The 144179-nt window shown below is 40.7% G+C and overlaps 3 protein-coding genes, 1 long non-coding RNA gene and 1 pseudogene across 15 annotated transcripts in view; 4 read left to right on the top strand and 1 right to left on the bottom strand.

Moving 5' to 3' along the window:
- IER3IP1 (immediate early response 3 interacting protein 1) overlaps positions 1-8846 on the top strand; it is a 16563-nt gene extending 7717 nt beyond the window's left edge. The window contains exons 2-3 of the mRNA XM_023647759.2: positions 6627-6728; positions 7631-8846. Of these exons, the coding sequence (XP_023503527.1) occupies positions 6627-6728; positions 7631-7686 (158 nt within the window). The 3' untranslated portion in view covers positions 7687-8846. The remainder of the gene's footprint in view (positions 1-6626; positions 6729-7630) is intronic.
- Positions 8847-12623: 3777 nt separating this feature from the next.
- Positions 12624-53512, top strand: HDHD2 (haloacid dehalogenase like hydrolase domain containing 2). Of its 5 annotated transcripts, none has more exons than XM_005612883.4 (8): positions 12636-12783; positions 23650-23867; positions 25328-25438; positions 29360-29568; positions 34647-34731; positions 45098-45314; positions 47332-47395; positions 50104-53512. In XM_005612883.4, the coding sequence occupies exons 3-8, from the start codon at positions 25338-25340 to the stop codon at positions 50217-50219; spliced, it is 792 nt and encodes a 263-aa protein (XP_005612940.3). In that variant the 5' UTR covers positions 12636-12783; positions 23650-23867; positions 25328-25337; the 3' UTR covers positions 50220-53512. The 5 variants fall into 5 exon arrangements, with proteins under 5 accessions (XP_001498861.3, XP_005612940.3, XP_070077136.1 ...); XM_070221035.1 differs by lacking the exon at positions 12636-12783 and adding an exon at positions 12976-13231; XM_070221034.1 differs by lacking the exon at positions 12636-12783 and adding an exon at positions 12979-13065.
- Positions 53513-59056: 5544 nt separating this feature from the next.
- KATNAL2 (katanin catalytic subunit A1 like 2) lies at positions 59057-138011 on the bottom strand. 8 transcript variants are annotated; one of them, XM_001498712.7, is made up of 16 exons: positions 137809-137984; positions 105115-105185; positions 99262-99428; positions 97749-97791; positions 93186-93303; positions 91965-92063; positions 89662-89760; positions 89376-89453; positions 86397-86495; positions 84251-84314; positions 83935-84053; positions 79102-79193; positions 76779-76889; positions 60909-61071; positions 59990-60092; positions 59057-59475 (listed from the first exon to the last, which is right to left on the bottom strand). In XM_001498712.7, the coding sequence occupies exons 1-16, from the start codon at positions 137857-137859 to the stop codon at positions 59336-59338; spliced, it is 1617 nt and encodes a 538-aa protein (XP_001498762.4). In that variant the 5' UTR covers positions 137860-137984; the 3' UTR covers positions 59057-59335. The 8 variants fall into 8 exon arrangements, with proteins under 8 accessions (XP_001498762.4, XP_023503524.1, XP_023503522.2 ...); XM_023647756.2 differs by having other exon boundaries at positions 97749-97788; positions 137809-137967; XM_023647754.2 differs by having other exon boundaries at positions 97749-97788; positions 137683-137962.
- On the top strand, positions 119532-121826 carry ELOAP (transcription elongation factor B (SIII), polypeptide 3 (110kDa, elongin A) pseudogene; annotated as a pseudogene).
- Positions 137665-143414, top strand: LOC111774744 (uncharacterized). Its single transcript, XR_011421043.1, has 2 exons — positions 137665-137772; positions 142706-143414. It is a non-coding gene; the product is annotated as an uncharacterized lncRNA (long non-coding RNA).
- Positions 143415-144179: the final 765 nt, after the last annotated feature.

Below are 144179 nucleotides of genomic sequence, written 5' to 3'. Positions count from 1 at the left end.
TGACAGAAGACATGCAAGTCTCATACTATAAAAACTACAAGGCATTATTGAATGAAATTGAAGAATAGAGATATTTTTAAAAATAAAGAAAATAATGACATCCCATGTTCATGGATCAGAAGACTTAATATTGTTGAGATGACAATACTTAACAGTATTAGTGATTTACAGACGTAATGCACTGTCTATCAAAATCCCACTTGGCTTTTCTGCAGAAACTGACAAGTCGATCCTAAAGGAAATGCAGGGGACCCAGAATAGCCAGAACAATCTTGAAAGAGAATACAGTGCCCAGACCTTACTTCAGACCTGCGTTCCAGTTTCCTAGAAGTGAAGATCAGTAGTGTGTCCTTTCCAGAATTTCTGCAAGTGATTGAGATTTGTGCTCCTAAATGAAAACTCCCACAAACTATTGGAATGGCCCAGAAATGTTAGTACTTTGCCCTCCAGAACTTTGTCTTCCACATTTCCTCTTCCTGTCCTATCACAGAAATATTTTATCTGAGCATGTGTTTTGAATATGGTCCCAGAACTAAGAGAAAACACCACATTGGCTTGTCTAGGTGGTAAGATGTTGTTTTAAAATATCTAAATATGTTTTTTAAAAGAATTTTGAAATGTTTTAAGTATTTGTTAAATATTGTTTATGTAGGCTCTTAACTCTTCTTGCCTAGATTTTATAGTAACCTCCTCACTGGTTACCCTGCCTCCAGATTTGCTTCTCTTTTCTTCTCCCTTCCATGAGAAGCTGAGCGTGTTCCTTCGTGGTTTGAAATTCTTGAGTTCTTCACTCTCCATAGCCTTCAATATAAAATTCAAACTTCCTCGTGTGACTTATAAGCCTACCATAATGTGTCCTGTACCCCACCCCCATCCTTCCCCTTCTTTTATGCTTCCCCAACGTTTACCATGTGTGCCATTCTTACGCTGATGCTCTTTTTCACTGCTGACCCTTTACTCACTCTTCTCTGCCTGCAATGACCTTGACTTACCTCCTGTCTTTGGCTGGCTAACTCCTCAGCCTATCCTTTAAGGTGTACCTCTGGCATTTGCCTCTCTCAGAAATCATCTCTGACCCATTTCATGGGTCATAGCATCACTGCACTTTCTTTTCTGTCTCTCCAGTAAGTAGACAGGTGACAAGAATCCTCTTATCTTTATAATTCCATCAATGAATGTTTTCTAAATAACTGAATAATGTTACACTATCATTTCTTGCAATTCCTGATTTGAAAGCTACATATTTATACAAATAGTTTAGCCAGTGTTTTGAATATAGAGCAGGGAATGTGTTGTTTCTTCTAATGTTCCACAATGATACTAATTTCCGTTTTGTACAAGAGAAAAACAACCCAGTGGATTTTAATATCTGCCAAAATTGCTCTTACAAGTTTTGTTTGTGGTGCCCAGTATCAATTTGACAAGTATTTATGATGTCTAGTACTAGCTATGAGTGATGCAAAAGAAACATTTCACACGTGAAACAGTGTGTTAGTCAGCTTAGGCTGCCATAACAAAATATCACAGCCTGGGCGGCTTAAACAACAGAAATTTATTTTCTCATGGTTCTGGAGGCTAGAAGTCTAAGATGAGGCTGCCAGCGTGGTCTCAGTTCTGGTGAGGACTCTATTCCTGGCTTATGGATGGCTGCCTTCTCACTGTATCCCCACATGGCCGGGCGGAGGGACAGGAGGAGGGAGGGAGGGAGGGAATCAAGATCTATCTTTTCCCTTTTTTGTAAGGCGACAGTTCTGTCAGATCAGGACCCTACCCTTATGATCGCATGTAACCTTAATTACCACCTACACACCCTATCTCCAGGTACAGTCTCCTTAGGAGTTAGGGCTTCAACGTATGAGTCTGAGAGGAACACAATTCAGTCCATAGCAAACAGGTAAAATAATACAAGCTATTATTTGATTCAAGGTTTAAATGACTGCTCCAGACCAATTTAATATTGGAGTTTAGAATAGTGAGAGCTGTGTGAGCCTAAGTAATAGAGGGAGAAGTCCTGAAAGGGGTGAATCTTAAACAGTTAATCAGGTTTGCATAAATATGTAGAGAGAAATGAGCAAGGCATTCCAGAGGCCTGGTATTGTAGATATAGTATGAGCATGGCAGTTTATAGAACGTTGAGGAAAACACATGGACATGTAAGTTTCTCTTTAAATATTTACTCCTAAAAAGCATTTGTTGAATTTCATCAGGGATTAAATGGAAATTATTGTGTTGGACTGAGAATTATATTGAACCAAGAGAGATTAGTCTAAGTATACTAGATCGTTTATATCAGCATTGATATTTTTGATCAAGGTAATTTTTAAAAATTTACATTAGCAGTGTTCTTTGTGTAGTTTATTAGGTACTTTCACATTTATGATAGCATTCAGTTCACTTGCAAAGTTGGAGACGTTGACAAAGTAAACTACATTCACTCTCTTTTATGGATGGAGAAACTAATCTCAGAGAGGCTGAGATTAGCCCATGGTCAGCCAGCCCTCAAAACTGTAGCTAATACTTTTTCTTGAAAATGTTATCTAGCTGAAGGTTGCGACTGAACCTGGATGCATTGCCATTTTGTGTGATTTTTTTGAAGTCTGGACAGCAGAAGAATATGTTTGGTGTTTGCAATTACTAACTTTTTAAGTTCATTCCTGAAATTATGGCAGCAACTACTACTTGCTGGTTTATCATTTGTTGTCTGCTAGGCCCTCTAGCTATGAAGTGACAAGAAAGCTGCAGAATTAAATCTTTTTCCTTAAAAAAGAGCAAAGCTCTTTAAAGCTTTGGCCAGCTTCCTTAGAAAAACAACTGAGACTCCCTAAGTAGCAGCTGGAGGGAAAACTATTTGTTATAGTAAAGATAATCCCTGGCACCTCGTCTTTTACTGTTGCTTTTGTGTTTGTCCATGGAATAGACAAATGATTTACTCTCGCTATGCAAAATTCAGTTTTCTTTTTCATCCTAGTAGCATATGAATAGAAGCCAGGCTAAAATTAACTGAGAACTTACTATTTTTTTAAATTATTTCAATGCTGATGCTTAAATTATGATACTCCCATTATTTTAGAGTTTTATCCTGTCTCATTGGTTTGTGTCAGTTTAATGTTGGAAAATATGTTTTTTCAGGGAGTCACTCCTCTCATTATGTAAAAACATATTTAAACATCTTTTTGGAACAAGTATAAAAGAAGACTCTTGGAAATTATGGTTTTTAATAAAAATTGAGTACTTGATCTGTAAAGTACTTAAAACAAGTTCTTTTTACTATCTAAGAGATTTTGGCTGTGGGTGGAAAGGACTGATGATTTTGGCAATGATAAATTTCAAAAAACCAAGTATAGAAAATAAAACCAACAATACCATTTAAAGGTTGTTTTAAAGCATAATTTTAAATATTCAGAATGACTCATGGATGAAGTCCCTCCACTTACAGAACTCATTCCTGTCCTGAGGATGTTCATTCTCTGAAGAGAAAGGCCTAATTGCAGAGGGGTATCTCCAAGAGACGAGCATCTTTACAGGCTTGCTTTTTAAATGTCTTTTTTCTTTTTATGAAAGCAATGTACATATTTGTGGTTTTCAAAGTCAAACAGTTCTTCAGTTGAATAAAGAGAGATAGAAGCCTGCTATCCCATTTCTCCTCAACCTGAGCCTGTTCCTGAAAAGCATTGTTTTCAACTCTTCCAAGCTGTGAGTCATTGACTTTCTACTGTAGAAGGGTTTAGCACAATTTTGCCATGAGCAGCACACTCATGGTTGTGTAAGCACCAGTACACACTTACTTCCCCTCCCCCATCTCTGCCTTCTCCAGTTATTGGTAATGTCAGTATTCCATATTTACATTATTATGACTGTGAATATTGCTTTCAGCTGAACAAGAAAAAAATAGTGACTTATTTTTCATTCCAGCTGATTTGTGTCTTGGGTATAGAATTCTAGATTGAGAACTAATTTTTATTCAGAGTTTTAAAGACATTGTTCCATTTCATTTTCTCATTTCCAGTGTTGCTGTTAAGAAATCTAATGCCATTCTGTTTCCTGATTCTTTGTGGGTAACCTAACTTGTCTCTCTGAAAGCCTTTAGGATATTCTATTTATCCTTAGGGGTCTGAAATGTTAGGATAATGTGGCAACTTATGGGTCTCTTTCCGTTCTTTGGGCTGTGCTCTGATTGGGCCCTTTTGGCCTAAATGCTCATGTTCCTCAGTTCTGGGATATCTCTTAATATTTATTTAATAGTTTCTTCCTATTTTTTCTTCTCTCTTTCTGGAACTTCAGTTACTTTGACAGATTGATACTGTTGTTTTTTCTTTAATTTTGCCTTTCTAGATTTCCTCAATCTGTCAACAATTTCTTTTGAACTTTTTATGGTAATATAGCAAGAACAAGAGCTTCTTGATTCCTGAATGTTCTCTTTTTTTTTTGTGGCATCCTGTTCTTGTTTCATAGCTACAGTGGCTTTGCTCCTTCTAAGGATGTTCATTTTTTTAAATGTCATCTTCTACTTCTACTTGTGCAAAGTCTCCTTTTCTGATTTTTGCTGTATCTTTCCATGTTAAGAGTCATTCTTTCTTGACTGTCAGTTCATTTTTAATTATAGGCACTGAGAGGCTCATTGGAAGCTCTCTGTATGTGGTTGGGGCTTGTTTACTGGTGGGCCTCACTGTAAAGTGATTAAGCTGTTTTGTTGAGACCCCCCCAAATGTCTAGATCTGAAGTCTCTTCCTGGGCAGCTGGCCAATTTCCAGAATAATTTTCTAACTTCTGTCTGCAGAATGTAAGTGTTATATGTCCAGACTTACATGAGAGACAACAAGGGAAATGGGCAGGAGTCTTATACTTTGGTATGCAGACTTTCATTCAGTCCCCTCCCTGGATATCCCCAGGTCCACAGCTTCTGAGTCCGTCTCTGCTGAGAGTAAACCTCCTGTCCTCCGATGGGGTAAGAGAGGGATAATCTTCCCATCAGTTCAGTCTAGGAAGGAGGTGGGAGGAGGGGGGAGCAGCACTAACTGCTCTTATATAGACTTAGTTCATCCTCCTGTTTTCCATCCCTCTCACCCACACTGGCTGTTTGAGGCTTCTCTCACTTTTCCCGGGTTCTCAGCACAATTCACCTTAGTTTTTTATTGTGTATTTCCTGAAAGTTTGGGTTTCAGCTTTCTCTGCTAAGTCAGTTACTCTTCCATTTATTTTTTATTGTCCAAATTTTGATCGATTTCTCTTTCCTGGAGACTTCTCTCTTGTGAACTTATTCTTTTATTGTCATTTTTAGTAGAGTTTCAGGAGAAAGCTAAGATAAAAGTGTATATCCATTGATGGGGTTCAGGACATGCTACCCCTGGCTGGGTCTGAAAATTAAACTGACAAAGATTAATAGGAGAAATATTAAGGGAGAAAACTCAAGGGGTTGAGACAGTGAGATTTTAGAGCCATGTATTAAAGAGTCTCACAGGAAGTAGTAGAGGCTGTGGTAGTAATCACTGTGATGGTGGTGGTTATACCATGGGCGCTCAAAAAAGAGTGACACCCCGTGGACTGGGAATGCTGTAAGCACAATGTGAGCTAGGTCTTGAAGGGTGGCTGGGAGCCAAAATACATCAGCTCTGTTGTGAAACTGAATTTTAAATTAGTTTTATACCACAACACATCTCAGCGCTGATGTGACAAAGCAAGCAAACTTTAATTCAACCAAATAAAAGTTGAGTAGGCAAAGTGAGGTCTTGTTTCCTGATACTTGGTTCTTTCATTTGTAAAATAAAGACTTGCTCTCTGTCTTCAAGTTTAAGGGTTAGCATGGCAGGAATTAATTAAGCCCTGTAGTCATATGAAATAAAAAAAAATTCATAGTCATGTGAGATATGAAAAGTGGACCTGAAATGAGGACAAAAGAAGGACACATTGCAAAAATGAGGACATATAAGTCTCCAGAAGAATGTGTAAGGCAATAAAAAAGAACTAGCAGATAAAGGTTAAGAAATAATGCTTTACAATATCAGGAAAATGACATAGAAGAAAGTAAAAGACTCATTTACAGAAAATAAGTGGGATAGTGGGCTAAATTCCTCACCTCAGAATTGAGAAATGAGGAGGAACGATCAGGTTAAAAAAAACATACGCCCCTGCTGGCAGGGTGGAGCATGCTGTGAAGGCCTAACCAAGCTGTGACCAGGTTTATGTTAAAATTTCCCCAAGTAATGTAGATAGTGAATCCCAGCTACAACATTTTTATACCAATAATTACGTTGGGTTATATAAAATTCTGAATTGAGCTAATTAATTATTCAACTTGATAGTATGCTTTGGTTTTCAGTTCTGACCTGAAAGTGTTTTGTGTGTTCATTTATAAACAGGGAAAGAAACCAATCAGGGTGTCGCAACAGTCATCTTTACTGAATTAAATGCCATGGAATAATTTACTAGATTGTGATTTATTTTATAAAATCAAAGTAGAAATGGAATGAGTTTTTGCTGCTTATCAAAAGTAAAAATTATACTCTAAAGATAAGTCATATGACTATGTTTTTAACAAAGGCTCAACATAATTTTTCAGAAGATGGCTAATGAGGGAGCAAGGTGAGTGCATCATAAATTTTAACACAGGTAATCATCTTTATTTGCAGTTGGCTGGGGAACAGACCAGGGAATTGGTGGATTTGGAGAGGAGCCAGGAATTAAATCTCAGCTAACGAACCTTATCCGATCTGTAAGAACCGTGATGAGAGGTAAGAAGAAAAACGAGTGGAACACTCTTAAGTTTTAATTTTGTGGTTTGATTTAAGTAGCAAAATTTCTGAGTGTGAATACTATCACATTCCATTTTTGTAGTGGGATTTTTTTTCTCTTTTACCTGGCTTTACTGCTTAATAGTTATTGGTTTCTGTCTTAGTTTGCCTCTTCTTTCTGTCTAAGCTAGTCGATGCAAATAGTATGCTCAGTGCTATAGTCTGTGTGTTACCTCTCAGAGTTAAAAGACTGATGTTTTTGCCTCTGGAAACTCTCTTGCTTCCAAGTAGTAAAGTCATCTAGAGTCTTGTAAGGCTTTCAGAAGAAAAATAAAGCTCCCCTGTTTGCTCTTTTGTTAGAAAATATTAGAGCAACTCAAGAAAGAAGAGTTTAAAACCTTTTATTTAAAACCGTGAAAATTAGGATCTCTCTCTCTCTCTCTCTGTCTCCCTCTTTCTTTGTTAGCTGCTTTAATCACAACTCACAACTTTGGATAGAATGATAAATAAGTTCATTCTAAACTTCATGATGAAGCTACGGAATCTTCTTTGCACTTTATTTCTAATGTGGAGTGTCTCCGGCAGTAGAATGTGGGTCTACTTCTGCCTGGGTCCAGTGTGCTTCTCTGTTCCCAGGGCTGCCCCAGCACTATCCACAGATGTTTGCGTACGGATCTAGTTGTGCGAATGTGACCCTCATCCCCAGTCACACAAGCCCTCTTTAGAAGAAGTTTTGGATTTTATGATCCAGTGCATGTTTGAATGTTGCTCTGTTACAAGTATTTGCAACATGATTATGATGACATATTGTTAGGTATTTTCATCTATCCTGAATGCTAGTAACTATGACTTACTTTTTTTCTATTTTCTTTACAGTAACAAACTGTTTGTTTTCCTTGCAGTGCCGTTGATAATAGTAAACTCAGTTGCAATTGTTTTGCTTTTACTGTTTGGATGAAGATCAGTGGAGGAAATGGAGACTCAGAAGAAGAGCTGCCAGCAGAAGTTATTACTTCAGTCTTTATTGGAACATACATATCTTAGCTGGCTGTCCTTGGACTTGACAAAAATGTAATCCTGACAATAAAACCAGAGTCCCTATTTATCTGATTTTTTTAAATGTTGCACTTATAGTTTCATTACAAAAAGATCAGATCATCAGAGGCAGTAACTATCCAGGACTGGAATTACATTTGATTGCTGACTGTTAATAAAAGTTCATGCTATGCTAATAATTGTTAAAAGTGTACCGGACTGTCACTTCTATGTCTTTAGCGATTTTTCTCTCTCACTTCTCAGGGATGAATTTTTTTTCAGTTTTGAAGTTCCTTATGAGTTAGCTATGATATGAGAGTGATTATCCTCCTAGATACAATTTAAAGAATTTTTAAAGAGTAATTACTACATATAAAATGATAACTAGGTAATTTGGATAATTTTATTTTGAACTGTTTGATTAAATACTTTGTCTATATATTGTCTCGGCTATGAAAAATTCAAATTTATAGTAACTATTGAGAAGCATTACTCTCTGATCTCAGGGAGAATTCTAATTTTGTAAGTCAGATAGTAACATGATGATTGTGTTTTTGTTTTAAGTTCTTTTCATGCATTTGTTATTTTATTAATTGGCCTGAATGATGAGACCAGATCAGTATTTATGTATTTTCATTGGTAGAAAAATCTATGTAGAAAAGTCTATGCCCTTTTTACAATGATGACTTATTTTTTTAAATCACCATAAATATTAGCCTGCAAGAGCAATCCGAAACAATCACAATTAAAACCATGCTACATAAGAAGCCTTTATTGTGAAGCATTTCCCTCTCCCAAAATTACCACGTTTCCATCTCTGAGGAGCACATGAAGGGGTATGATTCTTATTTCCTCATTCTCTCTGTCAATAGAGCACACATGCTGGATCAGTTGTTTTTGTTTTGTTTGTATGTCTCAGACCATCCCATATTTGTTCATCCCATAATACAATTTTATGCAGAGAGATTAAAACTATGTAAATGGTTTTTCTGAAAATTATCAGTTATAACACTTTAAAGGGTGTGGAATGGCATCTTTGTTTATAGGAGAACATTTCTAAATAAAGTTAAATTTCCAAGTCAAGCACTTGTTTTTGTACCTTAGTATATACCTGTCAGTCTTAAATGAATTAATCTCATTTTGTGTGTAACACTTCTTATATATGTTCTTTGCTGTACAATCAATGAGCATAGATTTAATGAAAGTAAACATTCACAATCCATTTTCTTTCTTCAGTGAATTAACCGAGTTGCTGACATACATCAGGAAGACTCATGAGGGCCAGCCCTGGTGGCCTAGTGATTAAGTTTGGCATGCTCTGCTTCAGTGGCCTGGGTTCAGATCCTGGCTGTGGGTCTACACCATTTGTCTGTCAGTGGCCATGCTGTGGTGCATCTCACATACAAAAAGAAGAAGATTGGCAACAGATGTTAGGTGAGGGTGGATCTTCCTCAGCAAAAAAAAAAAAAAAAAAAAAAACATGAGCAGCTTTATTCTGGGACTTAAGTTACTTCTAAAATTTTGAGGCAGGTATTGAATGCCTATGGGCCGTGCCTGAGCTAGAGATGGATGATCTCTGGGCTATGGCTTTGCAACTGAACCAAAGAAATGTACTGGGGATTCTTAGGTGATTACTTGGCTCATGTGAGCAACTCACATATTTGACACTTAGAGGCAATGTTCTTTTCACCTTACAAAGATCTGATGCATGAATCTGAGTTTAAGCCACTGAACAGATTAAAAAGCAGCCATTAACTGAGAGTAGTCCCATTTCTCCAGAGCCTGTGAGCCCTACAGAATTTTAAAAAGAAAGAAAAGAGAGACATTGACCTAACGCTGTTTTCATGTCAAACATATAACTCACCTTCATGTTCATTTAGTGTTGGGATCCTGTCCAAGTTCACTCTGATGGGCAGCAGTCACAGCAGGGCAGGATTCTGTAGCAAAGCAGTTCTGAGGAAAGTGAAGCACTGAACATGAAAGTATTTCATCTCTGGAAGCCACTTACACACTTCTAGCTTTAATGTGCCTGAAGGGAGGTCTGTAAGCTTTCACAGGTTAGCCCAGGTTTCCCCAGAGCAGTTGTGATGCCATAACTTAAGTGCCTGCTTACCTCCCCACATCCTGTCCCTTAGCCATTCTGAGGATTAACACTTTGTGATCATTCCGGACTCCAAATATCCATGATGTTGATGGTCCTTATGTATTCTGACCCTGCATCTGTATGCCTCTGGCCTCTTGGGAAGGATCTTGGCTCTAGTCCATAGATATTAACGAAATTCATGTCCTAACCCTTAAGTACAGTAGTTTTCAAACTTCGTTAACAGCAGAACCAGATTTTCAAAACAGGTCCTTTATTTATTTATTTAGTGGAAGTCATAATAGTTTATAACATTGTGAAATTTCAGTTGCACATTATTATTTGTCAGTCACCATATATGTGCCCCTCTGCCCCTTATGCCCACGTCCCAACCCCATTCCCCTCTGGCAACCACTAATCTGTTCTCTTTGTCCATGTATTTGTTTATTTGCCACATGAGTGAAATCATAGGTGTTTATCTTTCTTTGGCTTATTTCACTTAACGTAATACCCTTCAGGTCCATCCATGTTGTTGCAAAACATCCATTTGTTTTTGGTTGAAACAGGCACAAGGCCCCTGTTCAACCTCCACCTCACTTTTGTCAAGCTTCCTAAGGCAGTTCTACAAAACAAGTTTTCAAAAACCTGGTTAAAAGGTACCTTTTTTAAAAATGCCTGCTTTAGCTAGAGTAGGCAATATGATCGGTGCTCTATAGGTATATGCAATCACTTGTGTGTCTGTGTGTATACTCATGAAATGACTTGAGAGAAAGCAATATATTTGAGTAGTAAAAAGAGTAGGAGGCAGGATAGTTCTAGTAAGCCAAGAAAAACTTTTTATTATGTGACTTAAACTTCCTAAGACCTCAATTGTTTTTGATTGCTTCGTCTGTAAAATTGGTCAATAACTTTCAGAACAGAAATCTGGTCTAGATGATTTATGTATATCTTTTTCAGGTCACTAACCTTTGATTCTAGACATACCTCCACCAGAGTTCTCCCAAAGTAAAGTGTTCTTGGTGAAATAAAACACTTTCTCATTACCTTAAAGTTTCAAAGTTATTACCAATAATAAAATTTTGATAATCAAAGTGGAATTATTTCTTGCTAAAATTTTCCTTGGCTCCTGATTGGTCATTAGATGTCAAATACTGTGAAAACATTCTGTGCAAGGCCCTGGGACACACAATGGGCAATGCCCAAGAGGATTAATGATCAAGATAAGTTTTGGAATCCTGCTTTTTTTGTTTCCATTCTGAGACTGCTTTATGTGTCCATTCCCCCTTTGAGTTTTTGCCCCTTTTCTTTCCCAAATTCAGCCCCTCCTTTTTGATGTCCCATCTCTTCTTTATTCATCTTGCCCTTTGGCAAGCAAAGACACTTGAGTCTTTTGAGGAGGAAGCCATTAGTTTTGTTCTGTTATTCCCATCATAGTGAATGACACCACCAGTTATACTACCTCACTGCCCAAGCCTGAAACCTAGTTCTTGTTGCCTTCCTTCCTTTCCCTTACTCTCAATCTAATCTATGACCAATTTCTATTTTACCTCCTAAAAATCTCCTCAATTTGCCTTTGCTTTGTTTCCAAACATTTTAGTTTAAGCATCTCTCTTGTAGCCCTGCAGTAGCTTCTTTTCTGGTCTCCACATACATTTTGGCCTCTCCCATCCATTTCTCCATATTGCATCCACAGTAAGCATTTAGAAAAACGCGTGTCTTAATATTACCCACTTGCTTAAAATCCTTCAGTGGCGTTTTAATCTGGTCAAAGCCACAGCTCCTAGTTCTGAAGGGGAATCTAAGAACAGGTTCCTTTGCCTTCAACCAAGTAGGCCCCTCACACAAAGAATTTGGATTTAACAAACACGAAGAAGACAAAAACAATCTCCAGACCCAGTGGAGAGGAAAGCAGAGGGTCCCTAGTCCAGGGGACAGAAAGGGTTATTGCTCACAACACGGTTGACTGCAGCACTGGCAGAGGGGATGTCGGACGGTTCCAGCAGCCTATGCGTCCCCAGTCAAGGGCAAGAGCAGCAGTTTTTCAAGGGGTTCCATGTGTGCAAACCAAAGTGTATCCTATTATGTCACACTGCTTCAGAAAGTTTTTCATCAAGCCGTTTTCATAGAGAGTGCAATAGGATGACCACCTCTGCCCTCAAGGAGTTTAACTTATTTGGATCAAAGGGAGACAAGTAGGGACTCTCAACGGGGAGGGGTGGGAGGAGGTTCCACGTAACCCAAGATATTGCTCCCCTAGGGACGATGGGCAAGGCTGTGGTAGCTCTCTAACGAGAGACAGAGAGGCAGGGTGGGAAACTTGACGGCGTAAGGGCTTGGAACAACTGATGCAGGAAAGGAGGGACCTCGCTGCCTGAGGTAGTGTTTAATAAAGACAGCGATACTGTCAGATGCTATTCAAATAGCAAAGCAGGAAATGACGACTTCAGAGACTGAGTGTTTCAAGGAAAATAGCAAGGAGATGACTTCTGATTACCCCTCGAGAATGGACGATAAGTGGTGGCGTGAGGGAGGGTAGCGGCAAAGAAAGTTAGTCAATGATTCTTGGTTCAACAGTGGCGCTGTGGAATGGGCAACAGCTACAAGCAACTCAGAGGTTTTTGTTTCCCTCTTGCCTCTGGGCCCAGCAGGCCGCACCCCTCAGGGAGCAGGTCTCAAGAACATCTTCCCGTTCCGCTCGACGGCGGTGAAGCAGCAGGATTAGACCCAGTACCAGGTATCGGAAACTAGGAGGTAACCCTGGGCAGAGGAGGCGGAGATGGAAAGAGGGAGGCGGGACTTCCGCTGCGGCGCCGGGCCCAGTTTCCGGCCTCGATCGGACAGCTGCAGGGCCGGGCCTGAGGAGGTCGTGGGCCGCTGCGCTGTGCTGTGCTGCCTTTCCTGTTGGCGGGGCTTTTGCTGAGGACAGCGTGCGGAGCGAGGGTGAGGAGCCGCTCTGGGACGGGTGACCGTCCGCTTTTCTGGAGGCTGCATTGCTTTGTGAGAGGGCTCGGGGACATACCGGTTGCGTTTCTAGGCCACCCCCTCCGGGAGCACGGACCAACCCGCGTGCTCCATCCGTGAAGACTGCCCCCCCCCCCCCCAATTCCGGGAGGGGCCCGCCCCCTCGGCCGCGGCGCTACTGCGCGTGCGCGGAGCGAGGCGCTTCCGCCAGGACTTGGGGTGCGCGGGGCTGTTCGTCGCCCAGGGCAGACCGCTGGTCTCGTATGTTAGTCATTTCTCGAAACGTGCCCCTGGACGATATTTCGAAGCTGGCGTCCCTTCCAGTCAGTCTAGCGTTTGCCAGGTCCTGGGACTTGGGCTGGGTCAGAGGGCTGTGGCTCGTCTTGAGGTCCCTTCCCATCCGGCAGATGGAGGAGATCGCTGTTGAGTTAGTGTTGAAAGATCCTTGTTCTTGGAATCCTTCCAGTTATAGAGACCGGGATTCATGAGTTTAGTTAGTTCGGAAGTCTCTATTGAGCGCTAAACAGTGGAAAAGGCAACACAGCCCCTTAACTCACAGAGCTTAACAGTTTGCACAGAGTGACAGGTGCCCTTATGGGAGCGCGCTGGGGAATCCTGGCCCAGCCCCGGGAGAAAGGGAGTTGGACTCGGGAATGCCAGAGGAAGTCATGTTTATCTGAGGCCCGAGGACTGAAGGGGTTGGCCCGGGAAAAGGAGGATGCAGGGGGCGGGAGTGGGAGAATGCGAGGAGCAAAAATGGTTTCAGACAAAAGTGGCAACGATAAGGGAGGTAAACTGTAGGACCGCAGGGCCATGGCCCTTTGGTGCGGGAGTGCAGACAGCCGAGTTGGAGAGGCAAAGCCGGGCTGTGAACGCCAGTGTTCATTGTTCAGACTTTCTCCGGGGGCACTGGGGAGTCCCTGGAACGCTTAACTGGAGACTGACCGAATTATAACATCACTTGTTGCGTGCAAACAGTGGTTCCAGACTTTTCCACGGGAAGCGCATAGGGAAGAAAAGAGAATTTGTACTTTCCAGGGGGTCTGAGAGGCATATTCTGAAGAGCCTCAACCTCCCAGGAGAAAATTTTGGATGAAATCTCTTGTTTTATCTTAAATATTTATGCAAGTTTTTAATTACGTATGACAACATATCCTTGTTTTGATATAAAATATGTTCTCAAATTCTCGTTATATTAATGCTTTACTTTAGGGCGTTGAGTCATATTTATCCTGTGATTTTTGTAGCCTTTGACACATCCATCATGTACCCTCCCCTCCTTCCTCTCTCCCCCCACACATAGATAACCCAGCCTTTCTCTGTGTGGAACACTGTTCACAATACTTCACATGTACTACTTTCTTTAATCCTCCTATCAGCCATTAGAAGTGGGTGTTATTCTTTCTACTTTGGCAGTGAAGAAACTGAGGCTGAGAGATTAAGAAAATCGCCTAAGTTCACTCACCTAGTGAGTTGGGATTCAAACCCAGGCATGTACAACTCTTTAGTTCTTGTACTTCACCACTGCAGGGTTGCATTTCAGGGAGTGGATTTTGGGCTGGAAACAGGATTCAAAGCAGAGGGAACATTAGGAAGTTGTTGAAATAGGCTAGATGAGAGATGATGATTTCAAAACTAAGATAGTTTTCGTAACGATGAAGAGAAGGGAGTGGATTCGAGACTGTAAAGGTGGTAGAACTGACATGATTTGGCAGTCGTGGATGGGAGGAAGGAGTGGGAGAGCCTGGTGGGTGCAGTTGGGTTGATGGTTCTGCCATTCACTCTTAAGGATCGCAGGAAAAAGAGCAGCTTTGAGGGTAACAGGGACTTGTTGGATGAGATGCTACTGGGATTTACAAGGGGAGATGTCCTCTGAAGTATCTCAAAGCATCCTGTTGGAATGAGAGAGAACTTACTTTTCCTCTTTACTTTGAATAAGTACCAGTATCAGTTTATGACTCTTCTAAAGCATATCCTATGAAACTTGTTCAAACTATGGGAGATGGTGGGACATAGCAAACTAAAGAAACGTGGATTACCTTTGAAGCCTTGACAGTCTGGGGGCGATACTAACATTTTACAATTACATTTTATCAAGTACTAACTTGTAGGTCAGGTAACAGGTATTGTAAATGTTCACACAAGGAAAGAGATCATGACAGAAGTGGCCAGGGCCTGTAGTGGGGCTAACTGAAGAAGTATATTTTGAGGTTTGGCTGGGGCACTTCAGTTATGTTCTAGGCCTCAAGTAATCACTCTCAGATATGTAATGCTCCAGAAGAGCATTTTAGAGTTAAGAAGGTATGTTCTATGGAACTGATGAAAGCAAAAATGTAGGCTTCTTAAATGCCTTGGTAATATTAAGCCTGTATGAATGCTTCAATCAGGATTAAAATTGTCAATATTCATTATCACCACTGGCTAGCTCTAGTTGGACATTTTTTTTTAAGTACAATTCTTTTGTTGTTTTTCCAGTCTTGTTTATATTTTCTTTCATCACCTTGAGTTAACATTTTTATTGAATATTAGATGTCTCATGAAAGTTGGATTTTGAGAGAAGCGATTTGAGCTTCCTCTGTATAGAAAAAGAGAATGCTTTGTCTTCATTCTGCATAGCCTTACCTTGCAGTGTGTTTTAAATTACAGACTCCTTTAACTGATCTACACCCAGATAGGAGTCTCTAGGAATGGTCTAGTCTTTTGACTAACAAACTGTTTCCTCTCTCGAGTAGGTATTAGTTGATGCTATTGTTGATGTGATCCTCCATTTCAGGGTCACAATAAAGATCAGAAATAGAATAACGTATGAGGACTGCTAGAAAGGGGAGGACTTTGCAGTGGAACCTTGACTAACCAGAACTCTTAATATCTTTTTTTTGCCTCTGCACTTTTTCTTTTCCGACGGATACGTTATAAAAGACAAACAGACACAGGGGTTTATTTAAAAATCAAAATGCTTTGAAAATATTATTCTAATCAGTCTAACTCTTGCTCCTTTGAAGTAATCTGTTCTTTCACTTGGCTGCCTTCAGGGTCTTCTTTTTGTCTTCACTGTACAACAAAGGTTTAAAGATGGGTTTCTTTTTGTTTATCTTGCCTAGAATTCTTTGGGCTTTCTGAATCTGTACATGGGTACTCTTTCATGTTTTCTGCATACATTTTCAGTCTTGTCTTTTATTCTTAAACACGTAGGCATTTTACAGTAACCTGATAATTCCATTATCAGGAGCCCTTACAGGACTGCTCTGTGCACTGTTGTTTCTATAGGATCTCCCTTCTGGTGCCTTGTTTCTTTAAGTTACTGGCTCATTGTTCTTAGAATTTTATTTGATTTTTTTTTTTTGAGAGAGAGAGAGATTAGCCCTGGGCTAACTACTGCCAATCCTCTTCTTTTTGCTGAGGAAGACCAGCCCTGAGCTAACATCCATGCCCATCTTCCTGTGCTTTATCCGTGGGACGCCTACCACAGCATGGCTTTTGCCAAGCGGTGCCGTGTCCGCACCCAGGATCCAAACCCGCGAACCCTGGGCCGCCGCCGAGAAGCAGAACGGGCGAACTTAACTGCTGCGCCACCGGGCCAGCCCCTTATTTGATTTTATTTATGAGACTTCTTTGCTGTTTGGGCTGAAACTAACATCTGATATCTTGGGGAGGGTTTGCATTTGCTTCAGCCAGGCACCTGCTAGTCAAAGTCACTCTAATTAAAATCTTGAGGTTTTTCTGAGGACTTATCTTAGGTAATGGGAATTTAGTCTGCAAACTGGATCCGGGGCTGGTTTATGGTTCCAAATTCTTTGTAGCACTGTCTTCCTTCCACCCCTTGGGCCAAATTTCAAAGCAATTGATTTTCTTGTAGTCGACTGAAACAAGGTGGGGTAGGGACGCCAGTTCTGGCTCATCCGTTCAGTGAAGTTCCAGCTTTTAGGTTGGGAGGATCTCTCTCTTCAGGTGGGCCCTGAGTTTTATCTTTTATTCCCTGAAGGGGCCAAAGGGAAGAAACCCCTAAAACTCTAGTTTACTAGTGTGGCAGATGCTCGTGGGGCCAAAACAGGCTGCAGTGTCCCGTTCATCTCCTCGTTTCTTGCTTTTTTCAGATCTAAGAATTCCTTATTTTCTTCCTTGCTCCTTGAAGCTTCATATATGTATATATTTTTTCTTATAAGTATATATTTCATATGTATTTTTTTAAATCTAGTATTGTTAGGTTTGATTTGGAGAGTTAATTTGGTTACTTAGCCTGCTATATTAATGGAAGCCCAGTCCAAGAGTGATTTTTTAAAATAAGCATACCAGAGTTTGTTCCTCCATAAATGTTTACTTTTCAAATTAGTCAATGTAGAAGACTAGAAGCTTCTGCCATCGCTCAGGACATTTTTGGAACTCCTATTTTGGAACTGCTTTGAGAACTGGTAGCATATTCTTTTGAATATCTTTATTGGCTACACTTTTCATCCTTTAAAGATGGATATAATTTTGAAAGTGTAAGAGTAAAGCCAGCTGAATGAGATGAGTAGTCAAGGAGAGTAATGCTACTTGAGGTTAAAAATAAAGTGGAGCCATCAGTTAATGAGGCTGATTTTCATGTGTGGCTCATATACTCGTGCTGAGGATGATTCCTAAAGGGAAAACCTCCAAATACTTTGAGTAATAGTTGTTTGAAATAAACCTTTCTTATCAACCTTCAGGAAACTAGAAAAAACTTTACTAGAACACTGCATTCCTAAGCATTGTGAATAGTTGTGTGTTTATTGCGGTGAGGAAATATTTATTATTAAAAGGTATTTGACAGTCTTTTAAAAGAGAAAAGTAGCTTGTTGAACAGGTGCCCTCAAATTTTTTCATTAACTTTTTATTCCTTTTGGATGTCTAATTTCATACAGCATTAATAACATAATTCTTTGCATTGACATAATACGTGCCTTATAAATAATGTGTCAAAAGTTCCGTTTAATATTTGTGTGGTGTATCTGATAACGTTCTGTATAGCGGAGGCAAAGTCTGTTTCACTAAAGAGTAGTTTGTCAGGCACATTGAACATTTAAAAGCAGGGAGAAGGCAACTTAGGAACAAGTATTTGTGTTGGTAATTTCTTCATCTGGTACCATCATCCTGAAGGGAAGGTAATATCCATACAGGGAGTAGCTGGGTGTTGATTTTCCCACGTCTAAAACTGGCGTTTCTACAGAGAGGGACAGGAGGTGGTTCTAGAGCTGGTGATCTTGAAGATCCTTCCCAGCTGTAACGTTCTTCTCCCTTCGTTACTTAAATGCTTACGTATGGTCTGCTGTCTTAGTCTTATATACTCATGTATATTTTCCTCGTTATCCTTCTTTCTCCTTAAAGCTCACCTTTTTTCCCCACACTTTTGATAAAAGCATATACAAGTTTTTCTTCCTGGGAACACATGTACTCATATTCTGTGGCCCTACAGGGCATTATGTTATATATATGTCCCTTTAAGTGGAATTAGGATGTTTAACCTGCTAGGTTTTTGTTTTGTTTTTTGTTTGAGGGATTTTTTTGCCATTTCTTCCCCAATGTGAATCCCTTCCTTTAACACAGAGATCAGCAGACTTTTCCTGTAAGAGGCCAGGTAGTAAATATTTTAGGTTTTGCAGACCAAGAGGCAGAATTGAAAATGTTATGTAGGTGCATATATAACAGGGAAGAAAAATTTTTTTCTTCAGACCTTTTTTTGAAAAAATGAAACTTTATTTATGGAACTGAAATTTCAATTTCATATTCTTTTAATGTGTCACAAAATATTATTATTCTTTGATTATTTTTTCAACCATCTAAAAATGTAAACCAGTCTCAGCTTGCAGGTCCTACGAAAACAGGTGGTGGCCTTTGGAAGACAGTTTGGCAGTTTCTTATAAAATTAACCATAGACTTACCCTAGGATCCAGCAGTCACTCTCCTAGATGTTGACCCAAATGAATTGAAAACCTATTTTAACACAAAAACCTGTGCATGAATGTTTATAGCTGCTTTATTTGTAATTACTGAAAACTGGAAACACTAAGATGAAATTCAACAGGGGAATGGATAAACAAACTGTGGTACGTCCATACAGAGGGCTACTGTTCAGTAACAAAAGGAATGACCTGTTGACTCAGGGAAAAACATGGATGAATCTTAAATGCATTTTACTAAGTGAAGGAAGCCCAGCCCAAAGTCTACACATTTTATGAATCTATTTATATGACATTCTGAAGAAGACAAAACTGTAGGGACAGAAAACACATCAGTGTTTGCCAGGAGTTAGTGAAGGGAGAGCAGTTGACTACAAATGAGGTACACAGGAATTTTTAGGGTGATGGAACCATTCTCTGTAGTACTGGGGTGGTAGATTCCTAATTCTATGCAAACCCATAGAACTACGTCACAGAGAATGAACTTCAGTGTCTGTAAACTTAAAAAGAAATTGACTGGGAGATCCCTGGATGGGAAGCAGACCATGACAAATGAATCGAACTATGTTGCAAATATATGACATAAGGACACTGAAGGCTGTGGGGAGAAGCTGACCTAAGTAACTTTGGAAAATTGTGTTATGACTGAAAACTCTAAGGATAGAGACAAAATGAACTGAACATAAACACAGTCCTCTAGTAATTTGTTTTCCATGAGGATAAGAGTTAGCAGTCCTGAAACTGCTGTATGAGTTTACCAGAGATGAACAAGTAAGTGAGTGCATGATGGATGGTGTGAGCCAGATTTCAGACCCTCTGAGAGGGAAGTTGCAAATAAACAAAGAATAAATATCTGTGAGCCCATACTGATTATATAAATAAGTGACTGAATAAATAAATGGGGAAGAGAGAAGTCTTCCTTACAGAAGAATTCCAAATAATATCTGAGGATACTCCCCTCTCCAGGAGGTAGAGCTAGTACCCCCTATAGTGACTCTCTTCCAAAGAATACAATACGGAAAGGGAAAAAGAGTAAATGTGGAGAAACCTGGCAAACACCATAATTTATTTAACTAGCCTCCTGTTGATTGTCATGTAGGTTGTTTCTAATCTTGTGCCATTTGAATCTTGTAATGAATTAAAAAAAGGTAATGCATCAGGACCAAGTTGGATTTTGTGCAGAATTGGTTCAACATTAACTTAATTAACCACATTAACAACTTAAAGAGGAAGAATATGATCATCTCATTGAATATGGGAAAAGTAGTAGATAAAATTCAAGAGCCATTTGTGACAGAAATTCTTAGCACTAGAAGAGAATTGGCACTAAAAGAGAATTTCCTTAACCAGCTGAAGTAGCTACAAAGAATCCTACAGTAAGCATGTGTAATGGTTAAATATTAAAATCATTCCCTTTAAAATCAGGAACAGAATAAGGATGCATGTTGCACTACTTCTGTTCAGTTGTAATGGAGTTCCTAACCAGAGTAATAAAACAGGAAAAGAAAACGGGAGAGAAAAGGCTCGGAAAGAAAGAAAATTATCTTTTGCAGTTGATAATATAGTGTCTGTAGAAAATGCAAGAGAATCTACAGGCTAATTATTATAATTAATGAGAGAGTTTAGAATAGTTAAAGGATATAAGATAAAAAATTTATTATGGGGCCGGCCCCATGGCCGAGTGGTTAAGTTCGTGCGCTCCACTGCAGGCGGCCCAGGGTTTCGTCGGTTCGAATCCTGGGTGCGGATATGGCACTGCTCATTGAGCCATGCTGAGGCAGCATCCCACATACCACAACTAGAAGGACCCACAACTAAGAATATACAGCTATGTGCCTGGGGGCTTTGGGGAGAAAAAGGAAAAAAAATTAAATCCTTAAAAAAAAATTTATTATATTTTAATACACCCACACCAAACTGTTAGAAACTGTAGTTTAAAATGAAGTGCCATTTACTATAGCAATGTTAGGGATATGTCTCCAAATATATGCGAGACATTTATGTGGACATTTATAAACTGTATAAGAAAACTTACATAAATGGAGAGATGTACCATATTGCTGGATAGGGCGACTCAATATAATAAAGATCTCAGTTCTCCCAATATTGCTCTATAGATTTAATGCAATTCTAGTCAGAATCCCAAAAGGTGGGTTGTTTTTGTTCTAATGGAGAATGGCAGGCATCAACATAAGCAATAGGTAAAAATGTAAAGAAAAGCAAGATAATGACTATCACAAAATTTAATATATTAACTACTCTAAGTGGTAGGAAGGGAATGTAACTGAGCAGGCTCGTTTAGAAGACTTCAACAGTATTGGCAATGTTCTAGTAAGCTGGGGGCTGGGTAGATACACAAGTTTCATTTTTTATAGCTATTACTATTATACTAGGTATGAAAATATCTTTCTTTTGCCTTCAGCCGATTTTTTAAAAAGATCCCTTTAATTTATTTTCCTCCAACTTTTATGTTGAAAATTTGTAAGAATAGTGTGATGAAAACTATATACTTTTCACCAGAATTCACTAACTGTTGATATTTTCTGTTTTATGTTTCTCTCATGCATTGCACTTAGTTGTTTTGTCTTTTCACACTCCTTCTTTATGAAACAGTTCCCAGCTTTTTTTTTGTTTTCTATGACCTTGATATTTTTGAAAAGTTCAAGCCAATTGTTCTGTACAATTTTTCCTCAGTTTGGAATTGTCTGATGTTTTCCTTATGATTGAGTCAGGTTAAACGTTTTTGGCAGGAGTACTACATAGATGATGTTGTCGCCTTCTCAGGAAGCACATGATGTCAATTTGTCCCATTATTAATAGTGTTAATTTGATCCTTTGGTTAAGGTGGTGCCTGGCAGGTTTCTCCTCTATAATTAATGGAGATTCTTAATTTGCAAGTGATTCTTTGAGCCTGGGTGAATATACTATCCCTCAACAATTTTTCATCCAGCGGTTTTAGCATTCATTGATGATTCCTCCCTTAATAAGTTATTACTTATGGTAGTTGTAAAATGTTGATTTTCTATTTCCAGCATTGCTTCTACATTTTTTAGTTGGCATTCTTCTGTAGAAGACTTTACCTTTCCCATTCCTTTAAAATAGTTTTAGCATTAGCATCGACTCATGAATTTGTTTTTTAATTCAACTTATTATTCATTCCTGTTTTTTTAATTTTGGTGCTCAGATTGCCCCAGATTTGGCCAGTGGGAACCCCCTCGAACTAGCTTCTGTGTCCTGTTGTCCTGTGTCCCCACCTGTGATCTGGTGAAACGATATGTTCCAGGCTCACCTTGTACTTTCTCTGCCCGGCCCTGGTTCTGTTTTGTGCACTTTAGCTGTGCTTATAGCTGTTGGAGTGTTGTTGCTTCTTGGTCTTTTTAGTGGACAGCACTAAGAAGAATATATATTTTTTAAATCATGAATTCAGAATGACACCTCCAATTCCAAAGCAACACCACAGGGTTCTTCCTCTCCTCCCACTCCATGTTTATAACTGTTTTCTCCCACTTGGGAACCGTGATTTTTTTTAAGATCCTCAATATATTTACTCATTTGCTGAGTCCTACAGTAGACAGAATGGTTTTGGAACTCATTCCACTAGCGTTAACCACCAACAAACCTACCAAGTAGAGGTCAAGATTTCTTTGCTATTCTTTAGTCTTTTGATTGTATCCTAGGAAGGACTGGAGTCAGAGTACTCTGCAAAAGTCATCATAGCTAGGTTAGTTTGTTTCTGTTTGTATTCCATTTTAGGACTGGTTTAATTTAAATTTGAATATATAAATCATTAACATGGTTCAAAGTCAAAACTCAAAGTGTGGGCAAGTTAATAATTTCTCAGTGCCTCAATTTCCTCGTCTGTGTAGGATTGCTGAGAAATTTCAATGAAGTGATAAAGATTGCAAAGAGCTTAGCACATGCAGAACGGCATACAGCGTCCCATAATTATGAGCTGGTTTTGCTTTTCTTCTCCTTTCTCAGTGGATTCCTGAGTCACCGCTCTTGTTCCTTACTTTTCCTGGTCTGTGATCCCAGGCCATACATTGTAGGGGGCAGGGAGGTCCCTGTTACATAGTGATGATTGGGAAGGAAGACAACTCACATCTTTTGTGGTCCTACTATGTGCTCATCACTTCTAGGCATTCTCCTTAACTCACTGAACCCTCACAGTCCTGCAACCATTCCCTTTTATTCTTCCCCTTTTACAGATGAGGAAATGGAGGCTTATTCCAAGGTCCCTCAGCTGACCCTAGATCCTGGACCCATGTGACCCTTATCACCTGGCTCCACTTCCCCCACCTTCTGCATCTCCCTCACTTAGGCCCCAGGTTCTAGCTTGCTTAGGGAAAACCCCTGCTCAGGTGTGGGGAGCATGTATAGGGAACACAGCAGACCTGGGGCCCTGCTGGCTGATGGGCTCCCTGGGTCCAACCGGAGCACCGTTTCTGGGTCCCCCTGCCTCTGCTTCCCCCCCAGGGCAGACCATGCCAACAGCTCTGTCCTGTGGGGAAATGCAGTTCTCTGATAGGCCCAGGTGCATGTCCACTATGCTAATCACTGGCCAGCACTTGCCAGCAATTGGCTTCAGTTCTGGGACTCACTCTGGGTTTATTTATATTTTATACTTATACCTTGTTTGCAGAGATGGCTGGCTTGGAGTGGGAGCAGGGTCTGGGAAATGGAAGGAGCAAAGGAGCTAAAAGCAAGAAGCTGGGAGGGAGTTTAGGGGTCATCTTTGCCTCCTGAAAGGAATGCACCTAAGGGAGAACAACACTTAAAAAGATAGTACTGGACAGTCTAGAGTATTCCTGGCAGCTTTGGGAGGTGGACCCAGCAGGGATTAGCAGGCCCGTGTTGAAGGGGAGTCAAGGCTCTGGGGGAGGGGCAGTGTGATACATTGATTCTTTCAGCCCAGATCTCCTGACTATAGGCGGTAGAGAAAGATCTTGCCTCCCTGCCCTACAAATGGAGGAGAAACTTAGGACCACAGAGGGGAATGCGCTTGGCCAAGGTCACAGAATGAATTTGAGGCAGAACCAAGACCACCACCGGGCCTGCTGACTGCCAGTCCTGAGCTCTCACAATTGCGTCTCATAGGGAGCTAGCTAGGAGGGAGAGGTCTTCCCCCTACCTGCCATCTGTCCCAAGGTAAGATGCCATAAGCCACCTGGAAGCTCTTCCCCTGAAGTTCTCCACACATTCTTGGTAATTGCCTACTTACAGCTCCCCAGGTCCTTTCCCCTTTCCCGCCACTTCTCACGTTAAAGGAGATAGTCCCTCTAGCTCTGCCACTCACATAAGGGCCTGACACTTACTAAGTGCTCGGTCAACGTGTGCAGATGAATAGGGCAACTTGGCAACCTCCTGTGGGGGGTGAAGATGAGCACAGCTCTTCAGACCCAGCAAGACCCAAGAGAAATGTTCACATGCACATCCGCCAGGAGACATGTACCAGGATGTTCACAGAGGCACTCTTTGTTATAATAAAATGTGCAAAATTACCTGAATGTTCGTGATCAGGGGAACAGGTAAATAGTGTATTCATACAATGGAATACCATACAGCAGTGACAGTGAATGAACTATGGCTGCATGTGTTAACATGGATATATTCTCACAAACATAATGTGGAGTAGTAAAGCAAGTCGCTAAGTATACATATATTAACATTAATGCAAAGCTTTCACCACATCAAAATCAGAAGAGCAGCTACCTTGGAGAGGGGAAGAAGGAGAATCGGATCAGAGAGGGTACACAGAGGGCTCCAGCTCTGTCTGTGGTGTTTTATTTCTGAAGCTGAATGGTAGGTATTATTCTTGATACCTTTTTATGTGTCGAAAATATTTCATTATTAAAAAAAAGGAAAGAAGAAATGAATGAATGTTTAAGAAAAACTAAAAATGAAGTCCCGTCCCCTTCTCTTTAGCTTTCATACTCTTCTTACCCACTCCTTTATTATCGTTAAACTGTACGTATACCTTATTACTCCACTGTATATATGATATAACTCATAAAAAACAAATTTTAAAGGGAAAATATGCAAAAGGAAAGCTGTACATTGTAAGGTAAGGAAACTATCTCCTGACTTGGAAATTACTGTAGAACTTGAAATTTCCTCCTCAGTGACCTGTAAATACTGGGAGCTCCTTCGCCAGCTGTGCTATTTCAGGATATAACAGTGGAGATGGGCAATTAAAACATTTTCGTTCTATGTAGCCAAAGATGAAAAAGATTCTGCCAGTGATTTAGTGCTTCCAACCACCCATTCTGCAGAGTATGTTATTCTCATGTTTTAAAATAAAATAAATGAATGAATTGTTCTATCAAAGAGTTATTTTAAGAAACCTGGAAGTAAATATTAACTTCTCTTTCAGCATTTCCCTTCCTATGGTTTTAATTCAAGATTTTTTTTTTAAACTAAGCATTATAAAAATTTTATGGATCAAATTGTGGATTTTTTATTTTTAAAAACATTTTTTTCCAGAAGAGAAGCAGCTTAACACTGTGCAGTATCTTTCTGGATATGAATGATATTTTTGAAGACTTACCAGTTTTTAATTGTCCATTGTTTCCTAAACTGTATTTTTAATTTCATTTGCTCTCTCCTAGGGAATGAAGGATGGCAGCACGCCGTGCATTAAAAGCTGTTTTGGTAGATCTCAGTGGCACACTTCACATTGAAGATGCAGCTGTGCCAGGCGCGCAGGAAGCTCTTAAAAGGCAAGCTATCCTCCAGGTTCAGCTGACAAATATGTTTGTAAGTGCCGTTTTGCCAAGGCAGATCATTAGCTAAATGGATGGCCTTAAGATGGCATTTCACCAGCTTACCATATATACAGGAACTGCCTTGGGTTTAGCTAGAAGATGTATGCATTGTAATATCCTCCAAACATTGTTCTCTAAGCCTTTATTAGGTTTGGCCTTTTGATCTAGTCTTTTTGTTCTTTGTATGTGTCTTTTTCTAAGTCAGTAATGTAAATTTGGGAATGAAAACTCAAAATTCAAAAACGTGGAATGAATAGCATGGGAAAAATCACAAGTGAATCCTGGAATCACAAAAGGAAACATGCGCATACACAGAGTCCTAGTTCCACCCTCTCCCCCTTCACCTAAGATCTAGCCTTGAATGTGCAGCTGCTCAAATAAGATTTAATTAAGGGATTTGAAATTTTAGAATTATTTCCATCAACTAAATTTAATGCTTTCGAAGGTTAGAGACTGTCTTATATTTCTGATGTACCAACCACAGGATTAAACACAAGTCTGGATACAAACCAGAGATACGTAGTAAAAGATGGTTAAAGTGAACTGAATGTGGATGTGTGCTTCTGGGTGTCCTGAAAAAAATACTCATCAACACAAAAGAACTAATTATCAGTATTAAGCACCTTCACCCTGAAATAATTTAGAGAAGTTTACAAAATCAGCAATGCTTAGCATTGTGGTGCTTATCATTTTCCAACCTTAAAATATTCATAGTATCCTGTTATTCAGAAAATCAGTGACTAGTATCACAGTACCTAAGTAAGAGAGACTGTGTCAAGGAGTCAGGAGAAGTCCAGCTCTGCAACTGATTTTCTGTTGACGTTAAAGGATATGTTGTCCACCATTTCTCCACCTACAAAGTGAACATCCTGACTCCTGACTAAATTGATAGCTTCCAGCTGATGCCTACCAGATAAAGTCTCTTTATATTTGTTGATTCCTCAAATGGAAAGTAAGCTCCTTAAGGAAGTGTGAAGTCTGTGGAATAAGTAGCATTGGACAGGACCTTCTACTTCTATAAAAATGAACTTTCTACTCTGGATTGAAAAAAAACTTTTTATTTTTAGCAAACAATGACACGTCTAAGTAGCTCTAATAAACTATGAGCCTGCCATTCTGGAGGGACGGGAGCCTACGAATTGTTCTCTTACTGGCACTGGTGGGTTTCCATCCTGGAGAACTCCCTATACTGGCACTGCCAGTTTTGGTTTCTATAGAAACAGACTAGGGGAAGTTGAGGGACTAGTAAAAAGAAAAGTTTACAAAAAAAACTCATTAAAAATGATGTGGTTATTTCAACACTCATACTTGTTCATTTTTAGGGTAATAGTTGTGTTGAAGTAATCAATTTCTTTTGAGAGATAAATCACCAAATTTAATGTTTTGCAGAAAAGCTACCAAACAGATGTTATAGAAGTAGTCATGACTACAGTGAATTATTTAATCATATAAATTTATTGACTATTCTTTGGGTGAATACTTAAAAATCTCTTTTCTGTTTTATTTGCTTTCTTGTTTTAAGTTGAGATTAGTGCTTTTTATGCCTTGTATCCTTTTGGGGCAGGCATAATATAAAAAGCAACAGGGCATTAATATAAAATTTTAAATTGTAGCTAAACTAAAATTATTTTTAGATTTTGGATTAAAATACTATAGGACCCAGAAAATAATTTTTATTTTTTTCTCTGACTTCATTTTTTTTATTGAGTTCATAATAGTTTACATCATTGTAAAATTTCAGTTGTATATTATTTCCTGTCTGTCACCACATAAGTGCTCTCCTTCACCCCCTGTGCCCACCCCCAGCCCCCTTCCCCTGGTAACCACTGAACTGTTTTCGTTGTCCATGTGTTTGTTTATATTCCACATATGAGTGAAATCATCTGGTGTTTGTCTTTGTCAGTCTGGCTTATTTCACTTAGCATAATACCCTCCGGGTCCATTCATGTTGTTGCAAATGGGATGATTTTGTCTTTTTTTTATAGCTGAGTAGTATTCCATTGTATATATATATACCACATCTTCTTTATCCAATCATTGGTTAATGGGTACTTGGATTGTTTCCCTGTCTTGGCGATCGTAAATAGTGCTGTGTTGAACATAGGGGCCCATATGTTACTTTGGATTGTTGATTTCAAGTTCTTTGGGTAGATACCCAGTAGTGGGATAGCTGGGCCACATGGTAGGTCTATTTTTAGTTTTTTGAGGAATCTCCATACTGTTTTCCATAGTGGCTGCACCAGTTTGCATTCCCACCAGCAGTGTGTGAGGGTTCCCTTTTCTCCACACCCTCTCCAACATTTGTTATTTTTAGTCTTAGTGATTATAGCCATTTTAATAGGTATAAGGTGGTATCTTAGTGTAGTTTTGATTTGCATTTCCCTGATGATTAGTGATGTTGAACATCTTTTCTTGTATTTATTGGCCGTGTGTATATCTTCTTTGGGAAAATGTCTGTTCATATCCTCTGCCCATTTTTTGGTTGGGCTGTTTGTTTTTTTGTTGTTCAGTTGTGTGAGTTCCTTATGTATTACGGAGATTAACCCCTTGTCAGATATATGATTTCCAACTATTTTCTCCCAATTGGTGGGTTGTCTTTTTGTTTTGATCCTGGTTTCATTTGCCTTGCAGAAGCTCTGTAGTCTGACGAAGTCCCAGTTGTTTATTTTTCTTTTGTTTCCCTTGTCTGGGAAGACATGGTACTGAAAAGATCCTTTTAAGTTCGATGTCAAAGAGTGTACTCCCTATATTGTCTTCCAGGAGTTTTATGGTTTCAGGACTTATCTTCAAGTCTTTGATCCAGTTTGAGTTTATTTTTGTGTATGACATGAGATAATGGTCTACTTCCATTTTTTTGCATGTGGCTGTCCAGTTTTCCCAACACCATTTATTGAAGAGACTATCTTTACTCCATTGTATGTTCTTGGCACCTTTGTTGAAGATTAGCTGTGTGTACATATGCGATTTTGTTTCTGGGCTTTCAGTTCTGTTCCATTGATCTGTGTGCCTGTTTTTGTACCAGTACCATGCTGTTCTCATTACTATGGCTTTGTAGTACATTTTGAAGTCAGGGATTGTGATGCCTCCAGCTTTGTTCTTTATTCTCAGAAATAATTTTTATTTTTAAAGAAAGCTAGACTATCATGAATTCTTTCTTTAATACCTGATTGCCAGTTTAGGTTCCAAAAGCAGATCATGGAATCAAAAGAATCTTGTAAGTAGTTCAAGGAGAAAATACATTTCAGTCTATAAAAGTGGAGTGTTTCTTTGAGCTGTTGAGGAGTTCCTGTTTATAAACTCAGTAACACATTAGGGCTTAGCCAGTCTCTAATTGGCTAGACAGAAAGAACAACATCCCGAGGTGTCCTCTGTTCTCCTACTACAGGAGATCAAACCCTGTACCAGGACATAGATTGGAGTTCTTGTCTCACGCCTACTGCCACCCGGCTGTATAAAGCTGAGCAAGTCACTGAACTCCTCTAGGCCTCGGTTTACTCATCTTTAAGACAAGAGGCTTGCACTAGTAGATGATCTCTAAGATGACTTTCACCTCTCATATTCTCTGAGGATGGTGCTAAGCTTTGTTTTTTTTCTTTTTTACTAAAACCTTGCAGTAAAATTTGGTTAAGGTATAGAAGGCCCTCCAAAAGGTAGAAATAGCTTTTATAATTTGACTTTGCAGCCTTTGGAGATGAAACAGCCCATAAGGTGTGGATAATATTTAGGCAATTCTGGGTAGATTTTTAAAAAGCTTATTGACCATTCTCAGTGACTGTCCTTCCTTTTCCGACTTTTGGCAAGTGCTACCAAATTAGGAGGTTTTATGGAACTAGAGTATAAAAGCTGCCTAGTGACATCTGAATTTTCCTTTTCCAGGTTACGTAGCGCTTCCGTAGTGGTTAGGTTTGTGACCAACACCACCAAAGAGAGCAAACGAGACCTATTGGAAAGGTTGAAAAAATTGGAGTTTGATATCTCTGAAGATGAAATATTCACTTCTCTGACTGCTGCCAGAAGTTTAGTGGAGCAGAAACAAGTCCGACCCATGCTGCTAGTTGATGATCGGGCACTACCTGATTTCAACGGTGGGGGAATTTGGAAAGATTTGAAAATTGGTTCTTTGTATCTTCTTATAAGTCATTCTTAAAGCTGGATGTTAAGAAATGTTTATTTAGATTTCCTCCTGTTATTATTGAAATGATCAACAGTTTGAATTTAAATTGGTTTTTCCCAAACCCTTTTTCACCCCGCTCCACAATAAGTGAAACACATTGCACAGTAACTTAGTACATATGCACTAAACAGTACTTACTCTTACTGTGTGAGAAGTACTCAATTTTCTATTTGGTTTACTTAATTGTCTGTTTGATTTTGATGCTGCTTAGAGCCCTCCAAAATAGTTTCACAGTATACTAATGGGTCATGACCCGTGGTTTGAAAAAACACAGGTCAAAATTACTTGGAGTAAGTTTTATAATCCTCAATCTAGGAGCCACTGTATTAATTTGATTAAATGAGATAAGGCAAGATCTCTTTATTTAAAAATAGATGTCATTTTGTATAGTGTGAAGTTTTTGCATTGACCATGAAATATTTTTAATCAAGAGAAAATAAAACTGTTTTCTCTTTGGCAAAATTAACGGACTCTGGAAAAATATCCTCATTTTATGAAGCTTTGCTACATTGCTTCTTTTTGTAGATGGTACTCAGAGTGAAGTGACACAGTATAGGAAAATGGGTATAAATACATTGTCGTAAAACCTTGTAATGGCTTTACAAATAATGATTAGGTAAGTTCAGCATGCCCACCATTGGGCAGAACTTCAAAACTTGTACAATCAGGAAATATACCAGTATATCAATCAGAATTATTATCTGTAAGAAACAGAAACCAATTTTGTCTGAATTTAACAGAAAATAAATTTATTAAAAAGATCTGAGTGCTGACAGGAATGTAAAATGGTACATCTCCTATGGAGAGGGATTTCGCAATAGCTAGAAAAATTGCATATGAAGCAGTAATGCTACTTGTAGGAATCTATCTCCAAGACATAGTTACAGAAATGCATGACATATGAAGAGGGTTATTCATTATGGCCTTATTTTTAATAATAAAAGACTGGAAACAACCTGAATGTTCATGGGAAGGGACTGATTAATTAAACTATGATATCCACAAAATGGGATGGTTTGTAACTGAAAAATAAGTAATGCTGAAGAATTCTATCTCCTGATGAGTGATTTTCATAAAATATATTAAATGAAAAAAGGTGTAGAAAATCCTACACATTTTCTATGTAAGAAAATGAGAGGGAAATGGATATATATGTCTTTCTTATATTTGTAAAAGGAAGCTAAAGAAAGATAAGTGAAAGACTAATAAAAATGGTTATCTAAAGGATGAGGGAGGGAGGAGGGAGAGCCAGGAGAGAAGACATCTCTTCTCTCTATATAACAAGTACCTTGTTATATTTAGTTTTGACTTTGGATCCGTGTAAATGTTTGATGTATTTAGTAAAAGACAATTAAAAAGTAAAAAACAAACCAGTCCCTGAAAACTAAGAAAAAAAAAAAACTAAAGAACTTTACTTTATATCAAGTTGGTGACATAACCACTCAAAGAAAAGAATTACTTCAGATGACTTGAAAATATAGTATTTTGGGGGCCAACCCTGTGGCTGAGTGGTTAACGTTCCACATGCTCTGCTTCGGCGGCCCAGGTTCACAGGTTCAGATCCTGGGTGCGAAGCTACTCCACTCATCAGCCATGCTGTGGAGGCATCTGACATACAAAGTAGAGCAAGACTGGCACCGATGTCAGTTCAGGGCGAGTCTTCCTCAAGCAAAAAAAAAAAAAGGAGGATTGGCAATGGATGTTAGCTCAGGGCAAAGCTTCCTCACAAACACAAAAAATATGGTATTTTGACTGTTTGTTCATAGCAAAATAAATTCTAAGGATAAAAGAACTGCATTCAGAAATCTTACTGTTAATGTTGGTATTGTTAATTTAAAATTATAGACACAGGATAAAACAAAGTAATAATTATGCTAATATTGTTAGGATCCAAGATTTCAAGTGTAAGTGAAAAGAGATAGAAATATGAAGATCAAATAAGTTAATTAAAAGCTGTATATTATTAGTTTTGGATTGAAAATACCATTATCAGCTCCTTTGTTCCCTTAAAATATACATTATCTAGATCTTCCACTGAAAAGGCCCAGAAGCAGTGACAACCCGGTGCTCAGACTGGTGTCTTCTACCATTTCCCGCTTTAGTTCCTTGGAGAAATGGCTGCTTCCAGATCTGGGCAGGCATTGTATAAGATGAGCCTGGGATAACTGTGTTAGCAGGGAAACTATCGAAGACTAATGAGGTCATGTCTGAAGGACCCTGGGGCCAATTTGAAGGCATAATTTGAGGATCAAAAAAAAAAATGATTGCAATAGATAGTGCATCATATACATAAAAAAACCATGAGTTCAAAATGGTGCTCAGCCCCACAGAACTCATTGATCACTATTGGAGGTGGTTAGGGCCGTAATTCATTATTCTGAAAATGGCTAAATTAAGGGAGTGAAACAAGCATTTATCCTGCCTTTCCTATTTGAACTGTATCATAGAGTAATCGGATATTTGATGAGGGTAAATTCTTTGTAGATGAATTCCAGCTAGTAAACTTAAAAGGAATGGCAGAATTAGGAAATCACCATTTGGCAAGCCCTAGTGAAACAAGCAACAACAACAATAGATTTTAAACACGTTAGGTGAAGGGCTGATGGGGAACTTCAGAATGGAGGCATCAAGTCGATACCACTTAAACCCACTGATCAATCTTATCACTAGAAGTTGAACAGCCAGAATTCTTGTGCTTCATGATGTGATATAATAGGAAACTTATACCATTACCTATGAAATAATCTTTCCTAAAAGTTGAATGTGAACCTATGAAACTTCTAGATCTAATTACCAGTTTGGAAGAAATATAAAGGTAAAAGAACAAATTAAATATTATTATAAGCAGTCAGCCAAATCCAGAATGTAAGACATTTTCCAGGGATTATCATCTAGTTGCTTCCCTAAGTGGAGAGGAGTGCTGTTATAGAGTGAGACGCAGGAAATAACAGTGAGATGCAATGTATGGACCTTGTTGGGTGCCAATTACATGTCAGATGTAAAAAAGACATTTGGGGAGATTCAAATGTGGACCAGGTTTTGCGTGATATTAAAGAATTATTAACTTTGTTGGTATAATAATGTTAAAGTGGTAATTTTTAAAAAATCTTTATCAAAGAGACATACTGAAGTATGAAGGGGTGAAATGACACAATATCTGGGATTTGCCTTAAAAAGACTTTCAAAAAAATCTAAGGGGTTATAGATAAGATTGGGAAAATGTTGATGGTTGCAAAAGCTGGATGATGGGTACATCAGGGCTCATTATGCTAGTGTTTGTACTTTTATGTATTTTTGAAAATTCCCATGACAAAAAGAAAACAGGCTGTTTGGGTAGCTTACAGAACTGTCAAGGAGAGCAGGAGAGTTAGCCTTAGTGGCTGTGCAGCCAGGAGCAATGTGCAGTATCACAGCACAAAACCGAACGTGCCACCGATAGCCCTGCTGAGCATTGAGGTCTGCAGCTTGCCCTGTTCACCCCAGTGGCACTGGAGACTGGATGCTCCAGCTAGCACTGCTGCCTTAGAATCTGAGGCTGCAACCGTCACCTTTTACACAGGACGTTCTCCCTGCTTCTTTGTGTTATGAGCTCCCAGTTCAGAGCCCAGGGTGGCTGCTTTTGATTGGCAGAGCCTCTGTCTCAAGGCAGCACCCATAGCTGCAAGAGAGGCTGGGAAAGTCTTTGGTGTTTTCAGCCTCTCTAATGAGAGGGAGCTCTGCCTCTCAGCAAGCCTTATGAGCTGGTGAATCCCCTAATTATGAGAATGGTGTTCAGAAACGGGGCAACCAAAAATAATGACAAATGCACTCTATAATCAACGAATTTATGTTTCTGGGTTAGTTGAAGTACTACAAAACAAGTTTTTAATCAGATTTTTCTCTTTTGACTTTATTTGAAGAAGGTTAAGATTTTAGTTGTATCAGCAGTGAGCTGGAGTTGGGATATATAGGCAGAGTCCCTGGTGTGGAAGAAATCTTTGCCATTCAGTCTGGAGCTATACTTGTGCCATCTTTATATACATGAAAATACCCAAAGTGGAGGGGTTTTTGAAAGGAATGGAAATATCTTTGCTAATTTTGACTATCCTTGCTAGTGGTAGATGGAGATAATAAAAAGAACACAAAAAACTTCAACTCTTACTGTAGCCAACAATTTTATTTTCTTCCTTCAACAAACTTTAACCAATTACTCAATACTTAGGGCTGCTGGTAAGGAGGAAATTGGGAATCTTGGATATCTGCCCTTCCTATTTCTTCCCCTCACATTTTAGTGGACTTGATCATGAAAATTCGTAAAGGCAGGCAATAAGAGAGGCAAATAGGAATTGGCATATGGATAATCCATAGAACCTTTAATCAGAGTTTTAATAACTGTGACAGTGAATGTCCCTGTTTGGTTGTTGCATCTAAAGTGCTGTTACCAGGTACCAAGCTCTTAAAACGTGCTTTAATTATAGAATAATATTCGTAAAACTAGAAGTAGATTAGGCATTATGTAGAGAACTGTAGAATGCACAGCACAGTCCGTATTTATCATGAATGTGTTAACCTCAGCTGTGTCAATTAGAGAGTCTCATTTCCCTTGCCTCTTAGATTTTCAGTCCCGCATCAGTTGCTATTGATCTGATAGCTCATAGGGAATTCATGGCTGTTCCTGTTGATTGTAATCAGTAGAGCTTTTTGAAGTTAGAAATTGTTACTTGTTGGAGAACATCAGGTTCCAAGTTTCACTTTAGATCTCCTAGTTACTGAGTAGCTCTAAGACCATGCAAAAGGAATATGCGAAAATACTAGGAGATGTTTTTTTCTTTTTTTTCTTTTAAGTATCTCTTCTGTTTCCAAAGTACACTGGGCAGGATAATCTCTTAAACTTCAGATTATGGCTACAGCAAAAATTTGGACTTGATCGATTAAAACTACTTTATTATAAAGTGTGACATTACTTTTAATTGCATTTTTCAACAATTGTATATACTTTTTCGTTCTCAGGAATACAAACAAGTGATCCTAATGCTGTGGTCGTAGGATTGGCACCAGAACGTTTTCATTATCAAATTCTGAATCAGGCATTCCGGTAAGTCTTTACCTGTTTGTTTTTCACCTGATCTTACACTCCCCTTCTCCCCTTCCTGTGTTTTCTCGTGTGAGGTTATACTGTTTTACTTTCTGTCCACCTAGACTATACATGAGGACAGACATCTTCAAGATCACCTCAAGATGACCATCAGATAGTATTTATTTCCATCTTGTGTAGTGCTTTTAAAAAGTGATCAATATGTTAAAAATGTGATGATCGTTAGGGTTTTTCTCATTTATAGAATCAATATTCTGGAGTAGAAATTCATAATAAAATTGCAGCTCTTAAAGTTAGCAGATTTCTTTTATTATCACTCCTGTGATTCTTAACTAACTATGCCAATTTCTGATGGAAAACAGCAGGCAGGCTAATGCACAAAAAACAGTAAATCCGATTCTTCCTCCAAGGAGGATCCAGGCTACGGGAAAAAGTGACACATTTGATCACATTTTCAAAGAAATTATTCAATGAATGGTAATGACACTCTGAACTGGGATAGTGGCAGTAGGGTGAAGAAAACCAGGTTCAGGTAACATCAACACGACTTGATGGATGATTGGGTTACTGGGTGAAGAACGGTGCATCAAGAAGGACATCTGGGTTTCTAACCTGAGCACGTGTGATAGAGGACACTCTCTGCTCGGGGTTCAGAAGGTGGTAAGTTTTGGTTGGGGCTGTTTGGCCTGTGGGATATCTAAGTAGAGACGTTCCAATGTCTGTTGGTAGAAATTTGGGGAAATACAACTAACACATAAAATGTTATAAACCTTCAGTCATGTGTGCATTTTACTGATAGGAAGTTTTTGCTGCTCTTTCCAAAAGGAAGGCTGCATACTGGTTCTCGTACTTCCTAACAGAAATTGGGTCAGAGTTTACCTGCAAATCTGCTCTAGAGTGAGACTGTGGCTTTTTCCCTTGCATTTTTCATTTTTTATCTTGCCTTTTGCTTCTTGTCAAACCATTAAACAGAATAGTTTGCCTTTGAATTTGTGACAAGTAGTTCAAAATATTACATAGGGATACGTTGAACTAACTTAAAAAAGAATTTGGTAGTTAACTGCAAGAATACTATAAGAAAGTCATTTTCTTACCAGTACAAGGATCTACAAGAATCATTCTAACTTATACTTGATGTAGAATTCATTTCTTGATGTATATGTGCTAGAATCAGAATGTTTTTAGGAAATTTTAAAACTCACTACAAGCTTCACACATCTGGGCACGTTATTTACTGTTGATCTTGAAAATGGCTCTTCTCATATATAGTCTTTGTGGCCAGAAATAGCACTTTGGGAACAGCCACCTTTTTTTTCCTGTGTGCACATCAATTTTCCATCCTCGGTTAATGGAAACTATGGCTACGTAATGCACTTTTATTTGTGACTCTTTCACTCGCTGCGGTAGTCAAGTCTTTGTTTAAAAGGAACAAACTCACTTTTTATAGTTACTCAGTATCCATTTACTGTAGTTTTTTCCTGGAGATCCACTGCTATGCCAGATTCCTTGAAGATGTACTTCAGGGTATATGGTGTTAAAATTTCTTTGGCTTCACCTACTTTTATTATCCTACTTTAGCTTCTGGGGGGCGGCCCTACTTTAGCTTCTGGGGAGCGGGGGGATTATCTCACCTGCTCCCTTAAGTAAGGATGACAACTATACCAGCGTCAGTTTTTATTTGAAGTAGAGAACCTGCTACTATTTCTTACTTCCGAATTTACCCCACTACCGTTTATTCATTTCTTTAACCACAGAATTCAAGGAGAAGGAGTTGATTGATTTTAGCCGGTAATTTGGGAAGGACATATTTAATAGGAGGTTGGGAGGTCTCTGTGTTAGATGAATACTAGACCCAGGGTAATAAAAAGGTATGCTGACATAATGCTGGCTTTGTAATTGCTTGGATCCTGTCTAATTAGTACACTTCCCTAACCATATTGATTTTTTAAACACTACATTTTAAAGCATTACAGTGCACTTATAGGTCAACTCTAATTTCACAAATGCACTTAACAGCTGGGTGGAGAGTTAACAGAAGGATTTTAGGTCTTACCCTTCTTTGCATATTGATGTCTCCACAGAGACCGTGCCTTCCAACCAATGAGTACAGCTGTTTGGATTGTGTGTGGCACATATAGACATCTCAAATGAACCACCAATTAGTTAAATTACTATTCAGGTTGATAATGAGAATAAACATTGGATTTTAAACCCCGTTGGGTAGCTGCCTTGAATACCAGCTTTGGGGCACATTGCCCTCAGACAGATAATCAACCTTCTACATGGCACTGCCTCTTACTTACTGTGTTTTGGATGGGTAGACCCCACCCCCACCCCCAAATGCATAGTACAGTCTGTCTACAGATATGTCGTAAATATCTGAATAAAGTTGAGGACGCTGAATTTTAAAGATTTGGTTTTGGAGAAGGCTATGGACTGGTTTTATAGGGATTAGACATGATTTGGATTTGGGTTCTATAAAACATTCGAATTCTAAAAGCCATTAATGGCTTTTTTCCTTTTACCTACTACTAAAAGAGACAAGGATTAATATAATGAACACCCACCCATATGCCTATCAACCAGTTTAAGAAATACAGATTATCAGCACATTTCATATCGCCTGCGTATTGCTCCCCAATTTTGACACTCAAGACCCAGAAGTACTTAGGATTATGAGTTTTAATTTATCGTGTTCATGAATTTCTTTATAGTTGGAATACACTTGTAGGTGTTCCTAGACAGTATATAGTATTATTTTGCATGTTTTATACTTTATATATTCATTAGTTTCTTTCTTACCTCTATTGTATGGTTCATCAATCTGAGTATCCGTAGCTCCAGGTCATTCATTTTTACTATAGTACTAGCTTGTAGCAAAGTCTTTTTTGATCTTCTGACTTGAGTTAGAAACCCAAAGCTTGAGCATTCTAGTAATGGACCAATTATAATAAAATTTGATCATATCTATTAGGAGAAAGGCTACCTGGCAAGCAGATCACTTAATAATCTAACTTGAACTGAGTATCAAGAAGACTAAAAAGTATCCAAGCACAAAAATAATATGTCTTTATTGTGGAAAATTTTCAATGCTCAAAAAAGAATAAACAAAATTGCCTGTAATCCTTCCACCTAAAGAGAACCGCAGTCAACATTTTAGCATGTAAACTAGTTTGATCTGTGCACATATAGACTTAGACAAAAATGAGAATGTATATATACTGTGTGATAATGTGCTTTTTTTAAAACCCAACAATATATTGTGCATGTTTTTCTGTATTCTTCAATATTCTTCTAAAAACACATTTGATTCCCACAACATATTCCACTTTAAGAAGTACAATAAATTGTGTATCCATGTGTTTCCTATGGTTGGTTATTTCCAAGTTTTTGAAGTTAGTTTTAAAAAAACTTCTGAGAAAATGTTTGTTAAGCAATATTTATGTTTTTTCCTCAAGATTTTTCTCAGAAGTATAGTTATTGGGTCAAAGGAATTTTGAGGAAAAACTGCATGGAATTACTTAACCTAGGAAAAGTTTAAGGTTTTTTTCTAAATTAAAAGCATCTGCTCTCCATCTGAGGTGCTTATTAAAATGTCATTGTAGCTGAAGATAAGTGACATCATGACTTCCATGTATAAATGCAGAGGCAAAGGCTGCTTAGAAGAATGTTTTGAAGCTTTGTTAAAGACTTCTTTCCTACAGCCATTGCAAGGTGCAAGAATCCTCCAGAAGTGTTAGAGATGCTCAGAAATGAGTTTTTTTGTTTTGGGGGGGAGATTCTTAACACTATGAATGGTTTCTGTTGAATATTGGATTGCTTTCTTTTCCCCATCTCCTTAAGAAAAAATAAAAAGTTTAATTACTCCAGTGTATTCAATTGCTTATAAAGGGAAGAAGAGAAAGAGAAAAAAAAATCAACAATAATGGCCTCACTTATTATTGCATTTTTACTGTAACACATGAATCTTTTCTAAGTATTTAGAGCCCTGGGCATGAGTAATTCCAGAACAGTGTGGCAGCAGGGCTCAAATTAGAAATATTTCTCTGGGCTTTTTCCATTTTGAATGGACTGACTGCTACGCAATCTTTTTAATTAAAGTCCAGACTATAAAAATAAGATGCTTTGGAGATGAGAAATTGTTCAAGACTTAAGAACTTGAGTTATTTAAAGTGTTCCATTAGTGTATGCAGGAGAACAATTTTATATGCCAGTTTGAAAATCGTAGAATACAGAATTGAGGTAAATATCGTCAGTAAGTGCTGTTACATGTTTCAATTTGGGGAGATTGTTTTATGATCAAGGCAATTCTTGCAACTCTAAATAAAAATTTCAGGTGAATAAGCCACATAAATATATTCTGTTACTGGTTTTTTTAGTTTGATGTATAACATGCACAGTAAGGTATACAAATTGTCTGTGTATAACTCAGTAGAGTTTTACACATAAATATACCTATGTAACCCCCACTCTGGTAGGAATATAGAACATTTCCGGCCCCCAGAAGGCTCCCTATGCCAGTCAATACCACCTCTTCCTCAAGGCAGCCACTAGTCTGACTTCTGTCAGTATTGCCAGTTTTTGATCCTCACATGAATGAAATCATACACTTGTAGCATTTTCTGTCTGCTTTTGAGTTTTATGCAAGTTGTTGCAGGTAGCTGTACTTTGTTTCTGTTTTGTTTCTTCTTTTTAAATTTTTGTTGTTGCAGTCTATTGTATGAATATTCCACAATTTATTTATTCATTCTGCTGTTAATGGGCATTTGGATTGTTTCCAGTTTGGGCTGTTAAGAACAAAGCTTCTATGAACATTCTTCTGCAAGTCTTTTGGGGGACATATGCACTCATTCATCTGGGTCAGTATCTAGAAGTAAAATTACTGGAAAATAGGTACTTTAGTTTTAGTAAATGTTGCTAAACAGTTTCCCAAGTGATTGTACCGAGTCATAAGTTCTTGCTAGCTGTAAATGAGAGTTCCAATGCTCTGCATTCTCACCAATCTCTTGCCAGTCTATGTAATTATAGCTACAGTCATGTGCTGCATAATGTCATTTTGGTAACAATAGGCTGCATATATGACGGTGGTCTCATACGATTAGTACCATATTGACCTAGGTGTATAGTAGGCTATACCATCTAGGTTTGTGTAAGTCCACTCTATGATGTTTGCACAATGACAAAATCGCCTAACAACACATTTCTCAGAATGTATTCCCGTCATTAAGAGACACATGACTGTATTCTGTTTGGTGTGTGTATACCGGTATCTTACTGAGTTTCAGTTTGTATTTCCCTGAGGAGTTATGTTGTTGAAACCTCTCCTATACTTATTGGCCATTGGGTAACTTCTTTGTGATGTGCCCATTCTAATGTTTTACCTTTTCTGATTGGGTTCTGTTTTTCTTAGTGATTTGTAGGAGCTGTTTATGTGTTATGTATACAAGTCTTTGGTTGGATATATGTACTGCAGATATCTTATCCCTGTCTGTGGTTTGCTTTTTCACTCTCTTGATAGTTTGAGAACATGAAGTTCTTAATTTTGTTGGAGTCGAATTTGCCAGTATTTTCTTCTGTTCTGCTTAAGAAATCTTTGCCCACCCCACGGTCGTGAAAGTGTTCTCTTGTGTTTTCTTCTGCAAGCTTTATTGTTTGACCTTTAACAGTTAGGTCTAGAATCTTCTATTATTTTGTTATTGAAGTATAGTTGACGTACAATAGTATGTTAGCTTCACGTGTACAACATGGTGGTTTGACATTTATTAGACACATTACCAAATGATCACCGTGATAAGTCTAGTAACCATCTGGCACCGTACAAAGCTGTTAGAATATTATGGACTATATTCCCTATGCTATATATTACATCCCCATGACATTTATTTTGTAACTGGAAGTTTGTACCTCTTAATCTACTTCACCTATTTTGCCCAGCTCCCCACCTGCCTCCCCTCTGGCAACCACCAGTTGGTTCTCTGTATCTGTGAGACTGTTTCTGTTTTGTTTCTTCTTTTTTTTGTTTTTTAGATCCCACACGTAAGTGAAATCACACAGTATTTGTCTTTCTGTCTGGTTTATTTCATTTAGCGTAATACCCTCTAGGTCCATCCATGTCATCACAAATAGCAAGATTTCGTTCTTTTTTTTTTTTTTTAATTTTTATTGAGTTAATGATAGGTTGGCAATCTTGTGAAATTTCAGTTGTACATTGTTGTTTGTCAGTCGTGTTGTAGGTGCACCCCTTCACCCTTTGTGCCCACCCCCCACCCCACCTTTCACCTGGTAGCCACTAATCTGTTCTCTTTGTCTACATTTTTAAATTCCTCATATGAGTGGAGTCATACAGAGATTGTCCTTCTCTATCTGTCTTATGTCACTTAACATAATTCCCTCAAGGTCCATCCATGTTGTTGCAAATGGGACAGTTTTGTTCTTTTTTATGGCTGAGTAGTATTCCATTGTATATATATACCACATCTTCTTTATCCAGTCATCTGTTGATGGGAACTTAGGTTGCTTCCATGTCTTGGCTATTGTAAATAATGCTTCAGTGAACATGGGGGTGCATAGGACTTTTGGAATTGCTGACTTCAAGCTCTTTGGATAGATACCCAGTAGTGGGATAGCTGGGTCATATGGTAGTTCTATTTTTAATTTTTTGAGGAATCTCCATACTGTTTTCCATAGTGGCTGCACCAGTTTGCATTCCCACCAGCAGTGTATGAGGGTTCCTTTTCCTCCACAACCTCAACTGGGTTGTTAGGTTTTTTGTTGTTGAGATGTATGAGTTCTTTATATATTTTGGATATTAACCCCTTATCAGATGTATGGTTTGCAAATATCTTCTCCCAGTTGTTAGATGGTCTTTTCGTTTTGTTGATGATTTTCTTTGCTGTGCAGAACTTTTTAGTGTGATGTAGTCCCATTTGTTTATTTTTTCTTTTGTTTCCCTTGCCTGGTCAGACATAGTGTTTGAAAATAAGCTGCTAAAACAATGTCGAAGAGCATACTGCCTGTGTGTTCTTTTAGAAGTTTTATGGTTTCAGGTCTTATATTCAAGTCTTCAATCCATTTTGAGTTAATTTTTGTGTATGGTGTAAGATAATGGTCTACTTTCATTCTTTTGCATGTGACTGTCAGTTTTCCCAGCACCATTGAAGAAACTTTCCTTTCTCCATTCTGTGTTCTTGGCTACCTTGTTGAAAATTAGTTGTCCCTAGATGTATGGGTTTATTTCTGGGCTCTCGATTCCGTTCCGTTGATCTGTGTGCCTGTTTTTGTGCCAGTACCATGCTGTTTTGATTACTGTAGCTTTGTAGTATATTTTGAAATCAGGGATTGTGATGCCTCCAGCTTTGTTCTTTTTTCTCAGGATTCCTTTGGCTCTTGTTGTCCCATATAAATTTTAGGATTCTTTGTTCTATTTCTGTGAAAGATGTCTTTGGAACTTTGATAGGGATTGCATTGAATCTGTAGATTGCTTTAGGAAGTAAGGACATTTTAACTGTTAATTCTTCCAATCCAAGAGCACGGAATATCTTTCTATTTCTTCGTGTCTTCTTCAATTTCTTTCACCAATGTTTTACAGTTTTCAGTGTACAAGTCTTTTACCTCTTCGGTTTATTCCTAGGTATTTTATTCTTTTTGTTGCAATTGTAAATGGGATTGTATCCTTAATTTCTCTGTCTGCTACTTCATTGTTGGTATATAGAAACGCAGCTGATTTTTGTATGTCGATTTTTTATCCTGCAACTTTACCATATCCATTTGTTATTTCTAAGTTTTTTGGTGGGTTCTTTAGGGTTTTCTATGTATAAAATCATGTCATCAGAAAATTGTGACAATTTCTCTTTTTCCTTTCCAATTTGGATCCCTTTTATTTCTTTTTCTTGCCTGATTGTTCTGGCTAGGACTTCCAACACTGTGTTAAATAAGAGTGGTGACAGTGGGCATCCTTGTCTGATTTCTGTTCTTAGAGGGAGAGCTTTCAGTTTTTCTCCGCCGAGTATGATATTAGCTGTGGGTTTGTCATATATGGCCTGTATTATGTTGAAGTACTTCAGAAGTTCTGGGTACTGGCTCTCCTTGGTGGTGTGATTGATTTTGGCCAGCATTTGTGGGTGAGCTCCTCATCTATAAAATGGGGCATGTTGGACTTTGTTCCTTAAGGTCCCTTTCACTAACATTTTGTGGCTCTGAATTTAAGTTATACCCTTGGCTTTTCTTTCACTGCTCTGCCTAAGATTTTTATAGTGTAGGGCTGCTCCCTGGCTCGGAATTTTTAGATTTTTCCTTTGCCTTCAGGGAATTTACAGCCAGAGATTTTTGCATCAGGCCTTATTTGTCCCTTTTTTTCCCTCGCTTCTTGCACCTCAGTGGGCTTTTAGTTAGATACAGATGCAAAATTATCAGATTTCCTGCTGATGCATTATTTCTGGTAAAAACAACCAACCTTTTGTTGCCCTGTTTAGTAAGTGTAAAAACACAGCAAGTATTGGGGTGTCTATTTTTTATTTTTTTTAAATGTTTGTAAAAGATCTTTTAATCTGTGTCCTAGAAAACCTTTTACCTTTTAAATCCATCCCAAATATGCCTTGGCTCTTCAAAGATTCAGTAAAGCTTATGCTGTGCAGAGAAGAATGATAGAAGCAGGAACCACTTCCCTGAGAGAGGCCCATCTTCTCCAGCCTAGTGTAGAACCAGTTCCCATTTAGAGAAATGTGGAGGAACCCACAGCCTGAGCCCTTCCAGGGAAGGCACTAAAGTACTGCCTGGGAATTAAGTACACACATCAATCAAGCTGATAAGTCTTATCCCCAGTTAATATATAATAAAATATTAACAAAGCTAAATCAAATGAGTTTTTAGTTTAGCTATGTAAGTGGAAAGCAATTTTGAGGTCTGTTGCATAAAGAATTCCAGTTCCGTGGTAGAGGAGCAAATAAATGGGATTGGGGGCAGGGTGACAAGAGGGGAGATAGATAAATCACCTGCCGTTATCTCATTGCTCTCAGCTGTGGTCCTTTAAGGCCAACATAGTGGCTTTACCAGGTTTCCTAACAGTTGAATTTCAAAATCTGCTTTAAGAAATAAATTTGTATTAATATTAGTGAATAAATTTGAAGGAGCTAGCCTGTGCTGTGAGCAATTTGTAGTAACTAACAATAAGTCCCTGTAATAGTCCAGTATTGGTTTTTACTTAATAAAATATTTAATCATAAATGTCTGAATTCTGCATCTCCCACAGGAAGACGTTTCCATGCCCACTGACAAGAATAATTTAGCAGTTTCATAGTTGAGCGCTTAATTACTCATAATTGTGAAGGGTAAGATGTGATGAATTTTTCCTTGATGGACGTACTAAATATTTTAACTATAGAGATGACTTAAAGTAAATTAAGCTTGTGAGATCATTTATTACGTTGGTTAAAAGCAGTTTAAGAAATACATCACGTCCCACGTTCCATTAGATGATAACGTGTGCGGGACTGTTTGTGCTGTGTGACTATGGGCTGCACTGCTGGGAGAGACTGGATTTTTTTGGATGGGGGTTGGGAGGTGAGTGTTAAGAAGTTGGTGGGGGTTTTTGGACCTGTTTTGTTATGCTTGACTGAGTCACTAATGAGAATCCTTAGCTATATGTAGAGTTTGTTCTCAAACTAATGGGAAAACTCTTTATGCCCTTTTGTTTGGTATGAGAGTAATCGTCCCATCTCAGGACAAAGGAAAGGATTTGACAGTAAAGGCTTTCAGTTAAACCATGTTGGCATTTCTTCAGGGAAGATGGCCTGATGTGCGAAGTGTCAGAAGCAGTCAAAGGTGGAAGGAAGAGGTAAAGGCATGAGCAGAAAGTATTGTAAAATGCCCTATCACATTTCTGAGTTAGAAAGAAGCTTACATTCTGGAGTAGAGGACAGAGGAATTCAGGTATTTTAGGAGTTAGCTGAATATGTCACTGCAGCAGCAGTCGTGTCGTGTTATGAAAGGCTCGCGAGCCTCCTGCTTACCAGCAGGGACGGCTGGAACAACTTGTCTCATTAAGTTAAGCTTCTTCCCCTGAGTGTCTTATTTAGCTTTACTTCTCTTCATTCTCTTTCCCTGGTGATTTGGTTAAAGTGTCTGAAACCACTAAAGGTAAAAGGTTGAAGCAGTCCCAAATTTAATAATCTATCACCTTTCTTTCGTGTATCTGAGTGTAATTCCCAGCAGTTCTTAGCAAATTCATTAGAAGACAGCAAGTCATTAAAAGTTAATAAGAAACTGTTTGTTTCTGTGAGTGTGAATAAAATCTCTTTGTAAGTCTGACATTCTTTCCAGTCATAAAAGCCTTGCTTTTAGCCAGTTTCCATTTTCTCTGTCTCTCTAGGTTACTCCTAGATGGGGCGCCTCTGATAGCAATCCACAAAGCCAGGTATTACAAGAGGAAAGATGGCCTAGCCCTGGGACCTGGACCATTCGTGACTGCTTTAGAGTATGCCACAGACATCAAAGCCACAGTGGTAGGAAAACCAGAAAAAACGTTCTTTTTGGAAGCATTGCGGGGCACTGGCTGCGAACCAGAGGAGACCGTCATGATAGGAGATGTAAGTAGAAGAGCCAGGAAACGCGCCGAGCTCGCCTGTCACACTGGGAGGAGCTGACTTGGAAGTGCTGCTTCAAAACCAGGCGTACTCTATTTCTGATGATATCAGATGGTAGCAAGTGGCTGCCTATAAAGCAGGCTTTCTGCTAGGTGTTTAGAGGTATTCTTCGAAAGAACTGAAATTTTGAGTATTTCTGACATTCTTCATAGTGTGATGAGATATATACTATTCAAAAGACCATTAAAAGCAAGTCAATTAAATGCTTTATGTGTCTTTTGAAGAAAACCTCTACACAAATTTAGATTTTTTTTTAAATATTATGCAGGCAAAAAACCTATACCCAGAGAATTCTACCATTAATGATTTTTTTCTTAGTATATGCTTTATGGAAGAACTTCCCAATCACTGTGCCACAAATAGCTAAAGATATCGATTGCCTCAGCCCTTGGGTGGCAGGGTTGAATCTGATGGATTGGAGGCCCTAGCCGGTCGCATCTGGCCATGACACCTTCTCAGTTTACCCCAGTGTACTGGGCAAACATTATTTTGCATATGTGCCATGATGGGAAAAGAGCTGGAAAGCACACTGCCTCATGGTAAGTAGGTGGCAAGGATTATATTTCAGTTTTTAAATAATAACGCATTAGACTGGAAGGGACCATTGAGAATGTCTGGTCCAAACCTCCTCTATAGACTGGGAAACTGAAGCCCGGAGAGGTAAATCTCCATGCCTCAATTCCCTTAGCTAATTAGTGGCACAGCTGGAAGCTGAACTCGAGGCTCTGGACTCCCTCCAAAGCAAACTGTAGATCTCTTGCTTTCTTAACTTGGGATGGTGCAAAAGTGTCACAGTCCTCCTGATTTCATCTTCCACTTGCATACTTATTCACGTAAACTGAATAGAGTAATCATTGAACTTGACACTATTTAGAGAAACCTTTTTCTCTTGGCAAGCCTTTAGCTGACTTTCCTAGGCGAACGTGTGTTTGAAAGCTGGTCGTCTTAGCCTGGAGACTTCAGAATTCTTATCCCCGGAGATACTGGCATTGGGACCGAGTGGGAGGTGGGAAGGGCATGTGACAGAATCCTCGGCTGCATGGAGGGTTGCTTGTTATCCAAGAGAGTGGCAGGTTTTTCCCTTCCTTTCCTTGTCCACTGTTACCCACCTCCCTTCTTCCTTTCGTCCGTCTCCCCCATCCCTGCCGCTTCATCAGGGCAAGTTTAGATGCAGCAGAAAAGGTTTCAAAGTTAGACCTTAAGTGAAGATTTTGACATTCTAAAACTCATTTCTCGGGGCCTTTGTTGAATAATTTTAATGATTTTTAAGGAAAAAACTTTTCTTCAGGCACGGTCTGAATGAGATGGCAGGATTGATTTTTCTTGATATTTGTCTAGTCCTTGGATTTTTATTACCTTGCATTTATCATCACAATCAACCAAGTATATTCATCCCTATCTTGAGTAAGAATTGGAAAGAGGAGCTCCCTTTTCTAACTGATCTCTTGTCCCCAAGTGTGAAGCGAATATCAGTCACAGAATCTGTTCAAGTGTACTGATTGGTCTTGATGCCACCTGTTAGGGACGAAAGGATGGGAAGTAAGGAGATGACATGGGCGGCGGAAAAGCTGACTTCTGACTCTAGTTCCTTCACTCTGTGCAGTTGGATCATCCACCTTAAAAGCTGCCAAGTAGAATGTTTTTTTCCATGACCTATTTTAAGAGGAGGTAGACGCACGTGGCAAAGCATGAAGAACTGTGGCTGCTCTTTGTGTTTGGTTCCGAGGATTTCTGCTCTGTGGTACACCTTCCGCCTCTGTGACGCTTCCCTTTCCAGGAGGATGCTTCCTTACACTACTACATGTGGATTACCTCTTTTTTACACCTTCCTTTCTTTCATTTTAAGAAAAAATCGTGGGATTACAGTTGGCCATCCCAGCCTAAATCAAATCATTGAGTAGGGGTTTGTTCACAAGCTACTGAAGGCACTGGACTAAATGCTTCCTTTATGCTTTTCTAGGATTGCAGGGATGATGTTGGTGGGGCTCAGAATGTCGGCATGCTGGGCATCTTAGTGAAAACTGGTATGTACCTTCTATAAGCCTTCTCTAAAACAGCACGGTGGACTACACAATTGCTTAAAGAACAGTCTGCAGAAATGGCGAAACCCACTGGGCACTTTAATTCTCTTTCTACCACAAAGCAAAAATAAAATGGACTTAGGATCGCAGGGGAAAAAGACAGTGTGGGAGGGCCCATGCTATACAAAACTGGAAGATGAGAGTTCAGAGGTATTTTAATATTTACCCAGAGGTAACCATATACAGTTAACAATTAGCATTTATATGATTTTCTGAATATACAGGTCATCAGATTGCAGTGGACCAAAAGACCGTGAATTGTGGTGCTCTGTAAAAATATCTCTTCTTTTTGTGCCAGCTGTAAGATGATGAAGTTCATCTCATTATGAACTGGCCAGCTAAGTGATCTGATACCTTTTGTTAATGTTTGCGTTTTTTAAAAAACACACATAAAAGCTTTTTTCTTGTCTTTTCACTTAACTGTTTTAGGAACTATTTCCTATACCAAGATGAGGTATACTCTGTGTGGTCCCTGAAATAAATTTAAGGAAACGGAAAGAACTTAATGGGGAGGACTCAGCTAATAGACTATTAATGACTATAGTGGACTGGTTAGGTGTCCTGTGTCCTTGTCTCAGGTCTACACTGACTAGCTGTGCAAGACCCTGGTCAAGGCTCTTCACCCCTTTGGGCCCTTTAAGAATGATGGGGTTGGATTGGTCCCTTCTAGCTCTCACAGTATGTGATTCTGTGCAACTTTCCAAATGGAGTGTGATTAATAAAGTCCTTTCAAGGTAAAGAAAGAACAGGCATGAGACCTATGTGTGGAGGTGAATACTGTTGCACTGGGAACTTAATGAGCCTCTCCAGGAGTAATGAAAAAGTCTCCCTCACACCCAAGTGGCACCTGCTGAGCTTGGAACTAATAGCACATGTTTAAGGATGACAGCCAGAAGTCCTGTCCAAGAATTGTCATTGGGCTCTTAAAAATCAAATAGCAGATAAGTGGTTCTATAAGTGGTTCTGTGAGCCCGTTTGCCTGGTTTCATTTAATGATAGTGAAACTATTTAATAGGCTGTTCATAAAAGGGAAGATTTAAACAAAGTCACAGAAGAGCTGCTACTGGGAAACTTTAGAAAAGTACCTTTACTCATGACTGTAACATTCAAGAAAATATAGTTGCGTAAAAGTTATTTTGAATAATTTTAAAATAGAAACAAGAAAATGTAGTTGTAGCTACAGTTGAATAAGAAGTATTTGGCAAGGCCCTGTATGAACAAAGAGTGGAAACACACTCTGCTCGTGCTTAGGATCTGGGGTGGACCATTAGAGCCTTGCAGATGGTGACACCAGTCACTCTGGAATTAACAGTGTGGTTGTTTTTCAAATTTCTCAGTCAAAATGATCATCACGTTCCCAGGAACATTACTGCCCTTTGATGTAAGCAAAAAAGAGGAAGCATTAGATAAAGTTAAGAAAAATAGCCACACTCATCATTCTCCCTGCCCATCTTCCTCTACTTTATACGTGGGATGCCTACCACAGCATGGCTTGCCAAGCGGTGCCATGTCCACACCCAGGATCTGAACCGCCCCCGTGCCGGCGAAGCAGAACGTGTGAACTTAACCGCTGTGCCACCGGGCCGGCCCCAGCCTGTGTCTTAATTTTAAAATTCCTCCTATTCACCATTTTATTTTCTGGTCATTGATGAAATCCTCAGATAACTATTTTTGCTCTTGGACATGTTGTGGAGGCAAAGAACAGAGTGCTAAGAGAGAAAAACAGAGAGGGGATCTAATTTGGATAAGAAGGTAGGTCTGACCCAAAGTGTGAAGGAGGTAGTCAGGTGAGAAGAATGTTCCAGGCAAAGGGAATGGCAGGTGTGAAGGTCCTCAAAAGACCCAGGTCCAGTGTAGGAACACAGCTGGGTCTGCAGCCTGTAGTAAGGGGAGAGGGGTGCTGGGGCTGAGGACAGAGGGCCTGGTAGGCAAGGATAGAGATTCGGGGTTCTTTCTGAAGGGCACTGGGACCCATTAAGGGGTATGTAAATAGGGACATGCATTATCTGATTTACATTTGTAAAAGCTCTCTCTGACCACTCTGTGGAATGGTTCCTCTGCTAGGTTGGGGTGTTCAGTTGTGTATCTTGAGTTCCAGAGTCTGAGGAGAGTTAGGCGGCGTGCCTGCCCCTTGGTGGCCTGTCCCGCCTGGCCCAGGCCTGTGAGCATCCATCACTCTCCCTCCCCAGCCCCAGGTGCTCCATTTGCCAGGCTCACAGGGTCCCTGCGTGGCAGCCGCACATGCTGTTTCCAGTCACCCCCAGGAGCTGGCAAGGTCTCTGCCCTGTGGGGTCTGGGCCTCCATTTAGAAGCATTGATTTAATCACCATTCCTGTCTTTAGGGCTGGTGGGGGAGAAAATGATTCCACAGCCCTCGGGATTTGAAGGACACCTTACCTGTCAGGTTTCCCAGCCCCTGTGACTGTCCATCCTGAAAGACCAGAGGGCCTGGGAAAATGCTGAAAATGATCTCTCTCTGAATTGTCTCATGCATCCTGAAGCCTCAGTAAGAGGTGGTTTTGGGGGTGTGGAGTCCCTGATTCTCTCTGGTAATTGAAAGGGTGGTTCTGTGGTGGCCCAGGTGCCCTCGGGTGTGGTGAAGGTGGCATCCTAGCAGTGGCCTTTGTTCACTGACTTTACTTTTATTTCAGGCAAGTATCGAGCAGGAGATGAAGAAAAAATTAATCCACCTCCTTACTTAACTTGTGAGAGCTTCCCTCATGCTGTGGACCACATTCTGCAGCACCTACTGTCAACTGTTCTGTGAATCAGAAGCAACTTGAAACGCAGCTTTTCATCGTCGGGCATGAATCCCTCACCAGCTCGATGCCAGCGTAGATAGACAGCCAGTGCTGCTGACGCTGTAACCTTTTACTGTGCATTAATCAGAAAGAAAGGTATTGAATTGCAGCCCCTAAGCTTTGCTAATCCCTTTTGTTTTATTTCACAAAAGAAGATGAGACCCGAAGAAAGGGAAAGCTGAGATTTTATGCCATTGCTGTTAAAATATTCATGGGGTTCGGCAGGGCTGGGGGAGAATCTGCCGTGGGGAGTCCTGTTCTCTGCTGTCTCCTCACTAGAAAATTGGGAGCAAGGGGGATTCAGATCGTGAATAAAGTTGAGTGTTGTTTTTTAAATTGTAAAATAATGTGTTGAAAGGTGCATTAGGCCATAATTTTAATATTGAGTTCAACTGTGAAATCCGTCAGAAGAACCAAGTGGAGTACAAGACAGAAGCAGCGAAATAGATTGTCCTTTCGCCCAAGTGAGCGAGTGAATTTGCCGTAACGAATGTTGAAAACTAGATTATCTGCTGTGTTATTCCCAGCACGGATGACTTCTTTTTCTCTTCATTAGCTAGAGATGACTAATTTAAATTTAGAACCTGATTTTAATTTAAAATAATATTTCCATTAATAACCTATTCATTGCAGATACCTATTATACTGTGTAACAGTTGTTTTGGAAATTTTATGTAAAATTAAAACTATCAGTATTTTACAGATGTTTTAATTAGACATTGTTATTAACAGGAACAGTGCAGAAACTAAAATCAAGCCTTTAATGTCGTATAGACCATGCATTTTTGACGTTAGTGTCCACCAGGGTCCTATTAACTGTACATTTGCAGGATTTCATTATTTTTGCCTCTGACACTATGGGAAAATCTTTCAGAAGCTATTGGGACAGATTCAAGCTTTTATGTACTTGGTTACTACAGCTGTAAAATGAAATCTCATCTTGTAGCATGGATTATTCTTCTCGTGTTAAACCCACCAAAATGAAGGGGACTAAGGAGGTAATGATTTTCCTAGAGCATTTGCATACTGTGATAATCCTGGGCCTTTGCAATTGTTTTACAGGGCTCTTGGGCATTGAATTATTAGCATGTAATTGTACATCATTGTAGTGTTCACCTTCTAGAATCGCACGCTGATGGTAATGAGCTTCGGGTTTTGATGCTTGTTTAGAGATCAGCTCGGCCTTGGATGGGAGGGAGCGAACCTAAATGAGTGGTAGCTCCCGCTCCTTTTGGTAGTTTGGTGAACACCGTTCTTGTTCCTGCAGATGCCCCAACTTAGTACTCACACAGCCTAGAGCCCAAAAGCAGATGTGACAGGCCTCCCACCCCAGACTGGATGGCTTAGTGGAGGGGCAGAGAGCCTAGATTTGGGAGCCTCGCCAGCACTTCACCACCTCTGTGACCTTGCACAAGTCATCTAGCCTCTTATACCGCCTTTTCATTGTGTGTAGAATGCAGATAATAACGAAAGTTCCCACCACATAGGCTTGTTGTGGGGGTTAAACGCATGACCCATGTATTAAGTACTTAGAATAGAATCAGGCAAATGCTAAGTGCTGTGCGTTTGCGATGATGATGGTGCAGATGTAGCAGGAGCATCACATTTAACAATCTCAGAAGGGTTGGTAGAACGTATCTCTCCAGTCAGTTCAGTGGAGAAAGTCTTTCTGAGATTAAAAAAGAGAGACATTCTCCTATATTTAGACTCCCTCAGGACAAAGCCACATGAGAAGGAAGCTCACATGCAGGTAGAGAGCGCTGCTTGGTGCCTGCGGGTGGGCTACATTGAGCTGTGGCCTGTCACCCAGGCACCTGGGCGAGTGATTCCTTGGCCCGAGTGTTATCAAGTGTTTACTCATTGCTACAGGCTAAGTGCCATGCCAGGAAATAAGCATATAAGAAAAAGATTTTGCCTTGAGGACCCTTACTAGTTAAGGAACTAAGGAGAATACACAAGACATGAAGACTCCAGTGTCCCCCCACCTTGTGATGTCGTCCTGACTGCAGGATGGAGTAGGGTGTTCCCTCCTTAGTGCCCACCTAGCACTTGTTAGATTACACTTAGATCTTCACGTCTCTTCTCCCCACCAGACAGGACTGTGTCTCATTCTTTTTATATCTGCTGCAACACAGGTAGTCAGTCAGATGGTCAATGAACCAATAAAAACTAGCTGTAAATCTTATGGGAATTGAATGGTAGAAGGTATAGCTGTAGGTAGGGAGGAGAAAATGTTTCGTTTTAGACTTGTTGCCCATAGGGGACGCCCATTAGACGCTTGGAAATAAAGGATCAGATGCTCTGGAGACAGGTTAGCGGTAAAGCAAAGAAGCAGACATCACTGATGGGTCAGGAGTTAAACAGAAGGGCAGGAACAGGTAAGATCACCTGAGTATAATGTTCCCAGCCAAGAGAAACGGCTGCGCTACTTTCCTCCCATCTAGTTTGGCCCTGTGGGCCATTAAAATCTTAGTTTGATATTTTATTTATTTAACAAACATTTATAGGGCTTACTAAATGACCTGTCCACAGTGAGGTTCATGAGGATAAAGGAGAATCTTGGTTTAGATTCATGTTATTATAAACATTCCCAGCTCATCTGGTTGGTCTGCCTTGGGCCTTGTGGAAATTTAATAACTGAAGTATCTAAAGGACTTCAGTTTCCAGCCATCCCATTTAAAGGGTTGTCTTGTGGTATTGACCTTGACCTCAAAGAAGTGGTTGCATCAGTTTTACTGTAATCCTGTCCTGGGCCCAGAAAGGACCAAGTGGCATCTTAGCACTGGAAAGGGTGTTAGAGAAGACCCATTGTCAGGAAATGGTCGTTGAGCAGCTTGCTGTGAGCCAGGTGCATGCCAGGTGTGGAGGAGGGTGAAGCACTGGTCCAGTGGAGGACACAGATGCTCTTGCCCCCACTTCACTCTCAAACCTCCAGAATCAGCTAGTTATGCAGTAGCTCTACCCACTGTTCTGCACCTGTCAGAGCTGCTGTTAATGCCTGGGAAAGAAAAGGGGGCTAGCCCACCTCACTCTAAGTGACGGCCCCATCAAACACCTGTAGTTGGGGATGTCAAACATTCCTTTGGAATGACAGTGTCATCGCCTCACTCTTAATCCCACATTTAAAAATTACAATGTTGGACACGTAAGTGAAAAACACACTTGTATTGGTGTTTAGTTGGTTTTGGATCAATAGTTGTTCGTGTAGGATGAAACTGAAGTCCTTGAGTACTTATAATAAAGAATTTTTAAAACTTCACTAATCTGTTTCACTAAAACACTCTGCCTCAAGAAATAGAATCCCTTTTTCATATTAGCAGTTGTTTGCATAGAGCTGTGTTTGCATTATCAGGTTTCTTTGACATAAGTCAGAAAAGCCTTTTTTTGGCATAAATACACAGGCTTTTGCTGACATTTTATTATGCCAGCCATCAAGATGTCCTACCCCAGAGCCTGCTGCTCTCTTTAAGAGGCAAACAGAGCAAGGTACCAGTGCACCAGAAATCATTTATCATAACTTAAATTGCATATCTGTTAAAATCAAGCCATTTTTAACACCTTTTCCCATTGCTTACCTTCATGTCATACACATCTCAACTCCTGTTTGTTTCACTGGCTGATGTGCCTGAGAAAATCAGACTATTTATTAAATGCCTACTGAGGGTAAAGCACTGAGGAAGACAGAGCAGAATGTAGCTCCGATCCTAAGATACAGATCTAGTTGGGAAATTGAAGCATATAAAAATATACCTAACAGTCACAGAGCTCTGGCAGGTTCCAAATGGTTGTATCAGTCCTTTCAGGAAAGAGGCCGTGTACAGTGAGCTAAGTGCTTTGGGACAGGAATCAAATTCCAGCCTGTGGAGCAGATACAGTGCTCAGATAGCCTTTGGTCTACGTCACTAGAGAGTGTTTCATTCATTCAGTAGCAGTGAAAACAGTCCCATAACCATGGTGCTTATGTTTGAGTAGGGTAGCCCAGACTAATAGGACGTGCACACAAGGACTCAATACAGTAGAGCTATCGATAAGCGATAAAGACAAAGAAAGCCAAGAAGAGTGAGGTTGGAGTTAATTTAGGTAAGTATGGTTATCCAGGGATGACGGACCATCCAGGATGGTGACCTGAATGAAGTCAGGGAGCAAGCTGTGGGAGATGTAGATAGCTAACCTTAGTTGCCAAAATCTGAGTATCAGGAGATTTCAAATGCAAATCGATGACTGGTTTTCCTCGGCAGATTGGAAGATCTGGCAATGGTAGGTTCGAATTTCCATGTTCAGTTGCAGCTGAGTCACTGCTGTGTCCAGATGGTTCTGGCCCTCTCTACTTCACCGCAGTCCCACCTCTTTCTTGTCTTAGACCCAGCTTACTCTACTCCTGTTATTACGTTCCAAGTTCCTATAGGCATTTGAGTTGAGACCTCTGCGTTAGAAGAAAATACCACATGTTGGATTAAGTTAAATTTTCCTCCAGCAACTGACAGGCCAATCTCCTATATCCATGTAGACTTAGATGTACTTTTAATCTGCTATTTAAAAAATAATCATACAGACTTGAATTAGTCAAATGACAGATTAGTCAAATGAGTTGGTTGGTTTCTCAAAGCCCCACTAAAGTAAGGAAAGGAATAGAGGTATAAACCCATAAGGACGACCCACAAGAGAATGGTAGAGGAGACGTCAGTGGACAAGAAGGTACAATAACTTGGGAAATGGAAAGTGGATGGAGTGTAATGGCTAAAATCAGTATAAAGAAAAGACAACTGAAATTCGTCCTGTAGAGCAACCTCAAAGACTCAAGGCTTGGAGACAGTAGGTAGAGAGGAAGTGAGGTGTGAGGCAGGGTTGAGAAGCGAGGAGTTGGTTCAAAGCTGATAAAATGGTTAGAGCTTCAGAAACCCTCCCCACCCTGAGCAGCCAGATCAGCACCCCCAGTCAAGACAGGAGAATGGAGGCTTCTTCTCTGGAAAAGTAGAACCATCAAAGTTAAGGCCTTGGGACAGTGGGCATGGTGGTGGGCCAGGGTGGGATGCAGGCTGAAAACGAGGATTAGTGCAACCTGCTTGCCCTGCAGTGGTCCTCTGGTTCCCTTTCCTTACAACACCAGAACCAGAGGGTGTGGGTGAACTGAAAATTTACCTCATCTTTGGTCATTTGGGAAATAATACTGATGGGTATTTGACAGATCTAAGAAGGTGTTGCAAAAAAAAAAAAATAATAGGTACTTAGAAAATTAAGCAAATGAAAAGGCAGTTGTTAATTCCAGGAATGACAAAAGAAAAAAGGAAATGAATCCTGATACACTAGTTGGCTCTGCAGTGAACAATGGACAGTTCTAAAAATTCTGGTTATTGAGTTAACCTAAAATCATAGTATAACTATTTGGGAATGACAGGGCAGGGGGATGAAAGAGCTACATTTCATTTCTTCCAAAGCAAGAAGTCATTTGCTAATATATAAAACTGATAAAGAAAAGCCCACAAAAATAAAAGCATAACCTAAAAACATACATGCATAACTATTCAGAGACAGCCTTTCCAAGGGAAAGACGAGAGGATGATTGAATATGTGATTGAATATAGATGGGAGTATTAAAAAGATGAACTTGGAAATTCTTAAAAGGAATGGAGGAAGGATGTGGAGGTGTGTCAAGCACGTGGTAGACTGTGGAAGAAGGTTACGTGTATTGAGGGATGGCAAAACCACACTTACCCTGATTGGAGTCAGGAGTGGGAAGAAAGCTTTTATTGCTACTTGATTCTGACGCCTAGGGACCCTGTGTACAACAGAGGGAACCCTGGCTGGTCTTTTTTTTTTTTTTTTTTTAACTTTTTATTAAGATTATGATAGTTTACAACCTTGTGAAATTTCAGTTGTACGTTATTGTTAGTCGTGTTGTAGGTACACCACTTCACCCTTTATGCCCTCCCCCCATGCCCCCTTTCCCCTGGTAACCACCAATCAGTTCTCTTTGTCTACATGTTTAACTTCCACCTATGAGTGGAGTCATACAGACTTCGTCTTTCTCTGTCTGGCTTATTTCACTTAACATAATACCCTCAAGGTCCATCCATGTTGTTGTGAATAGGACGATTTTATCCTTTTTTATAGCTGAGTAGTATTCCATTGTGTGTATATATATAAAATATATATATATACCATATCTTCTTTTTTTTTTTTTTTTTTTTTTAAGATTTTATTTTTTCCTTTTTCTCCCCAAAGCCCCCCAGTACATAGTTGTATATTCTTCGTTGTGGGTCCTTCTAGTTGTGGCATATGGGACGCTGCCTCAGCGTGGTTTGATGAGCAGTGCCATGTCCGCGCCCAGGATTCGAACCAACGAAACACTGGGCCGCCTGCAGCGGAGCGCGCGAACTTAACCACTCGGCCACAGGGCCAGCCCCATATACCATATCTTCTTTATCCAATCATCAGTTGATGGGCACTTAGGTTGCGTCCATGTCTTGGCTATTGTAAATAATGCTGCAATGAACATAGGGGTGCATGGGATTTTTGGAATTGCTGATTTCAAGTTCTTTGGATAGATACCCAGTAGTGGGATGGCTGGGTCCTAAGGTATTTCTATTTTTAATTTTTTGAGAAATCTCCATACTGTTTTCCATAGTGGCTGCACCAGTTTGCATTCCCACCAACAGTGTATGAGGATTCCTTTTTCTCCACATCCTCTCCAACATTTGTCACTTTTTGTTTTGTTTATTTTTGCCATTCTAACAGGTGTAAGGGGATATCTTAGTGTAGTTTTGATTTGCATTTCCCTGATTGTTAGTGATGATGAGCATCTTTTCATGTGTCTATTGGCCATCCATATATCTTCTTTGGAGAAACCTGCCTGGTCTTTTTGTGCCATCCTCTCACCTTCCAGTGCTGTATCAGACAATGCTCCACTGCTATTCATAGAGTTTTCATGGCCAATGTTTTGAAAGTGGTGGCCAGGTCCTTCTTCCTAGTCTGTCTAGTCTGGAAGCTCCACTGAAACCCGTCCACTATGGGTGACCTGCTGGTATTTGAAATCCTGGTGGCGTAGCTTTCAGCATCATAGCAACATGCAGCTGCCACAGTATGACACCCGACGGACAGGTGATGTGGTTCCTTGACCCAGGAGCGAACCTGGGTCATGGTGGAAATGCCAAATCTTAACCACTAGACCACCAGGGCTGGCTGGGCAGTAAGTTAAAAGGGCCCAAATATGTTGTCACAAAGCACGCTATCCACAGGAGCGTCTCCTCTGCCCCTTTACCTGTTTGCTCTTAAGTACGCATACAAGGCAAACTTACCTGCTTTCCAACCACAGCAAATTAGCAACAACAGTTGAGGTTCCATCCCATTGAGATTTTATGAAATTAGGATGGTAGTGGCCACGAGCCAATGAACTCACAGCTACAAGAAATGTCAGCTGAAAGCCTAACAAAGAAAAGAACCCAAAAGCACAGAAAGCAGATGTTGGGAATTGACCAGTACAGCTGTCTGAGGCCATTTAGAGATCTGTACGTCTAGCGTATCACTCTTGCTGCATAGGGTAATACCTGATGATCACGGAAAAGTTTGTTTAGCATACACTAAGATGAAATATCTTTTTATTTTAAATTGATTATATAAGGTATATTTTTAATTTGACTTCATTTTCCATGAAATGACATTTCAAAAGGCATTTGAGAGTATTCTGCTCAAAATAGTTAGTACCCCGAAAATGCTTTGTTTACCTTAAAAGGGTAAAATCCTTTGGAATATTTGCCTATCCAAAATGTCTCTTTTCCTGGAATTTTTTCTCCTCTGGAGGAGTCTGCCTTGCAAGGATGAAGAAAACAAGGCAAGAAAGAGAAAAGGTGACTTACCATAGCTAAGTTCTAGTTGGGGAGAGGAGTGGCATTACTTAATGGAAGCCTTCAAAATTTATCAGGAGTTGAAAGTAGATGCCTCAGATTGTGGGTTTCTGAGGGAGATGCTTCTGGCTATTTGTAACCCCATAAGGAGATGAGGAGCCTAAAGCAGAGAATACTCAGGATGACTGTTGTAGAAGCTCAGGTACCCCATCCTAAGCTTTGGATCCAACAAGGAGCTGTGGCAATGGAAAGGAGGGCCAGAGCACAAGGGACGTGCAATGTGGAGAGTTAAAAGATGTTATTAGGGGCCAGAACTTAAAACAAGCTGGTAGCTGGTGCTGGTGGTGTGCTAGTCACCATTGCTGTTAACTCTAGACTCAAAACGCTCATCTCTAGAGATCTGTCAGTGACATTTCCTAGTGGAGCCTAGTCTGGTAGGGGTCAGAATTAGGGAGAGCTGATGAGAGTCAGAATATTGTCAAAAGAAACAGAGTATTTTGCTTCTCTGCTCCCATCCTTATCCAGCCTTGAACTGTGAGCTGGTCAGATGGTCTGTCAAGCTTAGCTGCTTTTTTTTTTTTTTAAAGATTGGCACCTGAGCTAACAACTCTTGCCAATCTTTTTTTTTTCCTTTCTGCTTTTTCTCCCCAAACCCCTCCACTACATAGTTGTGTATTCTAGTTGTGGGTCCTTCTAGTTATGGCACGTGGGACACTGCCTCAGCATGGCCTGATGAGCGGTGCCATGTCAGCGCCCAGGATCCGAACCAGCAAAACCCTGGGCCGCCACAGCAGAGCGCGCAAACTTAACCACTCGGCCCCGGGGCCGGCCCCCAAGCTTAGCTTCTAATTGGCTCCCCAACTGAGAACCACCCTGTGCATTCCAACACAACTTTCCTAACTACATACATCTTTTTCTTCAAATGAAAAGACCAGTTCACAAATGAGGAACACTACAAGAAATTGTTCATGAAAATTTTATGGAGTCTAATTGTGAGAAAAGTCTCTGTTGCCTGACCTACTGGCACATGTACCTGTAATTGAAATCTTCATATTTTGCTGGCATCAGTCATGAAAAATTAGCCAAAATATCTCATGTTAACAATCCAGTTGTCCAACTTTATCCAGTCTTCAAGAATAAGTTTCTTTTGTCGATTCCAATCATGTTCTTCTTTCCCTTACACTAATAAACCAGGAGGCCTCTATGGTTGTCTTTGTGGCCGGGTCAGGGTAAATGTGATTTCAAACAGACTCGAACTCACTTTGCCAGGCTGAGTATCTCTGAGTCAGATTCTTTGCTGAAGGCTTGGTGTGAGCTAACACATCCAGAAAGTCGGCAGTGGTCACTGTATCCAGCTGGATCCCAGGTAAATTGCTGCTCTCTAGATAAAAAGAAAGAGTAACAGCACAACAATTGACCTCATGGTGATCAATGCTCTTGAAATGCTAATAGACCTTCTTTCCAGACAATGCATAATGCAGCATTCTTAATGGTTAATGCAGCAAAAGGCAAGACTAAAGAGGGCTAGGGAAAAATTTCTTTAATGTGCAACTCGGCCCCTGAAGCCCCGACAAAAAATGTGACTTAAATGTATCATTATTCAAGTATTATTTAATATTTATATATTGCCTCAAATGGATCCAGCGCAGCGTCATAGTGTGCCAGAGAAATAAAAGCTCAAGCTCTCAGGAGTTTATCATCTGGAGGCAAAGTCAATCCAAATCAGAACACCAGAGGAGGAATGAGTTGAGTGCAAGAGAGACGATTTGACCAAACAATGTTCTAAGTGTAAAGAGCCGTTAAGAACAGGAGCCAGGCTCCCTCTGCTGGTGGAAGTTGGATTTTTTTTTTTAAACAATTTCTCCCAGAGCCCCGTTGCTGTGATCCCAGCATACCTGACTGGTGATTTTCAAGTGCGTGGAAGATCTTCCTCACAGGCCGCATGGCTGCTTCCCTGCAGACTAGCTTAATGTCTGAGCCCGAGTAGCCCTCAGTCTCCTGAAACAGCCACAACCCCAGCCGTTGGTCAGCAGGCAGAATGCTGGTGGGGATTACATTCTTGTAGCCAGGACCCAGCCTCAGAGCCCCTGTTTGGATTCTCTACCTAGCCCCCATGAACACCATACAGAGATTCCCAGGTATGTTATGCTTGGGGGAAGAGAGACTGCTAACACATTTGGATGACCTGTGAAGCTGGGCAATAAATCACTTCCTAACACCATCCAAATGTATGTTGGAAGATGCTGGGGAAGGCCTAGACCACCCAAGTTAGCCTAATGGGCCCCTCGTGCCCAAATCAGGATGATCAAATTTGGTAGGCACTTTTGTTCTTGTAAATAACATCACACCTGCCTTTGAGGAACCTCAGAGAACATCAGGTTCGAGTGTCCAGGGACAATGGGAATAAGACATGTACCTAGGGCTTTTCCGTTTGTGGAAGACTTTCATTTAGTCATCACAGCAATCCTTTGTGGCATTTCTGTTACCCATTTTACAGATGAAGAAGCCGAGGCTCAGAGAGTAAGTGACTGTCCTGAGGCCACACAGCTAATGAGGGGCAGGGCCAGGATTTGACCGTGGGTTGTCCGAGTCTAAACCCTATGCTATGCCCACTACATCACGTTGTTTCCCTCTGCTTGGTTGTTTCCAAGTGACAAAGCTCACTCTTTCTGGAACAAGAGGCCCATTGCATTGCTGGGCAGCTTGGATCTTTTCTAAGTGACTCAAGGAAGATGCTCCAAACAGCTTATGAGAAGAGCTGGCCTAGAAGACTGCCATGTGTGGCCGCTTGGCCCGCAGATCCAGGCAGCTTACCCGGCTCAGCACGCTGTACTCCAGCTCTGTGCGCAGTTCCAGGGCTCTGCTCTTGCTCACAGGGGGCAGCCAGTGGTGGATCATGGCCTGCCTTGCCTCCCGGCTGGGGAGATCAACCAGAATCCTCTTCTCCAGGCGGCGTAACATGGCGCAGTCCAGCTCCCTGAAATTACATCAGAAACAGAGGGTTCAGCTGGGGCAGTAAACTCACTTCCTAAGCAACAACTCTATTTTAAGAACAATTTAGCATTGGAGGAAGCAATTCTGCATTTTGACTGTTAGTCTACATCTGTGCCTGTGTGGATAGGGCAGTTACTTCATGTTGTTTGGAAGAAAGAAGTGGTTAAAAAAAGAAAAGAAAAGATATCCCCAAAATACCTCATGTAAAGGAGGTAATTTTAGGTCACTTAATTTTGGGGAAAAAAAATCCAGCTAACAACAACCAAACATATGAGCATTCCCATTGCAGTCATAACATGAATTATTCACTCTGATCCTGCTAGTGAGTAAATTATTCCTGACAATAACTTGGGTACTCGGGGAAGTACACTAATTCTCCTCAAACTTGCATACATTCTGGAGCGAATGACCATATCACTCCTTTGCTCTGGTGAACTCAAAGAGCGGATGCTCCTTCCAGGGTGCCCGATGCAAAAGTGGTCCTTTGAGACACTCACTCCCGCTCCTCCCATAACACCATCAGCCAAGTTTATGCAATTTTGCATCTGCAGGCCATTCGCCCAAATTTCTTAATATGAAATTTTCAAACACATAGAAAAGTAGAATAAAACAATGAATATCCATCTCCATGCACGTTCCATCTTGATTCAACAACAGTTAACTTTTTGCCATATCTGCTTCATTTCTATTTATCTAGCTAAATTATTCCAGAGTAAGTCACATCATGAAAGCCCACCCCTAAATGCTCCAGCATGCTTTTCCCAAATAAGGGACACTTTCTTAATAGCTACAATTATGACACCTAACAGAATTAACACTGATTGCATAATACGTCTAATGCTCATTCCATATTCAAATCTCTCTGTCCCAAAAATATCTTTCAGAGTTTTTCCCACCAAAATCCAATCAAGGATTATGCATTACATATGGTTATGTTTCTTAAATCTCTTTTAATTTAGACCAGGCTCCTTATACTCACCCCTTTTTGGAAAGATAAGGCCAGTTGTAGAATGTCCTAACAATTTAGATTCACCTGGTATTTTCCTCATGCTATCAGGTAGCTGGTTCCTCTATCCCCTGTCCTCTAAGATGGACATTAGATCTAAAAGCTTAATTAGAATCAGGGTAAACATTTTTGGCAAGTATATTTCATAGATGATGATGTTTCTTCATATTCATTACATCGGGATCCACATGTTGGTGTCTTACTATTAGCAATGTGATGTTTAATTACTGGGATCATCTGGTGACCACGGATCTCTCCACTGTAAAGAAAACATCTCTTTGCAAGTAGTAAGTATCCTATGTACAATACAGTCATGTGCTGCATAACGGCTTTATGGTTGACGATGGACTGCATATTTGATGGTGGTCCCAGAAGATTAGTACCATAGAGCCTAGGTATGTAGTTGCTTATACCATCTGGGTTTGTGTAAGCACACGCTATGATATTCACACAGCGACAAAATCACCTAACGATGCATTTCTCAGAACATATCCCTGTCGTTAAGAGACGCATGACTACACTTCGGCACCATGTGAATACCCCCATTTCCCATCCCCTTTCAATTAGTGGTTTTAGCATCTGTTAATGATCTTTGAATCAATTATTTCACAAGAGTAAAAAAAATGGTGATTTAAAAAAGTTTTTTCATTCCAAATGTATTATTTGGAATTATTATGTAAAGTAGAGCTTTCCCTCATTACCTGGGACTCTTTGATTACCCTGAATTACCAGTCCTGTTATCAATAGATCATTTTGAGTGTAAGTCTGTGAAATCTTTAGTGTTAAAATTTCAAGTTCCTACCAGGGAGGGAAACATCTGTTTGTTTTTCTAGTATATCAATTAGGAAGTGCCTGTGCTTGTCCAGCTTAACCTCTGATAAGTGAAAACGTCATCATCAGATATTTCCCATTCATAACGACACCGAGACTTTCTAAAGCATCCCCCCATTTTTCTTACTCTCATTCTGAATCTATGTCATATTTCCTTTTAAATTGAAAAATGAAAACACCCTTCTGGGGAGCATATCTGAATCCTAAGTTGGAGTGACCAGATTTCTTTAAAGGCTGTGTCTTCTCTTTACCTATTATTCCTCCAATCCTCATCTGAGAATCCCTAGTCCAGGGGTGCCTTACCAGCAATAACAATTACCCTATTTCTTTTTCGCATTTGCTTTTTTCTTTATGAGCCTAATTCTGTTGTACATCCACCTTGTTCTTTCTCGGTCTCACATCAGAGACTCAGCCACCTCTTCCCCTTCACAACCGTCCCCTCCTCTCAAGGCCAACATTCGCATTCCAGGCACAGGGTCACGGAAACTGCAGACCTCTAGGAGGTTACTTTCCATATTTGAAATATTAGTGAAGGTTAATGCTTAAATAGCACTCACTATGTGGCAGGCACTGTTTTAAACATTTTACAGATCCTAATTCGTTTAACTCTCACAACAACCCTGTGAGGTAGGTACTACTATTATCTCCATTTTAAAATGTGGAAACTGAGGCTCAGAGGTTCGGGAGCTTGCTTGAGGCCAGAAAGCTAGTGAATGGTGGCACTGGACTTGAACCCAAACAGTGAGACTCTGGAGCCTGTGCCTCAGTCATTGGTGTGACGCCAGTGCAGTGTCTGTAAGCAGAGCCCACGTCACATCGTGGTGAAATTTCAGAACCCTGAGAACGAAGAGAGGATCATAAGAGCTTCCAGAGAGGAAAACCAGGCTACATACAATGGATTAAGAGCAAGACTTCTCATCAGCAACGTGAGAGATTAAAAGAAAATAGAACAATGCCTTCAAAGTTCTGAGGAAAAATAATTTCCAATGTAGAAATCCGTATCTTGATCAAACAAGTAAGTTGGAGATTAGAATAAAGATATTTTCAACATGCAAAGCCTAAAAAAGTATACCTGCCGTGTACCCTTTATCAGGAAAGTCCTGGAGGACCAAAGGGAGAGTAAACAAACCAAAGGGCTAGATGGACCCAAGGACGGAGTCTCGGGCACAGAACGAGAAGGAGATCTGCAGGACGGGGAGGTGAGGTCCCAGGTGTCCTTATCTACTGGGGGCAGAGGACAACTGGTTCAGTTTGGAGTTGGTAAGAAGGTTCCAGAAGACATGTCTCCAAGAAGATGAAATTGGTAGAGTACCTAGTGTGTCCGAATGAGTGCAGAGTCAATCTAGACAGTTAGCAGAGGGTTGTGACTAGTTAGTGGGAGGAGACGGTGAAGGGCGTGGGCAAGGAAAGGAGAGAGGGGAAAGAAGCGAAATCAGTAAACTCACATTTTGGAAATTCAGTTCAGTGCAGCAGTATGGACCACCTGCCAGGCGTTTTGCCGCTGCTAAGTCTCCAATAGGCAGAAATGAGTAAGACAAATTCCCTACTTACAGGTAACGAAAGGCAATAACAGGGAGGTTTTGGCCTCGGACTGTAGGAACGTTGTCCTGGAAACTTCAAAGATAGAGGAAGACTTGAGATCAGACTGCAAACCAGGAAGGAAGGGAGAATAAGCTGAAGAAGTGTCAGCGCTAGGAGAGGCGAGCAGTTGCCGTAATTCTTCCAAGGACTTTTCTTGGACCAGCTGCCCTCTGCCAGGGGATTGCAGAAGGAAGACTCCTTTGTAGGGACACCTTCTTCTGGGTCTCCCTATCCCATCCAGAGTGACTTCTGACTGAAAGGAAGACCATGTCCCAGAATGCCCTAGGAAAGTAGAGCCATGCAGAGGGAGGTGGGAAAACAATTCCTCACTATAGATGTCTGTATTGATCAGCTAATGCCCTAAAGCAAGAGATTCACCTCAGAACTGCTTGTGGGCACAAAACAAGTGCAACTCTCTGACAGCCAGCCCTGATGAATGTACTTTTAATGACATCAATAATAATATAATCATACAAGGGAGGAAACAAAGGACAAATGGAATGCACCCAGGAATCATTCTTTATGCCAATATACTTGTAAAAAAAATTTAACCTGTGGCAACTAGAAAACACTCACTGTTAGCTCTTACACTTTGATTTTTGACTAGTTATTCTGTTCTCATGTCTCCCTTATTTTGGTCAGTTAGTACTTCCATCAACTCAAAGGTCAAAAGAAACTAGTGAGAGTGACATGTGACACAGCAAAGGCTCACAGATCCCAGAGCCTGGCCACTGGACCTATGCCCACTGCTATATACAAGGTGGCAGTGCCCACTGGCCACCTGGTCAGTTTACCTTGGCTTGACCTGAGCACTGGGCTCCTGCGCCAAACCTTCAGGGCCCTTCCTCAGCCCCTCGGCCTGTCTTCTCTGATAAACCATATGGTTCTGGGGACAGTGATCATTCCGAATTTTACAGAATGTGGAAACCAAACATAATTCTAGTTCATTCATTCAATAGTTTAAACATTAAGTTCAAACTCTCTCAGCGTGGTAAGAGAAAAGCAGCCTTCGGTTTTGTAAGCAAAGTCTTTCCAGTATGTCCGTAGCAACATGAAGCTAGTGATCGTAACAATCCTTGAAGAGCAGATGAAGGAATTGTAGTAATCTTTGGCAGATGACGAGGAGCCAATGAATAAAGAAGGTTACCTTGTCTCCCACAGGGAGCCCTGCATAAGCTGACTCCTACCTACATTTCCTTCTCTGAACCTACCTTTTGCCATCCCAGTTGAGCTGCTTCTTATGCCATTTTCTTTACGTGGAACTTCTACGTTGTCTGCCAAGAGCCATGTCATCTTTACAGGCCTAGTCCGGGTGCTCTCTATCCTAGACAGCCTTTCCCTTTGTTTTTTCTTTTAAACATCTGTCATAAAAAATTGCCTCTTCCCTATACAATTTTATTCTACTTATTGTCTGTACCAGTTACATGGTGCTGGCTATATCCTCACTTCATAGTTATTTGTGTTTATATCTCATCCATTGTCCCATCAGATAGCCAGCTTCTAGAGGCCAAGGACCATGGACCGACCATATGTCTCAAGGACCCCCTCCCTCCATCATGCAGAATGCTCACAATAGGTACTCAATAGATCCTACTTGGATGGATGAATGAACTTTTGGTGCAGGGCTATTGGCTTCATGTCAAATGGCCTGCTTCCTTAAAGCCCAGTATTTATTTATGAAGGTGAATATGCTTTGTTGAAAATTAGCATTTTATAATCAACATTAGCTCTAATTAATAGAGAACATCAGCATCAACTTGGGCAATGGGAATAAAACATTTTATTTTCATCTATAGTGAAAACAAGAGAAACAATGATTTTAAAGGATGATTCATCCAACTCACTTGGGTGAGCAGTGCTTGTGAAGATGAACTGAAAGCTGTAGTCTCCACGTGGGGCCTCGCATCTCCAGAGACTCCACTTCTCATTCTGAGGCATGAGCTCCCAAGCATGAGACAAGGGGATCTAGCAGGCGAGTCTGGAGCAATCAGTTCAGTTTATGTCCTACTGATGAGTACGTTAAGAACATCATTGCTTTATAATACAGAATGAAAATTACTTCTAATTACTACAATACCAACAAAGAAGATATATTCCCATTACTCTTGCCAGAAAATATATTACCAATAATTGAGAAAAAAAAAAAAAAGGAAGGTTCTGTTTCCAGCAAAATGATGAACTAGATATCCAGAAATCTCTTGCTATAAAGCCCGTTAAAAAGCTTGATGAATCAGGAAACACTTTCTGAATACACAAGAAATGCGTCCACAAGGAAGCAGTGCCAAAATTCTCAAAGACTGAAAATGAAGAGGAAGCTAAAACTCAAGACAGGGCAGTTGAAGTTGAAGCTGTGGCTGATTTGGGGGTGTTTGCCCCTTGGTTACAAAAAGGTTTGGATTTGGAAGTCTACATAGGGGATAGCATAGAAAGCCTTGGGCCCATTCAAGATGAGAGGGGGAGTCAAGACCCATCACATAAAAGAACCAGAGGGTACATCCTCTATGGAAGGGTGGGTTAGAAAAACCTCCCCACAGGCAATGGAAGGAACCAAGGAAATTGGTCTGTCTTGCACTTTGGGGTGCGAAAATGTGAAAACCTCATCACTGATCATTCAGAACCACAGACCTACCCTTGTTGGCATGGTCAAAGAAACCCCAAGCTGAGAAATTATCTTAAAGTGGTTCAAAGTCTGACACAGTCAAACATAAATTTTCTCTGGAGGGACACATGCAAGACTCCCACAGATAGAGTCCCCCTTATTAAATGCAAACTCATCATCTAAAATTACGAAACATATAACAAACCACCGTGAATGAGAGCCAGCAGAAATAACTAACAACAGACTCTGCTGATACAGAGGATAAAATAATTGTGTGAAAGATGTATAAAGAGATAAAAGAGGGAATCGAAAATATGAGCAAAGGATTTGCACTTCTGGCCAAGATGGAGTAGCCCGTTCCTCTCTCGTCCACCCTCTTACAACCAAAATCCCTGGATATCAGGGAACAGATAAACACAGGGGGACACTGAAAGGTGGAAAGAAGGAGGAGGACTGGCTGGTATCTCAGGTCTTGAGGAATGACATGGCAATATTCTCAGGGTTTTCTTTTTGGCTCCCATATACCCCCAGTGGGGTGCTGCAGAAACCTGCTAACACGCGCTGACAAAAGCCCCTTCTCCCTAGCCAAAGGTCTGGGAAAAGGAGGGCTACCAGGGCAGAAGAACTTTGGGATGATACCTGCCCTATTCCAGCCAAACACCAAAGGGAAAACTGCATTCTCATCTCACAGTGGCCATGGGGCCAAGCTGGGAGCCGAGTCATGGCGGAAGGAGCAGGGGCAAAAGGCTGGTGCCATATTAAAACCCTCAAGAAAAAGAAAAGTCAAATAAATTATGTAATTCTATATGAGATTAGGTAGATTTTCAAAGTTGTCCACAATATAAGTGAAAGAAAAGAAAAACAGGTCATAGAAAAAAATAACATGCATCCATAGGATGATCACATTTTTGTTTCTGTGTGTGTGTGTGTGTGTGTGTGTTTGTGTGTGTTTGTGTACAGTTGTAGGGGACTGTTCATTTTCAAGCAATACCAAAGCATATGAAATGTGATTTTTATAATGAACATGTATTAGTTTTCTAAACAGCTAAAATGATAAAATTAATTCCTTCTTGGGGGAAAAGAATGACACAGGATGATACACAGGCAACAAATGATAACAAATAACCAAACTATTTTCACCAAGAGAGTGTATACAAAGATGAAAATATTTGTGTCACAGTGGTGAAATTATGAGTAGTTTTTTTCTATTTCTCAAATTTTCTATAACATGGGTATATTAATTTTATACTTTTTAAAATTTGGTTTCAAAATTATAGTTCAAACATCAACCTGCACCCTATTAAGAAGAAAAAGTAATGCCATGGTAGGCCGGCTTGGAAGTGATTTACGTCTGATGGAACAAACAGAGTAAGGTGTGAATGGGGCAAGGGCAAGGTCACAACTAGTAACTCCTGCTCAGTCAGTCGTGTGCCTGCCCCATTGCACCTACCAAATTCTGCATCACACAGTGCTTTCCTGGTTGTATCAGAATCCCATATCAACCACATGTGCAGGATCATGGATTTGATATTATTGCATGGGATAGTGAAGTTCTGTATGGAGAAAAGCAATTTCAGGCAAAACAATTTGACGCTGGTAGGCACAAAAATGCTACAAAAGATTTAAAAAGTCTGCAAGCATGACTGAATGTGATTGCAATGAAAGATGCAATCATCAGATCAGAGTGAGTTCATGCAAACCACTATTTCCCAAAAGGGTTTTCAAATGAACACTGGTCTTGCGAGATGCTCCCTGAGGAAAGGATTCTGGAGTCCAATAAGGGTGGAAATCACTGCTTTCTCATATCTTCTCTTGGAGAGTCACAACACACATAGCATCTTAAAGACACTGAGAAGTCCTACCATGGGGGAAACCAGTTGAACTGTCCTTAACTCAGTATCTCCTGAACTTAGTAGACCACTAGATCCCATTTTTTGGATAATGCTTACTGACCTGTGGCAGACTACTCTTAGAGAAATGTTGATCTAGAAGATGATGATAGTCAAGGCATGAGCCCAAAGGTAGACCTCAGATAGCACAGCTTCTCCCTGGAGCCCAGGACCTGCATGGAGTTATTGTGGAAAGAGCTGGGGTTATGTCTCCTGAGCTCTTCCATCACATGCATACACTTCTATAGAAATACCACACCAGACAGGGGAGAGTTCACATGGGAAGGTGAGTTTACACAGGTACATTTTTGCACATTCCCAGTGCAAAAATCTCCTGGATTGTATACTTTCTTCTAAATATCAGGATTTTAGGGGTGTTTTTAATCCAGAGTTTAGTCATCCCAGGTGTCTGATTTTTAAGAGGGATAGTGAAATTTCTAGACCTTTTTCAAATAGTAAGGAAAAGATGAGTTTCAACATGCTTCACACATACAATTTTCACATCTTATTTGTACAAACTACCATTAAGTTAAATAGACATCTAAAGATGGCATTTGCCTTAATGGCCGTGTTCAGTATTTAGTTTCCCTCTGGACTCCTCGGCCTGAGCTTGTGAATACTCAACAATCGAGGCGGGTCAAATTAGCCCTAATTGTGCTCGCTAAACATTTCTTCCATGGCTATTACTTTAAGTGGTAATATTAAAGATGCAACATTTGTTATTGTTCTCGTTGCTTATTTACACATCAAATGACACAGATGAGCTGTTATTTCTTGCCTCCTTCTTGTCCTCTCTGTGATGCTAGTGACCAGGGAAGGCACTCCTCAGAGGAGATGCACTGAATAAACAAAGATGCTGCATGCCATCTCACTGATAAGAAGGGAGAAAGTGGCTGCCCCTTTGAGACAGAATGGATTGTCTAGGGAAAATGATAAATTAACAGGCAGTAAACAATAGCCTAGTGCCCTGAAAGATGCTACAAATGAGAACTACCACTACCCAATCAAAGAATTTCTTTTGGTTGGGGCCGGCCCAGTGGCACAGCAGTTAAGTGCACACATTCCGCTTTGGTGGCCGGCTTGGATCCTGGGTGCGGACATGGCACCACTTGGCAAGCCATGCTGTGGCAGGCATCCCACATATAAAGTAGAGGAAGACGGGCACAGATGTTAGCTCAGGGCCAGGCTTGCTCAGCAAGAAGAGGAGGGTTGGCAGCAGATGTTAGCTCAGGGCTAATCTTCCTCAAAAAAAAAAAAAAAGAATTTCTTTTGGGATTTTAGAACTGGGTTTTTACACAGTTTGATATGATTTACTTATTTCCTCCAGAAGGACAAACTGCTTCAATCAGATAAAGACCCTGAAGGCCACTATTCTTCTGAAGTTCCAACATTCTTGATAAAAATACACTATTTCCTCACAGGAGGACTTGGGCGAGATGTAGCCAGGGACTTAAAAAACCTTTGATACGGTATTCCTACTTCGAAAAATCTGTCCTAAGGAAATATCCAGATTTTAGTCAAAGATTTTTATTCGAGGAAGTCCATTTCAGTGTTATTTATAATAGAGAAAAGTTGGGAGCATCATATATGTTCAACAGGAAAGGAATGACTAACTAAGGTATGGTGCATTCACATGTGGGAATTTTAGGCAGCCATTACAAAATCCAATTTTCAACGAATATTTAATGACAATGGAAATGTTCTTACTATAATGTTAACTAATGAAAGTAGGACCCTAGTGGGAATACAAAATATACAACCTCTATGGAGGGAAATTTGGCAATCTCCATTATAATTTCATGCACACTAACCCTTTGACACATGGGGCCGGCCCAGTGGCACAGCGGTTGAGTTCTCACATTCTGCTTCAGTGGCCCGGGGTTCGCTGGTTTGGATCCGGGTGTGGACATGGCACCGCTTGGAAAAGCCATGCTGTGGTAAGCGTCCCACATATAAAGTAGAGGAAGATGGGCACGGATGTTAGCTCAGGGCCAGTCTTCCTCAGCAAAAAGAGGAGGATTGGCAGCAGTTAGCTCAGGGCTAATCTTCCTCAAAAGAAAAAATCCTTGACACGACAATTCTACTTCCAGGAACCTACCCCAAAGATACACTGGCAAATACACAAGTGATATATGGACACTGTTACTCACTGCAGCATTATTTTTAATAGCAAAAGAGTAGGAATAACCCAAATGCCCATCATCAGGTGATTGGGATAGATTATCATATGCACAAAATGGAACATAAGCAGCTATAAAGGGAGTAAGAAAGAACTTTCTATACTTATTTGGAAAGATCTCCAAAACACTTTGTTAAGAAAAAAAATCAAGACACGAACAATTATATCATATGGACCTTTTGAGTAAGCAAAGCAAGTTCAGTTATTTTATGGAGTTTTAAAATAAAACCTTGAGTTTAGCTGTGGAGCACATGACAGCCTGTCTCTATATAATGTCTGTCAGTTCCATCCATTAGTCCAGTGAGTCTCAACTGGGGGTGATTTTGCCCCCCGGGAAACATCTGGCAATATCTGGAGACATACTTCAGTTGTCACATCTTGGGGAAGTGGGGAGGTGCTGTTGGCACCTAGTGTGGAGAGGCCAGAGATGCTGCTCAGCAGCATACAATGCACAGCACAGCCCTTCACAGCAAAAAGTCATCTGGCCCCAAATGACAACAGTGCTAAGGTTGAGAAACCCTGAATCAGCTCTTCCATCTTAGGCCAGATCTGTGCCGTTTTCCTCATCAAAATGTTACTGTCACGGTAGTATTGGTGTTATTACTGAGAAACTCTGTTATCTACACAAACATAAACTATATTTACATATTAGGATAAAGTGAATGTTAATTATGTAAATGTTGTTAAGAACTAATATTTCACAATTAGAGAAAAGATACAAATATAAAATCAAATGATTCGGGCCTGGCCCATGGCCGAGTGGTTAAGTTTGTGCGCTCCGCTTCGGCGGCCCCGGGTTTCGCCATTTCGGATCCTGGGTGTAGACATGGCACTGCTCATCAGGCCACGCTGAGGTGGCACCCCACATGCCACAACTAGAAGGACCCACAAGTGAAAATACACAACTACGTACCAGGGGGCTTTGGGGAGAAAAAGGAAAAAATAAAATCTCTTAAAATAAAATAATTTAACTAATAACCTTATACTCTTAAATTTGAATGGGAAATACTAGTATAAACTCATTATTTGCCTCTTTTTAAAATTATGCATTTCTGGGGGCAGTCCCATGGCTAAGTGGTTAAGTTCACAACTCCACTTCGGTGGCCCAGGGTTCACTGGTTCCGATCCTGGGCACGGACCTGACACCACTCATTAAGCCATGGTGTGGTGGCACCCCACATAGAGGAACTAGAATGACCTACAACTAGGATATACAACTATATACTGGGGCTTTGGGGAGAAAAAAAAAAAAGAGGAAGATTGGCAAAAGATGTTAGCTTAGGGCCAATCTCCTTACCAAAAGAAAAAAAATAATGCATTTCCCAGCTCTGCCCAATCAAAAGGCCAAGAAGCAATTATAACCCAGTAGCCAGGAGCAGCCCTAACTGCGAGACTGTCATCTCTAAATATCATTTCCCATTAAAGGGAAGCAGAGCTCTGTGAATCAATGGTTGATTCCAGGTCTGGAGCAGACTGTGCAAACAGAGCCTGGGTCATCTTGGGTAAATAACAAAGAAGCTTAGCCTTGGCCACACCTAACAGCAGAGGAGACTGAAAAATAGAACTCCAAAATTGGGCTTCTGTTATTAAATTAGAGGGGTGAAATGAATATGGGGAGGCACTTATCGATCTCTGCCACAGCAGCATGGGGGCGGACAAATTAGTGTCTGGATCTGCACTGTCCAGTATGGTAGCCACCAACCACATGTAGCTATTGGGCACTTGAAATTGGCTAGTCCAAATTAAATATGCCATAAGTGTAAAATATTACACTGGATTTCAAATATTTTTTTTTTTTATTTTTCCTTTTTCTCCCAAAGCCCCCCAGCACATAGTTGTGGTGTATTTTTAGTTGTGGGTCCTTCTAGTTGTGGCATGTGGGATGCCACCTCAATGTGGCTTGATGAGTGGTGCCATGTCTGCACCCAGGATCCAAAATGGCGAAACCCTGGGCCGCCGAAGCAGAGCACCAACTTAACCACTCTGCCACGGGACCGGCCCCCCGGATTTCAAAGATTTAGTATAAAAAATAAAGTAAAAAGTTGCAATAATTTTTATATTAATTACATGTTAAAATGATAATATTTTTGGAGATATTGGGTTAAATAAAATACGTTAAAATTAATTTTACCTGTTTCTTTTTATTTTTTTTTAATGTGGCTACTAAAATATTTAAAAGTGCACGTATGCCTCACATTATACTTCTTTTAGACAGCGCTGCTGTAGAATAACCAGTTACAATGTCTTCTGAGAGTCTGCAGGCTTGGGAAGTGGGACTGACAGGGGAAGTTTAGCAAGGGCAGAAAGAGAGAAAGAAGAACCAAAAAGTTCAGAAAGGGAGAAAGGGAGGGAGGGAGGAAGGACTAGTGACCGTGGAATGGGAGAAAATATCTGCAGATCAAATATCTGACAGAGGACTTGTACATATAAAAGACAGACTATATAAAACAAATCTCACAACAATAATAAAAAGACAAGTATTTACGTGGACAAAGGATTTGAAAAGACATTTCTCCAAGGAAGATAGGCAGTTGGCCAATAAGCACATGAGAAGATACTCAGTATCATTAGTCACCATAGGAACGCAAATCAAAACTACAGATGCCACTTCTCATCCACTAGGATGGCTGTAGTCAAAAAGACAAATAATAACAAGTGTTGATGAGGATGTGGAGAAATTAGAAACTTCATCCACTGCTGGAAGGAATGTAAAATGATGCAGCTGCTTTGGAAAACAGTTTGGCAGTTTCTTAAATGATTAAACATAGAGTTACCATAATAATTCTACTCGTAGGTATAAGAATAGGCAAACCTATAGAAACAGAAAATAGATTCGTGATCGCCTAGTGCTGGGGGTCTGGGGGATTGCTAATGGGTATAGAGTTTCTTTGGGGGACAAAGAAAAATGTTCCAAAATTGATTGTGTTGATGGTTGTACAATGAAATAAATATAGTTAAAACCATTGAATTGTATACTTCGAATGGGTGAATTTTATGGTATGCAAGTTATATCTCAAGAAAGCTTTTTTAAAAAAAACTAATGAAGTCATACTGAGTCATTAGATCATAGTGAGAGAGAGACTGACTCGTTGGTTACCACTGGAGGTTGTTAGGGCACCAACTCATGACTCTAAAAATCCAAAAGAAAGAATCCTGCCTTTCTAGTATGAACTAGATTTCAGGATAACCAAATAACCCTCTTGGATGAGAGAAGTTCTATTATACAGAATAATTCCAGCTGTCAATCAGAAGGAATGATACAGTCACACTCCTAGTGAAATAAGTGACTTATCAATGGATGCTCAAACTACTGATGGGAACCATAGAGTGGAGGAACCAGGATGATACACCTGAACCCACTGAGAAACCCTGGCATCATCTCAAGCAGGACAACAGGACATGACATACATCTGAATGCAATGCAATGTGATGTACGCAGCATCAACTATGAAGTATGTTTGCCAAAAAATTATATTGATCCTGAATCCAATCAGTCTAACTTTTAGTCTAAAGTAATTATAGGGGTAAGAAGAACGAGCTAAATACAATCATGAGGATACAATGAGCCAAATCCAGAAAGTTTAGACATTCTACAGCACAATTTCCCTGGCAATCAAGTCAATGTCATGTCAAGTAGGGAAAAAAAAGGGAAGGAATCTGTTCTAGATTAAAGACACCAAAGAGAACAACCAATTACAAAATGCAAACCTTATTTGGATACCAGTTCAGTAAACCAATTGTAAAAAGACATTTCTGGAACAATATGGGAAATCTGAATATAAACTGGGTATTAAATGGTATTAAGGAATTAATCTTAATTTTCTTGGGGGTATTAATGGCATCGTGGCAATGTACGAAAATGTCCTTATTTTTAAAAGACATATACTGACGTATTTATGTGAGAAATAAAACAATAATCTGGGATGTAATTTAAGATATTGCAGCAAAAATGGGGAGCAGGAATAGATGAAATCAACTCGGCAAGATTGTTAGTTATTGAAGCTGACAAATGGCGGATTCGTTGTGCTTTTTTCTCTTCTTCAGAGTTTGCTCGGAATTTTTCAAAATAAAAATTTTTTAAAATCTCAGCAACGCTCGAGGATGCATGGCTTAGAACATATTGGTTGCAAGGTTCATTGTAACGAAGCAATCTGTATATAAACGAATCCAAGCTCAAAAGCACACGTCTTTGCCATTTGACGTGTTGAGAGGCAACTCTTTCAGAAAAGCCCTTCTAAGCTTCTTTCATTTTGGATTGTCTGCTAGCTTTATTTTTTTGGCTCCTCTGAACCATCGTTTCTAGGGCTTACCAAAAACTGGTCATCTTAGGGAAATTACGGCCGCACAGTAACTGCCTCTACAGAGTCCTGGGCATGCGCCGGGAGCGGGGGCTCTCTATTCCTCCAGAAACTGTGTAGTCTCCTGGGGGCAGGGACCGTCCCAGAGCCGTGCACGAAGCTGTACAGTTTTCACACACCCTCCCCAGCTGACTCTCACAGTGTCCCTGGGACAAAGTAAAGTGGTTGTGATCAACCCTGTTTCAAATAGATAAAGGAACAGAGACTCTTTCTCTAGAGGATTCTACAATCACACTTAAATGATGGTTCTCTGTTTGGACCCCACTTAATACTGTGTATAAACACCGGTATCTTCAAAATGTAAAATGCTGATCACCTTAGCCTAAAGTTGAGGAGAGGTGGAACCACGCATGATTATGCATGAACATCATGATCTCTTTTCAGTGACTCCTTTGGGAGCCCAGACGATCAGCATGTACCACAGAAGAGTTTCTCATTTCATCTTTGAATGTGGAAACAGAAATGGACGGGGTCGGGGTGGGGGGAAGGCATCACAATTCCCAGCTCTGCTGCAGAGCTGTTGATTTGGGGTCGACTGACCTCCCTTGACCTTCGTTCCCCTCTGCCAAGGGGAGGAGCAGCATTTCCTTACCTGTCTCCTCTCTTACCTGTAGCTCAAAAGAAATAATGGCTGTGAAAATATTCCTGGAATTATAAAGGGATTATATTTTTTAAATATATTTTCCATGTAAATAGTGTTTTTCCCTTGTCAACACCTCTTATTTCCCATTGCCACTTCTAGAATTGATCTTAAACCACTCTGGGATACAGTTTGAATAAAAGACTCTGCGAGTAGATTATATTTTCAATTAGAGATTATTTAGCTTCCTATTTACTGTGCAACATTAAAGAAAAGATTTTCCTCCTAACTAAAAAAAAGTTAAATTTTAATACTGTTAAAATCCAAACATTATTTCTGGAATGTTCCTTGAGTCCTGGAGATTTTAGCATTTTACAGTTCTCTGCCAAAGCCCTGTTTAACATACTAAACAACTTGACCTTAAACTCAAAATGTGCATTTTAAATATTGTCAGTGATAGCCCTGGCCTACGTTTCTTCTATTGAGGCAGATTCTTTCATGGTATGGATAGCAAGGACTGAGGACTGGACCAGGAAGGGCTTCAGATTTATCTTCCAGGGCTGGACTCAAGCAACAAGGCTTTGCCCGAAGTGGTCAATATAATGTCTTCATCTGTGCTCAGTGGCTCATGAAAATATATTCAAAGTGTGCGCTCTGGATCCCTTACCATGGCAGGTTAGAAGCTGCTAAGACAAACACGAGATCTTCTGAGCGAGCCAGCCCATCCATCTGCACCAGTAATTCTGTCTTCATCCGAAGGCTTCCTTCGTGCTCTCCCCTGGAGAGGGACGAGGAGGTGAGACTGTCCCCAGGCAGAGCCTTTGCTCCCACGACAGGAGTGGCACTCACGGCAGTGACTCAGTGACCACAGCACAGGGGCCCTTCTGACAGCTCACCCCTTCCCTACCTCATGTCTAGGAGCCACTCAGACTAGAGTTGCAGGAAACAAGCACTTTCGTACTATTTTCACATAGAAAGGAATAGAGAGGAAGGAAATGAATATAATGATCATACTGGAAAGAAAACCAAAGGTTGGCAGCAAACTAGAAAGTAACTGAAGGCTGGACAGGGACTCTCACAGATGAAACGCAGCCTGGCGGTGTCTGCCTGCAGTATCATTTACCCTTCTTAAAAATGGCATAATTGAGGGTAATCCTTTTCATTCATATAGCAGGCATGAAAGTACTTGTACACACAGTATTTTCCTTAATATAATTGACAGATATAAACTGTCAGAGAAGAGGGATGAACTACCACACTGAATCTGTTTCACTCTCTTCTAATATGAGGCAAGAGAATGCGTGGAAACTATGCTTTCCTTGCACAGCGGGCTGGAGACAGTTTTCTGTGCAAATTCATCTTCCAGCCTGCCCCCCTCGCCTCTCCCCTGCCAGAGACCCTCCCACCAAGAAGGGGCTCACTACAGGCCTGAACAGTGCAAACTGGCTCTAAACACTGACCACATTCCGCAGGCTCTGCTTCCTCTTCACTTGTACACATCGAGTTAAAAGGACAAAAGATGCCTTTCTGGAACAACGTGACATTCAACTTCTCATCTCTGCGAGTATGTGGTGCAGCCCAAATTAGGTATGTGTCTTTTTAGGAACTCTGCCCCTGACTATCCAACTACCTTTTCATAAGAGAGAAGACACTCTCACAGTGGAGTTATATATTTATTTGGCATTCCCTCGTAATTATTATTCTTTCAACATAATATGACCCAGGAAGTCTCCCGAGCACCTGGCCTTACTCTCTGACCCTTTGAAGAGTCTAGTTTTAAGTTCAAAGTTCCAGAGAAGGAAGCTGACAGTCAGTGGAAAACCTGGAGCACACTCAAGGATAGGAGATGAAGAGTTTCCCAGTTAGCCCAACCAAAGCTACGGGGAACCCTGGGGATGGAGACAGACAAAGCAAATGTCAGAACGCATGCACAGGTCACTGCGGTAAGGGAGCCCAGGCAGGGCAGGTCTTTGCAGAAGAAATGACTGCTAGGGTGGTCTGGTGGATTCCCACCTGGACGCCTGTGCAGTTGTCTGGTCCTGTCAGGCCCCAGAGAGAGGCAGAGCGCCCCAGCCTGCGCTGGCCAGCACCCGTTAAGCCATGGAAATCATCCCATTTCAATCAACGGCATGAATCCCATGCATCTTGGGTACAACTTGATGGTTGTTTTTCCCTACTGGGAAAATGGTTTTCAATAAGTAAAATTTCATAAATTAATTCCTAGCTGTACTTCCAACAAGCTAATCATTTAATTATTACTATTAGTTCTGTCTTGATGAGAGACCATTAGAGGCCATTAACAAATGCAGCTGTGTTGAGATTTCCTGGGGACCTGTGCTTTCAAGCCAGGGGTACCAAGTCTAGTAAAAAGTTTCAAAGAAAACTATCCCTGATGAAGACAGAAAGGCGTTCTTAAAACACACACACACACACACACACACACACACAAGGTTTATTACAGTCTGAGATGTGTTCTTTCCTGCTTCGGACATTACTGGACACTTAATCTTTAGAGATAACATACGTGACATATTAAAAATCGGACAGGCTGAGCCACAACCCGATGTCACAGAGAACTGGTGGCTTCCCTGACCCCACACACTTTGTCAAGGACTTCCTCTTGGGACCTAGCCCTTTGCAGTCCCGTTCCCCACAGGCAGCACCCCTGGCTCCAGAGGAGGTGGTCACAGGTGGCTATTTTGAGCCGGCAGGACCGTTATGGCAGCCTGGGATCGTGGGGCTGGGTGATCTTCAGGCCTGAGAACCACTCTGTGGGGAAGGGAGGATGACATTTCCTCCGGTTATAAAAACGACTTAAATCAGCTATTCAGTTAACAGGATCTAATTTAAAGACCTTTCCATGTGTCTGCAGAAAATTTGTGGGCTTATTAATAGGCTCATTCTGCTGGTAAATGTCGATGGGCTTCCGACCATCAAACACACTTACAAGAGGGGAGAAGTGATGCCAAAAAAAAACCCCTGTCTGTTACCCGGGAGCCGTGCCTCTCTGACTCATCACCGACTCCAGCTCGTCCAGGAAGATGGTGGAGGGGGCGTGATAGCGGGCAAGTTCAAATAACACCTGGGTGGGAGAAAAGCAACCACATGGTCAAATTCATATACTTACATTAAAGTTCTCAGATGCTCCCAGAGATCAAAAGTTTAGGATGGCTGCAATATTAAGCATTTATGCTGCACTCTGTTATTTCACAATAACTTTGTAATCATTACAATTATTTCTCTCTAGCACCACCCCATGGGGTTGGATGGTCCAATTATTTCCATTTATCATTTGGTAAAATTAGAGCCAGAGAGTAAGTGGTTAGCTCAAGGTTACTAATCATAAGCGGGAAAGCTTAAGACAAAACTCAGTTACCAAGCTTTCAGTGGGTTAGTTAATCCCAGAGACCCCTGCCGATAACATGTTCCATCGGACACAAAAGCCTTGGCATATGTAAAATCATTTGATGATTTTCCCTTAACCTTAGAGACAATGGGAGAGTTATTCTCAAAAGGAGGAATTGTAGGCAAAGGATAGGTTCCAGTCACGAGTACAAGACTAAAGAATTTTGCCCCTCTCTGCTCCCCAAATTACTCCATGGTGTCCCCCCACCACCTCAACACTGCCATTTAATAGGTTCAGGTACTTAAAGGCAATCCCCGATCGAATAAAACGTTCCATTCCAGAATAAAATATTATAGACTGAACAAGAACAGGAAAGCAAGCAGCAAAAGAACAGACATATAAAAACAAAATAAAGAGCTCTAAAGGGAGATGTGGTCGTGATGAAAAGAGTATAAAAAACAAAAGCCTTTTTTTTTTTAACGCTGAAACTGATCTCTTGAGCACCATATACAATTCTTCACTGGTTGATCGGAGAAAGCAGGAGAGATTTAGAAAAGGATAGAGGTTCTTTAATAGGCATAGGGGATTTATTCTCCGTGTCACTTAGTGCTAGCAGGGCATCACAGAACAACTAAGAGGGGAAGGGCTCAGGAAAGGCCAGATGGTGGTTTCCACGAGCAGCGGCAGGTTGTCGCTCACAGATCTCCCCATCGCTGAATGGCGAGGTGCTCACCTTCACCACTGCTCGCGTGTGTGTGGTGCATCCACGCTCATGCTCAAGTATTTCCCTGTACAGAATCCTATTCCATTCGGCCAAGACAATTGGCTCAGCCTAATGAACTGAGAGAACAGTGTCAATGCTGGGACACTCATCACAAATGCCTTTTAGACACAATAGAGATCACCTCATTAGAAGCAGGTACCTTGTCTTCCTTGTCACAAAAAGAAAAGGCCAAATATACCTGATATTAAGGATGATTACAACAGCAGCAATCTACCCAATGAAAAATGGAATATTAGAACTGTACGCTTTTTAAGGAGCTCCCTAAGGTGCAGAGAGACCAAGGGGCGGGACAAGACTAAACATCCAGTTGAAAGAAGAACCACATCTGGGGCCTATGTCTCCATATTGACCATGCCGCTGCTCTTCCCACTGCCAGAGAATGTACAGAATCCTGGGTGAGTGCTCTGGAAGCATTAGTCTAAAATTTTCAAAAGTACTTGGAGGAAGTTAATCATACAATTGGGCAGGGGGGTGTTGAAAGATGTAAGCACCAACAGGTGTGTGCATTTGCTAAAGAGACCACTCAACTATTCAATAGCATCAACTCCTAAGAGGCAAGAACATTAGGAGGGGAGGGGGGACCCAAGGGCTCCCTATAAATAACTCTTTAATTGGAATAGAAAGAGAAACAAATGGTAGGAAAGCTTCTCTGATTTAGGGGAAGGTCCTGAAGGCTTTTCTTTATCTGAAAGCTTCACAGTCAGGAGCTTGATAGCCTGACCAAGATTTTCCAGGCAAGGATCTTTCCAAGAGCTGAGAAAATTAAGTAATTTCTGAAAGGGTATGAGATGAGATCCTTCAAGGTTAGCGGAGGTTGTTATCCTCTGGAATTATTTCTTTAAACATCCAAAATAAAAATGCATTTCACAGAAAAAAAGAAATATAAATATTTTTTAAACCTGTAAAAAGATGTACAAGTTCAATCAGAATTAAAGAAATGCATATTTGAGCACTGACATATTACTTTCACTATGAGATTGGCAGAGGATTTTAAATTTGGGTACTATGCAGTGTTGGCCAGGGTGTGGGGAGCAAACACACACACCGTTGAGAGAAGTGTAAGCTGGTGCAACCTTGTGGGCAGGCAATTTGGCAATCAGTGATTTTCATTCCCTCCGACCCAGCAAGTCTACTTCAAAGAAATTGTCCTACACTATGATATATGCCAAGACGCATGTAGTAAGACTGTTCACTGTAGCTTTGTTCATAACAGCAAGACACTGGAAGCAACCTAAATGTCTACTAAGAAAAGCCTGGTTAAATACGTTTGGGGACACACCCATGCAATGAAAGGCTATGCAAACATATAAAGAATATACTCTGTCTACAATAGTGTGGAATATCCAAGTTATATTGTTAAGTGTGGAAGAAAAAACACAAAGTACGGAAGGGTTTGTGTTGTATGCTTCTACTTGTGTTTAAAAAGAAAATGAGACATAGATTCAGTTGTTGCTGTTAATGTTTTTGTTGTTAGGGCCACGTAGTGGATTCTGACTCCCAGCGACCCCGTGTACAGCAGAGTGGAACCCTGCCCCGTCTTTGTGCCATCCTCTCACCCCCCTGTGCTATATCAGAAAATGCTCCGCTGCTATTCATGGGTTTTCTTGGGCAATTTTTCAGAAGTGGGTGGCCAGGTCCTGCTTCCTCGTCTCTTCGTCAGGAAGCTCCTCTGAAACCTGTCCGCCATGGGTGGCCTTGCTGGTATTTGAAATACCAGTGGTATAACTTTCAGCATCACAGCAACCACCACAATGTGACAACCAACAGAGAGGTGGTGTGGTTCCCTGACCCAGAAATTAAGCCTGGCCGGCAGTGAAAGCACCAAATTTTAACCACTAGCCCACCAGGGGTTCTCTAGATATAGAGAAATGTTTTGGATAGCTACACCAGCAACTGTAGTAGCTGCCTCTGGGGAGAGGGCTCACGGGTCTATATACCCTTTGTACTATTTTTTTTTCAAAAAGACTAGTTACTTTTTAAATATACTGTAAAGGAAGGGGAGAAATTTCCTCACTCTTAGAATTCTAACAAAATAACACTGAAGCAGAGGAAAACTCCAGTTCAGTAAATTTCTCTCACAGAATAGAGAGTTTTTGTTCAAGGACTTCTCCGGCTATTCAACATGAAACAAGAAATCCACTTAGTTTCAACGTTTATTAAGAATATTCAGAAAATATCTGAATTTGCTCTTCTGTGTGGGTCAGTCCCGTCCAGGGAACATGACGTAACCTTTCTCTGAGCACCTTGCGGTGTCTTGTGTTCATAGCTCTCAACACCACTTGTCACGACAGGAGATGAAGCTACACTGACTCTGCGGGCATCCTGTAGGAGTTTTATTGTTCTTAGCACACAGCTACGGAAGGTTTAAAACAAAAGTCTTCAGGCTGATAAGCATTCTAGTTAGTTGGATTTCAATTAGCTGAAACTAGAATCACATGGAACTCACAAATTTAGGAGCAGTGAAATTCAAGCCCCATCTTTGGACCTGGCACTGAGTCAGCCTCAAGATGAAGAACAAAGAAACAAAAGATGTCACACAGATTTCCACGAATTGCGATCCTGAAGGAGCGATAAGAATTTATAAAAATGTACACATTTGAAACAGCTTGAGAACAATATCGAAGTAATAAGTCCTAGGTTATTTTAGGTAAATCAATCCTTTAAAAATATTCTATTATACCTTCCAAATAAGCCATAATGTTTTTAAAATGAGACATCCGAGGGAATGTATTTTAAGCATAATATTTTCGAGGAATTTCTTTTCAGAAAATATATAGTGTTTATACTCACTTAGTATCGATCACTTATCAGTCATCCTACAGAGTGTAACAGTTTGACAGGGTTTCTGAGAAGGACTCCCCAGCTTACACTGAGGCATAAATCACAGTAGGTGTTCTCATAAGGTGACCGGATGATATAGGAAAATTTTACAATATAAAATACACCGTGGCCTGTGAAGGAGATTTTGTAAAGGTGGAAATGATCTCTTCAGGGAACAAAAAAACCCCTATAGGCTATGGGCCCTGTGGAGGAAAGTGCCACAGGGCATCTGAAAGAATAATGAAGTTTTACGTTTCTAGATTCTTCCTTACAGTATCTAGTTATAAGGACTAGGATACAGTGGTAGCCTCTCAACAAACATTAACTGAATATACTGTATATGCTTAATAATAAATGCTTCTGGAATGAAGGAAAAAATAGGTCATTTTAGGACAATTTTTTCCCAGCTTCCATTCCTAAGTTGCATGAATCAGAAAACAACTGTTAGTTGGGGCCAGCCCAATGGCATAGTAGTTAAATTCGCACACTCTGCTTCGGCAGCCCAGGGTTCACAGGTTTGGATCCCTGGCGTGGACCTACATGATGTTTGTCAACCATGCTGTGGCAGCATCCCACATACAAAACAGAGGAAGATTGGCACAGATGTCAGCTCAGGGCCAATCTTCCTAAAAAAAAAAAAAAATTAAAAAACCTGTTAGTCAAATTCCCAAAGGAAGGGAGCACATGTTTTGCTGATGGGACACGATTAATATCTGCATACAGCAGCCAATCCATCTCCCAGCCTTTGGTAATCAAGATCCAGGATAAATTCTAACACATAAATCACTTAAAAACAATTAAGGTCTAACATCATTTTCTACCACTGTATTCTGCTGGAACTTATTCTTAAAAATCCAGATCAAGAATTCCTACCCGAACAAGCTTTTCTGAATCCCCTCTCCATTTGCTGACAATGGTAGATGCAGAAATGTTGAAGAAGGTTGTTTTGCATTCTGTGGCCACAGCTTTGGCCAGTAAAGTCTTTCCCGTACCTAGAGACACAGGTGGATAAATGTGAGCGGCACTTGAATTCCATTCCTCTGCTGACAGGCAGAAGTCAGTCTCACAAGCGACAAAGGAGGTGGTGACTCAGCTCTCACTTGCCCCGACCTGAAGTGAGGACAGACGGGGCGGCCCGTCCTCTGCATACCCACTTAATATCAGGACCCAAACAGGAAGACTCATTTACCTGGAGGGCCGTAGAGCAGCAGTCCTTTCCAGGGAGAAAGAATTCCCGTGAACAGCTGTGGGTACTACAGGTAAAAGGAACAACGATGAGCTTTGGTGTCAGTACGCCAGCCTGCACACCCTTAGCACAGGCCAGCCAGTGATGCTGGCATGGAACAGCACAACACTAAGAGTCAGGTCTTCCTTTTTTAAGGCCACCTGCTTCTATATATATATTATCTATCCCAATTTTACTTTCACACTTGATAGGAATGTGTGGCTTGATTTTTGTGGCTTTTTAAAGGAGCAATTTTTTAAGGAAAAGAAAGGCATATGTAGGTACTCTTCCTCTCCATTACAATGGTTATTTCTTACATACATGGCATCATTTCCCCCAAGAGTTGCATATTCAGAGCATTTGGCAATCTTTCAAATGTCCTAAAGCAGGGACGAACTTTAAGAGGAATGCTGGAACCAATAAATGAAGGTGTATGCACAAAGCACAAAGCTATGGGGAAGCCTGGTTTCGAAGGTGGGAACACTCGCTGCTGAACGCATTGTGAGACCCTGACTCCCACAGGACGTGATGGACTTCAATAAGTCTGTCCTGTTAGTTCAAATTCAAACAATCTGGAGGGTGGGTGGGGTTGGTAGAGAACAAGGGAGAAGGAAAAATAATAATAAAATTATAACCAGCTATTAGTTTCTTGCTGATACTAATGTCAAAATCTCAATGCCATCACATACAGAATTTATAATATCATGGAGATAACACATCAGAGAGTTTCAATGAGATGTTCTATCCTTTCTAGAAGTCTTCAACTGTAGAGCCACATAGAGGAAATGGTGAGTAAATTTCTACTACTTCTGAACACCAGTATAGTTCTTACCCCCATGTTTGAACACAGGAAGAAAGGGGGAAAAGACAATCCAAATTTATTGATTTTGTCTCATTAGAATAGAAGCATCCAAAAATCAAGGGCTCCATGGGCTCTGTGGTAAGAATAAGTAGGTTATTCAATAAAATAAATTTGTAATCCTGACTGAGGGAGATTACGGAAAATGGCCACAAATTATTTGCAGCTCCTTCTACCAAGAGGCACAGCATATTTCTCCACCACTTGAATCTGGGCTTGGCCTTGTGACTTTGGCCAAAGGGACATTAGCAAATATAAGAAGAGATTTGAAAATATAAGACTAGCAAATATGAGAAGTATAAGAAGAGACATGGGAAATGCTCATGGATTAGGACCTGCCCTTTCTTGCATCTGTCTGGGAAGTCTCTGCCACCATGTGGACAAGACTGGGCTTGTCCACTAGAGGATGAGAGGCACTTGGAGAGAGACCTCAGCTGTCCTGTTTGTCCCAGCTTTCCCAGCCTCTCCATCTTTTCCAGCCACCCTGGCTGACGCCCCAGATGTATGAGTGAGCCCAGCCAAGATCACGTGGAAAAGAGATGAGCTGGCCCAGCTGAGCCCAGCCCAAACTGCCTACCCACAGAATCACAAACAAATAAATGATTGTTGTTTTAAGGCACTAAGTTTTGGGATGGTCTGTTATACAGCAAAAGCTATGTGATACACTGACCTTCTCATCATCACATTCGTAAACCAAAGAGGGAGAGTCTTGTTTTTCTGTTTTTCTTGCTGTTTAGTGAGCCACTCTGCACTAAGGCTTGTCGGGAATAAGCAATGAGTGTAACATGCTGGCTCTATCGTCCAGTGCCCTGGGAGGGGCGGTCTAGCCTTTACAACCAGCCAAAAGCAAAGCCCCAGATGATGGGGGCGGGGGGAGGGGAAGAGCTATGGAAACAAAGTGAGAGGCCCTCTCCTACGGGAGGCATTTCTACTATAAGTATATTTTTAGGGAGGCAGGCTTATTTGAACCAATCTATAGTAACTGACAAATCATATATACTACAGAGTCTAGATCTTAAATTATCACTTAGAGCAGACACCTGCCTTGAACCAATATGTAACATGATTTCAAATTACCTAGGATGGACTGGCCTTGGTCCTCCAGTGTTGACAAAGTATTGAGACACAGACAAAAAGTTAACTTGTGGACAGAAAATCATCCTCCCCTTCTCTTCCTGATGGGTACGTGACATACAGCTTGTCCGATGGATAATGAACAGAAACAGCTCCCGAGAGGCTCCCCGTCCTTACCCTTATAGGATACACGACAGCTTCTTTGACTAACTGCTTGGCTGCATCGAGTCCAATAATGTCACTCCACTTTATGTTTGGATTATGGAGATAGATGTCCTGCAATGCACGTTTGATCATTTTGTTAAAACTAATGTTTTCCTCCACAGCTGTAATAAACACAGGAGCAGCAAAAGACTTGACTTACAAAAGGACATAAAGTGCTGGTGATAAAACTTTTCATATTAGATATATGTATATATACACACTGTAATTTGGGGCTAGTTCACTAAAGGGATGCCGTGAAAATATTCAGTGATTTTTCCCTAAAGAAGATATTGATGATATAATATGGTACTTTTAGGGGGAAGAAAAAAAATCTCCTAACAATGGACTGTACCTGCCTTCAGTCAATAGCAAACCAGACTGATTTACGACCCTCATCAGAGGAGCTACAGAACATGCCTTCAAATTACATTAGCTTTTACCGCGAAACATGGTTCCTAGCTGGTGCCTGGCCTCTCTCTCGCTCCTTGATCTCGCAAACACTTTCTTAATTTGTTGCATAAAAGAAATAATGCTCCTCTGAAACCAATTTCTCTTTTTTTCCCTGGTGATCGCTGCCTACTTCCATCAGGAACAATTGCTTCTACGAAATTCAAAGAAGCCAAGAACCAGGCAGAAGTGCAGTTTTCCCGTCTCAGAGTAGAGCCCTGTGGCAACCATCCAGGGTAATCAATTAAGGTAGCTTTTACTGATAACTAATTTACAGTTTCCAAACTTCAATTTCACAAGACGCCTCAGAACAGTCACTCAGGGGCCTTTCTCAGTAGGAGCTGTTTCAGGCAAACTGAAAATCTAGATGCCACATCAAAAAAAGAAAGAAAGAAAGAAAGCCTCCTTTCCAAAGTCATTCTGAGTGACTAGAGAACAATCTGGAAAATATTTTTGTATTTATTTAATTTTTAAATAAGTAATACACGCACACGGTACAAAAATATAAAAATACATTTTTAAAATACTGGTGAGATATTATGCTTCCGCTCCTGTCCCCCATCCTCCCAGGTCCCTCCACCACAGGTGACAATTTCTTTTAGAGAAACTATTTATACAAGTGATTTTGGCAGTGCATAATATGCACGATCCATTCCTGGATGGAATGACAGAGAAAGGACTCAGTCTCCCAAAATCTTGGAGAAACTCAGCCTGTCTTTAAAGGATGGATTTGCGTGCTGGCCCACCAGCCACTCACATTCTTATTACCACACATTCTTAGGAAAAGCTTCACACATAATAGGGATTCATCTCCCTTGGAAGTCAAAGCATCCACAGATGATAGCAGTATTTCTTGCCCTCTTCTAGAGTTGACATTGAGTTCCATATGGTCGTGTTTAATTTCCCGACAGATAGTTCCTCCTTACATCAATCAAAAGTTATCAGTCAGAACTCAATAGGACTGCCTCATGAGATGGGGAGCTCCCCATCACCGTAAGCATTCAAGCAGAGCCTGGAGTTCTATAGAAAGGTTTCCAGATGGAATCATTTCAGGCCACTTCCTCTCTACAACTCTATCATCACTAGTCATGTTATCCTTTTGCAAAAACAGTAATGTAACTATTGACTTTTGTGTGTATAAAAAATATTTTTCTCTGCTCTCTTATGCATCCCAGTGACCACAGCCTGGCTCAATCCCTCAGCCTCTCTCACTGGAGATAACTCCACAGCTGGTCTGCCTATCTCATTTCTTTGACAGTCGCCCACCACACTGTCATTAGAACACGCTATCTAAAAGCACATTGGATCTTTCCACTCTCCCAATGGGCACCTTTCAAAGATGCCCATCTCCTACAGGCTGGTCCCCAGCCCTGGATCCTGTTCACAGAACCCTTACTCAGGAGCCTGGTCTCTCTCTCCCGCCCCCTTTCCCACCACTCCTTGCACCTTACTTGGCTCAGTAGAAACCCTGCACAAGCCATACAATTTCACAGGTACATACACCTCCAGATCACCTCCACTCTCCCTTTTCTACTCTTTGTCACACGGCAGTTTCCTGTGTATCTTCTTCCCTGACACCTTCCCCACCTTTTGGTGCAAAATACTTCTCCTTTATGCTCTCAGAGTGCACCTTGCCCATGGGATGAGAAACTTTTTCGGGCAGTGACTATGTCTGATTCATTCCCCTTTGTGTCTCCAGCCCCCAGCACACCCTTGACACATAATAGGCGTGCAGTAAACAGCTGCTGAACTGAACAGAGAGGCTAGGGAACCCTTCCTTACCTCAGAGTATCTGTGCATTTTGGGGATCATTATAAACATCGTTCTTAGCATGCCTAGGTTTCAGTCTTTCATTAAATATGAGATCTCTGGATATCAGAAAAGTATGTTATAACTCAGGAATCTATTCTATTCCCAAGGAACTTGCCCAAAGTCACTCAGCAAGAAAGAGGAGGATCTAGAAATCAAATCCAGGCCAACCAATCCCAGAGCCTGGGTCGTTAACCATTAGACTGCACTGCCTTTAGAATCTGGGGGAGAGCTTGAAAACTCAGTAGTCTGGATGGTAAGATATTTCCTAGTAATCTTGTGTTTTATGGAAATTTCCAATTATGTGATCATCAGCTCCTGACATCTCTATTTCTAGGCTTTGACTGTTTAAACAAGACGCAGACATGCTCTTTCCTGCCCTAAGAGGCTTCTTTCCTTGACTCTAGGCTCTGCTCTAAAACCTTTCACCTGTCCCTTCCTCTCCAAGGCTTTTTCTCTTTTGGTTTTCTTGGCCTCTATAGTGAGCTGGTGGGCTTTTTATATTGTAATTTTATGATTCTATAATTTATTTATCATGCATTATTGTGCCTCTAAACAATATGAGTGCCTTCACAAGTGGGGGCACTTTATAAATAAATGATCATATTTATTGTTATTAATAAAAGAAGCAGCCCGCAATGCTCCAGGAGCCCCAATCCGCCTCCGTAAATTTGTGAATTGAATATCAGATCTTACCCGGCTCACCACGGCTGCCAGTTCTCGCATCTCACTGTTCATGCCAATAAATGCACTCAGAGGCTTCAGCAGTCGTTCCTGGGGACGGGAACAGAAAGCCTCACATTACAATATTGCTCCATAATTCAGGGAGAAAAACAGGGCACAGATCTCGGTGACACAAATGGTGGCAGGGTGCTGTGACCTTCCACTTGATCTCAAGGTTTCTCTGGACTCAAAATTATCTTTCTAAAGTCATCTAGATTTTGGCAGTTTGTGAGATGATTGTCACATCTTAGCCACTTACTGAGGGGTCTGGGTTACAGTCGAAGCTGTTGAAGCCGAGCTCGCTGCTTGCTCCTTTGATGGCGTCTGTGAGCAGCCCTCGGAAGTCAATGATGTGGCCCTGAAAGGGAGGGATGGTTATTTACGCCATTGAAACATGAGGGAAGACTACCCTTAATGGCTCAGCTTCATTAAATCAAGACACGTTTATGGACCTTGGTATGCAGGGCAAACTTCAAGTGAAGCTTTAAAAAGAACCTGTACTAATAATGAACAGGATGAGTTCCTCAAGTTGGGGTGTCTAAAAAAGACAAGCTGTAAATAAATTCTTCAGGATGAAGTTGAATTTGAATAAAAATTCACAAGCGTTTTCAGTTCCTGACACATATCATCTGCTTCCGTATATGTCTACTTCCCCCATATTGTCTCGTCCTTTTAAAACACTCCACACACAGGGAGAACTCACTGGCGCAAGAGGAACCCTAGTTCCTATTTAGTGACTATCATGTACACTCACCACTCAGGAGAGTGCCTGGCACAAAATAGGTGTACAAGCTACTTTGTGAGGATTATTTACAATTCTTAGAACACCTCTGCTAGTCGGGCCTGGCATCTTAGTCTCATAGATGTGGAAGTAAGGCCAGAGAAGTTAAGCAATCTGCCCAGGGTCACACAGCTAAATGACTTAAGGCCAAGATTCAAACTCAGATATTTGTCTCCCATACTCCTTCCAATGCCACCTTGTCTCTCCTAGAGGCAGAAGGAAAAAGCAAGAATGTGTGCAAAAACAAGTAACAATAAGAGTAGCCAGCGTTTACTGAGGGTTTCCTACGTGTGAGGCACAGTAAGCACAAAGGCTCTCTATTCACTGTGACATTTACAGTGGGCACTGTGATTGTTTCCATTTTACAGATGAGAGAAATGAGGCTCAGAGAGATTAAACAACTTGCTCAAGGCTACACAGCTGGAAAGGCCTGAGCCGGGGTTTGAACCCAGGTAGGTGGACTCCAAAGCCGGTGCCTTTAAGAGCAACACCCCTCCTGAATTTGTAGGGGACTTGAGAACCCCGAAGCCAGGGCCCCTAACAAGGCAATGACAGACTCCTTGTGGAGATGGGCCCCTGGCTGTACACCCTCATTCATCTGACGAACATTTGAAATGCTAGAGAGAAAACGGCCCACATTTTACTCTGAGGACATTTCTGCTGGAAAGAGAATTGATAGCCAGGCTCTTTCAAAGGTTAAGTGCTGGGTTAAAAAGTCCCTTCCTTGTGACCTGATCAGAAGCATCCATTCTTATCAACCTGAGACCTTCATGAGAGAAACTTAAGCCACAAATTGCTAGGCAGAAAAGTGACTGAAAACATGGCGAAAGTAGTGAAGGTGAACAGGAAAATAATTCTCCATGGGAGACACTGATTCAAATAGCATCATCTACAGCAATTACATATAACTGAGGCCCTTAAAGGAGCCAGTTCGGGCTAGCAAGGCAGCTCCCCTTGATTTCCAGGGAGATGCTCTCAGTTCCCCTCCAAACACACACACCCAGAGTTTGGTTTGCCCGAGAAGAGCTGGCCAGAGCTAAGTCAGCGGTCCTCTGCTTTGAGAACTTGATCAAAGAAAGAAAGAAGACTCTCAAAGAAGCACAACTTTGGAGGTTACAATCAAGAGAATATGTTGGTGTGGGTGCCGCTGTTCATTCCAAATGACATGTTTTAACTACTTTTTGCCTACATCCACCCAATCGGCATCTTTCCTGTTTGAAAAACTATTTTTTTACAAATCAGGACATAAGGTTCATTATGAAAGGGGTAAAAATATCTATGAAGGATGAGATCAATCTTCTATCTATTGAAGTTTCATGGTTCATGTGAAATTATGTTTAAGCCTGGAGACTTACCTCCAAGGAGAAAGGTGACCACACTTATCAACTGCCACCAACGGGGCAGAAAAGAATGAGTATGAGGCCATGACTCCCTAATTAATGCAGAACAGTCACGCCAATGTTGATTCATTTAATCACAGAATTTTCAAGCTGAAAGGGACATTAGAAGCCATCCCTTCTAAACCCCTCAATTGCAAATGGGGAAATTGAGCTCCTTCGAGAAGCGGCATTCCTTCAAGTCCCTCCATCCAGAAAGGAGATTCAAACCAGAACCCGGGGTTCTCATCCTCATCCAGTGCTCTTCCCAGTTCACCTCATAGCCACCCTTTGATCATGACTTATTAACTCTTCTGTTTGACAAAAATAACACTTTTTAATTTTCATTTTTAAAAAGAAAAATGTATCTCCCCTTCCAGTGTCGGGTTCGTGAGTCCAACGTACTTTTTGCGGGCGGACGCTGTCTTCGCCGCCACCTCTGTTGATTCCTGATATACTTAAGCCAAAGTCAGCACTCACTACGTGGGTATTATTGTCAACCTCCTGAAGAAAGAGGAAGACAGTGAGAAGTTAGCTGCAGAAAGCAACTTAGAGATGCTGGTTGTAACTGCCTATTCCGTCACCCCAAATCAACTGCTGTAACTGGGGAACCCCACACATAATTTGGCCACTTCTGTGCAGACCCAACAAGATGAACTAACTATCTGCCTGGACCGTGTGGAAGGAGCTGTCCCTGGAATCCTTGCGCTCCGAACAGCTTTTCCAGCGGAGGAAACAGCTGTGCCTTAACCCATCCCCACTCGCTGGCTTGTCTTTCTCCTGTGACAGAGGTGTTTGTGGCCAGGAGTGGCTGAGTTTGCAGAAGCAGCAGTGTCAACCAGCCTCCTGTGGGACTCGTCTCCCTTCCATTGAGTCAGACTGCAACCGCCAGAACCATACAACCTCCATGAGGGTGAGAGGTTCTTTTTGACTAATTGAGTTTCGTGGTTCTTGCTTTCTAACGACATCTTTCACGTTCATTCTTTCCATTCTTTTTCACAATTTCCATTGGTTCTCTTTCCTTTGAAAGCTGGTATGTTTTGTCCTAAACCAGAAGGTTCTCGCATCTCCTGGATCTCCTGAGTCAGGAGCCATCGGTTTCACCGCCTGCTGGGCTCTCTCCTCTTGCTGCTCATCTCCTCCCCCAGAAAGTCCAGTGTGGAGGTCTGGAGTGGGGATCAACCAGGAGTGCGTTGGAGAAACCCAACAGGAGACTCTGAGGCCCAGCCACACTCAACACTACCCCTGGCCTACTCTTAGGAACCCAGGGATATGCTTCAGGACGGGAAGACCTGCCGCCTAGAATTACCTCCAATGGGCAGAGCAAGCTCTACAGCCGCCAGGCACTCCTGCTCTCACTGGGCCCAGCCACCCCTCGAGGCCCGCCACCCAGCGCTCAGACCAGGGAAGGGTTCTGGGGGGAAAGGAGGCCTCTTGCTCAAATTAAGAAACAAGAAAGCCTAGGGATTTGCCTGTGGTTTTAATCCAGCATACAGGAAGAAATCTATAATCTGCCAAAATTACACAACAATTTGAAAACATGGTCCTCAAAAAATAAATAAATGTTCTTGGGGCTATTTCTCAGCCACCTGTGATTTTACCGACGCCAAGCAAAGCCATCCCAACCTGCTTAGGATGCTCCTTATGGAGGGTCTTGGTGTCCCCTGGCTTCCCCACTGAGCTTTTGGACCGAGGCCTCTGCTGATTGATCCTGGGAAGATTTTGACAGCTGTCACTCATCACCCTAGGGAAAGGAACAAAGACCTTGGAGGAAATTATTGTAACCACTTAATTTGAGGTAACTGAACAACTTGTGTCGCACACTTAAAGAAAGTTCTGGAAACATATGCAGATGCACCACAATAGGGTCATTCTATCTGCACCATCCTCCCACCCTGTCCATCCTGGCGCTGACTCCCTCCAGTCTACCCACTGGGTTCTTCCAGACTAGAGGGTCCACCTCCTCCTGGAGCCCCCAACTCTCCCTCTTCATTTCCCCTTCACACCACACGGCTCCAGCCCTTCTGCAAAGAGCTCTCTGTCCCCAAGAAGACATTCTTTACAAGCATTCTCCCATTGTTTCTTCTCACCTTCCTTAAAGAGCAGCTCGCAGGCCAAGGGGAAGGTATGAGGGAGGAAGGAGTCCTGCTCCAATTAAGAAACATTAGAAAACCTAGGGATTGGTCCGGAAGTTTAATCCAGGTGTCCCTGCCTACTTAAAATACCTCTCATCATGCCACATATGATCGACATCAAGGGGGGCTTGGGGAAAAAAAGCAAACCTTACCTCATCTCCATTGTCACAGATTATTCATATTAACAAAAAAAATTTTCATCAAATATTGTTCACTTCAGGCAAAACAAATTGAGGGAGCTGGAAGTCAGCATAGTTGCTAACTCTGGTGGAGATGGGGAGTATTGACTGGGAAGGGAGTGGCGGTGGGGTTTCAGGAGTATATGTGCATTGTATATATGTTATACATCAATACAAATGTAAAATAAACGTGTTCACGACATCCTCATAAGTAGACATACAATTCAATAATGGAATGTTTTTAGATAGGAGATGACATCCAGAGAGTGACAGGACCTGCTTGGGGGGCAGAACATGAACTCCCACATCATCAATTGTTTGGTTCTCTCAGTTCTTTTGTCCTAACATTTGCAGGAGGTTTGCTAGACTTATTTCTCCCCACATTCTAAGTAGGCTCAGAGGGCTGCTATTTCAACTCCATTTCTTTGTGGGAAAGAAAAAGTTTGTTCGTGTCTAATATAAACACATAGCTATTTGGCCAGAAAGACGATCCACACCAACAATACCACAAATGTCTGCACGTGGTGACCCCTGTTTTGGGCCCACTGGGGTGAGTGTCCTAAGAGTGGACAACTAACACTTTCTCAGGGCATCTGTTTTTCATCTGTAAACTGGGGATAAGAATGTCTGTCCCTCAGGCCTTTTGCTGACAAAAAAATGAAATAACTACAAAATGAATACCAAGCATTTTACAAGGACAAACCCTTATGAATAGCATTGTTTTTTTTTTTTTTTTAAATATTTTTTTTTATTTTTTCCTTTTTCTCCCCAAAGCCCCCGGTACATAGTTGTATATTCTTCATTGTGTGTCTATCTAGTTGTGGCATGTGGGACGCTGCCTCAGCGTGGTTTGATGAGCAGTGTCATGTCCGCGCCCAGGATTCGAACCAACGAAACACTGGGCCGCCTGCAGCGGAGCGCACGAACTTAACCGCTCGGCCACGGGGCCAGCCCCTGAATAGCATTGTTTTAAATGAAGTGATGTTAAGGGCCAGCCCCGTGGCTGAGTGGTTCAGTTTGCACGCTCCACTTCGGCGGCCTGGGGTTCTCAGGCTTGGATCCTGGACACAGACCCTCACACTGCTCATCAAGCCATGCTGTGGCAGCGTCCACATAGAAGAACTAGAAGGACCTACAACTAGGATGTACAACTAGGTACTAGGCCTTTGGGGAGAAAAAAGACAAAGATTGGCAACAGATGTTAGCTCAGGGCCAATCTTTAAAAGAAAAAGAAGAAAAGAAATGGAGTGAGGTTATATATTGCTAAATTTTCCTCTATGTCCTTGTGGGGCTGGCAGGGAATGAGGACTCTATTTTCCCACTTTGATTTCCCATTGGAAGCAACTAATAAAAAGATTTGCTTTAACATGACCAAAGATAAGTGCACTAATGTGTAAAGCAATGCAATTAATTTCCAGTCAGCTCTAATGATTGTAAATGTAATGACTGTAATGTAAATGATTTTTCCTAATATGGAACCAAGTTCACCCTGTTTTAACTGTAGTCACCAGTCCTAGATGTGCCCTGTGGAATTCTGCAAAGAAGGCCCCATCCCCCTTTAGCTCTTTTTTTCTTTCCTCCCCAAAGCCCCAGTGCAAGGTTGCACATCCCAGCTGCAAGTTGTTCCAGCAGCTCCATGTAAGCCACCACCACAGCATGGTAACCATCAGATGGGTGACATGGTTCCATGATCAAGAAGTGAACCTAGGCCGCCGAAGTGATGAGCATGGAACTTTAACCACCAGGCCATCAGGGCTGGCTCAACTCATCTCCCTTCAGAGAGTGAAGGCCCCTATTACATTGTTCCAACCACACACACCCCCACCCCCCAACCCTAAGTCTTCTGTTCTTCAAGCTAAGCATCTCCGGTTGCTCCACTCATTCCTAAGGTACTGGCTCCCAGATTCTTCCTCATCCTGGTCACCTTCCCTTTGTCCACTGTCTTCTGACCAATAGAGTCACCTCCTTCTTTCTATTGATAACACACGAGACCACATCAGCAATCACATCACATTGTTGACTCTCATTGCATCTGCAATTAACTCTAATTTCTAAATCTCTGATTTTGTAATGGGGGAGCATTTGTTGTGAATCTGGTTAGAGCTTAAACCTTATTTCATTAAATTTCATCTTGTTATTTTGGGCCCATCTCCCAAACTGTCAAGATCTTTTGGCACCTTAATTCTGTCACCCATCACATTAAATAACCTTTCCTCCTTTGGGTCATCTGCAAATCTGTAAACTGTGAGCTTGCTCTCTGGTGTGGGATGCAAGAATTATGAAAAGGCACTTTCATTTGCTAATAGCCAGTCTCATGACACAACCTCTCATCTCAATAACTATCTTTGAGGGTAAAATTATAAACAAACACCATTCATTATTTTCCTAGTTATCCTTCCTGACTCCAACCACTTGCTTTCCAACCTTTATGCCTGCCATGTGCAAACATCTACTCAGAGAGGAGCTGAGGAAAGCCCAGCTGTTGCACAGGCTCCATCTGCAAAGGGAAGCAAAGCCGTCCAGGGACCTTCGCTCACAGAACGGCTCTGCCGGGTGAGAAACGCTGAGGAAATTCCAGGCGTGAATGCACGGCTGAAAAATACTCAGAACCCAAATGCGTTCCAAAGCTGGCCTCTTAAAATGCTCCTCACTGTTTCTATTCACAAGTAGTTATCATTTATTACCAGAGTTTGACTAGTTTTATGGAAACTATAAATAAAAAAATAGCACTCTGGTCAAAACAATAAAACTGTTCCTAAAGAACAGCACAAAGCACAGGGAGCCTGGGGCAGAGCATTACTGTGTGTGTGATCATGAAGCATGCATGGGCTCCACGACTACTTCATAAACGATTCCAGATGGCATCGCTTATAAAAGGTGATGTGCCTCTGCCCCTTCCTTCTTAGGCTGCAGACACAGGACTGGAGTCGCAAGAGCAGGGAACTTATCAGGGCCGCAGAATTCACCACACCTCTTGAGGACCTGATGAGTTGCTTATGCCCACAATCTAAGTTTTCTTCTTTCAATTACATTGTAAGATTTTTAAAAATTTTGTTTACTGATTGAAGGGTTGTGTGGCCCCTACTGGAACCCCACTTTAACTTTCCCCTGAGGTTTGGGCTTTATTATAATAGCAAAAATCCACAGGCTTGACGCCCCAGAGCTGTGCCATCCTCGGCAACAGCGCCCTTGCATTCTTGATCATTTCTGAACAGGCTCTGACAATAGAGCTGTTGGTCGGGAGCAGGAAGAGAGAAATGGGGAGGACACTGAGGCAAGAATGGGGAGGCTTGTGTCTACCCAGAATGGTCAGGAGACAGAAGGGCTCCAATCAGATGCTACAAGTCCCAAAGGAGATTTGGATTTGAGAAGCTGGAGAAAGGAATATAAGATGAGCATGAGAAAAGGAGGGGAAAACAAACACCCGATTCTCCTTAGACAATCGGAACACGTGATTTGGGAGTGCACAAAGAAATGACAGGTATGATTTAAAAAGGGAACACAATACTTCTTGGGCGCTCACTATGTGCTTGGAACTCGTTATGTGTCAGAAACTTATTCCAAGCTTATAAGTAGCAAAGCCAGGAATTGACCCTGGGTCTTTTAATCTCTTAAGTCCATACTTTTCATACCACACAGCTTAGAAAGACAGAGCATCACTGGATAAAATTATTTGTGGCAAAACCAGGAGAACCAACAGACTCTGGCCTGTCTGTAATATGAGAGGAACCCATGACTGGGCCCACCAAGGTCACATGACCGCAGTCTGGTATTGCTGGTAGACAGTCACAGGGCTGCCCTGGAGAATCTTCTGGAAAGGGATCCCATAAATTCCCAGAGCTGAGTTGGTCAAGTTGAGTTACTATTCACTTTACCTTCTGGTCTTTCCTCCACTTCTTTGTGGCAAATTATTTTCTGCTGTAGCAAAACAAATATTGGGAGAAAAGGAAAGAATTTTATTTTTAAGAGGAAGTGATTTTTCGATTAGCAGACATTTGGTCCTGCCCAAAACTTCCATAAGATATTTGGTAGATGCCAAAAGGTCCTGACATTTGGTCCTGTCCAAAATGTCCATGAGCATATTTGGCCCATGCCAAATGATTTTAGACAGGACCAAATATTGAGGACCTTTTGGCGTGAGCCAAATGTCTCCATGGGCGTTTTGGAGAAGACCAAATATTAAGGACCTTTTGGTTTGGACCCAATGACTTATGAGCATTTTGGACAGGACCTTATGAGCGTTTCCTACAGGGCCCCAAAGGCCTCAGATATTAAACATGTTGGAGACTATGGACCTAGTGGCAACTCCAATGTGGGCTAGCTTTATAATTACCATTTCATTAAGTTTTCATAAACTTGACACCATTTTGCTATGATCTGTGGGACAACAGGGTGATTGCATGAGTCTGGCAGAGAACATTTATCAGTCATACTCTGCCAGTTTACCTTAAAATAAAGACATTATATCCAATATCCCAGGAGAATGTGGTTCTAGAAATGTGCAATCTAGAAATCAGATCATGTCAGTAATAGTCCTGGTGGCCCAATGGTTAGGATTCAGTGCTTTCTCTACCAACACCTGGATGCAAAAACCAGCCAAGGATGCCAAGCTCTGAATCCTGCATTGAAAGGGAGCTCAGATAAAATACTTCTTTCTCAGAGCCCTTCCAGCTCTGAGATTCGGCCCTGGCTATTTTTAATTGATGTTCCTCTTGGTTTCCTGGTCCCCACATGAAATGTTAAAGTCTGTGGCTTAACAAGTGCCTTGTAAACAGGACAATGATCTCCCTTGGTTTATAATTACTTCCCCCACTTACAGACTTCTAAGTCAATGTTACTACAAAACATAGGGCCCTCACTTTAGATCTTTCCTCCAGCCAGCCTCCTTGACTGCTAACCTATACTGGGTCTTTGCATTATATTGATCATTATCTGGATTGATGGCTTTCAGAAGCATTTCATTATCTATACATGAGCTATTAGCTTCACCAATACTCATTTTCATGTTGTTTTCAAGATAGATAATAGGTCTTCCTAGCAAGAAAAAAGTCTTCTGTCATTTATCCTCTTCTAACAGCTCTTTCCACCTCTAAAGAAATGAAAGTAATGTCGTTCTTCTAAAAAGTACCTGTGATATACTGGGGTTTTGCTTTCATTGCCCTAAAACACACATTCCTCAAATAAATGCCAACACGAATAAAGGGACGTCAATGTCCAGAAGATCATGTTTAAATTGTCTGCACTGGATCTAAGAGAAGCCAAATAATCTTCCTGGTCTACTCTTTCAGTGCAGGACAGGGGGGCACCATCTATCTGGGAATAAAATGAGGAAGAAACACTAATCTTAAAGACAAGATAGAGCCTAATTTCTAGAAAATAGCCAAATACCTGGGTCTGATGCCTTTTTGACAATTTTTGGGTATTTCTGGAATTTTACAAAGTAATAGCTCTCGTATTCCATCAGAATAGTTTCAAGATCAACGTTGTCACAGACTTCAAAGCGTCGTAAGCCCAGTTTAGTTTCTTGCTCCAAAGCATTGGCTGTATCAATATATCTGACCGTTTCACAAAAGAAAAAAAACAAGAAAATTAACTGGGTAAAAAGAATAAAGGCTAACAGCATTAAAAATCCAAAGAGATTCAATACAAAGTGTATGCTTATATTAAATAGTACATTAGATGAAAACTAAAATATGTGAGGTTTGCCTGTAGAGTAAGGAGCCCATATACATCAAATGTAGCCAAACATTGTCTTTCAAAGAGGTTGCCTCTGGAAGCTACATATTTATTCCAATGACATCATGATTGTTCAAAATGTTTTGGGGAGTAATTAAAAGTCAAATAAGTAAATCAAAGAAGAAGTCTTGTGATTTACCTTTACCCATTAGTAACCAAAAATGAGTATTTGCCCAACTTGATTACCTCTTTATTTACCAGGATTCATTTTAGGTAACATTTTGCAACTGCTAAAACCCAAATTCAACCCCAAAATGTATGATTTACCACCACTGAGGTGGTGGAAATTCAAAAGTGAGGCAATTCAAAAGAATATATCATAAGCTCTGAAGGAAATTCCAAAAATATGTTGGTCAACATCATCGAGGAAGTTTAGCCTAAGAAGACATCATCCACCTGGATGTATTATTTCTGGTAATCTTTTCATCAGTCACACATTACACTACCAGGTGCCTCTGTACGTAAGTAGTGTTTACACCGTGGGTTCTTCGCTGTCATTTTCAACTTATTTGTTCGTAAAGACTGTCCTACTTAAGTGAGCTTAGCGATAAAAGCAGAGGCCTTCTCTCACAGTCCTCTGAAAGTGGAAAGACTCTCCAGGTCTTAATCCTGGTTCTTAACTTCTTTTTAAAATCAAGGACTCTCTCCTGAGAAATGTGCACATGCGCCAATATGTACAAATTAGCACACAATTTCAGGGGCTCATCCAAGGATCTCAGATTAAGAATTCCTGCTGCAGGTCAGATTTCTATCTGTTTGATTTGAATCTTGGGAAGATAGAAGGAGAAAACCTTTTTTTTTTTTTATTGTGCTCTCTTCCCTGGCCCAGATTCAGGCCAGTTGGAAGATTGAACTTTCTTAAAAGAGGTTTCTTAAAAGAGATTATGTCCAACGACCTTGCTAATTTTAAAGAATTTGCAAACGTCAATGAACTGTAGTCAGTCAGCTTCTGTACTTATTGATGGCTCATTAGGCTTCTGCATTACGTCTTAATCCCCATTTTACAGAGAGAAAAACTAAATCAATTTTTTTATTAATAATTTGTGTTTAGCATGAAGTAATACATGCTCACTTAAGAAAAAATTAAAAAATACCCATAAGTCAAAAGAAAATTCAACCAGTCAGAGATAATGACTATCAACATTTTCTCTATTTTTCCAAACACTTTTCAATGACTAAACACACATAGACTTACATATCTGCACTGGTAAAGCAGGAAAAAAAAATGACGGAAGATGGGAACACACACTATTACTTGTGGTCTTTACTGACATCACATTATATTCTGAACTCTTTCCAGGATCACGGAGTTTTCGCTTAAACAAAAATTACAAGAATAGGTGATGGCAGGCCCCGTATTTCCTAAACTAATTGATCTGGGGAATAAGTATAGATTGCTTCTGTACGTTTCTGTTACCCTGTTTGAGCTTGAATGAGGTCTGAACTTGAGAGGCTTGGCAAGAGCAGCCGCTAGAGGTTCTTAACCAACAGACAGGACAGGACTCCAGGAAGAGGAGCGAGCAGTAATGAGCAGAGCACGGCAGGAGATGGGAAAGCTCTTAACAAGCACTCAGGCCAGAGAGATGCACCTGTAGTCTTACAAGAGCCAGCATCCATGACCATCCACTGTCTGATTTTACCAACTCTCCCCCACGCATCCAAACTCTGCTCTTTATGTTTCCCTAACTGTCCGCTCATGCCACACCCCTTCTCTCTCTGCCCCTGCCTAGAATGTCCTCGTCCATCACATCTGTCTATCCACATTCTACACATCTTTCAAGACCAGCTCACATCGCCTTCTCTACAAAGCTTTCTCTAATTGTTTATTCCAATCCACAATCATCTATCTTCTTTGCTAAATTCTTAGTATTTTGTTAAAGGCGGTCTATTTTTCTGCCACTGATATGTCCTTAAAAACACCCATAGTTCGCTTTTCATCTTGATAACTCACTCCTAAGTCCCTTTCCCAGCAGGTCTCAGGAAAATGCAACTCTAGCAGAATTCACATTGACTCGAGATGCAAGGGGCCATCTTGTGGCAGAAAGGGGAAATGCATGCTTTGTAAACACGCAGTAAGCTCTCCAGGCCGCAACAGCACCTGCAGGAGAAGGGATAGCTAGTCTGACTTTTGTTTTTCTGGCTTTTTGTTTTTACAGTTCTACTTTCTGATAGAGTTTCTGGAATACAAAATATATTACAATAAAAATCAAGAATTATCTGTGTAAACGACTGTGCCTTGCTTTCTAATTATTCTACCCATCTACATGCCAGTAAGTTCCTCAGTGGCTATTCAAACGACATGTACTGAGCATCTATTAACACTATGCTTACAGTCCTGGGCTCTTGTAAGATGAGTTCAAGTTTTATAAGAGTCGATTAATCTATGAAGGCAACATTTCTCAAAGTTTTCCATGGAAAACTAGTCCCTAAAGATGGCCTGTGAAAAAATGTGTTCCTTGTTCAAACTGGTTTGCAAAACCCTGAATACTGTGACATTAGCACAGATGTTCCCATTGCACATTAGTCAAGCAGATGATCTGAGAAGTCCTGAAATAAGGGAATCTGTTTAACTTAGTTTTACCCAATGTTTGCCAAGCTTATTTGATCACAAAACTCTCTTAACGTAACATCTATTAACATTCTGCAGAACCACTGTTCCACACACTTAGAAAACACAGCCTTGAGGTGTCTTAGCCCAGGATTATTTTAATGGAGCTGAGATTTAATAAAAAGATAAAGCAAAATGGGCCAAACCCACATTCCAATTGCTTTAAGTTCTTTGATGAACCAGGTTCGGTATTAAAAGCGTAAAATCCAAATTCCACATCCTCCATAGTAAAATGAGCAAGTGCTCATACGTGCTTACCTTGTGTCAGGCACTATACTAAGCATGTCACATATTTAGTTCTCATACTAACAGCATCTACCTGATACTTGAACACCACCTCCCATTACTCCATTTTATAGGCAAGGGAACTGAGGAAAAAAGAGAATAAGTAACTTGCCCACGGTCACTGGTTACCAAGGAGTAGAGTGGGCATTTGAACCAAGGCAGTCTGCCTCCCAAGACCATGTGCCTATCCAGGAAGCCCTTCCTACCAGGCTAACCCACCAGCCCTTATCTCAAAGCAGACACCTGGCACCATGCTGCCCTTGGAACTGCTTTCCATAGATGGGTGGTGAATGGTGAGGAACAACCCACCGCCTGGCTCATCAATTTCAAGAACATCCCCTTATTCCAGATGGAGAAACAGAGGCACAGAGAGGACCAAATTCAGCCTTGTTCTGCTTGGGCTCTCGCTTCTACCCCACTTCTGTGTGTGGACACAGAGATTTAGCAGTTGAGCATCAGTTGACTGGTCTGCCTGCTAACCGTCTGAGAGGAAGCACTCATTTCTCTAGTCTGAGACTGGTGGTGACGAGGAAAGAATGAGTTGTTTATTATTTAAGTAAAATTTAAATCCCCAACACTGAAAAGAGAAGTGTTTGATAGAACTGTGTGTTTCAAAGTAAGCGGACTGAGAAATGTTTTTATGTTAAAGATGGTGCAGCCCATCACGTTTATAGTGGGGAAAAAAGCCATTTCCAAAATTGTGATATTGAAGTGTTATGAGAAAGGCCACATTTTGTAATTAAAGATCTTACATGATCAGTCAGGGGGAGAAAATAAATCAGGTTACTCACTAACAAAGTTTGCTCAAAGGTGCAGTGTTATAATTAGTCCCCAAAACGCATGCATCCGAAATTTTGGCGAAAAACTCAAATCCTTTAATGACTTGAGTCATAAAAGAATGCTTAAGTACAGTTGCAGAGATTTCATTTTCTGACTTTAAAACGCCATATTTAAAAGAATTAAAAACCTCAAGAAATATGGCCCACCCACATTTTGATCTTCCTGAGGTGATCCTCAGAGAAAATCAGACCTTCCACGTTGGAGCAAAGGAACAGGACCCTAGAAGGCTTCTGGAGGGAGACAGGCCTAGAAAGTGCCCCCACTTAGAGCCAGCTGACTTTTAGTGAGCTCCTTGACTCCCCTAAGTCTCAGTTTCTTCAAGTGTAAAATGGGGACCTTAATACTTCCCATAAAATTTAAAAGTTCCTCAAGGTCTCTCGAATGCTCATTCCCCTGGAGAGGGAGATAGGTTTATTTAAAACGGCTGTTGCTGGCTGGTTCCGAGAAACAACGATGAACTCTCGCTTCCCTCTCAGCTGCCTCGGCCCGCCTCATCTCTTTCCTCCCTTCCGCCCCAACTCTAGGGCTAGTGGGCTCTCAGATCTGACTTTTAGTCACAGCAGCTCCCTGATTCACTAGCAGCTACTCTGTGTCTCGGAAGAAGAGACGCTCATTCAGCCTTTTGGGAAAATGCCAGTAGCTGGTTGATTCTTCATGCTCTAACGAAGGATTTCTCCATCTTGGCATAATTGGCATTTGGGGCCAAATAACTCTTTGTTGTGGGGGCTGTCCCACACGTTGAAGGATATTTAGCAGTATCCCTGGCCTCTACCCACTGGATGCCAGTGGGACAGCCAAAAAGTTTTCCAGAATCACGAAATGACCCCCCAGGGGCAAAAATCACTCCAGTTGACAGCACTGCTCTAACTCAAAAGTTTTAAGCCCTAAACCTGCAACCTAAATATTTTCTTCCTGGCTGAAACTTGAAAAGAAAGGAAGCTCTAAACAGTACCCTTCAGACACTGTGGATCAGTTCTCTTCCTCTCACAATACCCAGCATGTCAGCAGCCTTCATTGCAAGGGCTTGCTCCTTTTTAAAGGAGGTAGGTAGCCAAACTCAAGTGCCTTCCAATTTCCTCCTCTTGCCAGTTATAGAACGGGCATCGCACGGAAAACAGAACTGAGCATAGATGGTCCAGGTAAATGTAACACTTTTATTTTGAGGGACGGAAAAATGAGGAATAGGAGCATTATTTCTGTGTACAGAGCCAGGAATGGGACCCCAGGAACCTCATTTGAAAGACCTACGCTCTCTTCAAACCTGAACAAAGGGAAAGTATCTCATGAGCTGGGTAGCTTTGCATCACGTGGAAAATATCTAGGCAAATGAGGCAGTACAAGTCTGGGTCTCTGTTGTGGGGGCGGGGCAAGGATAGGTGGGCGGAGGGGATTTCTAGGACAGTGAAGCTATTCTGTGTGCTATGACTACAATGGTGGATGGATGACATTATGCATTTGTCAAAACTCAGAGAACTGTACAAGAGTGAACCCTGATGTAAACTATGGACTCTAGCTAATAATGATATATCGACATTGGTTCATCAATTGTAACACACGTACCACGCCAACGTAAGATGTTAATAATAGGGGTGACTGGGTGGGGGTAGGGAGTTGCCAGTAAATGAGAACTCTCTGCACTTTCTGCTCAATTTCTCCGTAAATATAAAACTGCTCTAAAAAATAAAGTCTATTAATTGTTTTTAAAAGTATATGTCTGGAAAAGTAGAAGTCAAAGAGGAATCATCTGTGTAAATATTTGTAAGATAACATACCCTTCTTGTGTTAAATAATGCAAAATCAAAATAAGAAGATTTTTTCGTCGTGCTTCTGTCCTCATCTCGTACTGTGAACAAAAAGGAAAATTTAGATGGGACGACAATGAGATATAACATTCCTTTTATAGCAATAAACCCCTGAAGGTAAATGTAACCTGTCAAAACCAAGAAGCCTGACTTAAAGGCTGGAAGGCATTTTGAGGTCTCGAAGGACATATAAAGTTGTTTTCCATTGTTATTTTCTTCTTGGAGCTGCCTTCTCGATTATAAACTGAAGACATAATGATTTAAATTAGGATTGTGCTTTACTAGTTAAACTCTTACTGCCAAGCTAATTAGCACTTTATTGCTGGTAACCACAAAGAAATGAACACACACATTCCTACATGGACCAGGTTAAGGATGTGATGATAAAGATAAACTCATGAGCCAGAAATCAGCTCTGACTTCACAGGTACTTACCTGCTGCTACATCTTAGGTCCACTCAGAGTCCCACCCAGTCTCTGCACAAACGTGGAGACAGTTCCAACAGACCACCCAGGGAGACTGCACAGCCCAGCGTTTAGAATATCCCCTGAGAGCAGTAGGGGCCATAAAAGGGACATCCCTGCGTAATAACGTCCTTATTCAAGCTGGATGAATTTGTACATTGTGCTGTGTTTACTTATCTGAGATCTCAAATTCCCCTGAAATGTATTCATAAAACACTTACTTTCAATAATACTTCCCTTATTTGAAAATAAGTCATCTAACATCTTCGTCTAAGGAGAGCACAGGTAAGAACTGGATAAAAGTAAAAAAGACCCCTGGTGGCCCAGATTTCATCATACAATCTATGCACAGACACTCACGCTCATGACACATATGAAAACTTTACAGGCATTCGTCCAAAGCTTTCTAAAATTTAATGTAATAAAATTAAAACATACGTAAAGGGGCCGGCCCTGTGGCCGAGTGGTTAAGTTCATGCGCCCGGCTTCGGTGGCCCGGGGTTTCGCCTATCGTATCCCGGGGGCGGACATGGCACGGCTGGTCAGGCCATGCTGAGGCAGTGTCCCACATGCCACAACTAGAAGGACCCACAACTAAAATATACAACTATGTACTGGGGGGCATTTGGGGAGAAAAAGCAGAAAAAAAAGAAGAAGATTGGCAACAGTTATTAGCTCAGGTGCCAATCTTTAAAAAAACAAACCAACCAACCATATGTACAGTTGTTTAAAAATCAAATAGCATTATAATTTTTTTCTTTTTAAGTTGCTTTTTTTTTAACTTAACTTTCTTTTTGTTTGTTTGTTTGTTTTTGAGGAAGATTGGCCTTGAGCTAACATCTGTTGCCAATCTTCCTGTTTTTTTTTCTTCTTCTCCTCAAAGCCCCCCAGTACATAGTTGTATATTCTAGTCGTAGGTGCTTCTAGTTGTGCTGTGTGGGACGCCGCCTCAGTATGGATTGATGAGCAGTGCTAGGTCCATGCCCAGGATTCAAACCAGTGAACCCCAGGCTGCTGAAGCGGAGTGTGTGAACTTAACCACTCGGCCGGGGGCTGGCCCCTTAAGTTGCATTTTTACTGTGATATAATATATATAGCACAAAATTTACCATTTTGACCATTTTCAAGTGTACAGTTTAGTGGCACTAAGTACATTCAAATTATTATGCAACCATCACTACCATCCATCTTCAGAACTTTTTTATCTTCCCCAACTGAAACTCTGTATTCATTAAACAATAACTCCTCACCTCTGTTCCCCTCCCCCCAATCGCTGGCAACCCCCATTCCACTCTCTGCCTCTATGAATTTGCCTATTCCAGGAACCCATATAAGTGGACTCACACAGTATTTGTCCTTTTGTGTCTGGCTTATTTCGCTCATCATAATGTCATCAAGGTTCACCCATGTCACAGTGTGTCAAAATCTCTTCCTTTTTAAGGCTGAATAATATAGTACTATAAATTTTTTTTAAAAAATGGTCTTCTGCCCCACTCCATTACTCGACCCCCCCACTCACTCCTTGGAAGCAACAACCTTAATTACGTTCTCTGTTTCTGCTATTTACCTCCACGTTTCTAAATATACCACTGTTTCATGATATATGAATACTAGACATTAACTCTTCACTTTCTGTTAAGGTAGATGAGGATTAAGCTGTCTTACACAATTCTCACCCACCCCTCCTCATACAGTTATATCAATATTCAGTGATGACATTATTATGATGGTATAAAAAAGTACTGTGGTTACTTTTCCACTTCTGTACAAAATTATCTTTCTGAGAAGAATAATTGCCTCATTTTTTAAATTTGGCTAACTTTCTATATACCTATAGCTAATTTTCAAACACCAACACATCTGTAAAAGTCCCTCATATCACTTTCTACACCATCAAATACACCGGATAGTATGTCAATTACACATCCCCCTCCCTCTAGGGTCTAGGGTCTTTGAAATTTCCCTGCATTGGATCCCCTAGAAATGGAGTCTTCTCCTTTACTGCTCACTCGCTTCATTTAGCAGTTTGCATCCTCTTGAGTAAAGGTACACAGAGATAAATGTGGTTGAGAATTTGCACGGCCAAAAGTGTCTTGATTCTACTTTAAATGTGATAGTTTGAAAGGGCATAGCATTGCCATTCTTATTCCTTTGCATGTAATGTGTATTTTCTGCCCAGGCAGCCTTTAGCATCTTATTTTGAACTCTGGTGTTCTAAATTATACAACTTCCTTGGTGCGGGTCTTTTTCCATTCACTGTGCTGGCTGTTGTCAAGCGGGACATTCCCATGCTCCCATTCTTAGAAAATTTCTTTTATTTCTTTGATAAATCACTCCTCTCTGTTTTCTTTTCCTTTTTTTAAGAACTTCTATTAATTGAATGGGGCGTATCCCAGATTAATCTTTTAGGATTCTTTTTTTTTTTCCTATAGTGTCCCATTTCTTTGTTTCTTTTTTCTATTTTTGGGGGCAATTTCCTTCACCTTGTCTTTGAACCATTCTACAGAATTTAGTTAGACTATCGTATTTTTAATTTCCAAGAGTTTGTTCTTATTCTCTGATTGTTCCTTTTCCACATCGTTTGCTTCTTGTTTTTTGAATGCACTATTCTCTCAATTCAAAGTCATAATGAAGAGGTTCAATTACGTTCAATATTTGCTGTTTAAGGAGGCATGTAAAACACTCTAAACCTATTTTATAAAGATATCCATCCAAAACAATTCAAATAAAATGTTGTTGCTTAAGGTGATAAGCTTTTACTCAGATTGCTAGAAAACACAGCAAGTAAAACAAAGTTTCACTTATTCAACCAAAACTTATGTTGTTTTCTGCCATTCAAAAGGTAGTTACTGTTTTTAAAAATGAATTTGCATTTTATTTATTACACAGCTTTACACACATTTGTTGTTTTATTGATGCTGTTAGTTAAATGTTTTGCTTTGAATTTAGTCTAAAATAAATAAAAATCAGTGTTCTCAGAAGTCCAACAGAAAAGGAGATTAAAGGAAAATTACAATCTTCAAAGTAATAAAATATGTAACATAAACACTAGTGACTTAGACTAGGAGAAAATATTTACAAGACACATCTGATAAAGGGCTGTTATCCAAAATATATGAAGAGCTCTTAAGATTCAACAATAAAAAGCAAATAATCCAATTAAAAATGGCAAAAGACATGAACAGACACTTCACAAAAGAACATACACAGATGACAATAAACACATGAAAAGATACTTAACATCATATGTCATCAGGATATGGCAAATTAAAACAACAAGATACCACTACACACCTGTTGGAATGGTGAAAATCCAAAACACTAACAACGTTAATTGCTAGTGAGGATGCAAAATGGTACAGCCACTTTGGAAGACAGTTTGGTGATTTTTTACAAAAGTAAACATACTCTTGCCATAGGACCCAGTATTTACCCAAAAGAGCTGAAAATTTATGTCTACACTCAAACCTGCACGCTGACATTTATGGCAGATTTACTCATAATCGCAAAAAGCAACCACAATGTCCTTCAGTAGGTGAATAGATAAACTGTGGTACATCAACACAATGGAATATTCTTCAGCTCTAAAATGAAAGGAGCTACCAAGCCATGAAAACACTTGGGGCAAACTTAGATGCATATTACTAGGTGAAAGAAGCCAGTCTGAAAAGGTTGTATACTGTATGATTCCAACTACACGACATTCTGGAAAAGGCAAAACTGTGAAGACAATAAAAAGATGAGTTGTGGCCAGGGGTTAGAGGAGAGGGAGGGAAGCAGAGCCAGAAGATTTTTAGGGCAGTGAAACTCTTCTGCATGATATTATAATGGTGGATACACATCATTATACATTTGTCAAATCCATAGAATGTACACCACCAAAAGTGAACTCTAATGTAAACTACAGACTTTGGGTGATAATGATGTGTCAATGAGGTTCATCTGATGTGGGATATTGATAGTGAAGGAGCTTGTGCATGAGTACAGGCAGAGGAAATATGGGAATTCTCTGTCTTTTCCACTCAACTTTGCTGCGAACCTAAAACTGCTCTAAAAAATAATGTGTAATTTTTTTAAAGTAGTGACATTGTTAAAGAAATATGTCAGACCCGATGTATTTAAATGGAGTCACTCTTCAAAGCAGTCATGTTGGCAGGCCATGCTTTTATTCCATCACTCAAAACATTTAAAATTGTCTTCATTGGGCCAGTCCAGTGGCCAAGTGGTTAAGTCCACGTGCTCCACTTTGGTGGCCCAGGGCTTCACCACTTTGAATCCTGGGCGTGGACCTAGCACCGCTCATTAGGCCATGCTGAGGCAGCGCCCCACATGCCACAACTAGAATATACAACTACGTACTGGGGGGCTTTGGGGAGAAGGAGAAGTAGAAAAAGAAAGATCAGCAACAGATACTAGCTCAGGGCCAATCTTGAAGAAAAAACATTGTCTTCAGTGTAGATCAATAACCACAGTCTTCCTCTAGCCCACATTTACAAAAATAGTATGTGGCTACTGTAGAAAACTAGGACGATACACAAAGACGTAAGAAAAAAACAAAACCTTTTGGTCACATTCCTTCAGTCTTCTTACTACATAAGCTTCTCATGTGTTTTGATAACCTGTTTTTTTTCTTAAAAACACTTTGTAAGTATTTTTCCAAGTAATTAAAAGTTTTTTAAAACATAACTTCATTAATTAATGACCGCAGATAATGTACAACAACTTAACCAACTCTCTGTTTTTGGATAGTCCTGTTATTTGAAGTTATGCCTCATCCAATTTAAGAACACACTTTATTAGCAGATTTGACTATTTCTAAAATCAAAATTCATCCTCACGGACAGATCTGACATCAGGAGAGCTTTAAAATGCATAACAGGCCATTCTGAAAAAATGACACAGGGTACATTTCTCCCTCTGTCTTTGATGAGACCCCTTTAGTTAGGGAGGGTTACCACGCCAGAAAGCGAATTACCAAGAAGGAATAAAGATCGAGAAGGCAATTACAGTAATCTTCTTTGCTATTTTGTATTTGTTATTATGAACATATAATTCATATAGAAGAGTGTATAAAACATCCATTCATTTTTAATAATAATAATAATAAAAACAGACACCACCCTGGGAAAGACCCCAAGCACCTTCAGTATCTTCGAAATTCCCTCACATGCTCCTCTCAGAGGTTTCTCTACCTCCCACCAGAAGTAACTACCATCCTGACTTTTATACTAATCATTCCCTTTTTCTTATGGTTTTACCAACTGTGTATGCCTCCTTTAAAACATATTGTTTAGTTTTCACATTTTTGAACTCTATATTAATAGAATATGCTTTATTTTTTGTGACTACTTTTCTTCCAAACTATGTAATTTCCTCAACAAAAGTTCACATCAGAGCAAAGGCTTCCATATGATCCAGCTGTTCCATACAATCTCTACTTTAATCATCTGCTTCCACTGCTTTCTAGCCCGTGGGCATAATTTCACAGTGTCTTACAGGTCGCTCTCAAACGTCTTGCAAAGTAACTCTTCTCTTTCCCACAAGATGGAAGTATCATTAAATATTTCTTCAAGTCGCCCAGAGTACCTGCCATGGTGCCAAGTGCTAAGTAGAGACTGATATATCTTGATAGGTTCACTAGATAGTTGTTTTTTTCAAACTGCAGGTCGTGAAATCAACTTAGATTACAAGCAGTACAGGTTAATGCAGTAGAATTATCACAAAATGCGTAACAGGTAAGAAGGTTTAGTATTGCTTCGTGAAATTTTGTTGCATTTGCATATGTGTGTGTGCATGTGTGTGTGTGTGTGTGTGTGTACTGGATCTCAGTCTAAGATGTCTTACAAGTTGGTCACAGTAACAAAGTTTGAAAGCCACTATACAAAACGACATTATCCTGATATTAAGATGTCCAACACTGGCAGTTTTCACTCATCTTTCTGAAGATGTTGACAACAGCAACTCTTGGAGAAGACTGAAGTCTTTCTGATTACCAAAATTAGCAATGTAGTCAGTTTCTCCCCATTCTAACTTGATTTGCCTCGCCTATAGTGCCATCTAGTGTATTAGGAGGAGGAAGCACGTCATGAATTCAGGTAGTTGCAAATGATTATTTGCATAATAATGACGACAATCATCACAAAACTCCATCCAAATCAAGTTTGCAAAATAAAAATATAACCGCATATTAAACAAGCAGTAATAAAATTGAGGGGATATGTTTCTAAATGTACAAATTCTCAAACTCATGCTTGGGATTTTGTCTCAGAATTTTAGGAGGCTAGAAGGTACCTGGAGATCATTGCATCTCAGGAATCGAGATCCAGAAGAATTAAGAGATTTGCTCAAAAGCCTGCAAAGAGTTGGGAGCAGAACCCAGGTCTCCTGGCTCCCAGGCCAATGCTCTTCCCACTCCTCCCCTGATTTGACCCCTCCTCGTCAATCTCCACCCCCACCCCCCACACATTCACTCCAGGCCAGAGAAGCTCCTCTTCTAATTTGCCAAATCTGCCAAATCTAACAACTGTGGTTCCCAGCCAGTCTTCCTTAGCCGACCTCACATAGTAACAAATGAGTGGTGTCTCTTATGATCCCTCAAACCTAATATCCCACAGTTTTAGTGGCCATTTCAAAGCAATTACTGGCTAGACCTCCTTCAGGAATTTACTCACCTTGCTGCAGCAGGAGTGGTGTGTCTTGTAGGAGATTATGCTTTTGAATTTCTGAAGAGTCACAGACCTGCTGTAAATGAAGCTAATCCATCTCATTGGTACATAAAGTTCTTTGAGAACAAAAGGATTTGAATTAAAGAGCCATGAAAGCCATGTACATTCTCAGAGGGACAGCACTGGACACTGACTGGTGTCATTCCCAACTGGGCAGTGCTTTGCAAACTGTGGGGTGCTGTGCCAATATCATGGGCAGTGTTTGGTGGTGCCCAACAGCTGTTAGTCGCTTTGATCTTGTATTTCAGAGTCTCTCCATCCTTCACTCTGGAAACATGTGCTTCTTCCTAATCTAAACATGCACTGATGCAAATATTCTCTCATGACTAGGATACTGAAGAAAAATAACCAAGGGGTGTTTTGCTTGTGTTCCTCAGTACCACACACACTACACTGGGTTTGACTGATAGTTCTGAATTTCCTAAAGATGAGGGTCTGGGTAAATCCAGAAAACTCATTAGAGACATAGAAAAAGATCTTGGGAGAGATGTCTTAAAAAGGGGAGGGAGGGCCGGCCCTGTGGCCGAGTAGTTAAGTTCGTGCGCTCTGCTTCAGCAGCCCAGCGTTTCGCCAACTCGAATCCTGGGTGCGGACATGCCACCGCTTATCAAGCCATGCTGAGGCGGCATCCCACGTACCACAACTAGAAGGACCCACAACTAAAAATACACAACTATGTACCAGGGGGCTTTGGGAGAAAAAGGAAAAATAAAAAATCTTTAAAAACAAAAAAAGGGGAGGGGAGGGGGAAGAGAGGGCTGGGGTGGATGGGGGAGGTGACAGTTAATGGGTCCAGAGTTTCTTTTGGGGGTAATGAAAATGTTCTAAATTTATCAAGGTGATGGTTGCAGAACTCTGCAAATATATTAAGAGCCATTGAATTTTAAATGCACATTTGAAATTGGTGAGTTGCATGGTATGCAAATTATATCTCAATAAGGCTGTTTTAAAATGCAAAACATGGGGAAAGGTAGAGAAAAGAAGGCTAAAATGAATGTAAACAATTTGCGTAATTTTTTTGACCTGATATGTAAAATAAATGGTCTGACTGAAAATAGAAATAATTCCACGCAATATTTTGATTATTTAAACTGGAAATGGTGTGGGGGAAAGAGCTGCATATCATCCACAGCACGGTGAAGCCTGTTCACCATCCTGATAGCAGAGCCTGGTCACGTCTTGGGATGTGGCAATGACGCTTCTTTACTCGCTCTATTGGATCAGCTATAACAAGCTTGGTGAGTCAATGTGACTACAGGATAGACTCGCCAGACAGAAAAGAAAACACAAAACCATCCAGGTAGACATTTATTTCCCTTTATATTTTTTCTTTTTGGTTTTATCATAATTTGCAAATGCACATAAAAGTTGAAGAAATCACCTTAAGTTTTGTTAATATTTCTTCAGGTCATCTGGACAAAAATAAGCTTCTTTCGATGAGAATCTCAATTTTTTTTTTTCTTGAAGAAGATTAGCCCTGAGCTAACATCTACTGCCCATCCTCCTCTTCTTGCTGAGGATGGCTGGCCCTGAGCTACCATCCGTGCCCATCTTCCTCTACTTTATATGTGAGACGCCTACCACAGCATGGCTTGACAAGCAGTGCCATGTCCACACCTGGGAGCCAAACCAGCGAACCCAGGCCACTGAAGCGGAATGTGCAAACTTAACTGCTGCACCACCGGGCCAGCCTCTCAAATTTTTTAAATGCAGAAATTTTTAAAATTTTATCCAGATATTATCAAGAGTTGGCAAGGTGTGAAAGAATATGCACTCAGATCTAATTTGTGGAAACGTAAATTAATACAACCCTTTTATAGAGCAAATTGACAAAATTTATCAAAATGAAAAATGCACATACCCACTGACCCAGCAATTTCACTCCTGGCCATTTATACTACAGAAGATCAATTACACTATATTATAGAAATACTCCACATATGCATAATGATTAATGTTCAATGATGTTTAACACAGAATTATTTGTAGTCGCAAAAAATTAGAAATAATCTAAATGTCCATTAGTGGTTAAATAAATCATGGTACAGCCTTACTATGGAGCACTATGCACCAATAAAAAGAATGAGGTGTGGGGCTAGCCCAGTGGCCAAGTAGTTAAGTTCACATGCTCCACATCGGTGGCCTGGGGTTTGCTGGTTCAGATCCTGCACACAGACTTACGCACAGCTCATCAGGCCATGCTGTGGCAGCATCCCACATGGAAGAACTAGAATGACCTACAGCTGGGATATACAACTACGTCCTGGGGCTTTGGGGAGAAAAAAAAAAGAATGAGGTGGATGGATATGTACCAAGGAGGAAAGATTTTGAGGACATCATGTTTTCTCTCCACCCACTCACTGCGCACTCCCAAATATTATGTGAATTAGGGAAAGAAAGTTAGAATTAAAAGTAATACTTAAATTTGACAAAGAAAAACTTCACTTAGTACAAAAAGTTTAAAAGGAAACGTTTCTCTTTTTCCCCTTTAATTATTGTTAATTTCTTGTGTAATAGCTCTGGAAGGGGTTTATTAATATCTCAACATATATATGCACAAACTTTTTTAAATTTACAGAAATGGAATCATTTTGTATATATTGCTGCATATCTTGCTTTTTTTCCACTTAATAATATATCTTGAAAGTCTTGCTATATAAGCATACGCAGATCCACCTAATTCTAAAACATATTGTAAACTGAAAAATCACAGAAATAGGGGCCAGCCCGGTGACACAGCAGTTAAGTTTGCACGTTCCGCTTCAGCGGCCAGGAGTTCGCCAGTTCGGATCCTGGGTGCGGACGTGGCACCGCTTGGCACGCCATGCTGTGGTAGGCGTCCCACGTATAAAGTAGAGGAAGATGGGCACGGATGTTGGCTCAGGGCCAGTCTTCCTCTGCGAAAAGAGGAGGATTGGCAGCAGTTAGCTCAGGGCTAATCTTCCTCAAAAAAAAAAAAAAAAAAATCACAGAAATGCACATCCACACTCTCTCACACATAGAAAAAGGAAGGAATAAAAACCTAGATATGATAGCATAGCCAGAAGGTCCTACAACTAGAATATAGAACTATCTACTGGGGGACTTTGGGGAGAAGAAGAAGAAGAAAAAAAAAAATATTGGCAACAGATGTTAGCTCAGGTGCCAATCTGAAAAAAAAACAAAACAAAAACCTAGATATGTAGTTACCTTTGGGGAGAGGAATGGGATGGGGGGACAGCAGTTTAAGTTTTAATCCAGGCACTTCTGAATTGTTTCAATTTAATACTTTGGCAAGTGAAAAGCGAACAAACACTTTGGCTTGGGTTCAACTGTTCACAGATCAGAAAACTTCCAGGCCAAGGAATTACGTCATGGCCTTGGTAGATGAGCCACTGGGACATGGGAGTTCCCTGCCCCAGCTTCAGTAGCTGTGGGGTGGAGGCAGGAGTCCCGACACTGATGCTGGCCTCAGGTGTCCTCATTCACCAGGAGGGAAAGATCCATACAAAGTCACTCAACGGCCTCTCCTCCTCCACACCTCACTTCCCACCCCCGTGTCCCCAACCCCAACCTCCTTCCTTTCACATGTGTATTCACAGAGGCAGAGAAACTTAGGAGTCTGATTGTCCACTATCTGCAGGCAGGGCCTTAGTTTCACGGCTGCCCTAACAAAACTCGAGCTGGAGGATTTGTTAGAATTATTTCCCTCAAATTCCTTTCAGAATCGTGGAGAGTTGTTTAAAGAGCGAACCCCTAACCTAGTGAACTCGCTGTAGATCAGGATGAAAAGGGAGGCCAAGCTCGACTCTCGGGACGGAGGGACCTGCAGATCCTAAGCTGATCTGAGCAAGGCAGACATATTCTTCAAAGAATATAAATAACCTATCCGAGGCTTTGGCTGATAAATCAGACGTTTTCATTACATTCCAGGAAAATGGTAGCTGTCCCAACCCCAGTCAAGAGTATGTCCAGGGTTTTGGGCTGGAATCAGAAAGTCTGGCAAACAGTCCTGATCTCTACGGCAGATGCTGGCGGTTGAGGGACGCCCTTTGGTTCAGTGATTCAGAATCCCGTCTGCTAATGAGGCAGCTTCAAAAGTGGCTTTCTTACTATGCGGATTGTGAAACGGCTTGTACCTGAGGTCTCCACGTCTTGAAATAATAATGCGGCTTTTTCTTTGAGATAAGTTTGATGGAAATCCAAAATTTAATAAGCATAAAAGAGAGGGATAAGAAAACACTATTCCAATACCTAGTGTTAAATATTTAAGATGTGCTGTTACTTGAAACACAGAATGGGGTCTTATAAATCTGCTAATTAAAAGTGTACAGTTTGCTAGATCTGCAATATATTTCTACTCATGCCATTCAAATGAGCTTAGAAAATTGTCCTCCGAATTAAAAAACTAAGGATGGGCCATCAACAAATGGTCAATTTCAACCGTAAAAGATGGTGTGCCCCTGAAATGGACACAATTAGATGCTCAATTAATTTCTGTCTACCAAAGAAAGAAGGCCCAGAAATGAACATCTAACCGAAATGTCTCGTTTGTCTCTGCTTCAGTAATCTGGCTGTTTTCTTCTTCCTCCATTTCCTCTGTGGGCTATTGTGCTACAGAAACGCCTCCACTATCAGATTCAAAATTGAATCCTATGATACCGTAGCCTGAGGAAAAGGAAGCATTGAGTATCATTCCTAGTTTTAGACCCAGAAGATATTTAGGAAATGTTACTGTATATACACCACATGCGACATTAGTGCTTTTAATTTCTTTTTTACGGGTACAATGGAGATTAATTTGCATGAGCTCGTTTCAATTTCTGTAATAAGATACAAATTTTGCATTAAGTTTTCCATCTCAAAAACAAACAGTTAAAAAGGACACATTTCTTCTTTCAAATGTTTTTATTATCGTTCTATTTTACAGTCCCTGCATCTAATATTCACTTAAAAGCTTGAATATATGTTCCCAAAGGTTCTAATATGTTTTTTGTTTGTTTCCTGATTACCTCCTGCTTCTACCAGGAAACTTCCTAAGTTTCAAATGCTGTACAACTTGACAAAGCGCTAGAACTAGCCAAAGGAGTGTCTACAGACCCGGGAAAGGCATTTATTGTATTTAAAACAAAGTCAGAACTGGTGAACTATGCTCAGGAACAGTGTTGCATGAAGAGGAGCATTTGTTGCTAATCCTGAGTATGAACTGGTTATAGAATTTGGGATTTCAGAGAGGTATACAGTCTACTGAAACACAGGGGAATTTCCACAGCACACCATTGTTTTTAAACACTGAACGAGATGATGGAATTAGGATACTGATGTTCTTTTCAAAAGCCCACGCTCACACCAGCTACTTTCTAGTTGCAACAGAGCTGCAGGATGGAGAGATCAGACTGCCATCATGGTAAGGCACTATCACAGACGCATGGCGTACACAGTGTGAAGTTCTTAGTATCACCCAGGAGGTAAGCGAACGAGTTTAACTGAAACCCAGCGAGCCGTCAGAAGCGACTTCAGTTCACCAGGGATAGAGCAGCAGGTGAAACCTCAAGGAAGCCATCAGACAAATCTAGGAGGGGAGATGTTCTGCAGAACAATTGGCTTCTTGAACAAGTCAGTGTCATTAAAAATAAAAAGTAAAATAAAATAAAAATAGAGAAGGTAGGGTGTCGGGGAAGCTGTGCTAATTCAAAGAGACTTAAGGGATACAACAAGCAGATACAATGCGTGATCCTGGATTGGACCCTGCTTAGAGCCTCGTCGGTTAAAGAACAGTATTTATGTAACTTCATCCTGGTAAAACATACATGTACATGCACGTATGTGTATATACACACAGAGGAAAGGATCTGAAAGGATATATGGATACATAGATACACACTAAGGTTAACACCTTAGTGGGTTGTGGGAATGTAACGTTTTTATTTTATTTACTCTATTTGTTACCTATCATTCCTTTAAACTTGATTTTGTGATTATGCAAGTAATCATGCGATATTAGAACTGCCAATTTATATATTGAGCATATTGAAAACAATAATAACTGTCAGGAATTCTTAGATCTAATAAATTCTAAGACTTGAGGTATCTTTGTAACCTATGATGAGAGGGAAAATATAGACTACTCAATAAAAAATTTTAAGACAAGTGGAAAAATTTGAGGGAAAAGTTGAACAATTCCTCATAATGTATACCTATAGAACTGTTCAAAAGATCAAAAAATTTAAATAAAGGAAGAGCAACCGCTAGACTTTCCTGATTTAGGCAAAAGGTCAGGCCAGGTGCATTCCCCTAGATGCGGCGCTAATCTAATCAGATCTAATCTAATCAAGCGAGGTGTAATAATGCTGACATTTTAAGTTGAGACTATTAAGTTGATATTTTTAGCAGTAATAATAGTAATAACAAAATTAAGTCCTCCTAGGATAAGAGCAAGGGCCCTCGAGAATTCTTGGGGTGCCTTGGGCTAATCTGACTCAGGCCCTACCGCTGAAGTTCAGGTGATCAGAGCAAACGCCCATTCATTCATTCAAGAAGAATTTATTTGATGCCTATGTCAGACACTGCTTTGGGGACAAACAAGATGCAGGGACTATTATGCCCTCACAGGGCTGAGCTGTTTGACTCTACACAAATCCATTTCTCTCTCTAGGCCTCAATTCCTCAACCTCTTCAGAGGGGTGTGCTCACACTGGACCTAAACTACTTAGATTCAAATTCCAGCTTCACCTCTTCCTGTTACGTGACCAAGTGCAAGTTAATTGGATTTCCCTAAACTTCCGTTTCCTCATCTGTAAAATGGGGGCAATACAACTCATTTCGTTGGTCGACAGCAGGCACACGGCGCTAGGTCCCTGCTGATCGATTCCCGCAGACTCTCGGGACTGGAGCAGGGCAGGGTGACCCAGGGACCACCGACTGGAGTTAATCTAATCAGCGAGTGGCTCGCAGCCACCGCAGGGGGGCGGGGGGGTGCACAGGACGTAGGGGGTGGGGGAGGGGGGAGTGCTTATAAGGCCAGGCTCCGGCGCTGGAGCTTCATTCCATCTTGGACTGCTCGCAGGAGAGGTCGTTGCAGCCTGTGGCCTGCACTCCGAGGACCAGAAGCGGGCTTCCGGCGTGCCCAGCCGCGTGGCCCTGCTCCCGCCCGCGAGGGGCCAGAAGCACCTGGGTCTCCACCGGGACGCACGGGGACACGACGCGAGCCAGCTCGGGCGATGGCGGCGGGGTCGGTGCGTCAGGTGGTGGCGGAGCTGCAGGCGCGCCTGGCCACCAGCCCCGACCCGGAGCGGTTGCAGAGAGACCTGAAGAGACTCTCCGCCATGCCTATCTCCGTAGCCATTCTCGCCGACACCGGGGTCGGCAAGACAGTCAATCGCCTGTGCAAACTCGAGCAGGTCGGAAGCCTTGCCAGGGACTTGGTGGCCCAGTGGAAGAAGCTGGTTCCTGTGGCAGGAAACGCTGAGCCCGATGAAAGGGTCTTGGAGAAGAGCGGTCCCCGAAAGCGCCCCAGGGACGCCCTTCAGAAGGAGGCGGAAATGCCAGGAGACCACCAAGCACACGGCAAAGCCTCCAGCGGCCCATCGGACGGCTCTGAGCACAGACGGAGAAAACACAAAAACCCCCCAGAGCTCGAGAGGCCCCACCAAGAGTCCCACAGTCGTGAGAGGGCAGAGGAGACAAAGAAGTGCCACAGAGTTTCTCCAGTTTATTCTTCGGAGCAGGAATTTTCTGGTTATGGCCAGTCTCCTCCATCGGCTGCCGGTCCTCATCAGACGTCCAGGGACCATCGCGGACGCCCGGCCGAGGGCCACGTTGCACGCCAGAGGCCTGGAGAAGGCCACTCCGATGCCTCTCGGGACAGACGGCGACTCAGCCAAGAACGGCACCTGGGTGCACCCCAGGGGGAAGCGGCTGTGAGTCAAAGCAAGGGGCACCAATCTTCCCACCAGGACAAAGGCCCAGTGGGTGCCAAGGGACAGAAGTCCTCGGCTTTGATCAGTCGGAAATCACAGCAGGCCTTCCCCAGAGAGGACAGCCCAAGGCCTCTCTTCCGGGAGAGCGCAAAGGAGAAGCCGCCCTCTAGTGGCCTCGAGAAAGAGAAGGGGAGAGAGGGCCGCCGTGTCCGGAAGTTCTCACCCGCCTCCGAGGTGGCTTCAGACCACCACCTCAAAAAGCAAAAGCGCGGGGACTCAGAGAAACCCAAATCGGACCAAAACAAGCCAAGTCTAGACACCTTAGACGTGGGAAAGCGGCCAGGAGGCCTGTTGCCCAAGGTAAAAGAGAAAGTTTCTAGCAACCTAAAGACTCAAGATGGGAAAGTCAAAACGTCTCATTTGGATAGAAAACCGGTGGGCTCCCCCGCTGAAGTTGAGGAGGCAGATATGGATGATGAATTCCAGCCGCCCACCGGGTCTTTTGAGTCATACCTCAACTACGATCAGCCCCCAAAGAAAAAGAAAAAGACTATGAAAACTTCAGCCACTGGTCTTAAAGAAAAGGGACCTGAAAAGAAGGATTCTAAAAGCACTAGTGAAAACTTGAACTCAGTTCAGGAATTACCTAAGGTGAATGAAAACTCAGAGAAGCTGCAGCCGCCTGGAGCTGACGGGGCAGAGCTGAAGAAGGTCCCCACTGATGCGTTTCCAGTGTTGCCAGACCTCCCATTGCCCAGCATCCAGGCCAGTTGCCGTGCGCTTCCTGCCTTTGAATGGATGCCCTCCTTCCAGCCAAAGCCAAAAGCACTGTCTTCCCCCAAGAAAGAGGAAGAAGCCGGATTTACTGGCCGCAGAACGAATTCCAAGATGCAGGTGTTTTCTGGTTCCAAGTGTGCGTCTCTAGCCAAAATGATGACCTTGCGCCAGCAGTGCATCCGGGTACTCAAAAACAACCTCGACTCAATCTTTGAAGTGGGAGGAGTCCCATATTCCGTTCTTGAACCCGTTTTGGAGAGTTGTACCCCTGATCAGCTGTATCGCATAGAGAAATACAATCACGTACTAGTTGAAGAAACAGATGAATTATGGAAAATTCATTGTCGCCAAACCTTCAAGAAAGAAAGGCAGGAAGAGCATGAGTCCTGGCGGGAGATGTACCTGCGGCTTCAGGATGCCAGAGAGCAGCGGCTACGAGAACTGACAGTGAACATCCGGTCTGCACAGGCTGATATGCCCAAAGGCCGACAAACAAAGATGGTCCTTTTCAACTCTGTGGCCAAGCCGCCTTCTGGCGTTCCAAGGAGGCAGAAGTTTGGAACAGGAGGAGCAGCTGTCTGGGAAAAAGCCTTGATCAAGCCAGCCCCAGACACCACAGGAAGCAGCCCTGCGCCCTCCCACAGTGCCAGCAGCAACAGCATTAACCTCATCTCTGAGAAGCTGGGCTCTGACTGCCCAGGCACCACCAGTGCCCAGCTGGTGCAGGTGGTCAGCAGCAGGAAACCTGGGAAGAAAATTGCCCCATTGATGGCCAAGACAATCAAAGATTTCAAGAAGAGATTCTCCCGACGATAAACTGAGGCCTTGCCTTGGAGATGGAATTTGAGGGGAGGAATACAAGGGCAGTGGTGGGACTTCCAAAGGAGACCAGCGTCTTTTGCTTTGTGGAAACGTCTGGACTCTGACTCCTGTAGTTTTCAGGTGTCACACTTGCAAACCCACATGCCACAGCCACTGCCTCCCCGCTGGGAGAACACTTTGGAATTCTAAAGATGGGAAGCTTCAGTCTCACTGAGGATTTTAGGATCAGTTATACTTTTGTTGTTTATTAGCCTCTTTGTAAACAGTAAGACATAGTTAATTAATAAGTATTATCCCGATTGTGTTTATCTTAATAAATAAATAAATGAAAGTACTTGACATGGTTTTTTTTTTAAATCTCAGAGTAGATAAGACCTTCTTAGACACAAACCTAGAACTCATTAAGTATAAAAACTGATACATTTGACTATGTAAAAATAGTCAAAAACAAGGTCAAAAGATAAGGTGGGAAAGATATTTACAACTCACTTAACATTCAAGAAGACAATACCCTGTATATATAATGAGTGTCCACAAGTCAATGAAAAAACAGACTAACAATTTACTAGAAAAATGGGCCAAATATGGGAAAAGATGTTTCACAGAAAAAAAAACCCCACAAATGACTCCTAAATATATGAAATATTCAGTCTTATGCAAATAATAAACACAATGTGACAAATTTTCATCTATTAGGTGAGTAAAGTTCAAAAGATTAATAGCCTGCTGTGTTGGAGCAGATTCTCATGCATTACTAATAGATGTATAAATTGATACAACTTCTATGGAAGTTAATAGGCAAAATGTTAAATGTATATATTCTTTGGTACAGCAATATCACTTTTAGGATGAAAGGCTGACTATATAAATGGATAATGGCCAGACCCACATAAGCTCAGGAAGCCAAGCCACAAACTCTGCAGCAACCATCCCAGAAAACCAAACCACAAACTCTACAGCAATTAGTCCAGGAAACTAAAACACAGCCTCTGGGTCAGTTGGCCCAGAATTGTCAGGATTTGGTCAACAAATGCCAGCCTCTCTATTTTTGCCCTTCGCTTCCAAGTCAGGACTAACCAGAGAAAGCCAAATATGCTCTCCAAATCAATCACATAAAATGCCCTGCTTCTCTTAGCTGGCCTCCAGCTTCCCGAGTCAACAATCTCCAATCAGAAAATGCCTGGAGCCCTCCCTTATTTTCATTATAAAGGTTTCCCACGCCCAGGCCTGCCTTTGATTCCCTGCCAATGCAAGTGATGGCAGCTGACTCCTTTGTTACAGCAAGCTCTAGATAAATAGCCTCTGTTTGTTCTCATTTGGGTGGTTTTCATTTAGTTTCATCACAAGAATTTTATTCTACAGATACAGTGTCAAATATACACACATACAAACTCTTTGATATAGTAATTTCACTTATAGCATTTTATCCTGCAGATATACGTGCGTGCGTGCATGTGTGTATAGTCGTCAATGCACAGACATGACCGTGGCATTTGAAGCCACTTTTTCCCAAGAACATTCGCCTGCTTATAAGAGGCTAAGATGCTGAATAGTGTGTTTGACAACCTCAAGGTGCTACAGGTGCAAAAGTTAGAATCTAGGACCCAGCAAGATAGGGGATGCTGGTAAAACCTGTGAAATGCTTGATCCTAGGAATAAGGACAAAGGACAAGTTAAGCTACCCAAGCTCAGTGTCCCATTCTCCATGTGGTCCAAAGAAATCTCAGTTCCTGAAATTGGATTGAGATGTTTCTGGGTCACTAGCACCTCCCGCCAGGCACGAGGCAGAAACAAGCCTAAATCACCTCTAGAGGAAGATAACATGATCCTTCATCTCAAATTATTTCTAAAAACCAATCATCAACTACGCTGTCCCACACAGTCTAAAATAAGAACAACATAAATGAGAAACATCAGGCATAACAGACAATTGAAACAGATCCTGGGACTCAAGATATTAGAACTACTAGACACAGACTTTAGAAAAACTATTTTAACCAATTCCATTTACTATATGTAAAAATCAAATAGGAACAAATTAGTGAAAGATGTTTAAGACTCCTTTTGTGGGCTGAATTTTTTCCCCCTCCCCAAATTCATACATTGAAGTCCTAATCCTGAATACCTCAGAATGTGACTGTATTTGAAGATAGCACCTTTAGGAGGTGATTAACGTAAAATGAGGCCGTTAGGGTGGGCCCTATTCCAATCTGACTGGTGTCCTTATAAGATGAGGAAATTTGGACATGCAAAGAGATGCCAGGGCTGCTCTCCAATATAGGAAAGACCATGTGAGGACACAGCTAGAAGGTAGCCGATTGCAAGCCAAGGAGAGAGGCCTCAGGAGAAACCAAACCTGCCAATACTTTGATCTTGGACTTCTAGTCTCCAAAACTGTGAGAAAATAAATTTCTGGTTTTTAAGCCATCCAGTCTGTGATATTTTGCTATGGCAGTCCTAGAAAACTAATACAACCTCTATGCTAAAAATTGCAAAGTATGGCTAAGAGAAATTAAAGAAAGTAAATGTTTATGGATTGGAAAAATAAATATTGTTAAGATATTAATTCTCCTGAAAATTGATCTATAGATTCAATGCAATCTCATGAAAAGCTCAGCAGGCCTTTTTGGATAAACTGAAAATCTGATTCTAAAATCTATGCGGAAATTTAGAATACTCAAGACACCATTGAAAAAGAGCTAAGTCAGAGGATTTTATACTACTAGTTTTCAAGGCTTAATATAAAGCCACAATAATTAACATAGTTTGATATTGGCATGGGGATAAATAAAGCTATCAATGGAACAGAACAGAGAATTCAGATATAGACTTAGAAATATGTGGTAATTTGATTTTTTACAAAGTTGCCTATGTAACTGGAAATTTTTTTAAAAAGGTGCTAGAGCAACTGAATAATCAACTAGGAAAAAAACCTGTAAATTAACCCCTTCTCGCATCAAACACACAACTTAATTGAAGATAACAATCCTAAATTTCTATATACCTAATAACATGGCATCAAAACAAATAAAGCAAAAATTGACAAAATCAAAAGGAGAAATAGGCAAAAAATACAGTCACAATGAGAGATTTTTACATGGTTCCTCAGTAATTGATAGAACAAGATGAAAAAAAAACTCTAGGATATAAAAGATTTGAACAACACAATTAACAAACTTAACCATTCACTGAGACATAAAACAATTCTCAACAAATGTCAAAGGATTGAAATCATTCAGAATATTGTTGTATGAACACAATGCAATTAAACTAGAAAACAATGTCAAAAAGACATCAGCAGACATCCTGTATGCAAATAATACACTTCTAAATACTTATGGGTTAGAGTAAAATCCCAGTAGAAATTAGAAAATATTCAGAATTGAATGAAAATGAAAATGCTACATATTAAAACACGTGCGAAGCAGGCAAAGTAGTGATTAGAGGGGAACTTAAATCCTTAAACGCATCTGTTAGAAGAGAAAAAAGGAAAATATTGATGAATTAAACAACCATCTTAAGAAATTAGAAAAAAGAATAATAAAATAAACCCAAGAAAAGCAGAAGAAAATAATTTTAAGAATGTAAAAGTAGTGAAATAGAAACCAAACTTACAATAGACAGGATCAGCAAAACAAAAGTTGGTTCTTTGAAAGACTAACAAAATTGATAAACCTTTGGTGAGACTGATGAAGGAAAAAAAGGAGAGAAGGCACAAATAACCAATGTCAAGAATAAAAAGGGAAGATGGTTACAGATCCTGTATATATTTATATAAAAATAACAGGATATTATGAACAATTATTCCAATAAATGTGAAAATGTAGGGGAGAGGGACAAATTCCAAGAGAAAACACAATATACCAAAATGACACCGAAAAGAAATTTAAAAGTATCAATAGTCTTGCTGAAAAGAATTTGAATCTTTAAAAAAATAAAACCAAAACCAACTTTCCATGGGAAATCCATCCTCAGATTTTTTAAGGCAAATTCTACCAAACATTCAAGGAAAACACAATGCCAATCTTCATAATTTTTTCTACAGAATAGAAAAAGAAGGTACATTTCCTAATTCATTTTATGAGGACAGCATATCTCTCATACCAAAACCTGACAAGCTCATCCAAAAGAGGAAAATAATAGGCTAATCTCACTCATTAATATAGATGTAAAAATCCTCAGCAAAATATTACCAAATTGAGTCAGCAATATGTAATATCCAACATCAGTGTATCCCAGGAATAAGGCAAGTTTGTTTTAATATTAGCGAATCAAGCAATTTAGTTAATGTACCACATTACAAAATAAAGAAATCATATGATCACTTCAATAAATGTAGGAGAGTGATAAAACTCAACATCGTTTCCTTGATTAAAAAAACAAAAAACGAAAAACTCTGGGCAGATGAGGAATAGGAGAATTGCTTTAACTTGACAAAAATATATCCACCAAAAACCTACAGTAAACATCATACTGGAGGGTGAAATGTTAAAAGCTTTCCCTTTGAGATTGGGAAAAAGACAATCATGCCTCTCATCCCCACTTCTATTCAATATCCTATTGGAGATCCTAACCAGTAAGCTCAGGCAAGAAAAAAAATAAATGGCATAAGAATTGAAAAGAAAGAATTAACTCTGTCTTTATTCATGGATAAGATGATTGTGTATGTAAAGAAAGCAAAAGAATCCACAAATAATTATTAAAATGAATAAACAAATTTAGTTATGTTGCTCAAATAAGATCAATATACAAAAACCAATTGTATTTCTACATATCAGTAATAAACACAAAATGAAGCTTAAAAAAAAAGAAACCATTTACAGTGATGTGAAAACATAATGGCATCAAGAGACTGAAACTATGACTAATAAAAGAAGGACAAAATCTTTATGTGGAAAAATCTAAATTGCTACTAAAAAATATTAAAGAAGTCAAAATAAAAAGGGCTACTATATACATTGATTGGAAGACTCATTGTTTTTAAATTGTCAATTTTCCTCAAATTTATCTTCAGATTCAATGCCATCCCAATCAAAATCCAGCAATCTTTGTGGAATTTGACAAGTTGATTCTAAAATATGTAAATACATGTTGTCAATAATAGGGACCATTTGACGAAAAAAACAAGTAGAAGTCTTTGCTTTAATGGATCTCAAGACTTCTTATACAACCACAGTTATTAAGACAGTGCAGTATTGTCATAGGACATAGACAAATAGACCAGTGGAACAGACTTGAGAGCCCAGAAACAATTCTGCATACACATGGACAGTGTGCGAAAGGACATCTTTTCAATAAATGTTTTTGGAAAAATTGTATGTCCTACCTCATCCCTTACACAAACATACACGTGCCCACACCCATGCACAAATCAGTTTCACACAGATTGTAAATCTAAATGTGAAAACAACACAATAAGATTTTTAGAAGATAATATAAGAGAGTATCTTCATGAGTTTAGAATAGGGAAAGACTTTCTGAGGGCACAAAACAAATTAACTGTAAAGGAAAAAATAAATAAAGTGACCTTTATTAAAATTATGTATTTGTGGGGGCCGGCTCTGTGGCCGAGTGGTTAAGTTCGCGCGCTCCGCTACGGCGGCCCAGGGTTCGGATCCTGGGCGCGGACATGGCACTGCTTCTCAGGCCACGTTGAGGCGGCGTCCCACATCCCACAACTAGAAGGACCTGCAACTACGATATACAACTATGTACCTGGCGGGGGGTGGGGGGGGGTTGGGGAGATAAAGCAGAAAAAAAAAGATTGGCAACAGTTGTTAGCCCAGGTGCCAATCTTAAAAAAAAAAAAAAAAAATCACTATGGCCTCAAATGAAGAATATCTGAAAAAAAAAATTATGAATTTGTGTTCAAAAAGATGCCATAAAGAGAGAGAAAAGACCTAGCACAGATTGGGAGAACTTATTGGTATGTTGCAAATATCAACACTTAAAAGGGCTAGTATGCAAATAGTGAACTCCAACAAATCAATAAAAAAGATAAACTAACCCAATAGAAAAATGGACAAGAGAAATAGATGCTTTGCAAAATGAGATCCCCAAATGGCTAATAAACAAAGAAAAAGGTACTTGACCTTGTTTGTAATCAAGGAAATACAATATTAAAGATACTGATTGACAATACCAAGTGTTGATGAGGATGTGGCGCAGGGAGAACCCTCACACACAGGAACCCTCCGCTGTAGGAAATTGTTTCGCATTACCTACTAAAGTTGACTTATGGCTATTCTCTGTCCCAGCAATTCCACTCCTTGGGTCTGTATGTTTACTTGTTAGCTGTCTTCCCTACTAGAATGTAAGCACCATGAAGGCAGAAGCAGTGTCTTTTTTCACCACTATATCTCCAGTACTTACTGTACCTAACTCAGGCACTCCATAAATATTTGTTGAATGAAAGTGTATGGAAAGACTTTCAAGACATGTAATAAAGTGAGAAGCGAAATACAGAATGGAGAAAATGATCTTTTCTGTTAGAAAATATATACATAAATATATATGCAGTTAAGACATGTAAATATATTTCTAAATAGATATACAAGAAATACTGATGATAGTTTCTCACAGGGTGAGAAACTGGAGATGGGCAGGGTACAGAGAGTAGGGAAGAAGGCATTTACTTTTCATTGTACACCTTTCTGTTAAATACTGCTTGAATTTTTATACCATTTTTGAAGTCATTTATTAAGGTATCATTTAAATAAAATAAATACATCCATTTTATTTTATTTTATTTTATTATTTTTTCTTCTTCTTCTTTCCCCAAAGCCCCCTAGTACCGAGTTGTATATTCTAATTGTGGGTGCCTCTGGCTGTGCTATGTGGGACGCCACCTCAGCACGGCCTGATGAGTGGTGCCGTGTCCGCGCCCAGGATCCAAACCAGCAAAACTCTGGGCCACCAAAGCAGACAGTGGGAACTTAACCACTCAGCCACGAGGCCGGCCCCCATTTTATTTTATTTATTTTATTTATTTATTTATTTTTTTTTTTTTTAAAGATTGGCACCTGAGCTAACAGCATTGCCAATCTTCTTTTTTTGTTTCTTTCTTCTCCCCAAAGGCTCCCAGTACACAGCTATATATTCTAGTTGTAGTTCCTTCTGGCTTTGCTCTGTGGGACACTGCTGCAGTGTGGCTTGTGCTAGGTCTATGCCTAGGATCTGAACTGGCAAAACCCTGGGCAGCTGAAGCAGAGCGCATGAACTTAACCACTTGGCCAGCTCCATTTTAAGTGTCCAGTTCCATGAGTTTTGACAAACATATGCACACATCTAATCAACACTCCAATCAAGATTTAGAATGTTTCTATCACCCAAAAACATTCTTTTTACCCCTTTGGTTGTTGGCAGAATTCAGTTCTTTTTGAATTGTGGGACTGCAGGCTTCAGATTCTTATTGGCTGTTGGCTGGAAGCTTCCTTCAGTTTCTTGTCACCTGGCTCTCTCCAGAGGGTGGTGCATTACACAGCAGCTTGCTTTGTCAAAGCCAACAAGCGTGCATCCTGCTTGGAAGTTTTTGAGTTTCTTGGATCTATGGGAAAAATTTTGGCCATTATTTCTTCATATTTTTTCTCCTCCCCACCTCCACTCTGGGACATGAATTGTACGTATGTTAGACTATTTGACATTGTCCTTCAGGTCACTGAGCTTTGTTCATTTTTTCCTTCAGACTTTTTTTGTGTGCTTCAGTTTAGATAGTTTCTAGTGTGATTTCTTCAATTCACTAACCTTTTCTTCTGTGGTGTCTAATCTACTCGTTAGGCCTATCCAGTGAATTTTTCCAATGAAAATACAGTATTTTTCAACTCTATAAATTCCATTGTATTCTTCTTACATCTTCTGTTTTTCTCCTCTTTACAATCATATTTTTCTTATATCCTTGAACATATTTATAATAGCTATTTTTATTTTTATTCCTTGCCTGCTAATTGTTTCTTCTCTTCTATTTCTGGATCTATTTCTGTTGACTGATTTTTATCCTGGTTTTGTCACATTCTCCTGTTTCCTACTACAACAACTGGTAATTTTTTATTGGATGTCAGTCTTTGTGAATGTCTGGATTGTATTGTCTTCTTTTAAGCGTGTTGAGTTTTATTTTGGCAGATGGTCAGGTGGATATTTGCAGGTGAGTCTGATCCTATCAGGGCTTGTTCTAAGCTTTGTTGGGAAAGAGGTGTTGAAAGTGGCCTCTATCCTAGGGCCAATTTAACTTAGTCTCAAAGCACAGCCCTCCTGAACTGTCTACTAACTGCTCTGCTGTTCCACAGGATTTCTCCATTCAGGTTGTCTGGGACTCAAATGTTTCTCAATGTGATGTGAGCACCAGTAGTTGTTAAGTTTCTAGTTCCCTGGGAATTGGTCTTTCCTCAGCTTTATACATTTTTACTCTGTGTATGCACAGCTTGGTGTTCAGCCCCAAACTCAGAATTATGGAGCAATTTGTTTGCATAGATGCCTCCTCTCTGGTCCTCTTCTCTCCCAGTTCTAACCACCTGAGTCTTCCCAAACTCTACTCTCTGTCTCATCTCAGCAAAACTGCCGTGTTCTGCATAGATACTCCCTCACATGCCAGAACCACTTACTGGTTCGAGGCAGAGGGTCTTCTCTCATGATCTCATTGTCCAGTGTCTGCAAACAGGTTATTCACAGATTTAGTCCAGCTCTCTAGTTGCATATAGCAACTAAAAGGTTAGTCTCGTACTAGTTATTCCATCACACTTGAAAGCAGAAGTCTATATCAATTTTTTTCTTATTTTTATACCCATTCCCTGAATTTTTTTTTGGTCTAGATCTCCCCCCATTCTTTTTTCTTCTTCTTCTTCTCCCCAAAGCCCCCCAGTATATAGTTGTATATTCTAGTTGTGGGTCCTTCTGGCTCTGCTATGTGGGATACTGCCTCAGCATGGCTTGATGAGTGATGCCATGTCCGTGCCCAGGATCTGAACCAACAAAACCCCAGGCCGCCAAAGTGGAGCATGCGAACTTAACCACCTGGTGAGGGGCCGGCCCCATATATCAATTTTTTTAATGTGTACAAAATTTATCTGGGAGATATGTACTTTTTGTATTTAAAAATAAAACCTAACAAACGTTAGTTTTACAAAAGAAAGAAAGGATGTTTTTAACGCAAAAGATCAAGTATACAAATTCACATCTGTATAGACTCATATTCTCAGTTAGTGGTTAAGAAAAACAAAAAGAAGAGGGCCCAAGAGCAGCAATGTGACAATAGCAAAGTGTTCCAGGTTGTCTGATCAGTCTCCCTCTCTTGGCCCAGGTATGGGAAAAATGTGGTTCAACAGCAGCCACAGCATTTCAAAAGATGCCCACAAGGCCACAGCAGTGGTCAGCAGTGAAGTGGTTAATCTTCCTTATGTGAGAGCAGACCAGAGCACCTAAAACAGAAGAGTTACTTAAAATTCAGCTTAGCTTTGTGGTGATTTAGAGTTTGTTTAATTAGTATTTAGAACTGCATATTGTTTATAGCTATTGGTATTTCAATAGACGCTTAAATGTTTGAACATTTAAAGTTTAATAAGCCTTAGTTCCTTGAAGAAAAACATTGATGTAATTAAATTTTCAATTACTCTGTTATTTTAGGGGCCCATGCAATTAATAAAAGCTAAGGCATTTAACAACATTCATTTAAAAACCTAGTCAACCACTCATTAATTAGCTAACACTTATAGCAGATATTCTTTAATATGAAATTCTCACATAGGCAAAGTCACAACTTTTGAAAAGTACATATAATGACATATGAGAATAAATAAAAGTAACATCATTTCAGGATGATGTATAGACATGAATATGTGCCTCAATTATGGCTTTCCAAAAACCACGCTTGTGCACTGATACCAATTACTGCTTGTTTCTTTGTTTTCACTTGTGTCAAATTAAAAACACTGAAGCAGTTGCTCTTCAGAGCTTCTTTGCCCTTAGCACATTTGAGAGGATCTTACATTCAAATTGAAAAACAAAAAGTGGCAGAGGTTTGCAGATTGGATGTAGTCTTATTTTAATTAAACACTAAATTTAAAATGGAATAGGAGAAAATTCTGCATTCCCAGATCTTTGCTATCCAAAGATCACCAGCAGCATCAGTAGTTCACGGGAGCTTACGACACACACCCCATTCCAGAACTACTGGATCAGAATTTGAATTTTCACAACATCCCAGGTGTTTAGTATATACATTAAAGACTGAGGCGCACTACAAAAGCATGACCAGTTTACTAGTCAAGAAAGAAACTTGTTAGAATCCTTGCCCTCAAGGAGCTTATAGTCTACTGGGGTAGGAGGAAGGAACTAACAAGGAAAAATTCAATTATAATTTCCTGGGATAAAGGTGGTGTGGTGATATCTACTTACTACATCAAGGAGGGGCACTTTTTATCAAGTTTGGGAAGCAGGCTTCTCAAGAAGATCAAATTCAGATCCTAAAGAACAAGAATTTAAGGGGCAGAGAAAGGGAAGCTCATGGAGAAGGCCAAGAAGGAGAGCGGAACACTAGGAAACAATAGTATCATGAAAACCAAGAGAAGAGGCATTTTCTAAGGATAATCAGCAGTCAACGCTCCCATTTATGGATATCTCAAAACCCCAGTACTATGTTGTACACAGAGTAGGCAGTAAGTAAGTGTTTACAGTATGAGTTGATGAATAAATGCATATTTATCTCAGCATTGAATAAAAACCAAGACATGAATTCAAAAGTGTCTAACTCCCATTCTTATGCTCAGCCACCAGCTCCTATCATAGCCAAAGGAATAACCAAATTTAAAACTAAATTCGAACACATAAACATATGGATGACAAATGCATAACTTGAAGTCAACAAAAAAATAAAGTTATCTTTTAGACTTGAACCATATATTAGTTTTTTTATAGTCACTTCTCTGAAACCACTCCCTTCAGAAGCAACTAGTATGATTCTTTGTACTCCGTAGGCACTCAATAAATATCAGTAAAATAAAAAGTGTTCTTGAGACCGTTTATCTCTGCTCCCTCTCAAAACCATATTAAAATGATGGTAAAGGAATAAAAATGCTATGATCTATCAAAAACAAAGACTCTAGAAGAGGAGATGACAATAGACGGATATGACAATAAAATTGACAGGTGGAAAGCAAATGGATAAATGCCAACTGACCTAGGAAAGCAAAGAAAGCCAAAAGCAAAGACAACCAAAACCAAAGAAAACTGACAACACCCATAGAGAAAGTAGTCAACAAGAAGCAGATATGTATAACTGAGCCCCAGAAAGTTACAGGAACTGAGGGCACCAGGTACTTCCGGAGTCACCAGGCACTTCTAAGGGCAGAAGCAAAAAGTGAGGAACAGGCCAAACACAGTATGACAGATTCCCTCCCTCACCCCAATCAGGTGACAATCCGTCCCCAACCCTGGCAGAAGGCTGGACATTCACTCTTAGAAGAAACTCAACCAGAGAACCTTTGGACTTTAGGACACAAGGGCTTGCTGAAGGAAAGAGTAATTAAGTACTCAAATAATTAAGGAAAGAGTAATTAAGTATAATCCATACATTGAACAGTAAGGAAAAGCACTCCCCCCACCCCACCCCACACACAACTGTCTTTCCCTGTTCAACTCCAAAATGGTGGCGATCAGGCTTATTTGGCCTTCATTCCATGTAGGAGGGTGAAGAAATTGAAGACCTCAGAGCAAAGACATACAGATACTGACATTTGGAGATCACCAATGAAAAGGCTTCTGGCTACCTGATCATTCTACAGAGAAACCCCTCTTTATTAGACAGTCTTTTCTAAAACACACAAATTCTAATCAGCTTTCAGACGTCTCACCCAAGCCAAGGTTCACCAGACTTTTAAGGCAAACCACCTACATGAAAGACAGAGCCCAAGGGAACTTGAGGGGAAACAGACATAATGCTAGGAGCAAAAGAAGAAAAAAAAACCCTAAAAGCAAACAGACAAAAATAAAACCACCTTAGGGAGATGAAAGCAGCCATGGCATTTTGCAAGAACAGGATGCTGTAAAAAAGGAATGTGGAGACAATGAGAAGTACCTGGAAATAAAAATATGACAGTAGAAATTGAAAATTCAATAAAATGGGTTAAAAAGTTGAGGAGATCTCTGGATAAGGAAAATAAGAAGATTAAATTATGTAAAATAGCAAACAAAATAATACAATTAGAGGCTCCATTTGGAAGTCAAAAATCCAATGAATAGAACTTCCAGAAAAAAAAGAAAAGAATACAAAAAAAGAGAGACAAAATTATCTAAAGAAATAATGCAAGAGTATTTTACAGAATTGAGGGTATGAATTTCCTGATCTAAATGGCTCATAACTGTATACCAGCAGTTGAATGAAAAACACTCAATATCTTCATGAAAATTCAGAACCCAGGGATGTTAAAGAGAAAATTTGCAAAAAACTTTCAGAGAAAAAGAGAAAAAATGGCATTAGCCTGTCACAGTCACATTGGAAGCTAAAAGATAATGGAGCAATGCCTTCTCAACTGAGATGAAATCAATTCCAACCTAGAATATTAATCCCAAACTATCAACAAGTTGAGAGAAGAGAGAGTTGTATATATACATTGTTTCAAAAACTTTACCTCCCATGTACCTTTTTTCAGGTAGCTATCAGTTGATGTGTTTCACTAAAACGGGGATATAGGACAAGAACCAGAAAGACATGGGATCAAGGAAACAGGGTTTCTGACACACGGAAGAGGGGAAGAAGGGATTTCCCAGGAAGACAGCTGCATAGCAAGCCCAGAGAGCAAACAGTCCACACAGCAGGAAGAAGAAAGAGGTCCAGAAAGGAGGTCTTTAAGAAAAAAAAAAAAAAAATGGAACTGAGAAATTTCCTGGTGCGCTTCACCATATGGAGAGGAGTTTTATAGTCCTGTCAGAAAGTTTAGAAAGGAAGTGGTGTCAAATATATAGAAAACTAAGCGAAAGAAGGCATTAGTAAGATAGGACTGAGTCCTGTCCCAAAAGTTAAATAAGAAATAAAATATAACCATAGTCTGCCATATGGCTCAGCTGTGAATAATATTTACATGGTCAGATTTATATAAATGCTGAATATTTATTTAACCAAATATTACGATAGAAGTATCTTGGGGGAATGAAAGAATGGAAGTATGAGCTGATGCCAGAAGAAGGGGAAGGAGTGAGATAGGTAGAAGAAAGCCAAATGCTCATTTTCCATAAAAGTGAGTAGATTACCTCTGAAAATGAAAAATCAAAATTCAAAAGTATAAACTTGTTATTTTGAAGAAGCTGCTAAAAGAGATGAAAGTGATTGCTCCTGGGGGGCAGTACTTGAGGACAGAGTGAGGTGAAGCAGGAGATTTTTTTTTATTCATTTTGTAGAACCATTGAAATTTTTAAACTAGGGGCCGGCCCTGTGGCACAGCAGTTAAGTGTGCATGTTCACTTTGGTGGCCTGGGGATCGGCAGTTCAGATCCCAGGTGCGGACATGGCACCACTTGGCAAGCCATGCTGTGGCAGGCATCCCACATATAAAGTAGAGGAAGATGGGCACAGATGTTAGTTCAGGGCCAGTCTTCTTCAGCAAAAAGAGGAGGATTGGCAGCAGATGTTAGCTCAGGGCTAATCTTCCTCAAAAAAGAAGAAAAAATTTAAACTATGTACTGATATTACTGTGTTAAAAATAAAAGTCAATTTGAAAAACTAAATAATTAATTTGAAACAATAACAATCAACCAACTAAAAAGGAAGCCTTCTGGAAATCCTAATACAGTAGATGATGTAGATGGTCAAAATTCCTTGTGGACACACAGTCCTCTTTACATCCATTCTCTGGATCACCACACCCACCTCTGCCTTGTTTCCTTCTCCAGACCCCTAATTAGGACAATTCCTTGCACTTAGATTCCAAAAGATCAAGCCATCAATGAGTATATCACTCACAGAGCAATTTAGGGAATAAAACAAAAAATAAAACTGGGCCTCTGCTTTCAACTTACATGAATTCTGTTTGAGAGGCTATGGTATATGCAGGAAACAGATAATAATACACATTAATCACAATTAAATACTAACTTGTATAGTACAGACTATATGGAGTTCAGAGACAAGTCAGACCAGAGAGATGTGCCTGGAGCAGTGGGAGGCAAAGCGGAGAGTGGAAAGGAAGAGGCTGGATGTGGAAGTTGGGTCACATCATTGCAATGCTCTGTAGGTCATTGTCAAGGTTTGGGGGTTTTATTCCAAGTGTAATGGAAACGGAAAAAAAGGATCCCAGCCTTGGAGTGACATATTGTTAAGAAGATCACTCTGATCATTAGATGAAGAATGGCTTGGAGGGAGACAAAAAACAACAGGGAGAATAGTTACAAGGCTATGGAAGTTTTCAGGGAAGAGATTATGGTGGGTTGGATCATAATTGCGGCTGCGGAGATATGGATGATTAAAGACCAATTATAGAAATAGAATCAATAAGATTTGCTGATGTCTTTCTTATGTAGAGGACGGGCGGAAGGACTAGGAAGAAGAAAGAGCTAAGAATGACTCCCAGAATTCTGATTTGAGCAATTGAGTGGATGGTGGTTTCACATTCCCAGATGGAGGAAGACGGGAAGGTACTGGTTTCAGAGAGGAAGGTTAAAAGATAGGTATTGAACAAATTAAGATGCAGATACTTGAGATACCCCACTAGATTTGTCAAGTAATCAGTTGATTCATTGTCCTCTCTGAATACCATGTTCTAGGACACCACATGGGTTTGTGGCTCAGCCCAGAAGTCCTATCTATTGTCAGTTTGGGGGAGCAGTTGGCAGTGGAAGTCATGAAAATGTATGAGACTGTTTAGGGTAGTGGTTTTCAAACCTGGAGTGTGTGCTTGCAATGTAATGTTCAAGACCCCATCCCAGAGTGTTCTGATTCAGTAAGTCTTGGTGAGGTCCAGGGATATGCCTTACTAAAAATCAACTCTAAAGATTCTGATAAAAATAGTTCAGGTTCAGATTGGAATGGGTTTAAGCACAATCCAGAGTGAAGAAGTAGCAACAAGTACAGCCAACGCTTTCCAGAAGTTGTAGAGAAAAAGAGAGAGGTGGGTAGGTAGAGGGGGATATGAGGCCAAACAGAGGGTTACTTTTTTGTATTATTAGTTTCTTTAAAGGCAGGAGACACTAGAGCAGTGTTTCATAACCTTGGCTACACATTGCAATCACCTGCTGAGTTTTTAAAAATATCGATGCACAGGATCCATCCCAAACCAGTAAATCAAAATCTCTGGAGATGAGGCCCAGATATCAGTATTTTTTTTTTAATCTTTCTTTATCCTCCTCCAAGCATTATTTTTATTTCCCCAGTTCCTGGCATACAGGATGTCCTCCATTCCTGTTCGTTGTTGTGGAAAGTATTGCTGGCCACTTAGCAGATGATACTGACAGCAGGAAACCACTATATGTATTGTGAAGTCCATGCAATCTTCGTGCGAAAAGGATTACAGTCCAATTACCTTGCTTTCAAAAGTGGGAACTGAAGCTCGAGTGGAATTACATTTCTAAGGTCTCTCCGCCCTGGTAGTGGCGAATCAGGACCAGAACCCAGTATCCCAACTCCAGGGTAAGAGCTGTCGTGCTTTTCAAAGATGTTCATTTTGACCACTCCCCAAACCCATCAAGACAGCCTGTCTAATAATACCTCCTTCTCAACACTCCATTTCCTCAGTTACAAGCCGACCCTGCCGTCCGTTTCATCAAACCCACAGTCGCTCCCAAACCCGCCTCTGAGGCGGACCCATCCTAGCCCCATCACAGCCTCAAGCCCAACCCCCGGACTTTGCCCCTGGGGCTTTAGGAGCACTCACTGCGCTTGCGCCACTTGGCCAGCAGACCGTCGCCATAGCAACCGGAGACACTCGCATTGGCCTGCGGCAACAAGGGGAGAGGAGTTCCTGGTACGTACAGTTCCTTTTTGTATATGTTTTCCTTACCGCTTCCCGCGCCTGATGGGTGAATTTGAGAGTCTGGTAAGAAAGCTCCATCAGACACTGTGTAGGGCCGGAGAGAAGGGAGAAAAGGAGCCAGTCACTAGGCTGACCAGTACATCCAAGGAAGGTGGCTCAGGGAAATCTGACGCTTAACCAGCCCGCCCCTTTCAGGATTGGCCAGAGCCTAGACAGGCCAGCCAATCACTGGGCAGAGATAGATTCTTTATCATGCCAATCAATGTTAAAATAAGCGTTAAATCCAGAGTATTTGTATGGCACTGACCAATCAAGAGACCGGGAGGGGATGATTGGCAGGTCTTGAGGTGGGGCTTGCAATTGTTTTGGTTTTCTTAATTCTCTCTCTAAAATGCAAGTTAACCCAAGTTTATGTACCATAGTATTTGTCCTTGATTTCGGCAGTTGTTTAGGCCTTTGTGACCCAGTGCTTATGTTCCGAAGACTATACTTTGACATCCCGTCTTCTCCAGGCCCCCACTTCCTCCCTGTTAAGGTATGGGTTTGGAAGTTCCTTCCTGCTTTATTTTGAAATTGTTTGTACGTGGTCCATTTAGCCTGGAAGAATCTGCTGTGGACTTTGGCTGTCAGAAACTTTCTGGGATGCAAACTGTGCATGAAACTTTCCCTTCTCCTGCAACTTCCTCCACATCAGACCCACTCTCATTAGAAGTGGGAATAAGGGACTTTACATTTCCCTCCACTCCATTTTCTTCGTGTATTAACTACTCTGTGTCCCCAATGTCTTTCCCTTCTGTCTCTCTTGCCGTGAATCCTATTCTAAACCATCCCCTCTTCATTATCTTTGGCCTTTTTCATTCTTTCCCTCCCCTCCGGATACAAAAATATTTGAGTCTCCTCAGTCTAAAAAAAAGCTCTCATGTTATAATTGTTGAATTGAATCCCCTCTCTCCCATTCCCTTCAAGCTTTCTGAAAGGACTTATCCTCTTCTTCACTTCCTTTTCTCAACACATTCTGCCCCTTCTCCTTTGCAGCTGTTCTTGCTGGAGTCGCCAATAACTTCCTAATTAGGAAATCCAATTACAACTTGTTTTCCACTCTTTATCTTTATCTAAACTTAGCATCACTTGAAATTGTTGACCATTCTCTCATTAGTAATAATAGGTGTAATTTATTAAGCATGTATAGCTCCAGACAATGTACAATGTGATTTATGTGGTTATCTAATTTAATACGAACACCCCATGCTAACACTCCCAATTTACAATTGTGGAACCAGCCTCAAGGAGCCGAATTAACCACTTCTAAGTTATCCAACAAGATAGAGTTAGGATGCAAACCCGCGTCTCCTAACTGAAGCCAGTGTTCCTTTCCACTATACCATGCTGCCACCCTCCCTGTCCAGTTTCACCTGTCATTTCCACCCTGACTCAGGCAACCCTCCCCCCCACCCCCGCACACACACCAGCACACGTGAACTGCTTACAAGGCTTGTGAACCACCATGAGCAGTTCCTTTTACTTGGGAAATTACTCTCATTTCATTTGCCTCATGAAAGCCTATTTCGGGTACTGAGACTCAGCTCAGAAATTACCTTCTAGGACAAGTCAATGGAGTTTTTCCAGTCTCCACACTTACCCTAGGCAGAGCTTAGGTGGAGAGAAAATCAGTTCCTGATTCCCCTACATACCTTTCACGCTGCACTTATCTCATTGTTTTGTTGACATGATTTTCAAAAAGTTAAAAATATGATTTTCTTTGATATGAATGGACACGTTTCAAAGATTTTACCTACCTCATTGAGGGAGCCAGTAAAACACTAAAGCTGGTTTAAAGAGAATTTTGAGGAATTGGGTATTTATAGGCATTTTAAGAAAACAATGTTAGAATAAGATTGCTAGGTTAGATACAAACTGGTTAATGTTCTACAAGGCAGCAAAACCATAATCTTTGAAATTTTCTTTTCTAAAGGCCATAGATTCCTCTAGTTTTGGCCATTTACATTTAAATTTTAACTAAATAAAATTAAGTAAAGTTAAAAATTCAGTCCCTCACTCACCCTAGGCACATTTCAAGTATTTGATTGTCACATGTAGCTAGTGGCTAATATATTGGCCAGCTCATATATAGAACATTTGCATCATCCCAGAAAGTCCTTCTAGGAAATGGTTGGGCCTCTTAAACATTGCTTTAGTATGACATTGAAAGAACATGCTGTACTCTGTTTTGCTTTTTTTTCCAAATTTAATATATATATTTTTTAAAGAATCTCCTTCACATGACCACTGGCTTTCACACTTTTCTAAACAAGACCCACATTAAGAAATAAATTTTTGGTCAACTAATATTTGACAAGGGAGAAAGAGTACTCAAAGGAGAAAGGGTAGTCTCTTCAATAAATAGTGCTGGGAAAACTGAATATTCACATGCAAAAGAATGACATTGGACTCGTCTTACACTACTCGAAAAAGTTAACTTGAAATTAACTTGAAATGCACTTAAAGGTAAGACCTGAAATCATAAAACTCCTAGAATAAAACACAGGACAAAAGCTCCTTAACATTGGTCTTGGCAATGATTTTTTTGGATATGACACCAAAAGCACAAGCAACAAAAGCAAAAATCAGTAAGCAGAAATACATCAAACTAAAAAGCTTCTAGACAACAAAAGAAATGATCAACAAAATGAAAAGGCAAACTAGGGAATGGAAGAAAATATTTGAAATCATCTTTCTGATAAGGGGTTAATATCCAAAAAATATAAGGAACTCAATAGCGAAAAACCAAACAATCCAAATAAAAAATGGGCAGAGAACTCGAATAGACATTTTTCCAAAGAAGACATACAAATGACCAACAAGTACATGGAAAGGTGCTCAACATCACTAACCATCAGGGAAATACAAATCAAAACCACAACGAGATATCATTTCACTCCTGGGAGAATGGCCATTATTAAGAAGATAAGAGGTAACAAATGCTGGGGAGGAGGTGGAGCAAAGGCTACTCTTGTGCACTGTTGGTGGGAATGTACATTGGGGTGGCCACTGTGGAAAACAGTATGGAGGTTCCTCAAAAAATTAAAAATAGAACTACCATATGACCCAGTAATTCCACTTCCGGATATATATCTGAAGGAAATGAAATCAACATCTTGAAGAAACATCCGCACCCCCATGTTCGTTGCAGCATTGTTTACAATAGCCAAGATGTGGAAACAACCTGAGTCCAGATGATTTTAGAAATATGTCTTTAAAGTGCTGAAAGAAAACAAAAATATTGTTAACTCAGAATTCTATATCCAGTGAAAATATTCTTCAGAAATTAAGGTGACTTTGAAAGGGTAACTGCCAGGAGCTAGGACGTCAGAGCGGAGGCTATGGAAGTATTCTAGCTGAGGGATAATGGGGCAGGGACCATGAGGACTGAAAGGGGAGACTCTCAGATGAGCTCTTTGGAGATCACCTGACCACTGAATTACCCCTAGAGTTAGTTTTCTAGAATAGAGGTCTTATCACACTGCTACTTACAAAATGCTGTGTGGTGTCCCAGAGCACCCGAACCCCTCATCTTGACATGTGTGTCCCTCCCCAATCTCATCTCACCCTGTCTTAAAATTAGTTTTAATCAAAGCCACTACTTTAGAAAGAGAAAGAAGAGGCAAAATCATGAGTTTTTTCCTTTAAGAAAGGAATTCAATTTTTTTTCACTGAAATTCTCTGCTAGCTAGATTTGTTGGGCCAGAGCAGGGATTCTCAGACTTGGCACTATTGACATTTTGGCTAAATAATTCTTTGTTGTGGGGGACTGACCTGTGGATTGTAGGATGTTTAGCAGCATCCCTGACCTCTATCCACTAGGTATCAGTAGCACCTCCAAAATTGTGACGACCAAAAATGTCTCCAGACATTTCCAAATGCCAATTGCCTCTAGATTAGCACTACTTTTTTTCTCAAAAAGAAAGAAAAGCCCACCATATTTATTTAGTTTAACATTTCTCCTGATCTAAAGAGAAAGATGTCAAAAGAAAATCTAGGATGTATACATAAGCATGCACTCCCCCGTTCTTAAGCAAGATAATCTAAAAGAAAGAAGGAGGGCAAAGTTCTGTGTAACAGATAAATTTATCTCTGCTTCTGGAAGTTGTTTCCTTGTCCCATTCCACATCCTCTTCTCGGGGCCACTTTTTTTTTTTTTTTTCATGCTTTTTATCATGGGTGCGTTCTTCAGCACGTCAGGCAAGATCAGAAAGCAGATCTCGCTGCCATGGATGTTCACCTACTCCAGCTGTGCCACTCCACGACTCCATAGGGGACCGGGATATTGGAAATCTGGCAGGTCCTGTTGGCCTCATTAGTCTCACGATACAGCTCGCCGGAGTTTTTGTCACATTCACGATGTGGCCCTCAGCGTCGTGTTAGGACTTTAATTGGCACACGAAATGTCATCTCCGCGGGAAGAAAATGCGGCCCAGCCCATCTTCCTTTCCCACGCGCCGCGCAGCTTCCGCGCTCCCAGAACTAAATTTTTTAGTGTATCAATTTATTGTTGACTTAAACTATTAATATCTACAGAGAAAAGAAAAACTCCCGTTTTTCCAAGAAAATTTTATTTTTCCCTCCTTTTATAAAACACGTTAAAATTTCTGATGCTTGAATTTCAAAACATTGTTTACATAATTACCAAGTAACAAAATTATGCCTGGTGTGCACATTAATGATGCCTCCAAGTTGTGTCATTTGAAGTAGGTGAAACAGAGCTCAAATTTACCACTGGTGTCTCAAGGCATATTATTTTCTAAAAGATTGAAAACAATCCAACTTCAATTGGAGCAAATGAGTTACTCCACTACTTCTTTCTCTTACAGCAAAGATGTTTTATAGGGTGAATTCTGAGTGTGTTTTTTTTTTTTTTTTTTTTTAGGAAGATTAGCCCTGAGCTAACATCTACCGCCAATCCTCTTCTTTTTGCTGAGGAAGGCTGGCCCTGAGCTGACATCCGTGCCCATCTTGCTCTGCGTTGTATGTGGGACGCCTACCACAGCATGGCTTGCCAAGTGGTGCCATGTCCGCACCCGGGATCGGAACCAGCGAACCCTGGCCCCAAGGCAGAACATGAGCACTTAACCACTGTGCCACCAGGAGGCCCCCTGAGTGTTTTTTAATCATAAGCTTTATGTTTTATTGATTACCCTCTTCAAATCATATGTTAATCCATTAGCCGCGATTCCTTTCTCTCCACTAGCCCCTCCCCAAGTAAACACCTTGGAATTCAAGATTCACGACCTTGCTTATGTCAAACCACCTTCAGCTTCTCTAGGCATGCAAAAATGAGGGGGAGTTTTCAAGAATGACAAGAAACATACCTGCCTAACTGCAAGCCTGTGACAGTCAACTATGTCATCTCTGACTATGTATTGTTAAAACTCCATTTTTTATGTTGCTAAAAAAAAATGTATCCTCTCATTCTTTAAAAACTGTCAGCTCTGTCAATGGGAAGAGAAAAAGTTTTAATCAGACAGACATTCTGTGTTAGCATAAGTATCTGTCTGCCAACAATTGTTGAAATGTAAGAATGAAGAGCTTTTACTGTATCTTGTGCAGAAACAGAATGAAATCTGGTTTTTGCCCCCCCCCCGCTGTCATCAGTGTCGTTTCCGGTTTACCTAATGGTATCAAAATGTTTGTCCGTCTTCTTATCTTCATCTCCACAGCAGTCCTCCTGCTGCCATTCCTGCAGCCACATCTAGCGGTTCAGAGTCACACAGGCCAGGACTGCAATCTTGCTCTGTCACTTACTGCTCTGTGATTTTAGGAAAGGTATTGGACCTGTTCAAGCCTTATTGCCTCATCTGTAAAATGGGAACAGTAATACCCTCTCATAGTGTTGCAATAGATACAGGAAACAATGCATGGGAAAGACTGCCTCAGTCAAGTCTCCTGGATTAAGAGATTGTTAGCTTTTTTGTGTTTGTAGAATGAATGATCAACTAAAGAAAGAAACCAACCCATATTAGTTTTAAAAATGAAGGGAGTGGATTTTACTGGAAGAATAGCGGGATAACCTAAATCATTAAGCCAAGGAAACATTGAACAACAAGGTGCAGAAAGGGCAGACATCAGTGCAGCATCTGAGACCTCAACAGCTGTCCCCATCGCTCAAAAATGTCCTGCCATTAACATGACTCATCTTCAAACTCCTTTAGCCCACATATCACTCAGCACAAATTTTCAAGAAAAAGAATTTGATTGCTACCCCCTACCTAACAGAGGGTCTTTTCTCAGCCAGTGTTCCATCCAAATCCAATAATCAGCTGTGGCTAGGGAGGAGGTTCCCACGTCACAAATAAGTTTGCAGGGCTTGTGAGAAGGAGAGCACGGCTGACACACACCCCAAA

This window comes from Equus caballus, chromosome 8, assembly GCF_041296265.1.
Source record: "Equus caballus isolate H_3958 breed thoroughbred chromosome 8, TB-T2T, whole genome shotgun sequence".
NCBI lineage: Eukaryota > Metazoa > Chordata > Mammalia > Perissodactyla > Equidae > Equus > Equus caballus.
The sequence above is the reverse complement of the archived record's forward strand: the minus strand, read 5'-3'. Positions and strand labels throughout refer to the sequence as shown.

Excerpts from the sequence above, each read along its gene's own strand:
- HDHD2 (XM_001498811.5), top strand. The coding sequence starts at position 25,338 with ATGGCAGCACGCCGTGCATTAAAAGCTGTTTTGGTAGATCTCAGTGGC. Across the intron at positions 29,569-34,646 it reads GGCACTACCTGATTTCAACG|GAATACAAACAAGTGATCCT; the intron begins GTGGGGGAATTT and ends TTTCGTTCTCAG. Across the intron at positions 34,732-45,097 it reads ATTCTGAATCAGGCATTCCG|GTTACTCCTAGATGGGGCGC; the intron begins GTAAGTCTTTAC and ends CTGTCTCTCTAG.
- KATNAL2 (XM_005612881.4), bottom strand. The coding sequence starts at position 137,859 with ATGGAGCTTTCTTACCAGACTCTCAAATTCACCCATCAGGCGCGGGAA. Across the intron at positions 84,054-84,250 it reads GCTGCTCTACGGCCCTCCAG|GTACGGGAAAGACTTTACTG; the intron begins GTAAATGAGTCT and ends CTGTGTCTCTAG. Across the intron at positions 79,194-83,934 it reads ATTCAGAAAAGCTTGTTCGG|GTGTTATTTGAACTTGCCCG; the intron begins GTAGGAATTCTT and ends TCTCCCACCCAG.